This window comes from Bombina bombina, chromosome 1 (genome assembly GCF_027579735.1).
Source record: "Bombina bombina isolate aBomBom1 chromosome 1, aBomBom1.pri, whole genome shotgun sequence".
NCBI classification, from domain to species: domain Eukaryota; kingdom Metazoa; phylum Chordata; class Amphibia; order Anura; family Bombinatoridae; genus Bombina; species Bombina bombina.
In genome coordinates, this window is record NC_069499.1 from 240,415,355 (window position 1) to 240,559,533 (window position 144,179).

Consider the following 144,179-nt stretch of genomic DNA (forward strand, 5'->3'; position numbering starts at 1 on the left):
TTACAGGCAAAAGATCTGATTACTTTGGGGCATGCCCCGCAAAAAGCCCTTTTAAGGGCTGGTAATAGAGCTGTTAACTTTTTTTAATTTAGATTAGGGTAGGGAATTTTTTTTATTTTGGGGGGCTTTGTTATTTTATTAGGGGGCTTAGAGTAGGTGTAATGAGCTTAAAATTTTTGTAATACTTTTTATTTTTTGTAATTTAGTGTTTGTTTTTTTTGTAATTTAGTTTAGTTTATTTAATTGTAGGTAATTGTAGGTAATTTATTTAATTCATTTATTGCTAGTGTAGTGTTAGGTTTAATTGTAACTTAGGTTAGGATTTATTTTACAGGCAGTTTTGTAATTATTTTAACTAGGTAGCTATTAAATAGTTAATAACTATTTAATAGCTATTGTACCTAGTTAAAATAAATACAAAGTTGCCTGTAAAATAAATATAAATCCTAAAATAGCTACAATATAATTATTCGTTATATTGTAGCTACATTAGGGTTTATTTTACAGGTAGGTATTTAGTTTTAAATAGGAATACTTTAGTTAATAATATTTAATTTATTTTGTTAGATTAAAATTATATTTAATTTAGGGGGTTGTTAGGGTTAGGGTTAGATTTAGCTTTAGGGGTTACTAAATTTATTAGAGTAGCGGCGAGGTCCGGTCGGCAGATTAGGGGTTAATAAGTGTAGGTAAGGTAGCGGCGACATTGGGGGGGCAGATTAGGGGTTAATAAATATAATATAGGTGTCGGCGATGTTAGGGGCAGCAGATTAGGGGTTCATAGGGATAATGTAGGTTGCGGCGGTGTCCGGAGCGGAAGATTAGGGGTTAATTGTGTAATGCATGCATCAGCGATAGCGGGGGTGGCAGATTAGGGGTTAATAAGTGTAAGGTTAGGGGTGTTTAGACTCGGGGTACATGTTAGGGTGCTAGGTGCAGACTTAGAGAGTGTTTCCCCATAGGAAACAATGGGGCTGCGTTAGGAGCTGAACGCTGCTTTTTTGCAGGTGTTAGGTTTTTTTCAGCCCAAACTGCCCCATTGTCTCCTATGGGGGAATCGTGCACTAGCACGTTTTTCCAGATAGCCGCTACCGTAAGCAACGCTGGTATTGAGAGTTGAAGTGGCGGAAAATATGCCTTTACGCTCCCTTTTTGGAGCCTAACACCGCCCTTCAGAGAACTCTAAATACCAGCGTTGTTTAGAAGCAGCGCTAGAAAAAAAAGACGCGTAGCTAACGCACCCCTTTGGCCGCAAAACTCTAAATCTAGGCAATTATTATTTTGGCTTAGTATTTGGTTAAATTAAAACGTTAATACAATGTTGACCAACAAGAATTTTTTTTTTTTAAATATTAATATTAATTTTTAAATAATAATATATATATATTTTTTAATAATCTCTATTTACTAGAAATATATTATATCAATGTGATAAAGATAATAATATCTACTGCAGTGCCTCCAGATAATATGTTAGTATATACCAGGGTTATAAATATAATTTATTTATATTATTCTTTAAAATAACCTCCAATCAAAATGTATATTACAAAACAATTGAAATTAATATTTAATCCAAAATTCTTGAGATTAGTTAAATTTATAAACACATTGAAATATATTAAGGAGAGACTACATTATAAATCAATTACACACGTTTATTCCGTTATAATATTCTATACCACAGATCATAAAAATATATCTCTAAAATGAAACTTACTTACAATAAACACCACGCATGAGAATCCCAGCACAGTCTATAATTATCCAGTTTAGTTCACTCCAAATATCAGAATATGGACTATTAGCTTAACAATGCTTAGTTAAACAATATATAGTAAAATACTTTAACAGCCAATTGATATGCCAATTTATCTGAGCTGAAATAACTTCTTATTTAGCCACCACAAAACAAGTTTTAAAATATATCACAATAGCTACAAATAACTTAATACACCAGAGAAATTTAACTTCAATAATAAGCCTGACTTAAAGATATAAAATACAAAAGACCTTTATCTAGCAAGTAAAATTATTTAGCATTAATGTGACTAGTTACAACTACACAGGACTATGGATATAAATTTTAAATACCAATTGTGCTCTTTAAATTACCAGCTGCAATCTAACTGTAGCAACAAAATACCTTTGATTTAAATATAAAAGTATGAAAAAAACCTTTTATACATTAGAAGTTAAACCAAATTGAAGTTTCAGCTTTTTCAGATAAGTCCAGTTCACCTCATAAATTAAGAGAGGTATTTTGAAATATGGATAAGGAAGTTAGCCCAATTTTTGCTTATAGAGACTGTGTTTACAACAGGCCTGCAAGGTTATCAGTCAAAATTTTAGCAAGCAAAGACTACTTCTATCCCCTTGCATGTGGTTATATAACGTGATACACCTCACCCATTTTTATTCTAATTATTGGTGAAGTTTTTGATACGCACTTATTGAAGCTTGTCTGATAGCCCCTTCGGAGCTGAACATCTCTTGGTTATTTGGGAGACACCTCCCTGAGCAGCCATTTACCTTTTGGTTGCAATAACATCTTTGAACTATAGGTGGAAGCAGACAACTAGAAATGCAGTCTTATTATCAATACTGCTACAGTTTAATATTGATTCTTAAGTATTTTTAAAATGTATATTTAGTATATTCACTATTTCTTGCCTCAACAAACAATTATGTCCAATTTGTATAGGATCACTTAATACTATTTAATCTGGGCATTTTAATACTAAACATGATACACTTCCCACAATATTTTAGAAGATGCCTTCAAATCTACACTTGATCATTATCCCATATTAATACAAATACAGAATATGGAACATACATATCTCTTGCTGAGTGCACAAAACATATGACACAATTTATGGGACAACCACACATGCACTTGTCAGATGCCTGAAAAATAAAAAGAATAGGTTATTAATTTTGAAATAAATTGGACATTTTACATTTACTGTATAGCTACTTATTAAATTCAGCAAATATTTATCTAACATGCCACTGCTAGGCATTTTCGTTCAGATCCACAAATATAAGTTTATACGATTTATTTGGACAGTCTGAGGCATTTATGTAATGTTTTAAAACTATATATATATAATTTGTCCAAACTTCAAATCCTTAAGACTTCTATGTTTTCAAAAATACATTAGTTAAGACATGTTAAAATCTTCACACTCAGGCTTTCAACTTCCCATATTAATATAAATATTGTACATCTGTGTATCTCTTGCTGAGTGTACCACTATACTCCTGGAAAAATCAAGAATATGTTATTTGTTTCATACATCTTTAAAATAAGGTTATACAATTGTTTATTTAATTTATTACAAACCTGAAATGCATTTCTCAGATCCATGGATATATATATATATATATATATATATATATATATATATATATATATATATATATATATATATATATATATATATATATAATTTATACAGTCTAATTATCAATTAAATCTTTGAGAATTATACAGTTCATATAGATGAATTTCTAACTTCTCTTTTCAAAACCAAGATTTAAATTCTTATATGCTTTCAGCAAAATATGTCTCTCTGTTTTCTCCTGCTATTATCCATTGAGATGTACGTCTGAGCTTTGTGTATTTGAAACTCAGTATGGGACACTTAACACTTAGCTGATAAGGGCTATCTCCTTTGAGTATGTTTGTATATTCCATTATCAGTTCAAACTGAGTGACTGTTCCTTCAGATTGGAAAACTCTTTGTACAGTCCTCCTTTGAAGTGGATAATAGGGACATACTGACTTGTAATGTGTATCTAGTTACAGCAGGAGGGGGGGGGGGGTTGTGTTACCCAGCCCAGACCATCTGACAGAGAGAACTGCAATTTATAGTAATAAAACTGATGCAAACAGTTTCATATATAATGAACTCTTTGGTCTTATCATGTATAAATAATATATATTTATACATATTATTTAATAACACTAACAGATATCCGGACAATATGTTATCGCAGTTTAGTTGTATTATTTAAAATTGTTTGTTTTGCATTAGAGTTGGGCTGGCCACTTTCTCCCCACTGCCACTAAGAGCTCCCCCCCATGAGACCCACTCCAGTGTCCCACTTAGGTGGATTACTTCCACTGCCTTGCCACAGGCATTCTTTTTCATACTCTCTCTTCTTCTTTCTAACTTCTTCCCCTTTTGTTCTCCCCCCCCCTCTTTATACCCCTTGGTTGTCTTTTGCAATGACCCTCGCTCCTGCGATAATACATGAGCAACACAGCCACTATTAAACTATTGACACATAACATCAAAGGCTTTAACTCCCCAAGTAAACTAAGCCTACTCCTGAGGTCACTCTCATTTCACAGCCCCTACGTGGTGTTCCTCCAGGAAAACCACTGGAAAATAGATGAACCATATAGACTATACACAAAAAATTACCCAGTGGTTAAATGTGCCCCGTTCTCAAAAAAAAGCCAGAGATGCACTAATCCACAAATGACTGACTTATGACTTGCTACACATAGACAGGGACCCACAAGCTAGATATGTACTTCTAATATTCAAAACTGAACCACGTCCTATACACATTGGTCTCAGTGTACCACCCCAACATACACCAACCAAAATGCCTAAATAAAATACTTCATACAATAGACAGACTCAAACAGGGAAAGGTCCTCCTGGCTGGTGATTTTAACATGATCTGGGACTGTGACCTAGACCGCAAATTCACAGGGGCCCCAAAGAAAAATGCCCACTCTACACATTTAGCCTCTTAATTTTTAAGCTATAATGTCACACTTTGGATACTATGACATCTGGAGATCCTTCCCCACTACAACTAGAGACTACACTTATTATTCACATCCGCATAAATTGTACTCGAGACTTGATTACGTGTTCACTCAAGCCCCTACCTTGGACAAAGTAAAGGCTGTGAATATCTCCTTTAGACTTGTGCAGCGTCGAAAAATTTGGTTCAGTTCGGATCGATTCGGACCGATTCGAATTTGGAAGAAATCGAATGAATTTGTTTCGGATTAATTCGGATTCTTTCGGATTCGTGGAAAATTCGGTTCGAATCGATTCGGAATTTCGGAATTTCGGTCAGTGTTAAGTGGGATGTGCTGTGTATTACACTAGTACACTGTACAATACTAGTGTAATACATGGCCATCGAATCCATCCGAATTTACCAAATAAATTCGAATCGATTCAGATTTATTTGGTAGATTCGGCACTACCGCAATTCGGAAATTCGAATCAATCCGAATCTCCGAATTTGGCAAATTCGTCCAAATTTTGATTCGGACCGAATCGAATTGCACATGTCTAATCTCCTTATGTCCCTTATCGCATCACAACCAAGTCACTGTTACCCTACCCTCCCCTGATACCTATGAATCTAAATTTAGCTGGAAATTACCCGCTTCCGACAACTGGGCCTCCCATTGTTGTAAGCCCATTGCAAACTTAGAAAGCTTTAGAATCTAAATAGAGCTTCACCATCCCCACAGATGGCTACCCAAATTCAAGAGATTAAAAAGCATATTTGCAGTATCGAATGGCATATAACCCAAAGCCAGTTACTAAAACTCAGACAGTAATTTTACTATAAGGGTAACAAAGCTGACAAACTGTTAGCTAATAAACTGTGATTCCACAAGGCAGCCACACAAATTCATCACCTCACGAATGCAGGACAAACACTATGGCATCCCTCACAGATAGGTGAATGAGTATTATGCTTCCCTATACAATATTAAGCAATCTAAAACAACCCATCCAGCTCCCCAGCATCATATCCACTCTTATCAACCTCCCATCACACACACAAAATAGCACTGTTTTTGAATTACATCACTATCTTTTCTCCCACACCGGCGAGAACAATCCCAAGACTCTTAGATAACTTTGGAGACCTGTCATATTATAAATTAAATCTTAATTAGACTGAAATTTATACATGTGGCTTCCAACAGGAACACATCCAAAATCTCAAATTTCAGTATCGGTTTACTTGGTCAGATAAGTCAGTAAAACACTTAGGAGTTATCCTCTCAAACGATTTCTCACAAATAATTAAAGACAACTACCTGTCCCTGTTAAATCAGTTGCGGAACCTAAAACACAAATGTAATGTCCAATCCATCTCATGGTTAGGTTGTATTGCAGCCTTAAAGATTAGTTTCCTCCCTAAGATTACATACCTATTCCAGTGCTTACCCATTAGAATTCCTAGGTTCCTCATCCTCCATTTTCAGAGCGAATTTACCAAATTTATTTGGCAGGGCAAAACCCCCTGAGTCTCTCATAGGATACTACAATACCCTAGACATTATGATGGCCTCATCTCTCCTTCTATAATCCAATACCACGACGCAGCCATGTTAATACATATCACACAAAGGAGCTCCAAACAAAAAACAAGCAGATGGAGGGTAATCAAACAAGCCTCTCTTGCCTTCCACTTACAGCTACACGATTTAATTTGGAGCCCTCCACATTGCCGTAGGACACTTAACATCTCGAATCTTATTATACGTGAATGCCTCAATGCCTGGAATAAACTCAGACACAACCATCTAGTAGCCCCCCACCCATCCCCAGTCCACTCCATACTGGACCTTCTCACAGGCCTCCCAGAATCCCACCCAAATATGTCCTGGAGACAAACCCTACCTCCAAACCGGTCATCTGTTACAGACACTATGGCCTATATTCACTCCAAGGAGAAAAATATATTTTCTGTTTTAAACCAATTCGACTTATTTGAAATGATTTGGGCTGATTGGGTCTTCCAATTCAACCCTAACTGGTCTCCAACAGGTTACACAATAGGACAAAAAAAAAACCGAAAGACAATTCGAGACCCCTCACACAACCATCCTTGCTTGAAAAAAAATACACCCCAACCACAACCCCCCCCCTTCCTCCTCCTATTCCTCTTTTCTCTCTTCTTTACTTCACTCTGACCTATCCCTATATATATATATATATATATATATATATATATATATATATATATATATATATAATGACTTGGAGGAAGGATTAAATAACATGCAGATGATACAAAGTTGTTTAAGGTGATTAGATCAGAGCAGTATGTCATTGCTCTTCAGGGGGATTTACAAAAATTGGAGGAATGAGCTGGTAAATGGCAAATGCTATTTAATACTATTAAAATGTAAGGTTCTGCATTTTGGAAGCAATATTTGCAGGCTACCTATTATTTAAAAGGGACTAAACTTAGCAAAATAGGAGGAAAAGGATTTAGGGGCACTTATGGATATCAAGCTAAAAATGAGTGCAAAGTAAGGCAGAAGCTTCTAAGGCTAATAAGATACTAACATGTATGCTACTGTGTCATTTCTATAGACAGCAGAAATAGACATTCTTTTTTTTTTTTTTTTTAAACGTTTCTGAAAATAGTGGAACTAGAAAATAGATCCCTACAGAAGACATACTAGTCTAATGTCACACTTTTGTGCATTGATATTGATGTAGAAAATAACTGCCCCTTTAAACTCATATGTATTAGCATATTTTTTTGGTAGACACATTCGTTAAAATATTGCAACTCAAAACTAAATAATGATGAAAGTCTTTGGGAGTAATTATTAAAGGAAGATAAAAGGGCATAATGACATTTAAACATATCTAACAACACTTAAAGTATAATTATTTAATAATGTATCTCAAATGCATTAAAAGCCATCAAAATATATTTACACAAAATAATAAAGCTTTTTTTTTCTTTTTACTTATTATTCTGTTTACTCTAAATGCATGAAACATTCATTTTTCAAAACATGGTAAAGCAGTAACTATTGAGTTATTTACATAGGTTAATCATTGGCGCACACATATTCTCCCTGGGATTTTCAATCACATAGATACAAGTATAACCTAATGCATATCCATACCCAGAAATGCACTAGCACAAAATCAGTATTTGCATACACACATATATAAACATATATATCTATGCACTCTCACTCACTATTCAAATGTACGTAGAATATATACGTAATGAGTGTTTACGTTTTATAGCAATATCTAGCAAATGAGGATGCCTGATATCATCATAAAAAAACAAGATAATTGGACTCAGTTGAAATCTATGGGGAGAAGTTTATATGGCCACTATATATCCGAAGTCCCATTGGGTTTTGCTTGCACGCAAACAATTTACTTTCAACTGGTAATATTCAGTGTTAAACATTTGTTTTGATTGGTGTTTGCAAGTGAGAAGGGGAAAAATGGAATGCACCACTTGTAATTTGGCCCATGATTGTGAACTTTTCAGTAGGTTTTGTTGCATCTAGGTGGTAGTTTCTAAGTAACAGTTGGCCAATGTTATAAAAACCCTTGTTGCAAATGCAGACTTCACCTGTGATCTATAGTATTGACCTAAGTATTTATTTTACACTTATTACATATTAGTATTACACACATATAGGTGCACCACACACACTCCTCTTCCCTTTTTATATTTAAGAACAAATATGTTGTTTTTGTTAGGATTAATGTTTACTTAGTTTAGAGTTAAGGGACATTAAACACTAAATATATGCTAGGTAGATTGATGCATTCAAAGAAAAGATTAGTCTGAGAATAACATGTGGATGTATTTTTTATAGTTTTATTAGCTGTTTAAATATTGACAAAATAAGTGTAAAGTTTTAGTGTCTATAAAACAATGGGAGCTGCCATGTTGTAACTTAGGTTACCTTATCTGCTATGGCCAATTAGAGACAGAGTGCAGCAAGTGGCTGTGTGGAATATAACAGTGTTCTGCACTTTGATTTGTAGCAGGGACTGAAAAGCTACAGGAAAAGGGGACAAAACAAATAATGAAAGTATAGTGCAGAGTTTTTTTCAAATATATGATTTATCATTTATATTACCATCTCAAAGTGTTTAATGTCCCTTAAAAGATGTGTAACAGTTTAGCGATAAAGACTAGACAGCTATAGGGGTACCACTTAGGGGTAAATTTACCATCCCTGCAGGTGGACAGGTTCCAAAGTAGAAAACCTGTCCATCTGCAATTGCCACTTGTGATGTTTCATCGCAGGGTGAAATTTATGATTGCACAAGATAATTCTTGTGAAATGCCACCCATTGCTCCAGTTAAACCAATTGTGCTAGAGCAGGGAATGTCAATCACAAAGAACGAGCGAGTATCGGGCTCATTGATCTCGCTGCCTCTGAGGTGGTGGAGAGGAAAAAGAAGCAGATTTTGTTTCTTAAAGGGACTTTAAACTGTGGGCACAACTAACATTAGAATGGTTACACTGTGTAATTGCATTTCATCCTGTTCCTGCAGCTCATTTAAAAGTAGGTCTCCTGTTTTAACAGATTAAAGGTGCCAGATACTGAAGCTCCGCCTCTTTGTACTTAGGGCTCCCGTCTTAGAGCTCAGGTATTCTCACAACTTGTGACAGAGGCTGTGCACACTCACAGATCAATAATATCGCCTATTTTTTTTACAGCTGTATAACGTGCTTCAGATTAGGATGAATGATGCAAAGCAGGAGTTGTACATTTTTTGCAGTGGCTGCATTGCTCTATAAAAATGCTGAGTGTTTTTTTTAAATATATCTTGTGCAACTGTAAAACTGTGTAAAAAATGCATAAATGTAAAGCTCACATGATGTATCATGCATACTAACCTGAAGCCTTGTATAGAGCTGTAAAAAAATAGGCAATATTACTTATCTGTGAGTGTGAGGATTTAGAAATCCTGATGGTACTACTGTGATATTAGTACTTGGGATACTGCCACTTTAAATTTTTATTGAGCTTTAATTGATTATTTATTATGGCTTATAGGGGCTATTATCTTAAACCAGTAATTTCTGATTCAGTCAAATAGACTGAAAAAAAGGATACTGTTTAAGCACTCAATCCCAAAATTGTGTTGTGCGTGGATGTACTGTGTTAAAAACAATACTTTATTGTGCAATGATTAAAAAGTTGGTATAGTTAAAAACTTTCATGTGTCTAATAATATAACATATGATTAATTTGTGTATTCAATAATTCTTCCTATTTATTGATGTTGGGATACTGAACACAATAACCTCGATCCGATATACAGCGTCACCCGCAGAAGCCGGCGACGCCAACATTTGCACGGGTTTAGTATCCTATATATGGCGTAACCTAGAAGTTACACTCGTATATTTCTGCCTTCGCCCATAGTTTTTTGGGCCATAGGCAGGTATACCAAACCCGAGCAGTTTGGTATCCAATATACAGCGTAAGGACTTACGTGGCGAAAATGGAGAAATCTTACTCCATTTTCAACTCGCCACAAAATGCAGCCATAGTAAGCCTTACGCTGTCTATTGGAGCCCCGTAACTCCCTAAACTACCTACCAAATAAAACCTAACACCTAACGCATGCATAATGTCTATCTACCTGTCAACCGCGATCCCCCGCCGCAATCCCTAATAAAGTATTTAACCCCTAAACCGCCGCTCCCGGACCCCACCGCTACCTACATTAAAAGTATAACCCCCTAATGTGATCCCCCTACACCGTCGCCAGCTACATTACATACCCCCTAATGTGAGCTCCTACCCCGCCGCCAGCTACATTAAACTACCCCCTAATGTGAGCCCCTTACACCGCCGCCAGCTACATTAAACTACCCCCTAATGTGAGCCGCTTACACCGCCGCCAGCTACATTAAACTACCCCCTAATGTGAGCTCCTACCCCGCCGCCAGCTATATTAAATGTATTAACCCCTAATCGAATCCCCCTACACCGCCGCCAGCTATATTAAATTAATTAACCCCTAATCGAATCCCCCTACACCGCCGCCAGCTATATTAAATTAATTAACCCCTAATCTAATCCCCCTACACCGCCACCAGCTATATTAAATACATTAACCCCTAATCTAATCCCCCTAAAGTAATCACCTCTATTACCAGCCCTTAAAAGGGCCTTTTGCGTGACATTGCCCCAAAGTAACAGCTCTATTGCCAGTCCTTAAAAGGGCTTTTTGCGGGGCATTGTCACAAAGTAATCAGCTCTTTTGCATCTAATCTAAATCCCCCTACACCGCCGCACCTATAATAAATGTATTACCCCCTAATCTAATCCCCCTACACCGCCGCCACCTATATTAAATAGATTAACCCCTAATCGAATCCCCCTACACCGCCGCCAGCTATATTAACTATATTAACCCTAATTATATTAGGGTTAATATAGTTAATATAGTTATTATATTATATATATTAACTATATTAACCCTAATTATATTAGGGTTAATATAGTTAATATCGTTATTCTATAATAACCCTATCTAACTCTAACATCCCTAACTAAATTCTTATTAAAATAAATCTAATTAATATTAATATTATTAATTAAAATATTCCTATTTAAATCTAAATACTTACCTATAAAATAAACCCTAAGATAGCTACAATGTAATTAATAATTACATTGTAGCAATTTTAGGGTTTATATTTATTTTACAGGTAACTTGGTATTTATTTTAACTAGGTACAATAGCTATTAAATAGTTAATAACTATTTAATAGCTACCTAGTTAAAATAATTACCAATTTACCTGTAAAATAAATCCTAACCTAAGTTACAGATACACCTACACTATCAATAAATTAAATAAACTACAAATATCTAAACTAAACTACAATTAAATACACTAAACTAAATTACAAAAAATAAAAAAAGATTACAAGAATTTTAAGATGATTACACCTATTCTAAGCCCCCTAATAAAATAACAAAGCCCCCCAAAATAAAAAAAATTCCCTACCCTAATCTAAATTACAAAAGTTAACAGCTCTATTACCAGCCCTTAAAAGGGCCTTTTGTGGGGCATGCCCCAAAGAAATCAGCTCTTTTGCCTGTAAAAAAAACAACCCCCCCCCCATTATAACCCACCACCCACATACCCCTATTCTAAAACACCCAATCCCCCATACACTGAATAGGAATTCAAGGTACGCGATTAAAAATGGCGTCCCTTGAATTCCTATTGGCTGATTTGAGCCTTCAAATTCAAATCAGCCAATCGGATGCAAGCTACTTTAATTCTATTAGCTGATTTGAATAGCCAATAGAATAAAAACTACTGTAATTATTATTAATTATTAATTACATTGTAGCTATCTTAGGGTTTATTTTATAGGTAAGTATTTAGATTTAAATAGGAATATTTTAATTAATAATATTAATATTAATTAGATTTATTTTAATAAGAATTTAGTTAGGGATGTTAGAGTTAGATAGGGTTATTATACTAAATATATATATATAATAAAATAACTATATTAACTATATTAACCCTAATATAATTAGGGATAATATAGTTAATATAGCTGGCGGCGGTGTAGGGGGATTAGATTAGGGGTTAATCTATTTAATATAGGTGGTGGCGGTGTAGGGGGATTAGATTAGGGGTTAATCTATTTAATATAGGTGGCGGCGGTGTAGGGGGATTAGATTAGGGGGTAATACATTTATTATAGGTGGCGGCGGTGTAGGGAGATTTAGATTAGATGCAAAAGAGCTGATTACTTTGTGACAATGCCCCGCAAAAAGCCCTTTTAAGGGCTGGTAAAAGAGCTGATTTCTTTGGGGCATGCCCCGCAAAAAGCCCTTTTAAGGGCTGGCAATAGAGCTGTTACTTTGGGGCAATGTCACGCAAAAGGCCCTTTTAAGGGCTGGTAATAGAGGTGATTACTTTAGGGGGATTAGATTAGGGGTTAATGTATTTAATATAGCTGGCGGCGGTGTAGGGGGATTAAATTAGGGGTTAATAATTTTAATATAGCTGGCGGCGGGGTAGGAGCTCACATTAGGAGGTAGGTAATATAGATGGCGGCGGTGTAAGGGGCTCACATTAGGGGGTAGGTAATATAGATGGCGGCGGTGTAGGAGCTCACATTAGGAGGTAATATAGATAAAATAGGTAGCGGCGGTGTAGGAGCTCACATTAGGGGGTAATATAGATAAAATAGGTAGCGGCAGTGTAGGGGGCTAACATTAGGGGGTAATATAGATAATGTAGGTGGCGGCAGGGTTCGGGAGCGGCAGTTTAGGGGTTAATAACTTTATTAGGTGCGGCGGGGTCCTGGAGCGGCGGTTTAGGGGTTAATACATTTATTATTATTAGGAGAGTGAGGGGGATAACGGATAGAGGGTTAGATGTGTCGGGCTATGTTTAGGAGGCGTGTTAGACAGTACGGGTGATTTAATAACTTAGTCAGGTTTTTTATGCGGCGGCAGTTTCTAAAGTGCCGTAAGTCACTGGCAACTCCAGAAATTTGTACTTACGCAGATTTCTGGACATCGCTGGTTTGTGAGACTTACGGCACTTTAGCCTCTGAGGGCGCCATATATGGGATAGGTCGAGTTGCGAGCTGAAACTACGGGCGACGCAGGTTTCCACGCTTGCGCCGAAACCTGCGCCATATATCGGATCGCGCCCAATTTCTTTTCTTTTAGGATTCAGATAGATGCAATTTTAAGCAACTTTCTAATTTACTCCTATTATCAATTTTTCTTTGTTCTCTTGGTATTTTTTATCTGTAAAAGCAGGAATGTAAGGTTAGGAGCAGGCCCATTTTTGGTTCAGCACCCTGGGTAGTGCTTGCTGATTGGTGGCTACAAGCGAACAAAATAAAAAATTGATAATAGGAGTAAATTGGGTTCAGTACCCCCCCCCCTTTAATTTATAGGCTTGCCGTTTAAATGTTATTATACCAAGTTAATGTGGATGGTATATCTGAGTTAATATATTGATATATTTTACCGGATATATCATCAACCTTATATATTTTTCCTTAAATAGTGAGGATAGTAACTTACATATTCTGTAGATCCTATCTACTTATAAGTTGGCATATGTACATACACTGATACTGTTTCTTTAAATATGTAGTACATCTGGATTTTTATTTTTATTTTCTGCCAGTTATAATATCAATCTTATGTATTTATCCTATCTTATCATATTTAGGGTAGTAACTCATATATTCAGTTGAGTTTATCTACTTATCTATTGTCCTATGTATATACTAGTACTTTTCCTTTAAATATATCCCACAGCCTTTCTATTACTTTGAGCGAGTACTGGGATTTTGTATATATTCATTCACTATAGTATATTGAGCAATACTAATGTAAATATATAGGTAAAATGTTTTTTCCTTCATATGTTTTATGTTACTTAATAGGGTTGTTATCTTCAAAGAATATATTAATAAAAATGATGCAAAATTCTACTTTAATTTGATACTTGGTGCTGTGCCCAGAAGCAAATTTTGCTTTTGTTACCATATATAATTGCTTGTCGCTTGCTATGCAGAGTGGTACAGTTTTATTATTGCTGTGATCGTTTACAGGAATATTCATTTTAATTTGTATTACGAATATATTCTCTGAATATGCAGAAAAAAACCTCCTGCTTTATTTAAGCAACTGTTATTTTTGTTTATATTTGTCCCTTCTTTTAAGTCTTATATTACTCAAATGTTCTGTCATTCAAACTCTAACGGCTAGATTACGAGTTTTGCGTTAAGCTGAAAAAGCAGCGTTAACAGGTCCTAACACTGCTTTTTCACTACCGCTGTTATTACGAGTCTTGCAGGTTTAGGGGCACCGCACACTTTTTTAGCCTTACCGCAAACCGACTTATGTAAACTTCGTAAAGCCATTTTTCTATGGGCCTTCCATAGCGCCGGTATTACGAGTCTGTCCTGGGAGGCCAAAAAGTGAGCGGTACACCCTCTACCTCCAAGATCCCTAAAACATTCTTAAGTCAGTAGTTAGGAGTTTTACATTACAATGCTGTAGCATAAAACTCATAACTAAAGTGCTAAAAAGTACACTAACACCCATAAACTACTTATTAACCCCTAAACTGAGGCCGAATGAAGGTTCCTTTAAATGACGTCATCCAAGAAGGCGTCCCTCGAATTCCGATTGGCTGATAGGATTCTATCAGCAAATCAGAATTAAGGTAGGAAAAATCTGATTGGCTAATTGAATCAGCCAATCAGATTCAAGTTCAATCGGATTGGCTGATCCAATCTGCCAATCAGATTGAGCTTGCATTCTATTGGCTGATTGGAACATCCTATTAGCCAATCCTATCAGCCAATCGGAATTCGAGGGACGCCATCTTGGATGACGTCATTTAAAGGAACCTTCATTCGGCGAGTAGGCGTCGGGGAAGAAGGATGGATCCGCGTCAGCTGGAAGAAGATGGCTCCGCTCCGCTCCGGATGGATGAAGATAGAAGATGCCGCTTGGATGAAGATGTCTGCCGGTCCGGATGTCCTCTTCTGCCCGGATAGGATGAAGACTTCTGCCGCTCCGGATGTCCTCTTTTGGTCCATCGGTGCCCCGCTGGGTGAACACGACTCAAGGTAGGGAGATCTTCAGGGGGGTAGTGTTAGGTTTATTTAAGGGGGGTTTGGGTTAGAGTAGGGGTATGTGGGTGGTGGGTTTTAATGTTGGGGGTGGTATTGTGTTTTATTTTACAGGCAAAAGAGCTGATTACTTTGGGGCATGCCCCGCAAAAAGCCCTTTTAAGGGCTGGTAATAGAGCTGTTAACTTTTGTAATTTAGATTAGGGTAGGGAATTTTTTTTATTTTGGGGGGCTTTGTTATTTTATTAGGGGACTTAGAGTAGGTGTAATTATCCTAATATTCTTGTAATCTTTTTTTATTTTTTGTAATTTAGTGGGGGTTTTTTTGTAATTTAGTTTAGTTTATTTAATTGTAGGTACTTGTAGTTAATTTATTTAATTTATTTATTGATAGTGTAGTGTTAGGTTTAATTGTAACTTAGGTTAGGATTTATTTTACAGGTAATTTTGTAATTATTTTAACTAGGTAGCTATTAAATAGTAAATAACTATTTAATAGCTATTGTACCTAGTTAAAATATAAACAAAGTTGCCTGTAAAATAAATATAAATCCTTAAATAGCTACAATATAATTATTCATTATATTGTAGCTATAATAGGGTTTATTTTACAGGTAAGTATTTATTTTTAAATAGGAATACTTTAGTTAATAATATTTAATTTATTTACCTTAGGGGGGTGTTAGGGTTAGGGGTAGACTTAGCTTTAGGGGTTAATATATTTATTATAGTAGCGGCGAGGTCTGGTCGGCAGATTAGGGGTTAATAAGTGTAGGTAAGGTAGCTGCGACGTTGAGGGGGGCAGATTAGGGGTTAATAAATATAATATAGGGGTCGGCGGTGTTAGGGGCAGCAGATTAGGGGTACATAGGTATAATGTAGGTTGCTGCGGTGTACGGAGCGGCAGATTAGGGGTTAATAATATAATGCAGGTGTCAGCGATAGCGGGGGTGGCAGATTAGGGATTAATAAGTGTAAGGTTAGGGGTGTTTAGACTCGGGGTTCATCTTACGGTGTTAGGTGCAGACTTAGAAACTGTTTCCTCATAGGAAACAATGGGGCTGCGTTAGGAGCTGAACGCTGCTTTTTTTGCAGATGTTAGGTTTTTTCCAGCCCAAACTGCCCCATTGTTTCCTATGGGGGAATCGTGCACGAGCACGTTTTTCCAGCTAGCCGCTACCGTAAGCAACGCTGGTATTGAGGGTTGAAGTGGCGGTAAATTCGGCTCAACGCTCCCTTTTTGGAGCCTAACACAGCCCTTCAGAGAACTCTCAATACCAGCGTTGTTTAGAAGCAGCACTAGAAAAAAAAGACGCGTAGCTAACGCACCCCTTTGGCCGCAAAACTCTAAATCTAGGTGTAAGCTAGCTACAATATAACTAATAGTTACATTGTAGCTATCTTAGGTTTTATTTTTATTTTACAGGCAAGTTTGTATTTTAACTAGGTAGAATAGTTACTAAATAGTTATTAACTATTTAATAACTACCTAGCTAAAATAAATACAAATTGACCTGTAAAATAAAACCTAACCTAAGTTACAATAACACCTAACACTACACTACAATTAAATAAATTAACTAAATTAAATACAATTAAATAAATTAAATTAGCTAAATCACAACCCCCCCACTAAATTACAGAAAATAAAAAACAAATTACAGATCTTTAAACTAATTACACCTAATCTAATAGCCCTAGCAAAATAAAAAAAAGCCCCCCCCCCCAAAATAAAAAAAACCTAGCCTAAACTAAACTATCAATAGCCCTTAAAAGGGCCTTTTGCGGGGCATTGCCCCAAAGTAATCAGCTCTTTTACCTGTAAAAAAAATACAAACAAGCCCCCCCAACAGTAAAACCCACTACCCACACAACCAACCCCCCAAATAAAATACTAACTAAAAAAACCTAAGCTCCCCATTGCCCTGAAAAGGGGATTTGGATGGGCATTGCCCTTAAAAGGGCATTTAGCTCTTTTGCAGGCCCAAAGTCCTAACTTAAAAAATAAACCCACCCAATACACCCTTAAAAAAATCCTAACACTAAACCCTGAAGATTCACTTACCGGGAGTAGTCTTCATCCAAGCGGCAAGATGTCCTCAACGAAGCAGGCAGAAGTGGTCCTCCAGGCGGGCAAAAGGGGTCCTCCAGATGGGCAGAAGTCTTCATCCAGACGGCATCTTCTATCTTCATCCTTCCGGCGCGGAGCGGGTCCATCTTCAAGACATCCGACACGGAGCATCCTCTTCAAACGACGGCTTCTTCGTAATAAATATCTCTTTAAGTGATGTCATCCAAGATGGCGTACCTTCAATTCCGATTGGCTGATAGAATTCTATCAGCCAATCGGAATTAAGGTAGAAAAAATCCTATTGGCTGATTGGATCAGACAAGAGGATTGAGCTTGCATTCTATTGGCTGATTGGAACAGCCAATAGAATGCCAGCTCAATCCTATTGGCTGATTGCATCAGCCTATAGGATTTTTTCTACCTTAATTCCGATTGGCTGATAGAATTCTATCAGCCAATCGGAATCTAAGGGACGCCATCTTGGATGATGTCACTTAAAGAGATATTCATTACAAAGAAGCCGTCGTTTGAAGAGGATGCTCTGCATCGGATGTCTTGAAGATGGACCCGCTCCGCGCCGGAAGGATGAAGATAGAAGATGCCGTCTGGATGAATACTTCTGCCCGTCTGGAGGACCACTTCTTCCCATCTGGAGGGCCACTTCTGCTAGCTTTGTTGAGGACATCTTGCCTCTTGGATGACGACTTCTCCCTGTAAGTGAATCTTCGGGGGTTAGTGTTAGGATTTTTTTAAGGGTGTATTGGGTGGGTTTATTTGTTAGGTTAGGGCTTTGGGCCTGCAAAATAGCTAAATGCCATTTTAAGGGCAATGGGGAGCATAGGTTTTTTTAGTTAGTATTTTATTTGGGGGTTGGTTGTGTAGGTGGTGGGTTTTACTGTTGGGGGGGTTGTTTGTATTTTTTTTTACAGGTAAAAGAGCTGATTTTTTGGGGGGCAATGCCCCGCAAAAGGCCCTTTTAAGGGCTATTGTTAGTTTAGTTTAGTTTTTTTTATTTTGGGGGGGCTTTTTTTATTTTGATAGGGCTATTAGATTAGGTTAATTAGTTTAAAGATCTGTAATTTGTTTTTTATTTTCTGTAATTTAGTGGGGGGTTTTGTGATTTAGCTAATTTAATTTATTTAATTGTATTTAACCCCTTAACGACTGAGGACGTGCAGGGTACGTCCTCAGAAAAAAGGCAGTTAATGCCTGAGAACGTACCCTGCACGTCCTCAGTGTGGAAAGCAGCTGGAAGCGATCCTGCTCGCTTCCAGCTGCTTTCCGGTTATTGCAGTGATGCCTCGATATGGAGGCATCCTGCAATAACGTTTGTAAGCCATCCGGTGCAGAGAGAGCCACTCTGTGGCCCTCTCTGCACCGGAGATCGGTGGCTACCGGCGTTGGTGGGTGGGAGCCGGACCGGGAGGCGGGTGGCGGCCATCGATGGCCATGTGGATCTGAAGGGGGGCGGGATCGTGGGCGGGGGTGGCTGGGGGCGCGCACGGGCGCGCGCGCGTGCACGGGAGGGTGGGGGCGGGCGCGTGCACGGGGAGGGAGCGGGTGGGAACCGCTACACTGCAGAAAATGGGGAAATAAAAAATATAATAAAAATAAAATCTAAACAATCAGCAAGGTGGTGGGGGTTTGTTTGTGGGGGGTGGGGGGTTGGGGGAAGCTACACTACAGAAAAAAACAAAAAAACCCCAAAAAAAGCACTTTTTATTGTAAACTGGGTACTGGCAGACAGCTGCCAGTACCCAAGATGGCCCCCAATAAGGCAGAGGGGAGGGTTAGAGAGCGGTTTTGGGGGGGATCAGGGAGGTTGGGGGCTAAGGGGGGGATCCTACACAGTAGCATATGTAAATATGCTAAAAAAAAATTTCATTTTTTTTAAAAACCCTTTTATTTTAGTACTGGCAGACTTTCTGCCAGTACTTAAGATGGCGGGGACAATTGTGGGGTGGGGGAGGGAAGGGAGCTGTTTGGGAGGGATCAGGGGGTGGGATGTGTCAGATGGGAGGCTGATCTCTACACTAAAGCTAAAATTAACCCTGCAAGCTCACTACAAACTCCCTAATTAACCCTTTCACTGCTAGCCATAATACACGTGTGAGGCGCAACAGGATTTAGTGGCCTTCTAATTACCAGAAAGCAACGCCAAAGTCATATATGTCTGCTATTTCTGAACATGAAATGTCCATTGCCGCTACCATTAGTCCAATTACCTCCATACACTGAGCCACTGTCGGCCGAGGAATGGAATGAAGTACTCAGCAATTGGTTAAGATTTTTTATTTTCTGACCTCCGTCAGAAAAATCTTCATGTCTACCCAGTCTATCAGAGTTCCTAGGAATGGAACTCTTGTTAGAGGAACAAGTGAACTCTTTTTTATGTTCACCTTCCACCCGTGATAGGTGCCAACATGATGTCCATGTGAGATTTGGCTAAATGGTAAGTTGACGCCTGAATCAAGATGTCGTCCAGATAGGGCGCCACTGCTATGCCCCGCGGCCTTAGCACCGCCAGAAGGGACACTAGCACCTTTGTGAAAATTCTGGGAGCTGTGGCCAACCCGAAAGGAAGGGCCTCAAACTGGTAATGTTTGTCCAGGAAGGCGAACCAGAGGAACTGGTGATGATCTTTGTGGATAGGAATGTGAAGATACGCATCCTTCAAATCCACGGTGGTCATATATTGGCCCTCCTGGATCACTGGTAAAATTATTCGAATAGTATCCATTTTGAAGGATGGGACGCTGAAAAATTTGTTTAGAATCTTGAGATCTAAAATCGGTCTGAAAGTTCCCTCTTTTTTGGGAACCACAAACAGATTTGAGTAAAACCCCTGCCCCTGTTCTATTTTTGGAACTGGGCAGATTACTCCCATGGTATATAGGTCTTCTACACAGCATAAGAACGCCTCTCTTTTTGTCTGGTTTACAGAAAAACATGAAAGATGAAATCTCCCTCTTGGGAGAGAATTTTTGAATTCTAGCCGATACCCCTGGGTCACGATTTCTAATGCAAAGGAACCCTGAACATCTCTTGCCCAAGCCTGAGCTAAGAGAGAAAGTCTGCCCCCTACTAGATCCGGTCCCGGATCGGGGACTGCCCCTTCATGCTGTCTTGGTAGCAGCAGCGGGCTTCTTGGCCTTTTTACCTTTATTCCAGGTCTGGTTAGGTCTCCAGACTGACTTGGATTGAGCAAAATTCCCCTCTTGCTTTGTGGCAGGGGAGGAAGAGGGTCCACCTTTAAAGTTTTGAAAGGCACGAAAATTATTTTGTTTGGCCCTCATTTTAATCGTCTTGTCCTGAGGAAGGGCATGGCCTTTACCTCTAGTAATGTCGGAAATTATCTCCTTCAGTTCAGGCCCGAATAGGGTCTTACCTTTGAAAGGAATAGCTAACAGCTTAGATTTTGATGACACATCAGCAGACCAGGACTTAAGCCATAATGCTCTACGCGCTAAAATGGCAAAGACTGCATTTTTTGCCGCTAATTTAGCCATTTGAAAAGTGGCATCTGTAATAAATGAATTAGCTAGCTTGAGAGCCTTAATTCTATCCAAAATATCATCTAATGGGGTCTCAACCTTAAGAGACTCCTCTAGAGCCTCAAACCAAAAAGCGGCTGCAGTAGTTACAGGAACAATGAACGCTAGAGGTTGTAGAAGAAAACCCTCATGAATAAACAATTTCTTTAGAAGACCCTCTAATTTTTTATCCATAGGATCTTTGAAAGCACAACTGTCCTCAATAGGTATAGTTGTACGCTTAGCCAGGGTAGAAATAGCTCCCTCCACCTTAGGGACCGTCTGCCACGAATCCCGAATGGTGTCAGATATAGGGAACATTTTCTGAAAAGTAGGAGGAGGAGAGAACAGAATGCCTGGTCTATCCCATTCCTTAGTAACAATGTCCGAAATTCTTCTAGGGACTGGAAAAACATTAGTTTAAGTAGGGACCTCTAGGTATTTATCCATTTTACACAATTTCTCTGGTGGGATGGCCATAGGGTCACAATCATCCAGAGTCGCTAAAACCTCCCTGAGTAACAAGCGGAGGTGTTCAAGCTTAAACTTAAAGGCTGTCACATCTGAGTCTGTTAGAGGGAACATCTTTCCTGAATCAGAAAGCTCTCCCTCAGACAGCAATTCCCTCACCCCCAAATCAGAACACTGTGAGGGTACATCGGAGATGGCCAATAAAGCACCGGACCTACTGCGCTTACCCTGCAAACCAGGCAGTTTAGACAATACCTCTGTGAGGGTAGTAGACATAACTGCGGCCATATCTTGCAGGGTGAAAGAATTAGACTCATTAGAAGTACTTGGCGTCGCTTGGGCGGGCGTTAAAGGTTGTGACACTTGGGGAGAATGAGATGGCATAACCTGATTCTCGTCTGACTGAGAATCATCCTGAGACATACTTTTATCAGCTAAAATATGTTCTTTGCAATGTAAAGCCCTTTCGGTACATGAGGGACACATTTTAAGTGGGGGTCCCACAATGGCTTCTAAACACATGGAACATTGACTTTCCTCAATGTCAGACATGTTAAAAACAGGCTAGTAATGACCACAAACAGATTTGAAACACTTTATTTTATGAAAAAAATAACAATCTGAAAAAACGGTACTGCGCCTTTAAGAGGAAAAAAAGCATACAATTTTTCCAAAACTGATTAAAAACGATAAAATTATCCCAATTTTATGAGAAATGCATCCCAACTTGTCAGCTAAGTTTGCCCCACAAGGAAAGGAATACTTAACCCTTACCAAAAAAAGTTATGCTATAAAACGTTAACTTCAATCAAAAACGACCCCTTCACCTCGCCACAGCCCTGCTGTGGTTCCTACCTGCCCTCAGGGGTCTGTAAAATTGGATTAAACCTTCAATTAGGCCCAAACTGTCTCTGAAGGCCCACCGGAGTTGGAGCTTGCTGCTTGTCTGGGAAAAACAACTGCGCAACTGAGGCGCGAAAATAGGCCCCTCCCATCTCACTTGATGTCTCACAGCCTAAAATGACCGCACCAGAGCGGTCTAAAACCTAGCCATGTGGGTTCTTATACCCATAAAGTGAAGCCATGTGTACCCTCTATACTTCAATAAAGTAAAAAACGTCTGCCATAAAAACGTTATCTGAAACTCCCAATCATGAAAACGTTTGCCCACAAACATCATAACATCAGTGTCAACCATTTTTTTATAGCCCAATATGCAGGTCCAGTAATACCCCTCTCTATACATTAGGATTACTGCTTACCCTTTCCCTCAAGGGGATACTGTCAGCCAATTCTGAAATAACACAGTCTATCCAGAAAAAATGACTGAACATACCTTAATGCTTATAGCATGAAAACGTTCCTCACACTGAAGTTTCTTAAGTACTCCTCAGCCATTCTGTGGGAACTACTCTGGATCCTAGTAACAACTGCTAAGATCATCAGTCTCCAGGCAGAAGTATTCATCCATCTGCTGCCTGGGAGAAAATAGTACACATCCGTACCATTTAAAATAAAAAACTCTTGCTTGAAGAAAATAAAAAGTAACATTTTATCACCTCTTTCACTTTACCCTTCCTATTACTTAGAGTAGGCAAAGAGAATGACTGGGGGGTGGAGTCAAGGGAGGAGCTATATAGACAGCTCTGCTGTGGTGCTCTTTGCCACTTCCTGTTAGCAGGAGGATAATATCCCACAAGTAAAGGATGAATCTGTGGACTCGTCGTATCTTATAGAAGAAATCATATTAACAGAAATGTTGAAATATCCACAGCGTGGCAACTTGCCTAGAAGATATATTCAAACATTGGAGAAGTAATTTATGCTTTAGGCAAATAAAGAAATTCCTGGTCATGAAGCTTGGTTCCTGTGACTGAAGAGTTAAACCTAATTTTCTATATGGAATATGGGGTTCTCATAGATATTAGTTGGTGACATATAGATATAATATGGTGAAGTAAAAAGTGGGTGAGTTATAGACTTGCAGTTTGCAGAGTGAGCAATATTGAAATACAAAAAAGGATGGTTAAACTCTGTGAGCAACAAGCTAGAAAAATTGTTTATATGACCATTCTCAGCAAGAGAAAAGTGAGAAGTATTAAAATAACCTGTGTACCTATGGAGGCGTGTGGGTGTAAGTCATTAATACTTCTTAGCTGGAATAATCAGTGGACAAGAGACACTCTGAGTTGAAGGAGGGGGGGGAGAGGGGGGGAGCTTTTTAGCGTAAGGAAAAATTGTGGTGAGAGGGAGGTTGACCAGTAGATTGTGATATGTTTCAGGGTAAGTAACCACAGACTTTCAAGTGGGGTTAATCATATGTGAGGTCTAAATTAGATACAGATAAAGTTTGCTAGGTCTCATAATATAGAAATATAAACACAATGAAAACATATTCATACAATGACAACAAACCATGTAATGATAAGGTAGGTATAACTGAGAGCTTTTTATGTTTATAAGAACCCCCTATAATATTGATGGTTGACTCAGGTCTATATGTAATAACTAACAACAATGGAGATAGACTAGAATGATATATAGCTTTTTGGGCATGGCACAGCGTCATAAGGTATAATTGTACTCTGTAGCATTGTATATTAGAATTCAAATATTTGTTGAGGCCAGTTAACAGTTCTAAGGCTTTAACAGGAGTGTATCTAGCTTATAAATTACACTTATAAATATATACATATCAGAGAGATCTGGCCAGAGCAGTGAAAGGTTAGTGGTTGGGGGTTACCAGTGATCACAGGAAGGCTCATAACAGTCCCCATCTATTATGGAAGGTGGACCGTGCTGAACATGAGATGACCCATAAAGTACTGAATAGCAAGGTGCCACTAGTAACAGAATAGTGAATTTTCAAATGTGTTATATAAATAGTGAAATTGTCTACTAATACAACAATACATAACCATTAATGGTGTAGATCTTGGTATTCTTTAAGGTATATATACACAAGCAAGTGACGAGAGAGGTTAGTGTTAAGGCTGAGCTGACTGAAAACCACATGCATTAGGTATTTCCACCTGTTAATTCTCATATACCTATGTGCCCCACGAAGAGAAACAAAAATATTATTAGAAGTGCAATAGTAACCCAAGTCTAAAAACAATAACTTGACAAAGAAAAGTGGTCAAAAGTAATCAGCGTGTCTATGATATCAATAGCATGTCAAGAACTCTGATCATAGAAACATATTGTATTACTATGCAATAACGGAAATAGAAAATTAACAAAAATCATCAGAGCTCCACTCTGATAGCATTAGATACAAATTAATAGCTACATTGTTAGATATAGTTAAGCCAATAAGGCTAATGTGAGGTAGATGGCTCAGTATGAAATATCTAGGGCAAGGGAATCCGAGAATATGTTATAACAAATCTTGAGGAGTCAGGAGCTATTCATGACACAAGCCAATACATCGTTGCCCATTTATAATAAGTTGTTACCTAATTTTAAAATATCTAGATAGCCGAATCATCACTCAGAATACACATTTGATAGTGGCAGCCAATTACGCTTTATAAAAACGAGTGTAAAAGGTCAGATAATAGATTACACTATTGGTATAGAGCCAAATCCTGTCATCTGTCATAATCCCGTTACACCCAACCTCTGGTCTAGCACTTCTAAGAAGAGGTTTTATCAATATTTACTGTTTAGCACATCAATACTAATAAATATACAAAAATAGAGGTTCTATCAATATCCACTGTTTATCACACTAATAATATGAAAAGTAAACAGTGAGGGAGGTAGTCCATACACAAATACATCCCAGGGATTTTATATGCACGTAAGATTGAAGACAGTAAGGATCTTTATATAAGAAAAAGGAAACATATATCTACTGTTTACGCACATCCCCGATATTACTGAATAGCAACTATTAAATAGTTCTTTGAGGAGGTAAATTCAGTCTCTACACACCTCCAAAATTAGCCAATGACAGTAGAATACAATACGCTGGAAGCACCAATGGGAGTAGCCTAAAGACACCCCCCCCCCCAAAATTAGCCAATGACAACGCAATACGATACGCTGTAAATACTAATAGAAATAATTACAACAACAAAGAATATACAATCGTTCTTTGTACAAAAGTACACGAAATCCCCCCTCAAAACTTGAATACAAAAACAAAAACCACGTAAGAAGCGCCAGGTCTGAATAGGAAGTTAATTCTGAATGATCGGTCACAAAAGTGGGAAAAGTATATAAATGTTGTCAATAGGATATATTTTTAGGTTGTCTGACGTTAAAGTATATATAACACAATAAGGATTTCACATTGAAACTACAATAACTTAAAGGGACACTGAACCCAAATTTTTTCTTTCGTGATTCAAATAGAGCATGTAATTTTAAGTAACTTTCTAATTTACTCCTATTATCAATTTTTCTTCGTTTTCTTGCTATCTTTATTTGAAAAAGAAGGAATCTAAGCTTTTTTGGGATTCAGAACTCTGGACAGCACTTTTTTATTGGTGGATGAATTTATCCACCAATCAGCAAGGACTACCCAGGTTGTTCACTAAAAATGGGCCGGCATCTAAACTTAAATTCTTGCATTTAAAATAAAGATACCAAGAGAATAAAGAAAATTTGATAATAGGAGTAAATTAGAAAGTTGCTTAAAATTTCATGCTCTATCTGAATCATGAAAGAAAAAATTTGTGTACAGTGTCCCTTTAATAATATACAACATAAAACAAATAAAATACTTAATGAGAAACCGGAAGCAATGTGTCAAACACATCCGGTTCACAGATTACACAGACCGGCAAACGATCCGGGGCGCGATCCGATATGCAGCGTAGTTTGAGGCGCAAGCGAGGGAACCCCCGCCGCACGCAGTTTCAGCTCGCAACTCGAGCTATCCTATATACGGCGCCGTCAGATGCTAAAGTGCCGTAAGTCGGATAAACCAGCGATGTCCAGAAATCCACGTAAGTACAAATTTCTGGAGTCGCCAGTGACTTACGGCACTTTAGAAACTGCCGGCGCCTACAAAACCTGACTAAGTTATAAAATCACCCGCACTGTCTAACACGCCTCCCAAACATAGCCCGACACGTCTAACCCTCTATCCGCTATCCCCCCTCACTATCCTAATAATAAAAAATGTATTAACCCCTAAACCGCCGCTCCCGGACCCCGCCGCCACCTAATAAAGTTATTAACCCCTAAACCGCCGCTCCCGGACCCCGCTGCCAGCTATATTAAATCTCTAACCCCCTAATGTGAGCCCCTACCCTGCCGCCATCTACCTTACCTACCCCCTAAAGTGAGCCCCTACCCCGCCGCCATCTATTTTAAAATTATTAACCCCTAATTTAATCCCCCTACCTCGCCGCCACCTATATTAAATTATTTAACCCCTAATCTAATCCCCCTACCCCGTCGCCACCTATATTAAATTATTTAACCCCTAATCTAATCCCCTTACCCCGCCCCCAACTATATTAAATTAATTAACCCCTAATCTAATCCCCCTACCCCGCCGCCAGCTATATTAAATTATTTAACCCCTAAAATACTAAACTATGCCTACCACTAAACCTAAGTCTAACCCTACAAATAGCCCTGAAAAGGGCTTTTTGCGTGGCATTACCCGAAAGTAAACTGCTCTATTGCCAGCCCTTAAAAGGGCTTTTTGCGGGGCATGCCCCAAAGAATTCAGCTCTTTTACCAGCCCTTAAAAGGGCTTTTGGCAGGGCTTTGTCACAAAGTAAACAGCTCTTTTGCATCTAATCTAAATCCCGCTACACCGCCGCCACCTATAATAAATGTATTAACCCCTAATCTAATCCCCCTACACCGCTGCCACCTATATTAAACACATTAATCCCTAATCTAATCCCCCTACACCGCCGCCAGCTATATTATTATTATATATATATTAAGTATAATAACCCTATCTAACTCTAACATCCCTAACTAAACTCTTATTAAAATAAATCTAATATTAATATTATTAATTAAAATATTCCTATTTAAATCTAAATACTTACCTATAAAATAAACCCTAAGATAGCTACAATATAATTAATAATTACATTGTAGCTATTTTAGGGTTTATATTTATTTTACAGGTAACTTGGTATTTATTTTAACTAGGTACAATAGCTATTAAATAGTTAATAACTATTTAATAGCTACCTAGTTAAAATAATTACCAATTTACCTGTAAAATGAATCCTAACCTAAGTTACAAATACACCTACACTATCAATAAATTAAATAAACTACAAATATCTAACTAAAATACAATTAAATAAACTAAACTCTTCTTCCATCCGGTGATGTCTTCAAGCAAAGCGGCATCTTCAATCTTCTTTTTTCGCTCCTCCGCCGTGGAGCATCCATCGGGCACGACGACTTCCCGACGAATGAGGTTCCTTTAAATGACGTTATCCAAGATGGCGTCTGTCGAATTCTGATTGGCTGATAGGATTCTATCAGCCAATCGGAATTAAGGTAGAAAAATCTGATTGGTTGATTGAATCAGCCAATCAGATTCAAGTTCAATCCGATTGGCTTGAAGATTGAAGATGCCGCTTTGCTTGAAGACATCACCGGATGGAAGAAGACTCTCTGCCGCTTGCTTGAAGACATCGCCGGATGGAAGAAGACTTCACTGCAGCTTGCTTGAAGACATCGCCCAGATCGGATGAAGAGTTCTGCCCGGCGGGGTGAATACAAGGTAGGGAGATCTTCAGGGGGTAGTGTTAGGTTTATTTAAGGGGGGTTTGGGTTAGATTAGGGGTATGTGGGTGGTGGGTTGTAATGTTGGGGGTAGTATTGTGGGGGTGGGTTTCAGGCAAAAGAGCAGTTTTCTTTGGGGCATGCCCCGCAAAAGGCCCTTTTAAGGGCTGGTAAGGTAAAAGAGCTAACATTTTTAATTTAGAATAGGGCAGGGAATTTTTTTTATTTTGGGGGGCTTTATTATTTTATTGGGGGCTTAGAATAGGTGTAATTAGCTTAAAAATATTGTAATCTTTTTTTTTATTTTTTGTAATTTAGTGTTTGTTTTTTTGTGTAATTTAATTTAGTTTATTTAATTGTATTTTAGTTACATATTTGTAGTTTATTTAATTTATTGATAGTGTAGGTGTATTTGTAACTTAGGTTAGGATTTATTTTACAGGTAAATTGGTAATTATTTTAACTAGGTAGCTATTAAATAGTTATTAACTATTTAATAGCTATTGCACCTAGTTAAAAGAAATACCAAGTTACCTGTAAAATAAATATAAACCCTAAAATAGCTACTATGTAATTATTAATTATATTGTAACTATCTTAGGGTTTATTTTATAGGTAAGTATTTAGATTTAAATAGGAATATTTTAATTAATAATATTAATATTAGATTTATTTTAATAAGAGTTTAGTTAGGGATGTTAGAGTTAGATAGGGTTATTATACTTAATATATATATATATAATATAATAACTATATTAACCCTAATATAATTAGGGTTAATATATATAATATAATAACTATATTAACTATATTAACCCTAATATAATTAGGGTTAATATAGTTAATATAGCTGGCGGCGGTGTAGGGGGATTAGATTAGGGGTTAATACATTTATTATAGGTGGCGGCGGTGTAGGGGGATTTAGATTAGATGCAAAAGAGCAGTTTACTTTGTGACAAAGCCCCACCAAAAGCCCTTTTAAGGGCTGGTAAAAGAGCTGAATTCTTTGGGGCATGCCCCGCAAAAAGCCCTTTTAAGGGCTGGCAATAGAGCAGTTTACTTTGGGGTAATGTCACGCAAAAAGCCCTTTTCAGGGCTATTTGTAGGGTTAGGCTTAGGTTTAGTAGTAGGGATAGTTTAGTAATTTAGGGGTTAAATAATTTAATATAGGTGGCGGCGGGGTAGGGGGATTATATTACGGGTTAATTAATTTAATATAGCTGGCGGCGGTGTAGGGGGATTAAATTAGGGGTTAATTAATTTAATATAGCTGGCGGCGGTGTAGGGGGATTAAATTAGGGGTTAATCATTTTAAAATAGATGGCGGCGGTGTAGGGGGCTCACTTTAGGGGGTAGTTTAATGTAGTTGGCGGCGGGGTAGGAGCTCACATTAGGGAGTTATACTTTTATTGTAGGTGGCGGCAGGGTCCAGGAGCGGCGGTTTAGGGGTTAATAACTTTATTAGGGATTGCATCGCGGTTGACAGGTAGATAGACATTGCACATGCGTTAGGTGTTAGGTTTTATTTAGCAGATCGTGGGTGACAGCTAGATAGACATTGCGCATGCGTTAGGTGTTAGGTTTATTTTGTAGCTAGTTTAGGGAGTTACGGGGCTCCAATAGACAGTGTAAGGCTTACTACGGCTGCTTTTTGTGGCGAGGTGAAAATGGAGTAAGATTTCTCCATTTTCGCCACGTAAGTCCTTACGCTGTATATTGGATACCAAACTGCGCTGGTTTGGTATACCTGCCTATGGCACAAAAAACTACGGGCGACGGCAGAAATATACGGGCGTAACTTCTAGGTTACGTCGTATATAGGATACCAAACCAGCGCAAAATTCAGCGTCGCTGGCATTTGCGGGCGACGCTGCATATCGGATCGGGCCCCCGGTATAAAAGACACTCTTGATAACCAGTCTTGATAAAGGTCTTGGACAAGACTGAAACGCGTTGGCTGGTGAGTACTATTCCTACTATTACTAAGGGAACAAAACACTCTGCACTATTGTGTATTTTTGCTTTTACCATAGGGACTTTGATTTGGGGACGATCGTCTAGCAAGAAAGCCCACAACACTATCGCTATTTAAGAAGAGGCACCCAGATTATCTAGAACACGTATTCTTTCACATTCACAGGCAGTCTGAAAACCTCAAAGGATATTGCACTTAAATTAATGGAACTCTTTTTATTCACATTTTTATTCACATTTTTTACTTTTTAATACTGCATTTGATTATCTTTGATTGGGTCATCACCGTTCTTTCACTTATTCACACGGATATAACGACTTTCTGCTTTTTTAAAACTCAACATACACAACTAAGACTTTTTTTTTGGTTCGTCCATTTTTTGGATATTCTGCTACCCTGGGAGGAATTTTTTTACGCATCTTTTGAATTTAGGTTTTCTTTTTTTAATATATTCAGATATTTATTTCCTCGTTCTTATGATCACGTGATATACATTGATAATTATTTGCAATCATTCTACACGCTATTCACATACTCGTGCGGTATTTTAATTTTTAGGATTTTCATTACTTACTTGCTGAAAGTTTGTGTTAAACACATAGTTAGTGCATCTCTCTTTAATTGGCATCACCGTGCCTTATTGTATTACGTAGTAGGATACTACTGTTTATTTGTTCAAATCTGTGCCAAACACACAGTGCATTTAGATCTTCTTCTATTGGCATCACTGTGCCTCCTTCTATCACTTAGTAGGATATTAGTATATATCCAACCATTCATAGAGTACCTTACAAACACAGACAGTTAACTGGATCTAATCTACATATCATGTTACATTAATTCATCTAGTAGGGAATTAACACTTGCAACACTCTTACCAGAGAACAGATGTTGGCTTAATACATATATAGAAGGAATCCAACGCCTAGATTTAGAGTTTGGCGGTAGCCATCAAAACCAGTGTTAGAGGCTCCTAACGCTGGTTTTTACCGCCCGCTGGTATTTAGAGTCATGTAGGTAAGGGTCTAACGCTCACTTTGCAGCCGCAACTTTTCCATAGCGCAGATCCCCTTACGTCATTTGCGTATCCTATCTTTTCAATGGGATCTTTCTAATGCCGGTATTTAGAGTCGTGGCTGAAGTGAGCGTTAGAAATCTAACGACAAAACTCCAGCTGCAGAAAAAAGTCAGGAGTTAAGAGCTTTCTGGGCTAACGCCGGTTCATAAAGCTCTTAACTACTGTGCTCTAAAGTACACTAACACCCATAAACTACCTATGTACCCCTAAACCGAGGCCCCCCACATCGCCGCCACTCTATTAAATCTTTTTAACCCCTAATCTGCCGACCGCACACCGCCGCCACCTACGTTATCCCTATGTATCTAATCTGCTGCCCCTAATACCGCCGACACCTATATTATATTTATTAACCCCTAATCTGCTGCCCCCAACGTCGCCTCCACCTGCCTACACTTATTAACCCCTAATCTGCCGACCGGACCTCAAGGCTACTATAATAAATGTATTAACCCCTAATCCGCCTCACTCCCGCCTCAATAACCCTATAATAAATAGTATTAACCCCTAATCTTCCCTCCCTAACATCGCCGACACCTAACTTCAAGCATTAACCCCTAATCTGCCGACCGGACCTCACCGCTACTATAATAAATGTATTAACCCCTAAAGCTAACTCTAACCCGAACCCTAACACCCCCCCTAAGTTAAATATAATTTAAATCTAACGAAATAAATTAACTCTTATTAAATAAATTATTCCTATTTAAAGCTAAATACTTACCTGTAAAATAAACCCTAAGATAGCTACAATATAAATTATAATTATATTGTAGCTATTTTAGGATTAATATTTATTTTACAGGCAACTTTGTAATTATTTTAACCAGGTACAATAGCTATTAAAGAATTCATGCCCCAAAGAATTCAGCTCTTTTGCCTGTAAAAAAAAAACATACAATACCCCCCCCAACATTACAACCCACCACCCACATACCCCTAATCTAACCGGCAAACATCTTCATCCAAGGGCTGGTAAGGTAAAAGAGCTTTTCTATTTTAATTTTAGAATAGGATAGGGCATTTTTAATTTTGGGGGTCTTTGTTATTATATTAGGGCGCTTAGAGTAGGTGTAATTAGTTTAAAATTGTTGTAATATTTTTCTAATGTTTGTAAATCTTTTTTATTTTTTGTAACTTAGTTCTTTTTTATTTTTTGTACTTTAGTTAGTTTATTTAATTGTATTTATTTGTAGGTATTGTATTTAATTAATTTATTGATAGTGTAGTGTTAGGTTTAATTGTAGATAATTGTAGGTATTTTATTTAATTTATTTATTGATAGTGTAGTGTTAGGTTTAATTGTAACTTAGGTTAGGATTTATTTTACAGGTAATTTTGTAATTATTTTAACTAGGTAACTATTAAATAGTTCTTAACTATTTAATAGCTATTGTACCTGGTTAAAATAAATACAAAGTTACCTGTAAAATAAATATTAATCCTAAAATAGCTACAATATAATTATTCGTTATATTGTAGCTATATTAGGGTTTATTTTACAGGTAAGTATTTAGCTTTAAATAGGATTAATTTATTTAATAAGAGTTAATTTATTTCGTTAGATTTAAATTATATTTAATTTAGGGGGTGTTAGGGTTCGGGTTAGAGTTAGCTTTAGGGGTTAATACATTTATTATAGTAGCGGTGAGGTCCGGTCGGCAGATTAGGGGTTAATTATTGTAGGTAGGTGGAGGCGATGTTAGGGGTGGCATATTAGGGGTTAATAAATATATTATAGGGGTCGGCGGTGTTAGGGGCAGCAGATTAGGGGTACATATGTATAATGTAGGTTGCGGCGGTGTACGGAGTGGCAGATTAGGGGTTAAAAAAATATGCAGGTGTCAGCGATAGCGGGGGCGGCAGATTAGGGGTTAATAAGTGTAAGGTTAGGGGTGTTTAGACTCGGGGTACATGTTAGGGTGTTAGGTGCAGACTTAGGAAGTGTTTCCCCAATAGGAAACAATGGGGCTGCGTTAGGAGCTGAACACTGCTTTTTTGCAGGTGTTTGTTTTTTTTTCAGCTCAAACTGCCCCATTGTTTCCTATGGGGGAATCGTGCACGAGCATGTTTTTGAAGCTGGCCGTGTCCGTAAGCACCGCGGTATTTAAAAGGTGCGGGGAAAAAAAAAGCATGCGTTAGCTACGCGGGTCGTTACCGACAAAACTCTAAATCTAGCCGCAAGGTTTTTATTATTTGAACAAGTTTATACTCATGTTATAAGAGATTAACGGCTAGATTTAGAGTTCTGCGGGTGCGTTAGCTACGCATGCTTTTTTTTGGCCGCACCTTTTAAATACTGCTGGTATTTAGAGTTCACAGAATGGCTGCGTTTTCAGTGCGTTAGGCTCCAAAAAAGGAGTGTAGAGCATAATTTACCACCACTGCAACTCTTGATACCAGCGGTGCTTACGGACGCGGCCAGCTTCAAAAACATGATCGTGCATGATTCCCCCATAGGAAACAATGGGGCTGTTTGAGCTGAAAAAAAAACTTAACACCTGCAAAAAAGCAGCGTTAAGCTCCTAACGCAGCCCCATTGTTTCCTATGGGGAAACACTTCCTAAGTCTGCACCTAACACCCTAACATGTACCCCGAGTCTAAACACCCCTAACCTTACACTTATTAACCCCTAATCTGCCGCCCCGGCTATCGCTGACACCTGCATATTTTTTTTTAACCCTTAATCTGCCGCTCTGTACACCGCCGCAACCTACATTATACCTATGTACCCCTAATCCGCTGCCCCTAACACCGCCGACCCCTATATTATATTTATTAACCCCTAATCTGTCGCCTCCACCTACCTACAATTATTAACCCCTAATCTGCCGACCGGACCTCACCGCTACTATAATAAATGTATTAACCCCTAAAGCTAAGTCTAACCCTTACACTAACAGCCCCCTAACTTAAATATAATTTAAATCTAACTAAATAAATTAACTCTTATTAAATAAATTATTCCTATTTAAAGCTAAATACTTACCTGTAAAATAAACCCTAATATAGCTACAATATAAATTATAATTATATTGTAGCTATTTTAGGATTAATATATATTTTACAGGCAACTTTGTAATTATTTTAACCAGGTACAATAGCTATTAAATAGTTAATAACTATTTAATAGCTACCTAGTTAAAATAATTACGAAATTACCTGTAAAATAAATCCTAACCTAAATTACAATTAAACCTATCAAGCGGCATCTTCAATCTTCTTTCTTCCGGATCCATGGTCATCCCGCCGACGCGGAACATCCATCTTCACCGACGACTTCCCGACGAATGACGGTTCCTTTAAGGGACGTCATCCAAGATGGCGTCCCTCTAATTCCGATTGGCTGATAGGACTCTATCAGCCAATCAGAATTAAGGTTGGAAAATTCTGATTGGCTGATGGAATCAGCCAATCAGATTCAAGTTCAATCCGATTGGCTGTTCCGATCAGCCAATAGAATGCGAGCTCAATCTGATTGGCTGATCGGATCAGCCAATCGGTTTGAACTTGATTCTGATTGGCTGATTCCATCAGCCAATCAGAATTTTCCTACCTTAATTCCGTTTGGCTGATAGAATCCTATCAGCCAATCGGAATTCGAGGGACGCCATCTTGGATGACGTCCCTTAAAGGAACCGTCATTCGTCGGAAGTCATCGGTGAAGATGGATGTTCCGCGTCGGCGGGATGACCATGGATCCGGAAGAAAGAAGATTGAAGATGCCGCTTGATAGTAGACTTCAGCCCGATCATGGACCTCTTCAGCTCCCGCTTGGATGAAGACTTCAGCCCGATCATGGACCTCTTCAGCTCCCGCTTGGATGAAGACTTCAGTCGGATCATGGACATCTTCAGCCCCCCGCTTGGGCTTGGATCAAGACATCGGAGGCTCTTCTGGATCGATCGGTGAACCCAGCGTGGTGAAGAAAAGGTAGGGAGATCTTCAGGGGCTTAGTGTTAGGTTTATTTAAGGGGGGTTTGGGTTAGATTAGGGGTATGTGGGTGGTGGGTTGTAATGTGGGGGGGGTATTGTATGTTTTTTTTTTACAGGCAAAAGAGCTGAATTCTTTGGGGCATGCCCCGCAAAAGGCCCTTTTCAGGGCTGGTAAGGTAAAAGAGCTTTTCTATTTTAATTTTAGAATAGGGTAGGGCATCTTTGTTATTTTATTAGGGGGCTTAGAGTAGGTGTAATTAGTTTAAAATTGTTGTAATATTTTTCTAATGTTTGTAAATATTTTTTTATTTTTTTTAACTTAGTTCTTTTTTATATTTTGTACTTTAGTTAGTTTATTTCATTGTATTTATTTGTAGGTATTGTATTTAATTAATTTATTGATAGTGTAGTGTTAGGTTTAATTGTAGATAATTGTAGGTATTTTATTTAATTTATTTATTGATAGTGTAGTGTTAGGTTTAATTGTAACTTAGGTTAGGATTTATTTTACAGGTAATTTTGTAATTATTTTAACTAGGTAGCTATTAAATAGTTATTAACTATTTAATAGCTATTGTACCTGGTTAAAATAAATACAAAGTTGCCTGTAAAATAAATATTAATCCTAAAATAGCTACAATATAATTATAATTTATTTAGTAGATATATTAGGGTTTATTTTACAGGTAAGTATTTAGCTTTAAATTTATTTCGTTAGATTTAAATTATATTTAACTTAGGGGGGTGTTAGTGTTAAGGTTAGAAATGGATATATAAGAGACTGCACCTGGAATCTGATCATAAAGCTCCTTCACAGGTAATCTTCCCTATAATTACAGTATACAATTACAAAGTGACAGAACAATATGGAGTAAAGGAGCGCTGTGAGCTAAATAAGATAGTCTGGAGACCTCTATACAATTTTAACAAAAGTACATTTATTTAAAATATGAATAAAAATATATAATGCATTGGTATATGTTAGGGACGTCTCCCTGGATTTAAAATAAACAATGTTGTGTTATATAAAAACAATACAATATTAAGCGTTTTGGGTGATCTTTCTAAATAATTCAACCTTTCTAATTTTATTAACCGATTCCACCTTAGTAATATGGTGCCGTAGTTGTAGTGGCTTTTTTTTCTCAGTATTGCTGTTTTCAGTCAAAAAGTAACAATGTCTCTCTTCATAATTCTATAAATTGTAATTATGTAATTCACTTGTCTTTACACTGTCTTTTGATGTTTTCTATAACTTGTAGACTTGGCTGTAATATAGATAGTTCTATTTATGTATAAGGATGGGCTTACCGGGTCTTCTGACACATCTGTGTCCGATGGAATTGAGATGTTTCTTACCGGTGTATGTTTTCTGCCTTTCCTCTTTGTATAAAGCAAGTTTCTTTGGAATCAAAACCTGGACCACGCTCTTTGGTATCGAAACCTGGACAACGCTCCTGCGTGTATGGGTTTCTTTTATGCTGCCGGCTTGAAGCAACTTTTTTTTTTTTTTTTTTTAATAACTTTATTTATTAATAGTGAGGACAAAATGATTCACCATATACATAACAAGTTGAACATTAAGAGATGCTAAAGCACTTGTAAGATTTGCCAAGTCCATCATAGTTACTGATGATATAAAGGAAGATTTCCTCCTGCAGAGGCAGGGAATCAAACCGTCCACACAATTTTCATTTTTTCCAAGTGAACAACCAAAAATAAAACAAAAACAAAAACAAAGAAAAGAGACAAAAACAGAAATATGAACAGACAATTCGCAAAGAATAACATTAGCACTTACCCGGACCCTCCGACTCGCCCCCCACAGACCAAGCAGCAAGATCCAGTAATTGTACAAATGTCAAGACCTCAAGTATTCACAGATAAGCGAGACAAGTCAGTCAGTTTGTAAGCACCATTTACCTCGGAGGTTCTCATTCAAAATGAAAAGGCTATTTCTAAATGGGTATATAACACTGTCTCTTACTCTAGGTGAAAGAAATAGAAGGTAAGCCTCCCACTTGTGGATAAATTTCCTGACTCTTTTTTCCGGATCCCCCTTTGTATCCGCCTGCTCAGTCAACATTTGGTTGTGTACTCTGCCAAGCAGCTGCCCGAGTGGGGGTGCTCTATTGCTAGCCCACCCCTTCAGGATAACCATCCTAGCCAGCATCAAGACAGTCGTGAGAAAAATGTCAAACTTATAAATTCTGTCTTTGGGTATCAGAAATATAACATGTTGTGCTGTAAGGGTCACCTGTTGATTTGTTACTTTTGTCAACCAATAAGAAACTCTAAACCAAAATCCTCTCAGCTTGGGGCAATCCCACAATAAGTGAATCCAATCTGGGGATGGGTACCTACACCTATTGCAGATATTCTCCGCCCCCGAGACCCATCTAGCTCGAATGCCAGGTGTGATGTAGGACTGGTGGATAAATTTCATATGTGTCTCCCTTAGATTGGCTGAGATTGTACTAGCATGTACCTTCCCGAGGCTCCCTGTAATGAGGTCAGAGTCCACCGTCAGTTCTCTACTGTTTGCCCATTTCGTTACAAGTCCCTGTCTAGTAAGCCCTTCACAGTGTTTAAGCAATAGGTCATAAGTGTGCGATATCTTATAAGAGCCCTGCTTAGCTAGAGCACACAATTTATCAATGTTGGAAGGCTCGGTAGTCAACAGCTTGTCCGAGATGAGTTTATACAGATAATGCCTGCATTGAAAATACGCAAACCTATGTGTCCCTGGGAGATCGTGCGAGCTTTGCAATTCAGAAAAGGGTATGATGTCTAAAGTGAGTGGGTTAAAAAGTTGGTGAAGTCTTGTAAGATGTCGGTGGTGCCATGTAGCAAACACTTCAGTCGTGTAACCAGGGATGAACTGTAGATTGCCCTGAATCGGCAAATATTTAGTCACTAGATGTTGTGTCCCCCATAGCTTACAAATCCCGGACCACGCCCTCAAAGGATCTTTGAATAATATATGAGATTGTATGGATAAAGGAAGCGATTTGAGAGGTGAGTGGGGCAGGAAAGCAAGATGTAAAGGCCTAATAAGACCACCCTCTAACTCAGGGACGGTGAAATATGTATTCCCTACCATCCAGTCCAAGACAATCTTAGACAATGTGGACCAGTTGTACCAGATAATGTTTGGAAGGCGGAGCCCACCCTCACTCGAGGACATAAATAGATACTTTTTACCTATCCTATGCTTTTTCCCTTGCCAGATAAAGCGACCCAATGAGGTCTGGAGAGAGGCAGCATCTTTATGTGTCAATAGAAGAGGCAGCATCTGTAGCGGATAGAGGAGCTTAGGAAGGGCGATCATCTTAAAAAGCTGAACCCTCCCCGAAAGGGACAAGGGGAGCCTTGTCCAACCTGACAATAATTGTTTGATGTTTGCAATGACTCCTGTGAGGTTGAGGTGGTATAGTTTCGTGGGATCAATGTGTAAAAGGATCCCAAGATATTTGAAGGATCCCTCTGTGACCCTGAGGCCACTGCCCGACAGTGTGGTGTCACCGAGGTTCTGCAACCAGGTTACCTCCGATTTATCAACATTGATTTTATACCCCGAAAAGGACCCGAATATCTTGATGGTATCCAGGAGGGGCTGGAGGTTGTTACTGGGGTCACCCACAAACAGGAGTAGGTCATCTGCGTATAATGAGAGATGATATTTATGTCCAAGCACATCAAGTCCTGCACAATGTTGTCTAATGTATGAGGCCAGGGGCTCTATGGCCTGATCAAACAACAGGGGGGAAAGGGGGCAGCCCTGTCTAGTTCCCCTTTGAAGTGTAAAAGAGGGGGAAAGCTCTCCATTGACTATAAGGGATGCCATAGGGACCTGATACAGTGTACGGAGGAAGTCAGCAAAGCAACCCGAAATTCCGAATTGTTCTAGGGAGGTGTGCAAATGATCCCACTCAATCCGATCAAATGCCTTTTCCGCGTCAAGTGCCAAAAGGCACGCATCTGGCAATTTGGATGGGGTTTGAGATGTTGCATTATACCAATAATGTGAAGAGATGGCTAGGACTTTCCGGATATTAAGTACCGAGGACCTCCCTTTTACAAAGCCTGTCTGGTCCATGTGTACGACAGACGGCAAGACCGTCGCTAGACGGTCAGCCAGGATCTTTGTAAGAAGTTTGTAATCCCCATTAAGAAGGGAGATTGGGCGGTATGATGAGGTCTGGGTATGGTCCCTGTCAGGTTTAGGAATCAAGCAAATGTTCGCTTCTGAGAAACGCTTATCTAATCGTGATGCCCCTTCCAGATATGCTGAGAACAGAGAGGCTAAAGTGGGAGCCATTTCCTCACTCAAAAGCTTGAAATATTCAGATGGCAGCCCATCTGGGCCTGGGGCCTTCCCTAATTTGCTATGTCGTATGGCTTTGAGAATCTCTTGTACATGGATCGGGGCATTAAGGGCCGATTTTTGCTCCTCAGAAATAGTGGGTAACTGCACCGAGCCCCAGAATCTCAACTTTGCCTCATGGTCTATTGTCTGGCTAGTGTATAGTTCCTTGTAATACTTAACAAATTCCGACATAATGTCTTTATTGTCTGAAGTCAGTTTGGACTGGGAGTTTATAGCCGCTATATAGGATTTGGGGCGGTAAGAATGAACCAGTTTGGCCAAGAGCTTACCAGATTTATTACCCTGGCGAAAGTATCTACCCTGCCTATGTATGTCAAATTTGAGATGTTGTTGAGTTAAAAACGTGTCCCTGGCCTGCTTAAGCTCGTAGTACTTTTTTTGAGATGCGAGGGAGGGGTCAGAAAGGTAGTCATTGTACGCCGCGGTTAACTGCGCCAGAAAGTCACCATCAATTCGTCTGTTGTTTTTGTTGTATTGGGCCATAAAGGCCGTGATACAGCCCCTCATTACCGCCTTAGAGGCATGCCAGAATAGGTCGGGGGTATCTTTATGTGTATTATTGTCTGATGTATAGTGTACCCATGAGGACTTTAGGTGATTGCGAAAATTTATGTTGTTATAGAGATACGTGGGGAATCTCCAAGATTTCTTAGGGGGGGTCCTTGGTGTAGGTTGCAATAGTAGTATGATAGGGGCATGGTCCGAGATTGTAATCTGTGCTATGGTACTAGTGTGAACTTGAGGTGTTAATGTTGAAGAGGTAAGGAAATAGTCTATCCTTGACATTGTGTGGTGTGTCTTAGATAGGCAAGTAAAGTCTCTTTCCTCTGGATTTTTTGTTCTCCAGACATCTACCAAGTCTAGTGTCTCTTTAAAAGAGCTAATTAGAGTTACCTCTCTACTATGTGGGGCACGTTGTGTCATGTGACCTAGCACTGATGGATCTTTAAATCTATCTAGAGGAACAGCCTGGGCCAGGTTAAAATCCCCTCCCATAATCATCGGGGCATTGTAGGTTAATAATTTTGCCAGTAAAGTTGACCAGAAATTAGGGTTAACCTCGTTCGGGCCATAAATATTACAAATGGTGTAGGTAAATTGATGAATTTGCAACAGAGCTATAATATACCTGCCTTTCTGATCAATGTCAACCTGCGAGAAAGAAATTGGGAGACCCTTCCTAACCAAAATAGCTACCCCTCTCTTTCTGCCCTCTGTTGGAGAGTATAGTGCCTGACCCACCCAACGCCTCTTTAGCTTATCTTGTTCGTCTGCCGTCAATCTAGTCTCCTGAAGCAAAGCTATGTCAGCCTGTAGTGAATTTAAATGTTGCAAGATAGTACCTCTCTTTGCAGGTGATGTAATGCCTCCCACATTCCAAGAAACTATTCTAACAGGTACTGCCATAGAAATAGTGTAAGAATGCTAATATTAGGCAAAGAGTTACCTTATGGTCGTGTGTTAGACTGTAAAGAGAGTGTGCTCTATTGTCGTCTTGAGTGGGGAAGGCAGCGTGTAGTGCGTTCCTGCAAAGAAGAAGGAATAGCAGCCCCCAAGCACCATATTGTACCCAAGGTGACTCACTGTGATAAGCCGTTAGTTGTAAGAGTATGTCAGAAGTCCTGATGAAGTGGTCTGCGGAGGGCAAGCCCAGAGGGGCCCGGGACTCCCCATGATAGAAGCTGGAAGGGAGACAAAAAAAAAGCACATGTAAGCAGTACAGTGACATTTCTGGCATAAACATTTTAGTATGAAACAGTAACCATATCGCATGAAGAACATGACAACCAAGATAAAAAGACATTAGCAGGGTATGCCCTAAGTAGGGTATGGGGCATTTAGGATGCTGAGCCAAAGGGTGGCAGTGGCTCCAATGAACTATAACATGGGATAGTAATTCTAAATGAGCAATAAAAAGGAACTGGGGTATGTTAACCAGCATGCCTACCAGGCAGAGAGGAGAAGCCCTGTTCAGGCAACACAGAACTATTAGGTGCCCAAAGCTAGAGGGGGGGACCAAAGGGGAATTAGCGTGCAGAAAAGGGCACCCCGGGTATTCTCCAGAAAATGGGTTCAGCCAAGGTAGATAGGAGAGTTCAGGCTGGCAACTTTGGGCTGAGAAACCTAAGCCAAAATGTGGTATTAGAGCATGGATTTGATCTCCCTTGTCTATAATAACAAGGGGAAAAAGAAAAAGCAATACCTGAAAAAGAAAAGTACACATCATGTAAAGACACACGAATTATGTTTCACAGATACAAAATACAAACTATCATTAGAGAATATTTCAGCCATTGTCCTGTCTTCGTTCAGATGATAAGTAGGCCTGTACCGCTGCAGGGGAATGGAAAATCTTAGGCCCAGAAGACGTCTGCAACCTAAGCTTAGCTGGGTACAGGAGAGCAAACCGACGACCCTTTTCATGAAGGAGAGAGCAGAGTGGTGCAAAGTCTTTGCGTCTTCTAGTGACTTCCACAGAGAAGTCTTGAAAAAGTAAGAGACGGTGATCCTCATATTTGACTTCTTTTGTACCTCTATAAGCGCGTAGTATCGTGATCTTGTCTTGGTAGTTTAAACACTTGAAAATCACCTGACGCGGCCTTTCTTTAGAATTCTCCAGATGTCTGTCAGGACCAATGCGGTGGGCTTTCTCTATGTCAAGGGGCAGGCAATCTTGAGGCATGCCAAGAAGTGCGGGGAGGGTGGAGGCAGTAAAATCCAGCAGGTCTTTATCTTTAATCGTTTCTGGTACCCCTACTATGCGCAGATTATTTCGCCTGCTGCGATTCTCTAAGTCCTCGACCTTGTCTTGTAAGTATTGGTTTTGCTTCAGAAGATTCTTCAGAGATACTTCGGATTCCTGTTGCCTGTCCTCCACCTCAGAAATTCTTTGCTCCGCATTATTCAAGCGAGTAGAAAAGGCACGCACTTCAGTAGTAAGCGTGTCTACCCCTGCCTGTAGGTTGTCCATTTTAGGTAAGAAAAAAGCCTTCAACTCTTGCAATAAGGCAGCATGGTCACTTGATGAGCTCCCCTCACCCTCCTGTTGGGAGTTATGAATGATGGTTTCAGCAACCTGTTTCAGCCGCTTTTCTTGTGTTTTTGACCTGCAACTCATATTGTCTGTCCCAGAATGGGGAATTCTGTGGAAATAGTCGTCAACTTTCATAGAATAGAGCGCTGGCAAGCTGTGTGTGCAACAGGAGGTCTCAATGAGCCCAATTTAGGAAGGGCGAGGTATAGGGCCCACACAGAGTGAGATTCGATTAAGGTCTAAGTCCTTGTGTCTAAAACAATGATGTTTAGTAAGATTGTAGTATTTGTCCACTGTTGTAGGTAGAGGATGTGAGGTTAAGCCACTAGATGGTGTCTGATGCTTGCATAAATGAGTTGTTATAATAAATTTAAAACAGCCATGTGCGCCAGCAAGTGGTAAACGGACAAATGCAAACTTCGTTATCTCTCCAAATTCCTCTGTCTCACTCCCTCCCTTTAAGTTAGCAAGGAAAAGGACAAAAGGGGGAAGAGGCATACAGTGCTACTAAGTCGCACCCAACACAGTGGTATATATATGAGGCAAGTCTCTAGGCAGGTGATGTGTGCATTTAACTCCAATGATGCAAAGAAGGAAAAACAAACAAGCTGTTGGCAGGGTTATTAGAGTGGTCAAAATTAGCAGATCAGTCCCATCTCCTTAGCTCCTGAGTGTTTACCTATCTTCAGTAGTTTGTGTTTGAGACAAGGTAGCCTGCAGTGTATTATGTGCGTACTCACAATTATCCTCTGGCTCCGAGGCCCACAAAACTTGGGAGCAAAGTTCTGAGCCCTAGGGCCATTCACCTCCGCCTGCGGTGCCTGTCTGTATTCAATTCTAGAAGGATTGATGTTGCCCAGGGGAGAGGAGCTCTCTGCTGCACTGCCAAAGGCCGAGGTGTCAAGATAGTTGAGCAGGGATCAGGAACCAGACAGCTCTGTGACCCCCGCAGTGATGGCGTCTGTTCGCGCCCTTTTCTTTTTTCTTTAAATTTGCCCCCGGGGACCAGGACCGGATGACAAGTCCTGCGTGTGGGAGATCAGCCAAGGCACTAATAGACAGCCCGGCAAGAAAAGAAGTCACGGGGAGTGGAATATCAGCAGCGGAGACACTTATTAGAGCTGTGTGTATACGGAGCTCTTTACCGCTGCTGCTACTCGATCGTCCCGCCCACCGGAAGTCCGCTTGAAGCAACTTTTACCCCTGCAGTTTGGGTTCTGTGTTTCCCGGGCAGCCTCCTGAAACAGGTATTCGCGATGCACGCCTCCAGCGCGTGTATGGGAACTCGGACTTGAATTCACAAACGGCCGTTTGTTTTAAACTTTCTTTCCCTTTGCTTCTTTCAAAGTGGGGTGAGTTTAATGGGTGTCCAGTTCTTTGTGGTGTAGAGAACGTCTTTCGCCAATAGGCTTTATCAAGACGGATGAAGTTGGTTGTTACACCGGCATTTTAACCTCTTAAGGACCAGCAACGTACCCTGTATGTCGCTGGCCTTTTTTTGGGACTTGATTGCTTTATAGCGCGGTCACCAGCGTTGAGACTGCTCTATTCCACAAAGCCTGCTGGAGAGAGGGCATTAATAGCGTGTTCTTGCTAGATTTGTGCTATTATGTCCTGAAAAACCCCTTAACGACCAGTGACATACAGGGTACATTGTGGTCATTAAGGGGTTAAAAAGCCCTCCTTTCATTTTTATTGGTTGATAGGTATTCTGTTCTGATAGGTGTCTTTAAAAAGGTGGATTTCTCTGATTTCTTTAAGGTGGAATCTTTTTGCTTCTTTCTTTGTTACTTTATAAGAGCTTTAGATATCTCATATTTGCGACTTTGTATAAGGTGGAATATTTTTACTTTTTTCTTTGTTAATCTATATAAACTTTCTGTATTTGATATATTTGACTTTTTCAACAATATCTAAAATCTGGAATTATTATCTTATGGTGGAATTATCAACCTTCTATTTTATATCATGATTATAAATACCTATATTCGTTTCTTATTGTACTAAACTTTTTGTATATACAGGGAGTGCAGAATTATTAGGCAAGTTGTATTTTTGAGGATTAATTTTATTATTGAACAACAACCATGTTCTCAATGAACCCAAAAAACTCATTAATATCAAAGCTGAATAGTTTTGGAAGTAGTTTTTAGTTTGTTTTTAGTTATAGCTATTTTAGGGGGATATCTGTGTGTGCAGGTGACTATTACTGTGCAGAATTATTAGGCAACTTTAAAAAAAACAAATATATACCCATTTCAATTATTTATTTTTACCAGTGAAACCAATATAACATCTCAACATTCACAAATATACATTTCTGACATTCAAAAATAAAACAAAAACAAATCAGTGACCAATATAGCCACCTTTCTTTGCAAGGACACTCAAAAGCCTGCCATCCATGGATTCTGTCAGTGTTTTGATCTGTTCACCATCAACATTGCGTGCAGCAGCAACCACAGCCTCCCAGACACTGTTCAGAGAGGTGTACTGTTTTCCCTCCTTGTAAATATCACATTTGATGATGGACCACAGGTTCTCAATGGGGTTCAGATCAGGTGAACAAGGAGGCCATGTGATTAGATTTTCTTCTTTTATACCCTTTCTTGCCAGCCACGCTGTTGAGTACTTGGACGCGTGTGATGGAGCATTGTCCTGCATGAAAATCATGTTTTTCTTGAGGGATGCAGACTTCTTCCTGTACCACTGCTTGAAGAAGGAGTCTTCGATAAACTGGCAGTAGGACTGGGAGTTGAGCTTGACTCCATCCTCAACCTGAAAAGGCCCCACAAGCTCATCTTTGATGATACCAGCCCAAACCAGTACTCCACCTCCACCTTGCTGGCGTCTGAGTTGGACTGGAGCTCTCTGCCCTTTACCAATCCAGCCACGGGCCCATCCATCTGGCCCATCAAGACTCACTCTCATTTCATCAGTCCATAAAACCTTAGAAAAATCAGTCTTGAGATATTTCTTGGCCCAGTCTTGACGTTTCAGCTTGTGTGTCTTGTTCAGTGGTGGTCATCTTTCAGCCTTTCTTACCTTGGCCATGTCTCTAAGTATTGCACACCTTGTGCTTTTGGGCACTCCAGTGATGTTGCAGCTCTGAAATATGGCCAAACTTGTGGCAAGTGGCATCTTGGCAGCTGCACGCTTGACTTTTCTCAGTTCATGGACAGTTATTTTGCGCCTTGGTTTTTCCACACGCTTCTTGCGACCCTGTTGACTATTTTGAATGAAACGCTTGATTGTTCGATGATCACGCTTCAGAAGCTTTGCAATTTTAAGAGTGCTGCATCCCTCTGCAAGATATCTCACTATTTTTTTACTTTTCTGAGCCTGTCAAGTCCTTCTTTTGACCCATTTTGCCAAAGGAAAGGAAGTTGCCTAATAATTATGCACACCTCATATAGGGTGTTGATGTCATTAGACCACACCCCTTCTCATTACAGAGATGCACATCACCTAATATGCTTAATTGGTAGTAGGCTTTCGAGTCTATACAGCTTGGAGTAAGACAACATGCATAAAGAGGATGATGTGGTCAAAATACTAATTTGCCTAATAATTCTGCACTCCCTGTATGTAGAAGAATTAACGATCTGTTTTAAACGAATATTTCACTTCTAATTTATTATTCTTTGTATGAATTTCAACATATATGAGTTTTTAAACAGAGTTCTTTTGTTCTTTTGTTTTATTATTGACCTGTGTAGCATATTATTTTTTATTATTGCATATATGTTTATATAGAGGTATATTATTTTCTATATTTCTCCACTTTTTCATAATATGTTTTTATTTCCTTATCAGTTTGTTTAACTCTTAATAGATGACTTCTCATTCATAAAGTTTAGAATATTTCAGAGACATGGAGACTTTTTTATTAAAAAAGTTTAATCTATAATGTACTGCATTTTCATGTATTCTACTAATGAATTTTTGTTTATGACAAAAGAAACGGGGATAAATCTAATTCTGAGTTTAATCCCGCAGGGTAGAGGGTTTGCATGTTGTAAATTAGCTCTGCTTCTGTTCTTAGCAATTTTTCTTCAAAATTACCCCCTCTCCATTCGGGTTTGAGCTTTTTTATGCCCCAAAACGTGAAATTTTTTAGATTATTATTGTGTATTTCCCTAAAGTGGGTGTATAGGTGTGTTTCTAGGTTTCCTCTGTCTATGCATGATAAATGTTCGCGTATGCGTTCCTTTAGGGTCCTGGTGGTCTCCCCTATATATTGTAAATTACATGTGCATTGTATAATGTAGATGACACCCTTATCCTGACATCTTATGGTTTCTTTTATGTGATGTATTAAACCATTTTTATTGGATTTAATATTCTTACGCTTGCTACTGAATTTGCAAGACCTACAGCCAAAACAGGGGTAGAAGCCGGCTAGTTTATTGCCTAGTAAATCTTTTTCTACTATGGAATTCGTTTTAATCTGTCTGAACTCACTGGGAGCTAGTATTTGTTTGAAATTTTTTGCTTTTTTGAAAATTATTTTTGGATTATCTGTCATTTTTTCGCCTATGAGGGGATCTGTTTGGACTAGATGCCAGTGTTTTTTCAATATTTTTTGTAAAGTGTAGTGATCACAATTGTAATCAGTTATTAGTGCAATATTGAATTTATTCTCCTTCTCTTCTTTATTGTCCATTCTATCAGAGTTTGTATTTTTATATGTAAGTAGACTTTTTCTCTCTTTTTGATCTACTTGTTCCTTTGCCTTTCTTATTGTCTCTATATTATATCCTCTGTCAGTGAATTTTTTCTCAAGTATCTCAATTTGTTCTAGATAATCTGACGTATATCCTAGATCTGGATATTGAAATTATAGAAAAAGAAATAATCACTAAAACACACTTCAAAAAAGTAGATGCAAACAACCTAATACATTTCAATAGCTGCCATTTAAATAAATGGAAGGAAAATATCCCCAAAGGTCAGTACCTCAGGATAAAGCGCCGAGCTATGCAAATTTAGTCTTGGGAAAATGGGAAGAAGAATTTATATCCCAACATGAGCTCGGCGCAAATCTCGTGCTCTATAAGAGGTACATTGATGACATCATCTTTGTATGGAAGGGGACATCTATAGAGTTAAACAAATTCATTTTAGACATGAACAATAATGATATAGGAATTAATTTCACACATATCACCAGTATGGAAAAAATAACATTCCTAGATCTGGATATTGAAATTATAGAAAAAGAAATAATCACTAAAACACACTTCAAAAAAGTAGACGCAAACAACCTAAATACATTTCAATAGCTGCCATTTAAATAAATGGAAGGAAAATATCCCCAAAGGTCAGTACCTCAGGATAAAGCGTAATTGCACAAAAACGTCAGATTATCTAGAACAAATTGAGATACTTGAGAAAAAATTCACTGACAGAGGATATAATATAGAGACAATAAGAAAGGCAAAGGAACAAGTAGATCAAAAAGAGAGAAAAAGTCTACTTACATATAAAAATACAAACTTTGATAGAATGGACAATAAAGAAGAGAAGGAGAATAAATTCAATATTGCACTAATAACTGATTACAATTGTGATCACTACACTTTACAAAAAATATTGAAAAAACACTGGCATCTAGTCCAAACAGATCCCCTCATAGGCGAAAAAATGACAGATAATCCAAAAATAATTTTCAAAAAAGCAAAAAATTTCAAACAAATACTAGCTCCCAGTGAGTTCAGACAGATTAAAACGAATTCCATAGTAGAAAAAGATTTACTAGGCAATAAACTAGCCGGCTTCTACCCCTGTTTTGGCTGTAGGCCTTGCAAATTCAGTAGCAAGCATAAGAATATTAAATCCAATAAAAATGGTTTAATACATCACATAAAAGAAACCATAAGATGTCAGGATAAGGGTGTCATCTACATTATACAATGCACATGTAATTTACAATATATAGGGGAGACCACCAGGACCCTAAGGGAACGCATACGCGAACATTTATCATGCATAGACAGAGGAAACCTAGAATAGAAAATAATATACCTCTATATAAACATATATGCAATAATAAAAAATAATATGCTACACAGGTCAATAATAAAACAAAAGAGCAAAATAACTCTGTTTAAAAACTCATATATGTTGAAATTCATACAAAGAATAATAAATTAGAAGTGAAATATTCGTTTAAAACAGATCGTTAATTCTTCTACATATATACAAAAAGTTTAGTACAATAAGAAACGAATATAGGTATTTATAATCATGATATAAAATAGAAAGTTGATAATTCCACCATAAGATAAGAATTCCAGATTTTAGATATTGTTGAAAAAGTCAAATATATCAAATACAGAAAGTTTATATAGATTAACAAAGAAAAAAGTAAAAATATTCCACCTTATACAAAGTCGCAAATATGAGATATCTAAAGCTCTTATAAAGTAACAAAGGAAGAAGCAAAAAGATTCTACCTTAAAGAAATCAGAGAAATCCACCTTTTTAAAGACACCTATCAGAACAGAATACCTATCAACCAATAAAAATGAAAGGAGGGCTTTTTAAAATGCCGGTGTAACAACCAACTTCATCCGTCTTGATAAAGCCTATTGGCAAAACGCGTAGACGTTCTCTACACCACAAAGAACTGGACACCCATTAAACTCACCCCACTTTGAAAGAAGCAGAGGGAAAGAAAGTTTAAAACAAACGGCCGTTTGTGAATTCAAGTCCGAGTTCCCATACACGCGCTGGAGTCGTGCATCGCGAATACCTGTTTTAGGAGGCTGCCCGGGAAACACAGAACCCAAACTGCAGGGGTAAAAGTTGCTTCAATCCGGCAGCATAAAAGAAACCCATACACGCAGGAGCGTGGTCCAGGTTTCGATACCAAAGAGCGTGGTCCAGGTTTTGATACCAAAGAAACTTGCTTTATACAAAGAGGAAAGGCAGAAAACATACACCGGTAAGAAACATCTCAATTCCATCGGACACAGATGTGTCAGAAGACCCGGTAAGCCCATCCTTATACATAAATAGAACTATCTATATTACAGCCAAGTCTACAAGTTATAGAAAGCATCAAAAGACAGTGTAAAGACAATTACATAATTACAATTTATAGAATTATGAAGAGAGACATTGTTACTTTTTGATTGGAAACAGCAATACTGAGAAAAAAAGCCACTACAACTACGGCACCATATTACTAAGGTGGAATAGGTTAATAAAATTAAAAAGGTGGAATTATTTAGAAAGATCACCCAAAACGCTTAATATTGTATTGTTTTTATATAACACAACATTGTTTATTTTAAATCCAGGGAGACGTCCATAACATATACCAATGCATTATATATTTTTATTCATATTTTAAATAAATGTACTTTTGTTAAAATTGTATAGAGGTCTCCAGACTATCTTATTTAGCTCACAGCGCTCCTTTACTCCATATTGTTCTGTCAGTGTTAAGGTTAGACTTAGCTTTAGGGGTTAAAAAATTTATTAGAGTAGCGGTGAGGTCCGGTCGGCAGATTAGGGGTTAATGCTTGAAGTTAGGTGGCGGCGATGTTAGGGAGGGCGGATTAGGGGTTAATACATTTATTATAGTGGCGGTGAGGTCCGGTCGGCAAATTAGGGGTTAATAATTGTAGGTAGGTGGAGGCGACGTTGGGGGCGGCAGATTAGGGGTTAATAAATATAACATAGGGGTCAGTGGTGTTAGGGGCAGCAGATTAGGGGTACATAGGGATAACGTAGGTTGCGGTGGTGTGCGGTCGGCAGATTAGGGGTTAAAAAATTTTAATAGAGTGGCGGTGATGTGTGGGGACCTCGGTTTAGGGGTACATAGGTAGTTTATGGGTGTTAGTGTACTTTAGAGCACAGTAGTTAAGAGCTTTATGAACCGGCGTTAGCCCAGAAAGCTCTTAACTCCTGACTTTTTTCTGCGGCTGGAGTTTTGTCATTAGATTTCTAACGCTCACTTCAGCCACGACTCTAAATACCGGCATTAGAAAGATCCCATTGAAAAGATAGGATACACAATTGACGTAAGGGGATCTGCGGTATGGAAAAGTCGCGGCTGGAAAGTGAGCGTTAGACCCTTTCCTGACTGACTCTAAATACCAGCGGGCGGTAAAAACCAGCGTTAGGAGCCTCTAACGCTGGTTTTGACGGCTACCGCAGAACTCTAAATCTAGGCGTAAGTGTTCCCACTCACAGTTATTCCAGCAGGAATAAATTTGCTCAATCGACTGTTTTATCATTTGTTCTGTATTTTTAATTGATGTATTTTTAATTGATGTATTGTTATTGGATATTTTTGTTTTAAAATATTGTACATGGATCCATGCTGTTTGTTATATGTATGTAAATAAACACTACATATTAATTTTTAATAATTGTTTATTATATATTTAACGACAAGATCAGTCAGACCTGGCCTACTAGTGGCGCTTTGGTTATTCACACATTTGGGATCGCATGTAATTACAAGCATGCATGTAGATACTGCGCGGGCGCTCACCCAGGAGTAGATTGTAGAAGGGGTAATGCTGGTGCCAGCAATAAATTCCTTTCGAGGGCACAGGATATCTACCGAGAGAGGAAAGAAATTTATTAACAAAGGGTTTGCGCGAAGGTTTTATTGTTCCAGTTAAAACAGAGGTTAAAGGGGCAATGCAGGCTAGAAACCTGAAATCTGCAGCAGAATCTCCCGAGGTGTTAGCAGAGAAGTTGGAGAAGGAGGTTAAACTGGGTAGAATGGCAGGGCCATTTAAGGAGAGGCCTTGTGTGGATTTGATTGTGTCTCCCCTAGGGGTAGTACCTAAAAAAGAGAAAGGAAAATACAGGATGATACAGCACCTGTCCTACCCCAGGGGAAATTCAGTCAATGATAATTGATAAATTGGATTCTTCAGTGTAATATCAATCCTTTGATAGTGCAGTGAATATAGTGAAACGGCTAGGAAAGAGAGCATTGATGGCAAAGATTGATGTGGAGTCTGCTTTTAGGTTGTTACCTTTGAATCCGGGTAGTTTTAATTTGATGGGTTGTAAGTTTGATGGTTGTTACTATATAGATAAGTGTTTGCCCATGGGGTGTTAGGTTTCTTGTTCAATTTTTGAAAAGTTTAGTTCATTTTTACATTGGTTGTTTACGGAAAAGACGGGATGTGAAAGTATGGTTCACTACTTAGATGATTTTCTGGTTGTGGGCAGGAAGGAAGCAGATGAATGTAGAATCTGCAAACAGGAGCTGGAAGTCATTTTTAAATAATTGGGGGTGCCAGTAGCAGCAGAAAAGTCAGAAGGGCCAGGTACAAGGCTTGTTTTTCTGGGAATCATGATAGAATCGGCGAGAGGCCAGTGCGAGCTTCCTGCGGATAAGATTGATAAGGCGAAACAGATGATCAAAATAATGTTGAAAAGAAATAAAGTGACACTCAGGGAGATGCAGAGACTGCTGGGGGTCTTAAATTTTGTGTGCAGAGTGATACCAGTAGGTAGGTTATTTAAAAGAAGGTTGGAAATGGGAACAAGAGGGGCCAAGTTGCCCGAGCATATGGTTCGCGTGAATAGGGAAATGAAAGAGGACCTCAGAGTGTGGGATTCATTTTTAGATAAATTTAATGGAGTCAGAATATGGGAGGAGGTGAAGTCAGTGGAGGAATTGGAGTTGTTTACGGATGCAGCAGGTGGTGCGGGTTTTGGGGCATACTTTCAGGGTAGATGGAGCGCAGGCGAATGGCCTACTGATTGGAAGGATAAAGGATGGGTAAGGAACATGACTCTGCTATAATTATTTCCCATTATAGTGGCAACAGAGCTATGTGGCCACATATTGGAGAACAAAAGAATAATATGCTGGTCTGATAATAAATCGGTAGTTGACGTAATAAATAATTTGTCATCATCATCTGGCCCGGTAATTAAATATTTGAGGTATTTTGTCTTGAAGTGCCTTAAGCATAATATTTGTTTCAATGCTCAGCATATACCAGGCAATAGAAATGTTGTGGCGGATGCACTGTCACGTTTAAATGGGAAATATTTAGGAAAGTCGCTCCTGGAGCAAGAAAGAAAGGTGATTACTGCCCTGTTTTTCTTTGGCAGATTGGCAGCGAATAGATGGAATCAGGGAAATGGTTGAGAAGTCTGTGGCGACAAAAACGTGGGCAGTATACAAGAAATATTGGGAACGTGGTGCGAATTTAATAGGACTGTAGGTCAGAAGGAAGAAACCAGTTTTCTAGAATGGCTATGGGTAATAAAACAGGGAGGTATGAAGAAAGGGCAGTTAGGCACAGTAATGGCAGGAGTGTGGTATTTTGTGCAGCTGCACGAAAAGAAATATGTAACAAAGAGATTTGTGGTGAAGAAGGTATTAAGGGGATGGGGCGCAGGAGAAAGGAAGCAAAAAGATAGAAGGGAACCGATAACAGAGGATAGACTTGCGGAAATTATAGCGGTACTTAAAGAAGCTTTTTTTTTTTTTTTTGATAAGGACGAGGCACTGGTATTCAGGGTGGCGTTTTCACTGGCTTTTCACGGAGCATTGAGAATAGGGGAGTTGTTGGCTAGGAATAAAAAAGACTCAGACAGTGGTCTCCAGCAAGTGGACTTGAGATGGGGCACGAGGGCAGTACTAGTTTTGATCAGGAAATAAAAGACGGATATGGCTGCTAAAGGGGTATGGGTGTCAATGGGAACAGCAGGAGGTGCGTCCTGCCCAGTAGCAGAAGTAAAGGAGTATATGTTTTGTTAGACATAAGGACGGGACTAGCGTCACAGTTTTTCAATTTCAGAAGGTGCTAGAACGGGTGGTAAGGAAACTAGGTTGGACAAAACGCATACTATGCCCCACATTCATTTAGAATAGGGGCAGCAACTAGCGTGGCGAGCAGCGGGTGCTCGGCCAAGCAGATTAAAAAGATGGGGAGGTGGAAATCAGCGGCATACAAGTCCTACATCAGGCCGAATGGGGGCTATAATTGCATTTAGAGGAACAAATTTATCTTGTAATAATGAACCAACCTGAACGAAAATGTTTTTTTTCTCTCCATCTTTTTGCAGGAGGAGCTTTGAGGATATGGGTGGTGGGACACTTATACGTATACTAGGCACACGTTAGGGATGCATCATTTTCAAAAGGGGTGCACTTAGGTTTTAAACACACTGAGGCCAGTGTTAGATGGATAGGTAAGCGGGGAATGAAGTGGGAAGAGTTAGTAGGCACCAAAAGCAGCGAAAAGGGAGGAGATATTAAGGCAAGATGGAGTTCACCTAAACGAGGCGGGTAATGACCAGTTCCTGGAAGACATCAGGAGGATGCTGGAGGATATGATAAAGGTAAGGAAAGGTCACGGGAATGGCTAAGTGGTGATTGGCGGAAAGAGAATTCTTTTTTTTGGCGGTGAAATTCGGTTCTGGCACGTAGGCGGGGCATGCGAGGGGTGGAGGGGATCCTGTAGCATACCCAGCCTAAGTCGTGATTCGGTGGTCTAGCTAATGGCTGGTATATGCTGCAGGTTCTCTTTTGGTTGTTGAGTTTGATTTAGGGTATGCTATTACCCAATAAGAAATTTAATTAAATTATTAAACGTGACCTTTCCATATTTAGCCAAACTCTGGTGTCAGTGTGACTATTTCAGGTGTCACCATAAGGGCGAGGTTGGGGCAAATGGTGGGTCAATAAAAGAGAGAAGCGCTCAACCTGGGAACGAACAATAGCATAATAGCTTGTTCTATGGCTAGTTACCACAATAGAAGCAGCCTCTTTTTGCTCAATATGTGCCTTTCACAGAGAAGAACTTTCCTGTAGCATATCAGTCTGATCCTGACTTAACAGTGCAGTCCAGCCCCGAAATACCAGGCAATCCCTCTCTGAACGAGAGAAACAGCAAAACCCCAGACGTATGTTTCGTAATTCTTTCATTAGAAAAATAATCATATATGCATATATACAAAATAAAATCATAATAACAAATACAAACAAAACATCTCTTGTTACAAAACTGAAATATTGACCCAAATTTTTGTCATCAGAAAAAAATCAAAATGCAAACATTAAACTTAAATAATCACACAAAATAAAATTAAACATATTTCAAATACAGACAAAAACAAACTGGAGAAAAAAACAAAACAACTAAATAATCCAATCCTTCCACTTCTTTGTCTTCCAGATGCCTTCAGAATCTAATTCCCCATATCACCTCCTATCAAAAGAAAAATACAAAAACAACTTCCCACGGATTATACCCACACAATTACCTACAGTAACTACCTCTTTCTTAAAAATCTAAATATTACGCACATCCCACAACACCTCCTTCACACAACATGCCAACAACCATATCAATCTTGCTTTCTCCTTTTCCACACCACTTCCACACAAACCATACATCATCATATTAAAAGTAAAAAACTGCACTCCAGTCAAACCCTTAATCATCCTATTCAAACTTCTCCAAACATCCCTAGCATACTCACAATTCCAAAACAAATGAATAACACTCTCGCTTTGACAACAACCATCTCTAGGACACACTTCTGAAGCCACTAAATGACGCATTCTCTGAAAATCCCTTGTTGGTAAACACTTATGCACACTCATCCAACTAATATCTTTCTGCCTATTCATCAAATACTTATTAAACACATTTTCCATACCAACACACATTCATTTTCATTCAACCCCCAATCAACTCAAGACCTTCCTTCTTCTCCAACATTTTCAACACCATTCTGTTTGCACACCACATCTCCCTACTAACATTCTCCAAACCATATTTTTTAATCCAACATTCCACCCTTACATAAAACCAGGGAACAGCAAAACATACCGGTTTCTTTCTATCAATCTCAAATAAACCATATCGTCTTAAAACATTTCCACAAGCATACTTTACAATACAACCAGCCATGCTATCCTTACCACTCAGAACCACACACCTACTAACATATTTCACAGCCAAAAATCTCTCCACATTTGGAAAACCCTTACCACCAACATTCTTACTCTTAACAACAACATCTCTTTTCAAACGCTCCATACCAGAACTCCAGAAAAAAGAAAACAACACTCAAAATTCTCCGAAAAATCCTCTCAGGTGGCGGAAACGCCAAATATAACATAATAGGGATCAAAACCGATTTAATAACTAACATTTTTCCTTCCAAAGATAAAGTCCTTAAAGACCAAAACTGAAGTTTTCTACTCACTTTATCAAAAACATTCTCCCAACTTTCCAATCCTTTCAAATCCACATCAAATTTCACACCCAACACCTCAATTGCACCTTCAGTCACAGGCCATCCACAGGAATCAATCTCCCTATCATTACCAAAAACTTTAACTTTACACTTATTCCAATTAACTCTGAAACCACTTGCCATACAAAAACATTCAACTAAAGTTTTCACCCTCCTCAAACCAGCCTGAGTCTCACATACCACACTCACATCATCCATATACCCAATCACTTTTAAACACATTCCATTACTACCAGGAACACTCACACCTCTAACTAATTTATCCTTCCTCAAACTAGTTAATAATGGCTCAATGACACATACAAATAACACAGGAGACAAAGGACATCCTTGACGCACTCCAGATTTAACACAAAATTCCTCAATCAAAAAACCATTAACCTGGACTTGACTCACAATATCACTATGCAAACATTTAAACCATCCAATAATCTTACCAGAAAAACCTAAACATTCTAAAACATGAAACATAAAATCATGCACTACCCTATCATACGCTTTTTCAAAATCCACAATAGCAACAGCAACAGACTTCATCCTCTCCCTCACATACCACAGTACATCGCGTAGTAAAAACAAACTTTCAGAAATCTGACGCCCAGGAATAGCACACACTTGCTCTTCACCCACAACCTTACCAATCACTCCACGCATTCTATTTGCTAACACCTTTGCAATAACCTTATAGTCAACATTCAACTACGTAATCGGCCTCCAATTCCTCAAATCTCTCTAATCACCCTTTTTAAATAACAAAACAATCAAACCTTTCCTCATTGAAACAGGCAAAACATTAATTCTAAAAACAAACTTACAAACATCCAACATATCCACCCTAATCAAATTCCAAAAACAAGTATAAAATTCAACAGGCAAACCATCACAACCAGGTACCTTCCCATTCTTAAAACTCCTAACAACCTCTGCAATCTCATCCAAACTTAGATCCCTTGCTAACAAATCATTATCATATTTTTCCAACTTAACCTCAATGTCTTCCAACAACTCATTTTCCAATAAAACATCTCTTGTTTTTTCTTTATACAGCTCACTGTAAAACTCATGAACTTCACGCAAAACACCATCCGTACCATTAACTTCACACTCAACCTTATCAAAAACACTAACAAAACCAGTCTTTCCTTCAAAAGCTTTCTTAAAAAAATATTTACTACAAGACTCATCCTTTTCCATTTTCTCCAATCTTGCCATAAAAACAATTTTCTTTCCTTTTTTTATGCATACACTTTTTAATTATCTTTCTTGCTTCAGCAATTTCCTCATGCACATCAATACCACAATTTCTCAATTCATACAAATACAACAACCTCAGATACCATTTATCATACAACTCCCTTTCCATTCTAGCTTTCTCACAGCCTTTCTTAATAAAAACCTCTTTATTTCCACCTTCAACCGTTTACACCACATAAGCACATTACTAAAATCACATTTTCTTTCACGCCACCTTTCATACATCCAAACAAACTGACGCTTGAACTTCTCATCTTCTAACAAATCCACATTCAGTTTCCAAACACCCTTACCATACTTGATCTTCAAAACACAATTCACCTTACACATCAAAAGGGCATGTTCCGTAAAGGGCATCCGCTTTAAAGAAAAATCATCAACACATAAAAATTTAGATAAAAAACAAAAATCAATTCGAGATTTTATTCCACCACTATCACTAAACAGACAGACCCGAAGGCATCCTTCAAACCAAAAGATTTAAGCAAATCCAGTAAAAACTTCCCTGAGCTATCCACCCTACAATCACTCCCATCCTCTCTGTCCCCATTCTTAATAATACAATTAAAATCCCCAACCAAAAAAGTTGGCTCTCGACCTGGCAGAAAAAACTTTAAAGTTTCAAAATTAAGCAAACGTTCTACCCTATTTGGAGAAGCATATACATTAAACAAACGAAAAACAGTCCCACAAAAACTAAAACTAACCAAAAGTACCCGACCTGGGACAATATGAACTATGTTAAGGATAGAAAAACTAAACCCCTTAAACAAAACTCCCACCCCCCCATTCCTATCAGAAGAACAAGACCATACTTTAGGACCATATTCCCAGTCAGCGCATTTAGGATGTTCAGAGAGACCACATTCCTGCAAACAAAAAATATTAGCAGAACATACAGATAATAATTTAAAAATTGCAGCTCTCCTTGCTATAGTTTTCATACACCTGACATTAAGGGAAGAAATGGTCAGAAACATGACAAAAATAAATTAAAGAAAAACAAAAAAAGAAATAACATCAGGACTTCTTCTTTCCTTTCTTTTCCTTAGGACTCAAAGGAAATCCTTTAAATCTGCCTCTGTGATGTTCCGACCTCCTAGGCTCCCCCTTGCCAGCCTCATAACCAGTAACTTCAGCAAGTTGGTTCACATCTCTTTTATCTAGATAGCCATCAGAAGAGGCATCAGAAAAGTCACCTATACACTGGCTTGAGTCAGAAGGAACGTCTTTAGTAGAGACAGAAGTTAACTCTGAAATTAAAGAGTCAGCATCACTTGTAGTATCTGGATCTGCACCCTTAACTACTGGAAGATCCAAATCAGGACTCTCCCATCCATCAGAATCCGCACCTTTTTTTCGCTTGGAGGCAGATTTTTTCCCTTCAGTGTCCATATCCTCCTCAGAACTAGAGGACACAACAGCAGACCAATCAATGTTCTCCCCTTCACCAAGAACAGCATCAGGAGCAGAATCACAAGATGACTCAGTGAAGGAAAAATTATCTGTCCCAGGAACAGCAACAGTATCATCCACAGAATTGGGCAACAGGGCTTCAAGAACATCTGAAGCAGCTATCACATTAGATGTAGCAAGTTCCACCTCCTGAAGATGAGATTGGGCTTCCTCCACCTTCTCAGCCACAGGAACCACCACAGGAGCATCAGACACCTCTCCGACAGGGACCCCAACTTCAGATGTCTTACACAAAAGAGGTAATATAGAGTTCAATGCCTCATCAAAGACCACCTTTTTTTTGCAACATCAGCATAGGAAGGCTTCACTCTATCAAGCCCCTGCAACATCATAAAAGGACACATCCTGCACAGATGACTTGAAGAACCACACAGGTCACAGATCCGGCGTTTACTACAGTGGGCAACAAGATGATCCTCCTCACCGCAATTTCGACATCTGGCACCTGGGCAATTTTCAGCAATGTGACCAAACAGGTTGCAACTACGGCAAAAAAGAGGCATGTCATCATAGTATAGGAAACCTCTATTTCCACCAATGGCGAAAGTCTGTGGAGGGTGTTTCTTTCCACCAATACCTAATTCATCTGGCACAAACCGCACCCAGAACCTGCGCTTTCCATTGAAAGTCCCAAACTGATTCTTCAGCTTGTTACCTCCTTGAACATCATCAAAGTAGCGACAAAGAAACAGACGAATTTCCACATCAGTGACCCAAGGATTGTACATATGTATTGTCACTGGGATTCTTCTCTCCCTCTGCACACAGGCAACAAATTTCATGCCAACCAACTCTGGAGCAGCAGCCATATCAATAGTCTGTTGATAGCAGGTCTGTAAATAATGCTCATCGGTGAAAGCCACATCAAAAATCCCTCTTGAAGGGAATGACTGAACACAATGCAAACTTGCTTTTGGCATCTTCAAAACACCCTCCAAAACCCCCTGCTGGACATGAGCCAAACCAATCTTCTCTCAAAAGTCCTCAGAAATCAACACCCGAAGTGTATGGGGAACATTTGGCACATTGGTAGCCATATTTGCCCTATTGCCTCTTTAGGCTGGATTTCAGAGCGCCCCCCCCCCCCCAAAAGCAGCATGTGGCTGAAGTCCAGGGACGATGCCACAAGGCCAAGGGGACAGCCCTACTACCCAGTGCTCTACGCCTAAGGAGTAGCCACCCCCCCAATAGCAGCAGGAGCCCAAACCCCAAAGGGAAAGGACCCCAGGCCGAAGGAGCAGGTCTCCAGGCAGCAAATCTTTCAACCAAGAACAAGCACAGAAAACTGCACTTGATCCAAGCCAAAGGCCTGAGAAGCAACCTCAGCTGATCATTTCGGCCTATTGTGGGCCTCGTCAGTGAGGTGCAGCCATATCCCTCTAGGCACACTGAGCAATGGGTCCACGTCTGGATACCCGCATCACACTTAGGGAGACTTCCCTAAGTGTCATAATTTGCATAAATAAAAGAGAGAAGCGCTCAACCTGGGAACGAACAATAGCATAATAGCTTGTTCTATGGCTAGTTACCACCCTAGAAGCAGCCTCTTTTTGCTCAATATGTGCCTTTCACAGAGAAGAACTTTCCTGTAGCATATCAGTCTGATCCTGACTTAACAGTGCAGTCCAGCCCTGAAATACCAGGCAATCCCTCTCTGAACAAGAGAAACAGCAAAACCCCAGACTTACGTTTCGGCCTATTGTGGGCCTCGTCAGTGAGGTTCAGCCATATACCTCTAGGCACACTGAGCAACGGGTCCACGTCTGGATTCCCGCATCACACTTAGGGAGACTTCCCTAAGTGTCATAATTTGCATAAATAAATGAGAGAAGCGCTCAACCTGGGAACGAACAATAGCATAATAGCTTGTTCTATGGCTAATTACCACCCTAGAAGCAGCCTCTTTTTGCTCAATATGTGCCTTTCACAGAGAAAAACTTTCCTGTAGCATATCAGTCTAATCCTGACTTAACAGTGCAGTCCAGCCCCAAAATACCAGGTAATCCCTCTCTGAACGAGAGAAACAGCAAAACCCCAGACTTACGTTTCGGCCTATTGTGGGCCTCATCAGTGAGGTGCAGCCATATCCCTCTAGGCACACTGAGCAACAGGTCCACGTCTGGATTCCCGCATCACACTTATGGAGACTTCCCTAAGTGTCATAATTTGCATAAATAAAAGAGAGAAGCGCTCAACCTTGGTAACGAACAATAGCATAATAGCTTGTTCTATGGCTAGTTACCACCCTAGAGGCAGTCTCTTTTTGCTCAATATGTGCCTTTCACAGAGAAGAACTTTCCTGTAGCATATCAGTCTGATCCTGACTTAACAGTGCAGTCCAGCCCCGAAATACCAGGCAATCCCTCTCTGAACGAGAGAGACAGCAAAACCCCAGACGTACGTTTTGGCCTATTGTGGGCCTTGTCAGTGAGGTTCAGCCATATCCCTCTAGGCACACTAAGCAACGGGTCCACGTCTGGATTCCCGCATCACACTTAGGGAGACTTCACTAAGTGTCATAATTTGCATAAATAAATGAGAGAAGCGCTCAACCTGGGAACGAACAATAGCATAATAGCTTGTTCTATGGCTAATTACCACCCTAGAAGCAGCCTCTTTTTGCTCAATATGTGCCTTTCACAGAGAAAAAACTTTCCTGTAGCATATCAGTCTGATCCTGACAACAGTGCAGTCCAGCCCTGAAATACCAGGCAATCCCTCTCTGAACAAGAGAAACAGCAAAACCCCAGACTTACGTTTCGGCCTATTGTGGGCCTCGTCAGTGAGGTTCAGCCATATCCCTCTAGGCACACTGAGCAACGGGTCCACGTCTGGATTCCCGCATCACACTTAGGGAGACTTCCCTAAGTGTCATAATTTGCATAAATAAATGAGAGAAGCGCTCAACCTGGGAATGAACAATAGCATAATAGCTTGTTCTATGGCTAATTACCACCCTAGAAGCAGCCTCTTTTTGCTCAATATGTGCCTTTCACAGAGAAAAAGTTTCCTGTAGCATATCAGTCTAATCCTGACTTAACAGTGCAGTCCAGCCCCAAAATACCAGGTAATCCCTCTCTGAACGAGAGAAACAGCAAAACCCCAGACTTACGTTTCGGCCTATTGTGGGCCTCATCAGTGAGGTGCAGCCATATCCCTCTAGGCACACTGAGCAACAGGTCCACGTCTGGATTCCCGCATCACACTTATGGAGACTTCCCTAAGTGTCATAATTTGCATAAATAAAAGAGAGAAGCGCTCAACCTTGGTAACGAACAATAGCATAATAGCTTGTTCTATGGCTAGTTACCACCCTAGAAGCAGCCTCTTTTTGCTCAATATGTGCCTTTCACAGAGAAGAACTTTCCTGTAGCATATCAGTCTGATCCTGACTTAACAGTGCAGTCCAGCCCCGAAATACCAGGCAATCCCTCTCTGAACGAGAGAAACAGCAAAACCCCAGACGTACGTTTTGGCCTATTGTGGGCCTTGTCAGTGAGGTTCAGCCATATCCCTCTAGGCACACTGAGCAATGGGTCCACGTCTGGATTCCGGCATCACACTTAGGGAGACTTAATTTGCATAATTTTGCATAAATAAATGAGAGAAGCGCTCAACCTGGCAACGAACAATAGCATAATAGCTTGTTCTATGGCTAGTTACCACCCTAGAAGCAGCCTATTTTTGCTCAATATGTGCCTTTCACAAATGGTGGGTCGTCAAGGGGTAGGCTGAAGGTTTAATGGTATATGAAATGAATGGAGCCTCTAAGACCTTAAATAAGCAGAAGGAATGGCTTTGACAGGAGTGGCATAAGGGATAGCTGTTTTGCTGCCCAAACCCTAATCTAAAAATAAAACAGCCAATAGGATTTTAGCAGCTCTCATTCTCTTGGCTGATTCAAATTTTCAGCCAATAGGAATGCAAGGGACACCATCTTGAATCGCGTACCTTGCATTGAAGATTCAGTGTACGGCGGCGACTATGAAGAGGATGCTCTGCGTCGGATGTCTTCAGGATGGACCCACTCCGCGTCACCAGGATCAAGATAGAAGATGCCGCCTGGATGAAGATTGAAGAGGCCTCCTGGATGAGCCTTCTCCACCAGGATGAAGATGGTTCAAGCGGGACTTCAAAAACTGTAAGTGGATCGTCAGGGGTAAGTGTTAGATTTTTTTAAGGGTTTTTTGGGTGGGTTTTATTTTTAGATTTGGGTTTGGGCAGCAAAAGAGCTTTGGGGTTTTTTGTAATATTAGTGGGTATTTGTATATGTTTTCTTTCAGAAAAAGAGCTGATATCTTTAGGGCAATGCCCTACAAAAGGCCCTTTTAAAGGCCATTGGTAGTTTATTCTAGATTAGGTTTTTTATTTTGGGGTGTTTTTTTTAATGGGTATTATAATGGCAATAATTTTATTATTTTTGATAATTTGTTTGTTATTTTGTGTAATGTATTTTTTAGGGGGTGTTTTTTTGTAGCAAAAGAGCTGTTTAACTTAGGGCAATGCCATACAAAAGACCCTTTAAGGGCCCCCCAAAAGGGCCTTTAAAAGGGTCCTTGGTAGTTTGGGGGGTGGGGGTTTGTATACTGTTAGGGGGTGTTTGTTTTTTTGTAGTAAAAGAGCTGTTTAACTTAGGGCAATGCCCTACAAAAGGCCCTTTTAAGGGCCCCCATAAGGCTCTTTTTAGGGCCCTTGGTAGTTTATTCTAGATTAGGCTTTTTATTTTGGGGTGTTTTTTTTTTTTTAAAGGGTATTAGAATAGGAATAATCTTAATTTTTTTGGATATATATTTTTTTTTGTAATGGTAGTTTTTTTATTTTTTGTAATTTTAGGTTTTAGTGTAAGGTAGCTTAGGTTTTATTTCACAGGCAATTTAGTATTTATTTTAACTAGGTAGTTAGTAAATAGTTAATAACAATTTACTAACTAGTCTACCTAGTTAAAATAAATTCAAACTTACCTGTGAAATAAAAATAAAACCTAAGCTAGCTACAATATAACTATTAGTTATATTGTAGCTAGCTTAGGTTTTATTTTACAGGTAAGTATGTATTTAGTTTTAAATAGGTATTATTTAGTTAATAATTGTAAATTTAGATCTATTTTAATTATGTTAAAGTAAGGGGGTGTTAGGGTTAGGGCTTGGTTTAGGGGTAGGGTTAGATTTAGGGGTAGGTGTAGGGGTTAATAGTTTAATTTAGGTTGTTGCAATGTGGGGGGCTGGCGGTTTAGGGGTTAATAGGTTTATTTAGTGGTAGTGATGTGGGAGGCCAGAGGTTTAGGGGTTAATAACTTTATTTAGTTAACTTTATTTAGTTGTGGCGATGTTGGGGAGTGGCGGAATAGGGATTAATAACTTTAATATAGTCGCGGCGATGTTGGGGTGGAGCGGAATAGGGGTTAATAACTTTAGTATAGTATATCTGGAGCGGCAGATTAGGGGTTAATACCTTTATTTAGGTGGCAGAGATATCGGGAGTAGCAGATTAGGGGTTAATAACTGTAGGCAGGTGTCGGCGATGTCGGGGGCAGCAGATTAGGGGTGTTTAGACGTGGGGTTTATGTTAGGGTGTTAGGTTTAAACATTAGCTTCTTTTTCCCCATAGACATCAATGGGGCTGCGTTACAGAGATTTTCTTTCCGTGATCGCAGGCGTTTTCTGACCCGCTCTCCCTATTGATGTCTATGGGGAAAGCGTGCACGAGCACGTCAAAACAGTGCTTGTTTTTGGTGCGGTATGGAGCTTAAAAGCACCATATCGCCTGCACAAGGCAGGTTTTTTAAAACTTGTAATGGCAGCGCTATAGGGGATTAAATAACGCCACTTTTGTTGCATTCGTTAATTTCCCTATATCGCTCAAAACTCGTAATCTAGGCAATAGTGAGTTGTTACTATTATTTTGTTGTTGCACACAACAGTTTAATGTCCCTTTAAATATGTGACAGCAGGCTTGCTTATGCACACCTGCTCCACATAGCCAGAAAGAGCTTGATAAATGTACCCTTTAATGTAGGTAACACAGTTAGGATCTTAGGGTAGAATTGTTTTTTTTTTTTCCTTTGTTGTGATTTAACAGCCAAAATTATCTAGAATCAGTGGACCTCTTTTAAATATGTTTGTTTAATTTCTAGCAGCACATGTTTGGTAGTTTTGCTTTAGAGTTAAAAATTCCTGGAAAGAGGGCTGAATATAGTGTATAATGTTTCATTGAAGATGTAAATTGTGTCATACAAGCCACTACTGACTCTCTGAGAAGGCGCAATGTTTGAATACTGCTGCAAAGGCCCTCACAGAATATGTGCGTATGACAGAAAAAAACAGTAATAACTATTACTAGAAGCATTTTTGTGCAGTATATTGCAAACATGCTTTGATTTCACATTGAAATGCAAATATGCACATTTAAAAAATATATATATATATTTTTGTTTTCTTTTTGTTTTTTTAGTGAACCCTAACAAATCAGCTTGTCTTCACAGCCCTTAAGGAAGTTAAAAGAGCCTCTTAGAAATCTTATTTGATCATTTGGAGAGTAGCATTCTACTAAATTCTTTAATTTTAACCACTTCAGAGTAGGGTTTACAACTTTAATATTCAATATATTTGGCCAAAATTTTGAAGGGCAATATTCTGAGGAAATTGTGTAAAAATATGTATTTCTGTTCCCGCTAAGGGTAAGGATTTTTAAAGATTTTGTCCATGTTATTAATTTAGTTGAGTCTTCAGTAGACTGATCTAATTGAAGTGGTTTTAAAGATTAATTTTCACAAAGTCAGAAGGCATAGGTTCAGAATTAAAGTCTATGGGGTCAATTTATCAAGCTCCGTACCGAGCTTGATGCCCTGTGTTTCCGGCGAGAAGTTAAGAAGACCGCTGATCCATAACCTGTCTGCCTGCTCTGAGGCGGTGGAAAGAAAATAACCTGACCAAATACGATCGGGTTGATTGACACCCCCTGCTGAGGCGGCAGACATGATACCCTACATTGTATCATGTCCGTCTGCACTTTAATAAATTTACCCCTTTAATGCGTTTTTTTTTTTTTTTTAATTCATCAGATATGAAAAAATACCAGACATATCTGTGGGTTTCAAATATGGTGGATGTTCTGGTACCTGAACAGTGCAGAGGAGAAACAACTTTAGCAATTCATTAAAATTATACAAATCTTATTTTGATAAAGGATGCTCAAGATGTTTTCTTTTTTAAGTGGTATTTTTAGGGATAGAAGATTAAGGGCCAAATTACAAGTGGAGCGCTAAATATCGCTTGCATCCAATTTTAACACTCCATTTTAATACCAGCACATAATAATGTGCGCTGGTATTACAAGTTAATTGCAATGTGAACATATTTCTAGGAAGCATTGTGCTAACAAGAGCGTGCTTCAATAGGCTCCTTTGGGAGCCTCGTTCTGATGCCTTCACAGACGGCATCAGAACATCGTGCAGCAAAGGGGGAAAGCAGCGCAGCGATAGGCAGCATTTTTAAATGTATATGAATATATACATATAAATGTATGTGTTAATATTTGTATATATTCCCATATTAACACATAAATATATATGTATATAATCATATACATATATATTTACACTGCGTTCTAAGGGAACACACAGTTGCCATAGACTGCAATGTAAAGCAGTTTTCAGTGCCGTTTTTTTCTAACACCCCACTCCAACCAACTTTAAATCCCCTAACTGCCTAGTGCAGTTTTTTTTTTTTATTTAGAAAAAAAAAGTTAAAAAAAATGTAAAATAAAAAACTACAATGCCCTCTATTTTAAGGGTATTTGGGGCACTTTTAGAAAATTATTTTTCGGAGTTTTAATTGCTAACGTGAGCCTGCAGTAGCAATAACCAGGCACTTGCAAGGGCTGGTTAATTATTGCAATTGCGCAAACGAGTAAATTTGCCCATTCGCGCGCGCACAATAATTTAGCACTCCATTTGTAATCTAGCCCTAAGCGTCTATTGTGTTTTTTATGACAAAAAAAAATCAATTTGCTTAATAATTTGTGTCATTCAATGTACCATTACATTTTGAATCAAGTTGAACAGATTTCTCAGAAAGAGGTGGAGAACTTTCTGTGACATCTTTTCCGAGAGCCCTGGTTGGTCTCAGTCCATCCCTGATTGCTACAATACACCAATGTAGGTTCTGCCTAGCCCAGACATGGACAAGCATAATTTAAACAGCGCGCCACTTGTAACTTGTAATATGGGTTTAAGCGTACAGGACACTGCAATCTCATGAACGCATTTACTCTCCTAGCGCTAACGTTAGTGCTCCACACGTATTCTGGCCCTTAGACTTTTAATAAAGAAAAAAACTTAAAAATGTTAAATGTTCATATGAAATCTTTCAAAAAACAAATTTGTGTGGCTAAATATAAAGACTGCAAAACAGAATTCAATAGTAATAAAGCAGATGAGGCCACTGGAGTATGAGCTAAGTATGCTGTGTAATTAATCTGCAGATGATAAATTCTTAGGGGCCGATTTATGAAAGTGCAGACGGACATGATACGATGTAGCGTATCATGTCCGCCGCACATCGATAAATGCCGACAGCATATGCTGTCTGCATTTATCATTGCACAAGCAGTTCTGGTGAACTGCTCGTACAATGCCGCCCCCGGCAGATTGGCCGCTAGCTGGGGGTGACAATCAGCCCGATCGTATAGGATCGGGTGGATTGATGTCTGCAACATCAGAGCAGGCGGACAAGTTATGGAACAGCGGTATAACTGCTGTTTCCGGCGAGCCTGAAGGCTCATGCAGAAACAGGGGCATCAGGCTCAATTCGAAACTTGATAATTGGGCCCCTTGAAGTCTTTTCTTTTACTTTCTTTTATTTAAAAATGAATCACAAAACTTCTGGCTTCATCTAATATTTTGTAAGAAATACCATTGTTAATACACAGTTAAGAGAATGCCTGATGAGATAAGTATATCTGTGCAGGCACGCCTTGCAGTGAAAGATCAACAATATGATGGCAGGTTAAGGGAAAAGAGGATCATTAAACGATGGAAATAAAACATCTGCCATTTCCTCGTGCTGCTAACTGCTCATTTTAGGACTATTTATATTTTGAATCCCCAGAATTCTGTATTGCAACAGACTGCCAGCTCAGTAGGGGATTCCATTGAAGGTCTGTATTGTAATCGATAAGTCTCATAGTAACAAAAGCCTTGTAGTTATCTGTGCTATATGTGCACAATGAGCAGCTACCTTAAAGGGACACTCAAGTCAAAATAAACTTTTATGATTCACAAAGAGCATGCAGTTTCTAAGACACTTTCCAATTTACTTCCATTATCAAATTTTGCAAGTGTTTTTCTATATACACACTTTCAGGGGAACAAGATCCTATTGAGCATGTGCACAACCTCACAGGATATATGTATACTAGTCAGTGGCGGCTGGTGAATTTTTAAGATGGTGGTGCACAAGACCCCGCCCCTTTGACAAACGCCCCACCCCTCAAATGGCCCCACCCATTTGAACCAAAACCTAAACTCTTGAATCTGATTATATATATGTACTGGTCTGATAAACACTATTTATACATATCTTACTTACATTACATATATAATATCTTTAAAACAGCAGCATGCTCTTACCTTACACCTCTTCTATTCTATTTCAATATTGCAAGTATGCGCCGAAAGAAGAGCAGTATGAGAGCGTGCTGCTGTAAAAAAAATGTGTCTGTGTATGTGTCTGTGTGTAGTAGTAGTAGTGTTTATGTGTGTGTGTATATGTGTCTGTGTGTAGTAGTAGTAGTGTTTATATGTGTGTGTATGTGTCTGTGTGTAATAGTAGTAGTGTTTGTGTCTGTGTGTAATAGAAGTAGTGTTTGTGTGTGTGTGTGTGTGTGTGTATGTGTCTGTGTGTAGTAGCAGTAGTGTTTATATGTGTGGGTATCTTTTTTAGCCATAATATTTTTTTGTCAGGGTATAACACACATACACACACACTTTCATTATTTATTTTGTCCCCTTTTCCTGCATTGTGAAATTTCCAATTTTCCTGAGTTTATATGAAGTAATGGGTACTGCCATGTTAAAAAGTAGTTATCCTTTGTCTAGTCTCTTCTACTGAGGACAATTGAAGACAAAAAGTGTGCAAATGAAAACTTAAAATATAGCAATGCTAAAAAAGTGTTTTAAAATGATAAAATTACTTTAACATTTGTATATTCCACAAACCATTGTTTGCACAGTTGCACACTCTATGTCCCTAATTGCCCTCAGCAGAAAAGATTAGATAAGAGAAACCTAGGTTTTAACATGGCAGCAGTGCCTAATTCTTTAAAGAAGCTAACATTGTATATATAGTTCTTAAAATTGAAACTGGTATTTTAAAGATACATCTACATATTCCTGAGGTAACCTTTGCTTTCATTATATCATTACCAGCATGTATTTGTGGTTTTATTCCTTATTCCCTATTAAAAGCTGAAGTCTTCAGTAAAATAAATGTTAGAAAAAAAATAAGAAAAATAAAATGTAAAATAAAAAATAAAATATTTGGGTGTATCCACAAAGCTTTTAGCTAATTTTTGTATATATAGATGACAACCTTTGACTTTAATTGTTAACATTTCCCAAGACACACAAATGTATGTACATATGCAGACAGTCACACAAAAACGCATATACATACTAACACATACTAAGTTTGATGAACATTTGTCTTTACACTTTCAATCAACAATCTGAGCTAAGCAATTAATTTTGAAGCAGCCCTCATGTAATATACTTGTAATGGAGATAACATTTCCCACCATGCATGCATAGATTCTATTCTTAGTAAGCTAAGATGGTTAATGAGTAATTTGCTTCCTTTAACACAAAACTGACCCTCAGAAAACAAAAACCATTTCTTGTTTAAGCTCTTGACAGCTCTGAAAATAACTGTAGGCAGCTGCCATATACATATTTTATCCCCATGATTATTTGCAGTTCTGAGAACATTCATACTGAATAAAGTTATTTACAAGTGCCCTTTGCCTGTGCTTTTCATGCGTTGCATGTGTGAGAAGAAAGGTTAGGTTGAGGACAAGCCAAGGTAGGAAATTATGGCGCCATATCTATATCGATAGAGACACATTAAAACAGTTTTTATTCTAAAGCCAATGCCATAGTACCTGCTCTGTATGAACGAAGATCCTCTCCTGACAGCCTCCTCTTCCGCCCACACAAGTAAGGCCCACCCAAGTCCGCCTAGCTCAGACGCTGCAAAAGTAGTTGTGTATTTTACGGCGTAACTGTTACGCCCCTGCCTCCTCTCCTCCCACACTGACACACATAGTCAGCTCAGCTCTTAGTGTGCGAGTGTCACGTGACAGCTGGCTCCCGCACACTAAGAGCTGTGCGAACAGGAAGGCTATGGGCTGGCCTGTAGGTGGCGCTGCAGTCAATGCAGTTTTAAAGTGGAAAGTGCTTTTGCCTATACTTCTATGTATCGCACTGCACAGCATGTGCGATACATAGAAGTATATAGGCAAAAGCACTTTCCACTTTCAGGTTTCAGCACCTAATATGCATGAATGATGATAGTACACTGCACAGTCTCACAGTCACAGACACAGGCAGCATACATTTATTAATAAATATAATATAAAATAATATAAATAAAAAATAAAAATAAAATTTTCCATAATTTTTTTTTTCTCATTTTTTTTTTCTTCTGGTCATTTTTTTCCCCCTCCTCTGCCCCCTGTGGGTTCACGTGCGACAGTGCACATATGGAGGAGCCTCCACTGATACTAGTCTGTGATTGGCTGATGTTTGTCACTTAAATTAATTTGTCATAAAAAAATCTACTGCTTATTTGAAATTCAGAGTAGGGGGTCTATTTATGAAGCAGCGGATGCTGCTTCCAACCCTCTCTGCTTCAGTTCCAACTGAAGTGGAAGTTAAAGGGACACTGAACCCAAAGTTTTCTTTTGTGATTCAGATAGAGCATGCAATTTTAAGCAACTTTCTAATTTACTCCTATTATCAATTTTTCTTAGTTCTCTTGCTATCTTTATTTGAAAAAGAAGGCATCTAAGCTTTTTTCTTGGTTCAGACCTCTGGACAGCATATTTTTATTGGTGGATGAATTTATCCACCAATCAGCAAGGAAAACCCAGGTTGTTCACCAAAAATGGGCCGGCATTTAAATTAACATTCTTGCATTTCAAAAAAAGTTACAAGAGAGAATATAAGAGAATAAAAAACATTTGATAATAGGAGTAAATTAGAAAGTTGCTTAAAATGTCATGCTCTATCTGAGTCACGAAAGAAAAAATTTGGGTTCAGTGTCCCTCTAAGAATCAGCAGTCCTAAGACCGCTGCTCCTTAACTCGTCCGCCACCTCTGAGGTGGCAGACAGCAATCAGCCCGATCGAATACGTTCAGGTTGATTGACACCCCCTGCTAGTGGCCGATTGGCCATGAATCTGTAGGGGGCAGTATTGCACCAGCAGTTCACCAAAACTGCTGGTGCAATGATAAATGCCTACGCTATAGCGGGTCATGTCTGTCCGCACCTACATAAATAGAACCCTAGGAGTTAAATCATTGTCTTTTTATTATTGTTAATTATGCAATTCTACTGCATTGAGTGGTCCTTTGACAGATTTTGGACATTAAACAAACTAAAACCCAGAACATGCCCTTATAGGATTATTATCTTTTATATATATATATATATATATATATATATATATACACACTACTAAATGGCAAACCTCCTTTTTTTTGTTTAACTTTATATGTGTTGCGCTTTTATTTTACCAGTGATTCTTCTCCCCACATTTCAAATATAAGTAGTGTTCATTTCTGTGCAAATGACAGCGTTATTATTTTGTGCTTACACTGAAAAAAAATGAAAGGGACATAATACCGAAATGATGACGCACTTGAACGTGATGCAGCAAAGCTGTAAAAAAGCTAACAAGAAAAAATCCCCTAAATATTTCTTTGTAAAAAAGGAAGGTGTTTTACCTTAAAATTTCCTAATTAGGAACATCCCATTGTAAAAGAACTTTAAGCAGCCAATCAGGATGCTAGTCCAAGGAACTGCAAGGGAGCATACATCTGGTGTGTGCAGGCACAGTCATGCTATTTCCTTCCTCGGTTTATGGAAGTTTACTATGAAATCTCACAATATTTCAGTGAAATCTCATAAGATCACAGTAAAGCAAAGAATGACAGCATTGATGAAGCATTGGTTTTTGCTTTTTAAACATGTAGCTAGCTGTAGCTACAGCATAAATATTCACAAAGCAATTATTATTGTGTTCTGAGGAAATGTTAAGGTAAAATATCTTAATGGTTTTATATAGAGATGTTCAAGTGATATTTTCTTGGCGGCTTTTTTCAGTTACACTGCATCACTTTCAAGTGATTTAGCATTGAGTATTATGTCCCTTTAATATAAAGTCTTATGTGTGCAAGCGCACTAACCACATTGATTTTGTTCTATTTTAAACTCACACAAGCATGCACAGACTCACATATAAGAACTGTGTGAACAAAGCTGGTGAACATCTATGAGTAAGGGCCATGTATGTACATGAAACGCTTAAAGGGACACTGAACCCACATTTTTTCTTTCGTGAATTAAATAAAGAGCATGTAATTTTAAGCAACTTTCTAATTTACTCCAATTATCAATTTTTCTTCATTCTCTTGCTATCTTTATTTGAAAAAGAAAGTCCAGAACCTTGGACAGCACTTGTTTATTGGTGGATGAATTTATCCACCAATCAGCAAGAACAACCCAGGTTGTTCACCAAAATGGGCCGGCATCTAAACTTACATTCTTGCTTTTCAAATAAAGCTAGTGCACGGTGCTAGAAGAATTTTTGATAATGTATGTATATTACAAACATGCTTCTGTTCAATACCGAAATGCTAATAGGAGTAATATAGAAAGTTGCTTAAAATTGCATGCTCTATCTGAATCACAAAAGAAAAAATTTGGGTTCAGTGTTCCTTTAAGATATGGTTATTCCTTCATTTCATTTTAATTGATTTATGCAATAAAGCTTTTCTTGGAATTTGCACAAGAGTGCAACAACACCTTTTTTCCTTTTGTGCTGATATACGGCCTTGTTTCAGCTGTCTTATTTATGTTTGACATGTGACCCAGGACTCATTCACCTTTGGGAGTTGAGCCATTGGGATCTGCAGCAGTGTTTTTGATGGACTGCAAAGTTAGAGAACAACCTAAATTTCAATATGAGGGTGGTTCATAGATGATGGTTAAAAGGTAAATAAATAATAACTGACATGTACTTAATATAGGGCTAGATTAGAAGTGAAGCGATATTTAACGCTCCTGCTCAAGAGTTAAAGGGACAATCCAGCCAAAACTGGAATCCACATGGATGCATTTCAGTTTTGAATAGAAGCATTGTTGTAATATAAATGTATAAGCAAAAATGCTTATGATAAAAAGCTATAGGTGTTTCAAAAGTGTATTTAAGTATGCATCGTGCACCAGCATTTTAAACACAGCACTTGTTGAGTGAGCCTAAAGTGCTTGTATCATCTCGCAATGACTCAATTTGTTAACATAATACAAGCCCCGCTTGTGCTCTGAGCAACTGCAGTATTTAAAATGTACGTGCAGATAAAAATGTTAACACTAAAACAGTGATAACTTTTACTAGGAGCATTTTTACCAATACTTGTGTATTTCAATGTGTTTCTATTCATAGATGTAATTTATTATTATTATTATTATTATTATTATTATTATTATCTGTTATTTATAGAGCGCCAACAGATTCCGAGGCGCTATAAACAAATGTGGAAGTACAACAAAACAATAATAGAGATCAAATGGGTAGAGGGCCCTGCCAAGAGTTGCACTGTTGTAGTCAGCTCTTAAGAAGGTGATCTACAAACAGCTGGACTCTTAGGCTTACATGCTATTGGGGTTCAGGGGATAGCAATGGAGAAGAGGAACTGGTATAAAGTAAGGTTAGCGTAGGTTGTATGCATCCCTGAACAGTAGAGTTTTTAGGGAGCACTTGAAGCTTTCAAAACTAGGGGAGAGTCTTGTGGAGCGAGGCAGAGAGTTCCACAAGATGGGAGCCAGTCTGGAGAAGTCCTGTAAACGGGAGTGTGATGAGGTGACAAGAGAAGAGGAGAGTAGGAGGTCATGAGTAGTGATGTCCCGAACTCTTCGCCCGCGAACGGTTCACAGCGAACATAGCTTGTTCGCGTTTGTGGGTGAACACATGGCGATGTTCGATCCGCCCCTATGTGTCATCATTGAGGAAACTTTGACCCTTTATGTCACAGCCGTTTGACACATTAGAGCCAATCAACATCAGACACTCCCTCACAGACCCTCCCAGCTACTCGGAATCCGCCATTTTAGACTCATAACGACCTTGCTTTCTTAATGAAAGGACGTGTTGTGTTTTTGCTCCTGACATTAATAGGAAGAACATAGCTAGGCTAGTGTATTTAGTGTCCACTACAGTCCAGAAGGACTCCACTCATCTCTGCTGCAAGCACAGCACCTCAAAAAGCCCTTTTTAGGGCTATATTTCGTGCCGTTTTTTTTTTTCCGTTTTTTTTTTTATTAGCATTTGCCTGGCTTTCAGGCTGTGTGTTTAAGGCTCACAGCATATGCTGTGATTACTGCCACCACTGATATCTCCCTAACAACATTAGTTTAAATTTAACTAACCAAAAAATTTAATTATTTTGCTAGTGTCATTTTTTTTCATTTTCTATCAGGTCAGTGTCACACAGCATATACTCTGGTTCATTGCTCTGTGCCAGCCACCAGTGTTAATATCCGTTTATAACATTATTTTAAATTTAAAAAAAAATAAAATATTTTGCTAGTGTAATCTAATTACATTTACTATCAGGCCTGTGTCTGTCAGGCTCACTCAGCATTAATATACCTCATTTTTTTTCAGTCTTTTGGTTAATTGGTCTGTGCCAGGTAGCCACCCAGCACTCATATCTTCTTCACCTTAATTTAAACAGGCCTGTGTGTTTTGCTGACATACAGAGCCTACTGTGTTTACTTGCTGCCCTCCCTAGTCTATGAGCCATGACTCATATGTGTTTAACCTTTTTTTAATTCCCCCCCCCCCAAAAAAAAATAATTTAAATCATTTTTCTAGTGTAATCTAATAGTATTTTCTATCAGGCGTGTGTGTATCTGACTTACAGAGCCTACTGTTGTTAATAGCTGCCCTTCCAAGGCTATCAGCCACGACTCATATGTATGTGCTTAACCTTTTTCTTCAAATTCCCAAAAAAAAGTCTTCAAATCATTATGCTAGTGTAATCTAATTTTATTTTCTATCAGGCCTGTGTCTAACTGTCTATCTGACTTACACAGCATACTGTTGTTAATTGAAAATGAGAAAATGAGGGTGTAATACACACCAGTGTGTATTACTACCCTTAGGGGGCGCCTCCTAAGGCGTATAAACTAAACAAATGCTAAAGCAATAACAAACACCTAAATTGTTACTTGTAGAATATACAAATATGCTTATACATATATATGAAGATGTACCAACATAAAGTCCAAATGAGTTATAGTGATACAGTCCCAATCAGAAAATGGATCCAAAACACGGTAGCCAGCTCTCAGTCTTAGGATGGTCTTCCTGATAGAAGGGTAACTGAAAAAAGATAAAACACAGAGGCGCCAAACATGGCCTAGTATAGCCAAAAAACAGATGATAAAATCCACAAGGTAGCGATTAGATACTCACAATGGAGGCGCACCCATTGGTGCTTATGAAGCAGTCTGGAGCCTCTCAGTGGTCCAGCTCACTGGTATACTTCATGGGTCAAATAGTGGTCCTTGGTCGTGGTGATTAGCAGGTTCCTGAGTGAACACAAAATATGCAAACCATAGCCCAGTAACGTTTAGACAAGTGAGTGGTAAACTGAGCATTCTTACTTACAAGATCCAAAGCACCAGCAGGTGCATATACTGCAAACTGGAACCAAACAGTCGCCCAGTAGACTAATCCCTCCAGGTGATAACAGGATAACTCTCAGGTGCCAGAGAGTTAGCAGCATACAAATGATATAAAAGGTGTCCAAAAAGCAAGTGTATTTCTGTAAAAATCTTTATTACAAAGCGACGCGTTTCTCAGCTAAAACAAGCTGTTTCCTCAGGCTAAAACATTATAAAAACACATTCAGATTACACTTGCTTTATACAAAACTATACTAATTGATTAACCAATCAGATTGTTCAAACCTTAATGGTCATTAAGTGTTAGCACCTGTCTGCTGAAGGGTTGGTATGGCAACCTAGAGCCCTAACATAATTCAGTGTGAATACCAAAGCTTCAGCAGACCAAACTAATAACATAAATCATCATCTGTGTACATATAATTATGATAAAATCATCATTGGTGATGATAAACATAAACATAACACTGTTAAAAACAGGGCTCCTATTTCCTATAGAATTATATATTTTTAGAAAAAAATGCTTGTTTGAACCAACTGATAATATAATGATATGTTTCCCATACATATTCAGTCTGCATTCATCGTACTCTATACATTTGTATACAGCCTACAATGTCAGCCTTACCATATTCTGATACAATGTAAAAACCATGAGCAACTTAGTCATAAAATCAGGGCAGGAAAAAACAAAGCTGTCAAACTGGATATCAAACTATTAATACAGACCCAAACCTTCATTAATTAGGTGTCTGCTTCCTGATGTCAAATTGCACAATAGCTAAGTTTGTTTGCTGAGACCTTAGTAGCGGGTGTATATATTGCCCCCACTAAGTGTAAGGCTATTCTGTGTGTGATCCTCATAGATCAGTCTGTTTTGTCACTGATTTAGTGAGTGTTCGTTATTTGTCCAGGTTTAACTGCTGTGAACACTGATTCAGTGAGTATTCGTTATTTGTCCGGGTTTAACTGCTGTGAACAGTATTGACTCGACATATGGGTGTCAACTAATTGTATGGCGTGGAATCTAGCACCAATGACAACATTGGTATGTGTAGATGGGTGTGGACTATTCCCGGAACATGAGAACTTGAACCAATGGTTGTGAAGGTGTTTGTGGATGGGGTGGGCTAACCTAACAGCGTCAGCACAACATGTGCTGTACGCACAACCTCAGTCTTGCATATGAAGAGGTCAGCCCACGCTCACACCGTGACTGTCAGCTCTGATGATCTTAGGAGATCCTATCTCCTTTGCAGGGGTCACTGTATCCAATGTGCGCCTGGGGTGCCTGCACTCGCGAACATAGCGCTGAGCTGCAGCTATAAGCACAGACTAAACAACTGTGATTAGTCTCTTCTAGGTTCTCGATTCATATCATAATATAAAGTGTAATTGTGTAAAAATGTTAATACTGTGGCGATCTACCAACGTAGTGGTAGAGGGTGAAATATGTGGTGTAAATATGTGCTTAACTAAATAAGATGTGAGGTTAAACCTGATGCATATTATAAATAAATGTGTTAGTGGTGGCATGTGATCTGCTGTGAGTGGTGTGTGAATGGTAGTGATTACTACTTAGGGAGAATGTTATGTGCTGTGCTCAAGTGTAAGTAGATGACCCAAGTGATAATCTCTATGTGGTGTGCAATTGACCTAATATATATGGTATAGGAGATATCATAGACAATGATAAAACTCTCTCTAACCATAAAATAAAAATATAAATAAAAATAGGACTCTCTCAAACCAGAGCAGGGCCCTGGCTATAGGGCTAGGACTGTGGGATTCAGGTACAGAGATTGTAATACCTATACCATGGCCTTATTGGTCCAAATGTATATTCATACAATATTTGTGATAACAGACGGTGTTATTTATGATAACTAGTGATAGATTGAAACACTAATCATCTCACTAGTGTGAGGATACAGTCTTCTAGTTGCGGGAGATTGGCACAGTAAGTCTGCTTTCCCAATCCGTGCATCAGCACAGTCTTAAAGGTTAAATGTAAGGAATTACACAGCCCGAAAGAATAGTGCCTGGACTAACTGACCATTATTTGAGCATATATGATATGGGACCCTATATGGTACATAGTAGTGACATATCACCCTAAAGAAAAAGCTGGAATTAATAAAAATGGAAGGAATAAAAAAGAATAAAAAGGAGGGACTCTTCCTGTACCAATTGAGGTTAGGCAGAGGCAAATATGTTCCCTAGTAGTAAAACGGGAACAGGAGTGATCCCCAATCATTCTCAGTCACCTAATCTTATTAGTTGTGCTCTAAAAGTGAATATACTGGCAGTGGGTCAAATCAAAAAGAAGCCATGTCTAAATTTTCGTTCAAGCCATAAGGCTGTAATGTGACTAATTTTTTGATCTAAAAGGATTCTCTTCTCCTAAGGGTTATTAAGGCATCCTTATTAGATCTAGATATCATCTCTATGGGTGTGATCCTCATAGGGTCTTTGTATGTCTTGTGGAGATTCAGACAGTGTCTTGAGACACTGTGAGATTTAGATAATTTTTTTATATTGTAGGAGTGTTCACCCCATCTTTTTTTGACCCTGCGGCAAGTGCGACCTACGTATTGTACCCCACATTTGCAGCTAAGCAAATATATTACAAAAGATGTTTCACATGTCATACGATTCTGGATCACAAATGATTCTCCTGTGACAAAAGATGTGAACGATGATACTCTGTGTGATATGAAAGAGCACATACCACAACGTTTTCTAAAACATTTGGAGACCATAGGCTTCTGTTTATTAGTGTCCCATGGAATACCTGGGGATAAATTATTGTTGGTGGATTTGTCCCTGACAATTTTACTCGGGGCTAAGGCTGTTTTTAAAGTCAGAGCCCTCCTATAAACTACCTTGGGTTTATCACCCAAAAGTTGCTTGAGGGTAGGATCATTGGTAAGGATAGACCAGTGTTTCTTGAGTATTTTGTTTACTTCAAGATGGTGAGAATTATATCTGGTAATGAAGAGAGGGGGGTTAGTATCCTTAAAGACAGTTTGGTTTTTAGCTTTATTGATGAAATAACTCGACCTATCTTCTTTCCTAACCCTATCCATCTCCCTGGATATCAGGTCTGGAGGATAGCCTTTTTCAAGAAATCTCTCGCCAATAATTCTGGCTTGTGTATCATAATCATCAATAGATGAACAATTCCTCCTGATACGTCTAAATTGCCCGTAAGGGACATTCATTTTCCAGTGTTTATAATGGTTGCTCTCAAAGTGGAGAAAACTGTTACAGTCCACTTTCTTGAAAAAGGTTTTTGATGATACTTGTCCATTTGGAGATCTGCCAAGTACTAAATCAAGAAATTCAATTTGTTCCTTTTGGATATTGTATGTAAAAGAGATCCCAAAGTTGTTATTGTTCAGATGTGTGACAAAGTTATGGATATTATCCTCAGTGCCTTTAAAAATGAACAGGACATCATCAATATATCGGCCATAGAACACCAGGTTCGCTCCAAACTGTGAGTTGTAGATATACAGATGTTCAAAGCTACCCATGAAAAGGTTAGCAAAACTTGGAGCGAACTGGGTGCCCATGGCCGTCCCCTTCACTTGAAGGTAATATTTGCTCTGATAAAGGAAATAATTATGTTTCAATATGAAACTAATCAGTGTGATCAGAAAATCTACTTGTTCACCAGGCATATATTGATCCTCTTCCAGATAGGATCGCACAGCTCTAATACCTAATTCATGTTGGATGTTGGAGTATAAGGCTCCAACGTCACATGTGATCCACCAGCATTGATCATCAAAAGTATAGTTTTTTAACTTCAACAGTAAGTCAGACGAGTCCCTAATATGGGAGGGTAAGGTTACAACAAATTTCTGTAAAAACTGGTCAATGTATGCTGATAGGGAATCTGTTAGGCTTCCTATCCCAGCAATAATAGGTCTCCCTTGTGGTTTCAGGGGGTCCTTATGGACCTTGGGCAGATGGTAATAAAAGGCTGTGCACGGGTATTTGGGGAGACAGAAGTCTCTTTCCAGTTTGGTAATGATACCCATGTCCAAGCCTTTTTGTAAGATAGACAGGCGGACAAGGGCGGGGCGATAGTCCTGCAGGATATGCAGGACTACCTGACTGAAGCTGACCGTATCCTTAATGACAAGGAGTATTATGAGGTGTTATGTGGGGATCCGACATCCAAGTATTATGACCTACTTCAGGGAATCTTACAAAAAGGCTTGGACATGGGTATCATTACCAAACTGGAAAGAGACTTCTGTCTCCCCAAATACCCATGCACAGCCTTTTATTACCATCTGCCCAAGGTCCATAAGGACCCCCTGAAACCACAAGGGAGACCTATTATTGCTGGGATAGGAAGCCTAACAGATTCCCTATCAGCATACATTGACCAGTTTTTACAGAAATTTGTTGTAACCTTACCCTCCCATATTAGGGACTCGTCTGACTTACTGTTGAAGTTAAAAAACTATACTTTTGATGATCAATGCTGGTGGATCACATGTGACGTTGGAGCCTTATACTCCAACATCCAACATGAATTAGGTATTAGAGCTGTGCGATCCTATCTGGAAGAGGATCAATATATGCCTGGTGAACAAGTAGATTTTCTGATCACACTGATTAGTTTCATATTGAAACATAATTATTTCCTTTATCAGAGCAAATATTACCTTCAAGTGAAGGGGACGGCCATGGGCACCCGGTTCGCTCCAAGTTTTGCTAACCTTTTCATGGGTAGCTTTGAACATCTGTATATCTACAACTCACAGTTTGGAGCGAACCTGGTGTTCTATGGCCGATATATTGATGATGTCCTGTTCATTTTTAAAGGCACTGAGGATAATATCCATAACTTTGTCACACATCTGAACAATAACAACTTTGGGATCTCTTTTACATACAATATCCAAAAGGAACAAATTGAATTTCTTGATTTAGTACTTGGCAGATCTCCAAATGGACAAGTATCATCAAAAACCTTTTTCAAGAAAGTGGACTGTAACAGTTTTCTCCACTTTGAGAGCAACCATTATAAACACTGGAAAATGAATGTCCCTTACGGGCAATTTAGACGTATCAGGAGGAATTGTTCATCTATTGATGATTATGATACACAAGCCAGAATTATTGGCGAGAGATTTCTTGAAAAAGGCTATCCTCCAGACCTGATATCCAGGGAGATGGATAGGGTTAGGAAAGAAGATAGGTCGAGTTATTTCATCAATAAAGCTAAAAACCAAACTGTCTTTAAGGATACTAACCCCCCTCTCTTCATTACCAGATATAATTCTCACCATCTTGAAGTAAACAAAATACTCAAGAAACACTGGTCTATCCTTACCAATGATCCTACCCTCAAGCAACTTTTGGGTGATAAACCCAAGGTAGTTTATAGGAGGGCTCTGACTTTAAAAACAGCCTTAGCCCCGAGTAAAATTGTCAGGGACAAATCCACCAACAATAATTTATCCCCAGGTATTCCATGGGACACTAATAAACAGAAGCCTATGGTCTCCAAATGTTTTAGAAAACGTTGTGGTATGTGCTCTTTCATATCACACAGAGTATCATCGTTCACATCTTTTGTCACAGGAGAATCATTTGTGATCCAGAATCGTATGACATGTGAAACATCTTTTGTAATATATTTGCTTAGCTGCAAATGTGGGGTACAATACGTAGGTCGCACTTGCCGCAGGGTCAAAAAAAGATGGGGTGAACACTCCTACAATATAAAAAAATTATCTAAATCTCACAGTGTCTCAAGACACTGTCTGAATCTCCACAAGACATACAAAGACCCTATGAGGATCACACCCATAGAGATGATATCTAGATCTAATAAGGATGCCTTAATAACCCTTAGGAGAAGAGAATCCTTTTGGATCAAAAAATTAGTCACATTACAGCCTTATGGCTTGAACGAAAATTTAGACATGGCTTCTTTTTGATTTGACCCACTGCCAGTATATTCACTTTTAGAGCACAACTAATAAGATTAGGTGACTGAGAATGATTGGGGATCACTCCTGTTCCCGTTTTACTACTAGGGAACATATTTGCCTCTGCCTAACCTCAATTGGTACAGGAAGAGTCCCTCCTTTTTATTCTTTTTTATTCCTTCCATTTTTATTCCTTCCAGCTTTTTCTTTAGGGTGATATGTCACTACTATGTACCATATAGGGTCCCATATCATATATGCTCAAATAATGGTCAGTTAGTCCAGGCACTATTCTTTCGGGCTGTGTAATTCCTTACATTTAACCTTTAAGACTGTGCTGATGCACGGATTGGGAAAGCAGACTTACTGTGCCAATCTCCCGCAACTAGAAGACTGTATCCTCACACTAGTGAGATGATTAGTGTTTCAATCTATCACTAGTTATCATAAATAACACCGTCTGTTATCACAAATATTGTATGAATATACATTTGGACCAATAAGGCCATGGTATAGGTATTACAATCTCTGTACCTGAATCCCACAGTCCTAGCCCTATAGCCAGGGCCCTGCTCTGGTTTGAGAGAGTCCTATTTTTATTTATATTTTTATTTTATGGTTAGAGAGAGTTTTATCATTGTCTATGATATCTCCTATACCATATATATTAGGTCAATTGCACACCACATAGAGATTATCACTTGGGTCATCTACTTACACTTGAGCACAGCACATAACATTCTCCCTAAGTAGTAATCACTACCATTCACACACCACTCACAGCAGATCACATGCCACCACTAACACATTTATTTATAATATGCATCAGGTTTAACCTCACATCTTATTTAGTTAAGCACATATTTACACCACATATTTCACCCTCTACCACTACGTTGGTAGATCGCCACAGCATAATTGCACACCACTTTTACTTACATTATTATACCATCGCACTTTATTTCACATTTATTTTCTTTAATTCTTATTGCATCATGGCTCACACAATATGATATTTAATCACTAATATATGATCACCAAGTATTAAAATTTTTACACAATTACACTTTATATTATGATATGAATCGAGCACCTAGAAGAGACTAATCACAGTTGTTTAGTCTGTGCTTATAGCTGCAGCTCAGCGCTATGTTCGCGAGTGCAGGCACCCCAGGTGCACATTGGATACAGTGGCCCCTGCAAAGGAGATAGGATCTCCTAAGATCATCAGAGCTGACAGTCACGGTGTGAGCGTGGGCTGACCTCTTCATATGCAAGACTGAGGTTGTGCGTACAGCACATGTTGTGCTGACGCTGTTAGGTTAGCCCACCCCATCCACAAACACCTTCACAACCATTGGTTCAAGTTCTCATGTTCCGGGAATAGTCCACACCCATCTACACATACCAATGTTGTCATTGGTGCTAGATTCCACGCCATACAATTAGTTGACACCCATATGTCGAGTCAATACTGTTCACAGCAGTTAAACCCGGACAAATAACGAATACTCACTGAATCAGTGTTCACAGCAGTTAAACCTGGACAAATAACGAACACTCACTAAATCAGTGACAAAACAGACTGATCTATGAGGATCACACACAGAATAGCCTTACACTTAGTGGGGGCAATATATACACCCGCTACTAAGGTCTCAGCAAACAAACTTAGCTATTGTGCAATTTGACATCAGGAAGCAGACACCTAATTAATGAAGGTTTGGGTCTGTATTAATAGTTTGATATCCAGTTTGACAGCTTTGTTTTTTCCTGCCCTGATTTTATGACTAAGTTGCTCATGGTTTTTACATTGTATCAGAATATGGTAAGGCTGACATTGTAGGCTGTATACAAATGTATAGAGTACGATGAATGCAGACTGAATATGTATGGGAAACATATCATTATATTATCAGTTGGTTCAAACAAGCATTTTTTTCTAAAAATATATAATTCTATAGGAAATAGGAGCCCTGTTTTTAACAGTGTTATGTTTATGTTTATCATCACCAATGATGATTTTATCATAATTATATGTACACAGATGATGATTTATGTTATTAGTTTGGTCTGCTGAAGCTTTGGTATTCACACTGAATTATGTTAGGGCTCTAGGTTGCCATACCAACCCTTCAGCAGACAGGTGCTAACACTTAATGACCATTAAGGTTTGAACAATCTGATTGGTTAATCAATTAGTATAGTTTTGTATAAAGCAAGTGTAATCTGAATGTGTTTTTATAATGTTTTAGCCTGAGGAAACAGCTTGTTTTAGCTGAGAAACGCGTCGCTTTGTAATAAAGATTTTTACAGAAATACACTTGCTTTTTGGACACCTTTTATATCATTTGTATGCTGCTAACTCTCTGGCACCTGAGAGTTATCCTGTTATCACCTGGAGGGATCAGTCTACTGGGCGACTGTTTGGTTCCAGTTTGCAGTATATGCACCTGCTGGTGCTTTGGATCTTGTAAGTAAGATTGCTCAGTTTACCACTCACTTGTCTAAACGTTACTGGGCTATGGTTTGCATATTTTGTGTTCACTCAGGAACCTGCTAATCACCACGACCAAGGACCACTATTTGACCCATGAAGTATACCAGTGAGCTGGACCACTGAGAGGCTCCAGACTGCTTCATAAGCACCAATGGGTGCGCCTCCATTGTGAGTATCTAATCGCTACCTTGTGGATTTTATCATCTGTTTTTTGGCTATACTAGGCCATGTTTGGCGCCTCTGTGTTTTATCTTTTTTCAGTTACTGTTGTTAATTGCTGCCCTACGTAGCAGCCAGCCAGTGCGACCACTCATATGTGCATTGCACTTCTTAACATAATTTTAATATTAAAATCTAAAATTTTAAAATATTTTGCTAGTGTAATCTAACTTAATTTTCTATCAGGCCTGTGTTTTTGTCACTTACACAGCATACTGTGTTAAATTGCTGCCCTACCTACGATCCACGACTCATATCTGCCAGCCTGTGTGCCAGGCCCAACTAGCCAATTAGTGGCACCAATCATAATTCTTGTAACAGTATATAAAAAAATAAAAATCATAATTTTTTGGACTGCAAATATTCAGTCTCCTAGTGCCATTGAATTGCATTTACCTCCTGCCAGGCCGTCTAGCCAACTATTTACACCAATCATAATTGTTGTCACAGACAGTATAGTTACTAATTAAAATTAAAAAAATTTTGATTGTTGATCTTAATCCTCAGTTTGCTCGTGCCCTAGAATTGCACTTTTCTACTGCCTTCCAAGCCTGTGTGCCAGGCCTACTTGAAAAATATTTACACCAATCATATTTGTTGTCACAGTATTCTTAATAATTAAAAATTTAAATTTTTGGTAATAGTTGTTGTGAATCCTCAGTTTGCTGGTGCCATTGAATTGCACTTTCCTCCTGCCTTGCAGCCTGCTGTGTGCCAGGCCCACCTAGCTAATTATTGCCAGCAATCATATTTCTTTTAACAGTATTGCAACAATTTTCAATCATCACTGTTTTGACTGTCAGTAATCAGTCTCCTGCTGTCCTTGAATTGCATCTACCTCCTGCCTGCCAGCCTTTTGTGCCAGGCCGTCTTGCCAACTATTTACACCAATCATAATTGTTGTCACAGTATAGTTACTAATTAAAATTAAAAAATTCTTGATTGTTGATCTTAATCCTCAGTTTGCTCGTGCCCTAGAATTGCACTTTTCTACTGCCTTCCAAGCATGTGTGCCAGGCCTACTTGAAAAATATTTACACCAATCATATTTGTTGTCACAGTATTCTTAATAATTAAAAATTAACATTTTTGGTAATAGTTGTTGTGAATCCTCAGTTTGCTGGTGCCATTGAATTGCACTTTGCTCCTGCCTTGCAGCCTGCTGTGTGCTAGGCCCACCTAGCCAATTATTGCCAGCAATCATATTTATTTTAACAGTATTGCAAAAATTGTCAATCATCACTGTTTTGACTGTTAGTAATCAGTCTCCTAGTGTCCTTGAATGTCATCTACCTCCTGCCTGTTTCGGTTGAGGCTCCGGGACCCTCTTATTAAAAAGGCCTAAGGATAAATAAGTGTACTGGGTGTCTAATCAATGTTTTTTATCTATACCCTGGTTGCAACGAATGATCTCTGGGTTTTTAAAATCAATGCCTTTCCTGTAATCTATTATTCAAAAGGATGCGATATGTCCTCTTTCATGATGTTTTTTCTGTTGAGGCTCCGGGAGCCTCTTATAAAAAGGCCTAAGGATAAAGAAGTGTACTGGGTGTCCAATCAATGTTTTTTTCTATTTCTCGGGTCATATAAATGATCTCTGGGATTCTAAATAAATGCCTTTCCTGTAATCTATTATTCAAAAAGGATGACATATATCCTCTTTCATGCTGTTGTTTCGGTTGAGGCTCCGGGACCCTCTTATTAAAAAGGCCTAAGGATAAATAAGTGTACTGGGTGTCTAATCAATGTTTTTTTCTATTTCCCGGTTGCAACTAATGATCTCTGGGTTTCTAAAATCAATGCCTTTCCTGTAATCTATTATTCAAAAGGATGACATATGTTCTCTTTCATGCTGTTGTTTCGGTTTAGGCTCCGGGACCCTCTTATTAAAAAGGCCTAAGGATAAATAAGTGTACTGGGTGTCTAATCAATGTTTTTTTTCTATTTCCCGGTTGCAACTAATGATGTCTGGGTTTCTAAAATCAATGCCTTTCCTGTAATCTATTATTCAAAAGGATGCCATATGTTCTCTTTCATGATGTTTTTTCTGTTGAGGCTCCGGGAGCCTCTTATTAAAAAGGCCTAAGGATAAATAAGTGTACTGGGTGTCTAATAAATGTTTTTTTCTATTTCCCGGTTGCAACTAATGATCTCTGGGTTTCTAAAATCAATGCCTTTCCTGTAATCTATTATTAAAAAGGATGACATATGTCCTCTTTCATGCTGTTGTTTCGGTTGAGGCTCCGGGACCCTCTTATTAAAAAGGCCTAAGGATAAATAAGTGTACTGGGTGTCTAATCAATGTTTTTTTCTATTTCCCGGTTGCAACTAATGATCTCTGGGTTTCTAAAATCAATACCTTTCCTGTAATCTATTATTCAAAAGGATGCCATATGTCTTCTTTCATAATGTTTTTTCTGTTGAGGCTCCGGGACCCTCTTATAAAAAGGCCTAAGGATAAAGAAGTGTATTGGGTGTCCAATCAATGTTTTTTTCTATTTCTCGGGTCATATAAATGATCTCTGGGATTCTAAAATCAATGCCTTAACTTTAATCAATTGTTCACAAGGATGCCATATGTCCTCTTTCATGCTGTTGTTTCTGTTGAGGCTCTGGGAGCCTCTTATAAGAAGGCCTAAGGATAAAGAAGTGTGCTGGGTGTCCAATCAATGTTTTTTTTATTTCACAGTTGCAAAAAAAATATATGTGGTGTTTCATTCTGTTGTTTTTGTTGAGGGTCGTGGCCGTGGGACAGCGTATAAAACGGCTGAAGGAGAACAACCTGTGCAGCCTTGCTCCTCTTTTTAGGCAGGCCAGCTCTTTGCATACATGCCCACAGACTCTGTAACGCATGCCTCTTTTAGGGAGAGGTGCAGCCATAATGCAGGGTCAGAACCTCTGCCTGCAACTGTTATACTCGATTTTGCAAAAGGAAGTAACCTTACCATGGTTCCCTGCACGCACGTATTGTTGTTATATTTTGGTGAGGGTAATCATGATGGCCATGTAGACCACCACTGAGACTCCTGGAAGTAACAGGGATGAGATGAAAGTGCTAAGAATAGTACAACTTGAAACAACAGAGTTAGCCATGGGTGTTAGTGCAAGACCGCTTGGCTTTTTTTTTGGCTTTGGGTGCGGCTAATCATGCAGGCCATATAGAGCTGCCACCATTCGGTGTTGTATCAGGTATTAAACTAATAAGAACAGTACTACCAAAATGCAGCCAATGAAGGGCCTTATGAAGACTGAGCCAAGGTTGAATTGTAGTATTTGGTTAGGCTAATCATGATGGACATGTAGACCACCACCGAGAGTCCTGGAAGTAACAGGGATGAGATGAAAGTGCAAAGAATAGTACTACTTGAAACAACAGAGTTAGCCATGGGTGTTAATCCAAGACCGCTTGGCTTTATTTTTGTTTTGGGTGCGGCTAATCATGCAGGCCATATAGAGCTGCCACCATTCGGTGTTGTATCAGCTATTTAACTAATAAGAACAGAACTACAAAAATACAACCAATGAAGGGCCTTATGAAGACTGAGCCAAGGTTGGATTGTAGTATTTGGTTAGGCTAATCATGATGGCCATGTAGACCACCACCGAGAGTCCTGGAAGTAACAGGGATGATGAGATGAAAGTGCTAAGAATAGTACTACTTGAAACAACAGAGTTAGCCATGGGTGTTAATCCAAGACCGCTTGGATTTATTTTTGTTTTGGGTGCGGCTAATCATGCAGGCCATATAGAGCTGCCACCATTCGGTGTTGTATCAGCTATAAAAATAATAAGAACTGTACTATCAAAATGCAGCCAATGAAGGGCCTATGAAGACTGAGCAAAGGTTGAATTGTAGTATTTTGTTCGGCTAATCATGATGGCCATGTAGACCACCCGTAACAGGGATGAAAGTGCTAAGAATAGTACTAATTGAAACAACCGAGTTAGCCATGGGTGTTAGTCTAAGACCACTCGGCTTTTTTTTGGGTTTGGGTGCAGCTAATCATGAAGGCCAGATAGACCTGCCACCATTTGGTGTTGTAACAGGTATTAAACTGCAAAGAACAGTACTACTTAACACAACCTACTTACCATGGGTCCCAGAGCATATGTTTGGTTATTATATTTTGTAAGGGTAATCATGCAGGCCATATAGACCTCCACCGATAGGGTGAGTATGAGTAACAGCTATTAAAATGCTAAGGACATTACTAATTAACACAACATAGTTACCATGGGTCGCAGACCAAGAGCAGATGTCTTATTATTATATTTTGTATGGGTATTCATCCAGGCCGTATAGACCTCACCAAATAGGGGGAGTTACAGAGATTAAAGTGCTAAGAATGGTAGTACTTAAAACACAACCTAGTTAAAATGGGTACCAGACCGCATGTCTTATTATTATATTTTTTCAGGGTAATCAGGCAGGCCATATAGACCACCCCCGATAGGGGGGGGTAACAGGGATTAAAGTGCTAAGAAAAGTAATAATTAACACAAGCTAGTTATCATGGGTCCAACACCGTGTGTCTTGATGTTATACTTTGTCAGGGTAATTATGCAGGCCATATAGACGTCCCTTGATAGGGGGAGTAACAGGGATTACAGTTATAAGAATAGTACTACTTAAACACAACCTAATTACCATGGGTCCAAGACCAGATGTTTTATTATTATACTTTGTCTGGCTAATCATGCAGGCCATATAGAGCTCCAAGAAAAGGGGGGGGTAAGAGGGATTCAAGTGATAAGAAAAGTTTTACTTAACACAACAAAATTACCATGGGTCCCAGACTGCGTGTCTTGTTGTTATACTTTGTCAGGGTAATCATAACCGCTATATAGACCTCCACCAATAGGAAGAGTTACAGGGCTGAAAGTTCGAAGAATAGTACTACTTAACATAACCTAGTTGGGTCCAAGAACGCATGTTTAATTATTAGACTTTATCAGGGTAATTATATATCTAACAAATCTATCTATTTCTCTTCTATCGATTCTATCTAACTATCAATCTATGTATATCTATCTATCCTATCTATCAATCTATCTTCTGTCCGGGATGTTTTGAGACAGCCACTTGTGTTTCTGACAAATTTGAAGTAGGAGGACAGAACAATCATCTTCTTCCATCTCCCGGTTCCACAAATGAAGGCCATATAGACCTCATCTGATAGGGGGAGTAACAGGTTGTAGTAAAATGTTAAGAATATTACTACTTAACACACCACGGGTCACAGACCACATGTCTTATTGTTATACTCTGTCAGGGAAATTATATATATTTCAAATCCATTTATTTATATATCAAATCAATCGAACTATCAAACGTATCGATCAAATGTAGATTGCATCTATTGATCGATGTAATTTGTATCTATAAAATGTATATTACATATTTTGGTTGATGTCATTCGTATCTATAAAACGTATATTGCATCTTTGATTCGATAACATTCGTATCTATCAAATGTATATTGCATCTATTGATCAATGTATTTCGTATCGATCGAATGTATATTGCTTCTATTGAGCTATGTACAGGGTATCGATCATATGTATATTGTAAATATGTTCTATTTATTCATATATATATATATATATATATATATATATATATATATATATATATATATATATATATACACAGTATATATATATATATATATATATATATATATACAGGGAGTGCAGAATTATTAGGCAAATGAGTATTTTGACCACATCATCCTCTTTATGCATGTTGTCTTACTCCAAGCTGTATAGGCTCGAAAGCCTACTACCAATTAAGCATATTAGGTGATGTGCATCTCTGTAATGAGAAGGGGTGTGGTCTAATGACATCAACACCCTATATCAGGTGTGCATAATTATTAGGCAACTTCCTTTCCTTTGGCAAAGGACAGTCTCAGAAAAGTCAAAAATAGTGAGATATCTTGCAGAGGGATGCAGCACTCTTAAAATTGCAAAGCTTCTGAAGCGTGATCATCGAACAATCAAGCGTTTAATTCAAAATAGTCAACAGGGTCACAAGAAGCGTGTGGAAAAACCAAGGCGCAAAATAACTGCCCATGAACTGAGAAAAGTCAAGTGTGCAGCTGCCAAGATGCCACATGCCACCAGTTTGGCCATATTTCAGAGCTGCAACATCACTGGAGTGCCCAAAAGCACAAGGTGTGCAATACTCAGAGACATGGTGAAAAAGGGTGTGTGTACAAGCGCTAAGGTAATCCCCAAGCTGTATCCAAACAGAGATCCTAACCAACCTCCAAAAAATATGCACAAGTAGTAAGAAGTGAATACATCGCCAACAAGAGGCCAAGGGATAAATATACTCACAGAGAGATAAAAGAAGATTATTTAATGAACCATGTTAAAAAGCATCAGTAATAAAAGACTATATATAAAAAATGTAAAAAGCACATATAAATAAAATTACAAATACAGGAATATCTTACAGAAGCGGCTCAAAGGGCCAAAGCTGATAATTACACTAAAAACAGAGGTAATAACAGGTGATCAGTGTGAGTGGTACACCAGAATAAGAGTGTATACTGATAAAACAGAATTAGCCTAAGTACAACTGTAGCAAGTGCATCAAGCAAAAAACTAATAAACAATAATACAAACAATAGTGTTCAAAATTAGTGTTACAAAAATAGTGTTCCAAAAAATAGAAAAATGCACTGCAGTGCAAAAAAAGGGGGGTAGCAAAATAATTGTATAGATACAATCAAATAGTGAGTGAGTGCAAATGGATATAAAAATGCTAGCTACTTAATGAGGTTAAGATATAATTAAATAAAATACACAATATGCAATAACATAAAAAATAAAATACACAATATGCAATAACATAAAAAATAAAAAATAAAATATAAAATATAATCCAAAAAAGTGTTCAAAAAGTTGATCAACAAATGTTAGTGAAGAACAAAAATAAGTCAATCAAAACTAAAAAATGGAAAAAATGGGTGATGAAAAGCAAGGTGAAAGTGAGGAAATTGATTCCTTCCAATGTTAGTTACTTTAACAGATCCAAACTCCTGAGTGTGGTTGCTGAAGTAGCTGATTGGATCCTAGCACCTGTCAGCTGCTCCTATGGTATCCTAAAAAATGTCCCTGTAAAAAAAAGAAATTCACAACATAGTGTATCCAATATGAGAATGAAGTAAAGATTAAAGTAATGCTTACCAATATGTCAACGCGTTTCTGCCCTCAAAAAAGGAGCAGCTGACAGGTGCTATGATCCAATCAGCTACTTCAGCAACCACACTCAGGAATTTGGATCTGTTAAAGTAACTAACATTGGAAGGAATCAATTTCCTCACTTTCACCTTGCTTTTCATCACCCATTTTTTTCCATTTTTTAATTTTGATTGACTTATTTTTGTTCTTCACTAACATTTGTTGATCAACTTTTTGAACACTTTTTTGGATTATATTTTATATTTTATTTTTTATTTTTTATATTATTGCATATTGTGTATTTTATTTTTTATGTTATTGCATATTGTGTATTTTATTTAATTATATCTTAACCTCACTGGATTAAGTAGCTAGCATTTTTATATCCATTTGCACTCACTCACTATTTGATTGTATCTATACAATTATTTTGCTACCCCCCTTTTTTTGCACTGCAGTGCATTTTTCTATTTTTTGGAACACTATTTTTGTAACACTAATTTTGAACACTATTGTTTGTATTATTGTTTATTAGTTTTTTGCTTGATGCACTTGCTACAGTTGTACTTGGGCTAATATTGTTTTATCAGTATACACTCTTATTCTGGTGTACCACTCACACTGATCACCTGTTATTACCTCTGTTTTTATTGTAATTATCAGCTTTGGCCCTTTGAGCCGCTTCTGTAAGATATTCCTGTATTTGTAATTTTATTTATATGTGCTTTTTACATTTTTTATATATAGTCTTTTATTACTGATGCTTTTTAACATGGTTCATTAAATAATCTTCTTTTATCTCTCTGTGAGTATATTTATCCCTTGGCCTCTTGTTGGCGCTGTATTCACTTCTTACTACTAATACTCAGAGACATGGCCAAGGTAAGAAAAGCTGAAAGACGACCACCACTGAACAAGACACACAAGCTTAAATGTCAAGACTGGGCCAAGAAATATCTCAAGATTGATTTTTCTAAGGTTTTATGGACTGATGAAATGAGAGTGAGTCTTGATGGGCCAGATGGATGGGCCCGTGGCTGGATTGGTAAAGGGCAGAGAGCTCCAGTCCGACTCAGACGCCAGCAAGGTGGAGGTGGAGTACTGGTTTGGGCTGGTATCATCAAAGATGAGCTTGTGGGGCCTTTTCGGGTTGAGGATGGAGTCAAGCTCAACTCCCAGTCCTACTGCCAGTTTCTGGAAGACAACTTCTTCAAGCAGTGGTACAGGAAGAAGTCTGCATCCTTCAAGAAAAACATGATTTTCATGCAGGACAATGCTCGATCACACGCGTCCAAGTACTCCACAGCGTGGCTGGCAAGAAAGAGTATAAAAGAAGAAAATCTAATGACATGGCCTCCTTGTTCACCTGATCTGAACCCCATTGAGAACCTGTGGTCCATCATCAAATGTGAGATTTACAAGGAGGGAAAACAGTACACCTCTCTGAACAGTGTCTGGGAGGCTGTGGTTGCTGCTGCACGCAATGTTGATGGTGAACAGATCAAAACACTGACAGAATCCATGGATGGCAGGCTTTTGAGTGTCCTTGCAAAGAAAGGTGGCTATATTGGTCACTGATTTGTTTTTGTTTTGTTTTTGAATGTCAGAAATGTATATTTGTGAATGTTGAGATGTTATATTGGTTTCACTGGTAAAAATAAATAATTGAAATGGGTATATATTTGTTTTTTGTTAAGTTGCCTAATAATTATGCACAGTAATAGTCACCTGCACACACAGATATCCCCTAAAATAGCTATAACTAAAAACAAACTAAAAACTACTTCCAAAACTATTCAGCTTTGATATTAATGAGTTTTTTGGGTTCATTGAGAACATGGTTGTTGTTCAATAATAAAATGAATCCTCAAAAATACAACTTGCCTAATAATTCTGCACTCCCTGTATATATATATATATATATATATATATATATATATATTTTTTTTTTTTTCCAAAGTAGACAATGGCAACAGCACTTTTCTTTAAAACACTTCTTCTTTATTAAAGTAACATTTTAGAATAAAATACAACGACGTTTCAAGCCTCTTGGGCCCTTCCTCATGCTATAGATTAAGAACAAACATCTCCCTTATGTACACCTGTGTATAGGGTGTGGCTTAGTTAATTACAGAATTTTACCTGCACTTAGCTCATGTTGGTATCCCCAACTGGTAAGGTTCTGACTGAACTTTTCAACTTTGTTATTCAACTTTGTTATTTTTTAATAAACATTTATTTCTCAACACTTAAATGTATGCTTATGTGGTATGTCATATATGTTTCTTTATAATATATTACAAATAGACACATATCCACACTTTTTATGCACAGGAATTTAAAAACAATTATAAAAACAAATGTAGATCATAATCCTTGTTTAATCCATTTGGATATAGTGTTTTCAGATTTTTTTATCCACCATACTTCTTTCTTTTTAAGTAGCAACTCTCTATTGCCTCCTCTCCTTGGTTTAGGAATATGGTCTATGACCTGAAACCTTAACTGACTAACAGTGTGCCCTGCTGTTATAAAATGTGATGAGACAGGTAATGTCATATCCTTGCATCTTATAGAGGACTTGTGTGCACTTATTCTGTCCCTGATGGGGTTAATTGTCTCCCCTACATAGCCCTGTCCACATGGGCATTTCAAGATATATACAACATAATTAGTATCACAGGTGAAGAGGCTATTGATTTCTCTCTTTTTAGTGTCATTAATTTGTGCAACATTTTTACCCTTTATCATTGAGTTACATTGAGCACAATGTAGACAGGGGTATGATCCCTTATTTGCAGTTGTCAGATAGTTAACTGGATCTTTTTTATTACTGCCAATATCTGCTTTCACTACAAAATCTCTTATATTTTTAACCCTTTTATATGAACTGATGGGGGGTTGTTGAAATTCCCTAATGGTAGGGTTAGTCCTCTCCAATAGATACCAATGCTTTCTTATTATCTTAGAGATATCTTCATTGTACTGATTATATTCTGAAGTGAAAATCAGCTGATTGTTTATTTTATCTTTTTTAGTCCCTGTTCTCTCTTCTTTAACTGTCTGTTCACATTTCTCAATGATAGATATAGGATAGCCTCTATTGCAAAATTTCTTGGCCATTTGTTTCATTCTTTTTTCCTGCAATCTTGGCTCTTTTACATTTCTAGCTGTCCTTAAAAACTGGCTTTTGGGAATTGATTTAAACACTCGCTCAGGATGAAAACTTTCATAATGTAATATTGTGTTACGATCTGTTGATTTACAATAAAGATCAGTGACCAAATTACCAGATTGTTTGTATACCCATGTATCCAGATAACTCACTCTATTTCTAGAATAATTAAGGGTAAATTTAAGGCAGCCTGTGCAGTGATTGAGTTCTTCAACAAATGACTCTAGGGACTCCTCTGTGCCCCTCCATACGCCAAAAATATCATCTATGAAACGTAGCCATACTTTACAGTTTGTTAAATAACTGTTATTGATATACACAAATTTCTTTTCATATTGGCTAACAAAAATATTGGCGTATGAAGGGGCCACATTGGAGCCCATAGCAGTTCCCTTCTTTTGTATATAGTATGTATCTTGAATTAAAAAATAATTTAGGTTTAGAATGATGTTAAGCATTTCTTCTATGAAAGAACATTGTAAATTTGTATATATTTCAGAGGTTTTTAATGCTTCAAGTACTGCCTGCACCCCTGCCTCATGGGGGATAGCTGTATATAAGTTGACAATATCTAGGGAAAATAAGATATCAGTGTCTTCTATTTTGATCTCTTTAATTTTTCCCAAAAAATCCCCTGTGTCTTTAAGAAAAGACTGTTGGATCTTAGCAATAGGATTCAAAATCTTATCAAGAAAGATAGCAACATTTGAAAATACAGATTCTGTACTTGCCACAATAGGCCTCCCAGGAGGCTCTTTTAAATTTTTATGAATTTTAGGTGTTGTGTAAAACACCGGTGTAATTGGATCTTTTTTTATTAAAAAAGCTCGAAACGTCGCTGTATTTTATCCTAAAATGTTACTTTAATAAAGAAGAAGTGTTTCAAAGAAAAGTGCTGTTGCCATTGTCTACTTTGGAAATTGTATATGGGAGCATGGCAGGCCTCCAAGGCAAACGTGCACTGCAAAGGTAAACCTACTAGAAGCTATACCCAGTTAAGGGGTACCCAAGAAAGTGCTGGACTTACCACTATATTTGGTTATATATATATATATATATATATATATATATATAGATAGATAGATAGATAGATAGATAGATATAAACAGATATATATAGGTAGGAATATCTATTTATAAATACATAGAACATATTCTGCTATGTGCAGAACATTGGAACGTGAAATATTTACAGTAAATACAAACTATAACACTATATTAAATGTGAATTTTGCTTAAATATGATTTTCATGTTTTATGCTACTTAACTGCAAAGGGCTCAAATGCACATATATATGTCTATATATGTTTTCATATGTATTTATGTGTTTATATATGGCTGTAAATACATATATACACATATAAAAACATAAATATTTATGTACACACACACATATACATATATAGATATATATATATATATAGATAGATAGATAGATAGATAGATAGATAGATAGATAGATACAGTGTGTATATATATATATATATATATATATATATATATACAGTATATATATATACTATATATATATATATATATACATACATACATACATAAATATCCATCTTTATACATGTATATGTATGTATCTCAATGTTATATACCTATTTTTTCTAAAACTTGAAACCTCATATCTTTGAGCTATATAATTTTTTGTGCAATTTTTTTACAATAATTTTTGTTAGATAATTAATTTTTTATGTTTTTTGTCAAACAATTTGTTTTGCGAAACAGTTAACCAGAGCTCACGCTAAACCAAACTCGCGTTAACTTCAATTGTGCTCAAACTATTGCGTTAACTTTCAACTTGTGATACAAGTGGAAAACCTGAAGTGTGCAAACAGCTGCAATAAACCCCTTATCACTCACGCGTAACAGATAACGTGCCACTCGTAATCTGGCCCATAATGTTCTATATTGCATAATATACTTCATTTACATTCCCTTGTATTGTTTAAATATTATATGAAAAAGACTTTATAGAGGTTTTATATTTATACATAGAGGTTACATTCAGTAAATTAGGCAATAAATGCTCAGTGTCCTTGGAGACTTACGGCTAGATTACGAGTCTTGCGTTATGAGTAAAAAAGCAGCGTTAATACTCATAACGCTGCTTTTTTACTACCGCTGGTATTACGGGTCTTGCAGATTTAAGGGCACCGCACACTTTTTTGGCCTTACCTCAAATCAACTTATGCAAATTGCGTATAGTCTTTTTTCTATGGGACTTCCATAGCACCGGTATTACGAGCTTGTCCTGGGAGGCCAAAAAGTGAGCTGTACACCCTATCCCGTCAAGATTCGTACCGCATTTTAAAGTCAGTAGTTATGATTTTTACACTACAAAGCTGTAGCATAAAACTCATAACTAAAGTGCTAAAAAGTACACTAACACCCATAAACTACCTATTAACCCCTAAACCTACATTTATTAACCCCTAGTCTGCCGCCCCCAATGTCGCCGCCACTATATTAAATGTATTAATCCCTAAATCTAAGTCTAACCCTAACCCTAACACCCCCTAACTTAAATATAATTAAAATAAATCTAAATAAAACTTATAGATTTATTTATTTGCAGTAATGTGGGAGGCCAGAGGTTTAGGGGTTAATAACTTTATTTAGTGGCGTCGTTGTCGGGGAGCAGCAGAATAGGGGTTAATAGCTTTATTATAGTGTCTGCGATGTTGGGGTGTGGGGGAATAGGGGTTAATAACTTTATTATAGTGGCGGCGATGTCAGGGAGCAGTGGAATAGGGGTTAATAACTTTTATCGGGAACCGCAGATTAATGGTTTATAACTTTATTTAGGGGTCAGTGATGTTGGGGGCTACAGATTAGGGTTATTTAGACTTGGAGTTTGTTAGGGTGTTAGGTTTAAATGTAACTTTTGTTCCTCCATAGACATCAATGGGGTTGTGTTACGGCGATCGCCAGTCAGCTCTTCAGGTGTTAGGTTTTTTTCTAACAGCTTCTCCCCATTGATGTCTATGGGGAAAGCATGCACGAGCACATCAAAGCAGCCCTTGGATTTTGTGAGGTATGGAGCTCATCGCAATCATATCACATGGTGGCTTTTTAGAAACTTGTAATGGCAGCACTATGGCGGGTGAAATAATGTAACTTTTGTTGTGTTCGTTTCGCACCCTCTATAGCGCAAAACTTGTAATCTAGGTGTAACTCTGTAGGCTCCATTTAAGAAGCTGCATCTTAACCCACTATGTCACCTGTAAAGTGGCGTTTCTCAATCCCACTGGACTTCTCTGACCGTGATGATTGATGTTAAGACTTGGCTGATATGTTATAATATATCAACAAAACAGAAATATGTTGTAATTACAAGATATTCACTGTCCCTTTAATGGAATTTTCATTGACTAGGGATTTAGCATTCTGATTGTTCAATTTACAAGATAGATTTTTTATAATACATATTTTATACACTCACTGACCACTTTATTAGGTGTACCTTGCTAGTACCGGTTTGGACCCCCTTTTGCCTTCAGAACTGCCTTAATTATTCATGGCATAGATTCAAAAAAGTGTTGAAAACATTCCTCAGAGATTTTGGTCCATATTGACATGATAGCATCACGCCGTGGCTGCAGATTTGTTGGCTACACATCCATGATGCAAATCTCCCATTCCACCACATCCCAAAGGTGCTCTATTGCATTGAGATCTGGTGACTGTGGAGGCCATTGGAGTACAGTGAACTCATTGTCATGTTCAAGAAACCAGTTTGAGATTATTTGAGCTTTGTGAGATGGTGCATTATCCTGCTGGAAGTAGCCATCAGAAGATGAGTACACTGTAGTCATAAAGGTATGGACATGGTCAGCAACAATATTTAGGTAGGCCATGGCATTTAAATGATGCCCAATTGGTACTAAGGGGCCAAACGTGTGCCACAAAAATATCCCCCACACCATTACACCACCACCACCAGCCTGAATCGTTGCTACAAGGCAGGATGGATCCATGCTTTCATATTGTTTATGCCAAATTCTGACCCTACCATCTGAATGTCGCAGATGAAATCGAGACTGATCAGACCAGGCAACTTTTTTCCAATATTCTATTGTCCAAGTTTGGTTAGCCTGTGTGAATTGTAGCCTCTTTTCCTGTTTTTAGCTGACAGGAATGGCACCCGGTTTGGTCTTCTGCTGCTGTAGCCCATCTGCTTCAAGGTTGATGTGTTGTGCATTCAGAGATTGCATTCTGCATACCTTGGTTGTAACAAGTGGTTATTTCAGTTACTGTTGCTTTTCTTTCATCTCAAACAAGTCTGCCCATTCTCCTCTGACCTCTGACATTAACAAGGCATTTTCGTCCACACAACTGCCACTCACTGGATATTTTCTCTTTTTTCTGACAATTCTCTGTAAACCCTAGAGATGGTTGTGCATTAAAATCCCAGTAGATCAGCAGTTTTTTAAATACTCAGACCCGCCTGTCTGATATCAACAACCATGCCATGTTCAAAGTCACTTGAATCCCCTTTCTTCCCCATTCAACTGCTTGGTTTGGACATCAGCAAGTCATCTTCACCACGTCTAGATGCTTAAATGCATTGAGTTGCTGCCATGTGATTGGATGATTAGCAATTTGTGTTACCAAACAATTGAACAGGTGTACCCAATTAAGTGCCCTGTGAGTGTAGATTTATATAATAATATAATAATAATAATATAATAACCCGGTTTATGTACAGATATTGAATATATAGGGCCAGATTACAAGTGCAGTGCTATTATATACACTCACCGGCCACTTTATTAGGTGCGCCTGTCTTGTACCGGGTTGGGCCCCCTTTTGCCTTCAGAACTGCCTTAATTCTTCATGGCATAGATTCTACAAGGTGTTGGAAACATTCCTCAGAGATTTTGGTCCATATTGACATGATAGCATCACGCAGAGGCTGCAGATTTGTCGGCTGCACATCCGTGATGCAAATCTCCCGCTCCACCACATGCCAAAGGTGCTCTATTTGATTGAGATATGGTGAGTGTGGAGGCCATTGGAGTACAGTGAACTCCTTGTCATGTTAAAGAAACCAGTTTGAGATGATTTAAGCTTTGTGACATGGTGCATTATCCTGCTGGAAGTAGCCATCAGAAGATGGGTACACCGTAGTCATAAAGGTATGGACATGGTCAGCAACAATATTCAGGTAGGCTGTGGCATTTAAACAATGCTCAATTGGTACTAAGGGGCCAAAAGTGTGCCAAGAAAATATCCCCACAACATTACACCACCACCACCAGCCTGAACTGTTGATATAAGGCAGGATAGATCCATGCTTTCATGCTGTTTATGCCAAATTCTGACCCTACCATCTGAATCTCGCAGATGAAATTAAGACTCATCGGACCAAGCAACTTTTTTCCAATATTTTATTGTCCAATTTTGGTGAGCCTGTGTTAATTGTAGCCTCAGTTTCCTGTTTTTAGCTGACAGGAGTGACACCCAGTGTTGTCTTCTGCTGCTGTAGCCCATCTGCTTCAAGGTTTGACTTGATGTGCATTCAGAGATGGCATTCTGCATACCTTGGTTGTAAAAAGGGGTTATTTGAGTTAATGTTGTCTTTCTTTCATCTCAAACCAGTCTGCTCATTCTTCTCTGACCTCTGAAATCAACAAGACATTTTTGTCCACACAAATGTCACTCACTGGATATTTTCTCTTTTTTGGACCATTATCTGTAAACCCTAGAGATGGTTGTGCATTAAAATCCCAGTAGATCAGCAGTTTTTGAAATACTCAGACCAGCCCGTCCGGTATCAACAACCATGCCACGTTCAAAGTCACTTAAATCTCCTTTCTTCCCCATTCTGATGCTCGGTTTGAACTTCAGCAAGCCGTCTTCACCACATCTAGATGCTTAAATGCATTGAGTTGCTGCCATGTGATGCCATGAGCCATGTGGCTGATTAGCAATTTGTGTTACCAAGCAATTGGCCAGGTGTACTTAATAAAGTGTCCGGTGAGTGTAGATTTATATAATAATACAATAATAATATAATAACCCGGGTTGATTACAAGAGGAGCGCTATCATTAGCGCTAGGAGCGTAAACGTGATTGTGTTCGTTAAGCTCAAGTACATATTATCAGTTGCACACTGTTAAAATTATTGCAAATTAATGTGCGTGAACTCGCAGTTGTGAGCGGTAATATGCGTTCATATTACAAGTTGAAAGTAAATGCGATCGCTCAAATGCAATCGCATTTACCGCTCAAACTTTTTATGCAATCTGAAAGATTGCGTAAAGAGTTTGTCCGGAAGAAACAGTTGTACTAAATTTTACTAAGAACCCCTAAACCACCACCACCCACCCTAAATTAAGCTTCTACACTATTAATCGCTACACTACCCTAATAACCCCTAAACCACTAGCTTCCAACGCAGAGTAACCAACTAACATCTAAACCCCCTAACCTAACAAACCCCTAAATTACCCAAAATAGACTAAACCTACCTTTACAAAAAACTAAACCTAACTACCTTTCAAAAGATTAAAACACCTAAAAAAAAAAAAATCTAACCATACCTTTAAACACAAACAAACACTAACATTATAATTAAAAACAAAACACTAACATTAAAAATAATTTAAAATAAAATACCCCAATATTACAATTTTTTTTTAAAAAAAACTAACATTACAGAAAAAAAACCTACCATTACAAAAAATAACAAACACTAACCTTAAAAAAAATAACACAAACAAATTAACGAAAATAAAAAAAGATTTCTTCCTATTCTAATACCCCAAAATAAAAAACACACCCAAAATAAAAAACTATTCTAAAACTAAACTACAATAGCCCTAATAGCTCTTTTGTTGAAATAAAATAAACACCTTCTATCATTAAGCCCCCCCCGTAGAAAAAGCTTTTATTCTATTGGCTGATTTCAATTTGAAATTTAAAATCAGCGAATAGGAATGCAAGGGTACCCCAATATAAAAGGGGTACCTCACTGTAATACCACTGGAGATATTAGTATTAGGAATTAGGTTCAAGTTCCACTCAGTCTCACAAAATAGCGGAATTAATCAAATAATACCTGTTCTGCTCATAGACTGAGGGCCCAAATAACAGGTATGAGTTTGCAGCAAATGCAAAGAGTCACTTTAGAATTGAAGCAGAAGGCAAAGTCTCTCCAAACAATTAAAGTAACATATAACAATCTCTCCCAGTGTAGCAAGATTACCAACATACATTTCTTGTTATTAAATCACTCCCAGTGTAGCGACTTAACCATCATACAGTTCTTGTAAATAGGATGACGCAACCAAAGACAGAATAAATGGTAAAGTCAGATACAGCAAAATACAAGACAGTGCAGTGGAACAACTTGTAAGTATAGGCCATATTAGAAATACGTTATCCAAGAAGTCATATGCAGGATTTTATAAAGTAGTATAACGTAATTTTATTACCATGAGTAGCGGTCGGTTTTGCAGCTACAGCGTGCTGTTGAGAGAGGAGAGCTGGAGGATCCGTGCTGGCCAGAAGGCAAGCTTGCACACAGACACCAGAAGTGCTGGGGGCCAGAGGAGCTGACAGTACGGCAAGCAAGAGTTGTGATTCCAGCCGGGTAACCACAGAGGTGCCTGTGTGGAAGAAGATAAGCGTACCTTAGGAGCAGTTCTTAATCCTGCTTGAAGGGTCAGAGACAGCTTGAAACTGCAGCGGTTTGTTGTTCCAGGTAACAGTTGGTAAAGGGAGAACGTAGCTAATGTGGAGGCTTAGATGAGCTACTTAGGCAGTACTCAATGCGGTCCAAATATTAGGAACAATACTAAGCAAAGAGAGGTTGAGGGCGGAGACTTTTATAGGGGCAAAAACAGGATTTAAAGGAACATACATGACAGAACCCCCCCTCCAAGGAGCCACTCTGGGGCTCAGGGTCTAGGACGATCTGGATTCCTGCGGTGGAACAAGGAAACAAGCTGGGGAGCAGAGAGGTTAGAAGATGGCTCCCAAGAATCCTCCTCATGAGAAAAACCCTTCCAATGAATAAGATACTGCAGGGTATTGCGATGGAATCTGGAATCCAGGATGGAGTGGATCTCATACTCAGGGTCAATGGTATAAGTAGGTGTTAAATCCGAGCTAGTAGCAGGAGGCTTGTCAGAAGTATAAGGTTTGAGGAGGGATACATGGAATAAAGGATGTATTGGTAGAGTTTTGGGTAAATCCAGAGTTACAGCATTTGGATTAATAATTCTAGTAATGGCGAAAGGGCCAATAAAGAGAGCTCAGAGTTTTATTGATGGATACTTATGTTTCAAATGTTTGGTGGAGAGCCAGACGTAATCACCCACCCGATAGGATGGAGAATTACGTCTCCGTAAACCATAGTAAGCCTTTTGGTGGGCTTGAGCGTTTTTTAGATTATCTTGAATTACTGTAAAATGTTGGGCTAGTTCATTCAACATGTCGTTCACCAATGGAGAAGTAGTCTCTTCTCTGGGATATAAATGGAATCAGGGATGAAATCCATAATTTGCATAAAATGGAGACATCTTAGTTGATGAGTTTAACGAATTATTAAAGGCGAACTCTGCAGTGGGTAAAATGGAAAACCAATTATCTTGAAGTTGGGTGCAATAGCACCTTAAATACTGCTCTAGAGTCTGATTTGTTCTCTCGGTCTGGCCGTTTGTTTGGGGGTGATATGAAGTACTAAGCCGAGGTTGGATCTTTAGAGTGTGGCAAAGCTGGGTCCAGAACTTGGAAGTAAATTGCGAACCCCTATCTGAAGTGATGGTATCCGGGAGACCATGTTATCTGACTACTTGTGTGAGAAAAGGTTGAGCAGTTTCCTAAGCAGTGGGTAATGAATGGCATGGGAGGAAATGTGCCATCTTTGTAAACAAGTCTACTACAACCATTATGCAACTATGGTTGTTTGACGGAGGTAAATCCACAATGAAATCCATTGCAATCTCCTTCCATGGTTTGTTTGGTATGGGTAAAGGCATCAGGAAACCATAAGGATGAGCTCTGTCATTCTTGACTTTTGCACAGACCTCACAAGACTTAATGAAGTTAACAACATCAGAATTCATAGAGGGTCACCAGAAATCACGTCTAAGTAATTCAATCGTTTTATGAATACCAGGGTGTCCAGATATGATTGAATTATGTGTTGAATTAAGTATTTTGGTACGAAGTTGTAATGGTACATATACCTTTCCATCATGATAATGTAGGCCATGTTTCCCTTTCTTGAGAATATCCATAGGTAGATTATGTTCTTGTTGTTGAGCGAGTCTTAGCTGAGTTGCGGAGTCAAGGCTTAAATCGATAAACCTCTCTTGAGGTATTACAGTGGACTCAGGAAAAGAAAAAGTAGGTCTAGGATCTTTCCTAGATAGAGAATCAGCCTTTCCGTTTTTACTTCCAGGACTAAAAGTGATGTTATAATCAAACCTGGAGAAAAACAAGTTACATCTGATCTGGCGGGCAGACAAAGTCTTATTGGTTTTTAAATACTCTAGGTTTTTGTGGTCTCCAGAATTCAAGTGAGTTCTTGATTGCTCTTTCTCACCAATCGATAGTTGACTTCTGAACTGGACATAATACTTGAAAACAAACCGACTGGGTAAAGAGGTGCTTTAGGGGACTTGCGTTGAGACAAAATAGCTCCCAAAGCATAGTCTGAAGCGTCCACTTCCAGAACGTATTGGAGTTGAGGATCAGGAAATTTAAGAATGGGTGCTGTAGTGAAAGCTTTCTTTAGTTTACAAAATGCTATATTGGCCTGTGATGTCCATACAAATGGAGTATGAGTTCCTGTGAGAGTACTTGAAAAAAAAAAAGTATTTCCCTTGAGCTCTTTAAAGTAGACACAGGAGCTGTGATGCATATAGTAAAAATAAAAATCGTTATTCTTTATCCATAAAACGAAACAAGTGCTCCTATTTGTTAAAATATGGTGAAAAAAGTTTGACCGGTTTTGGTCTCTGGGACCGTAGTCTTAAACTTAAAATCTACCTGCTGTGCAAGACCTTTAAATGAAATGGTATCCTCCTATTGGAGAATCCAAATACTCCCATAATTTAACTCTTCATTCAATGGCTCAAATTTAATGACACATGTGTAAAGCAGATTTGTCATGGATTTAGCACAAGGCAACAGTTACAGTTAACCTAATACTAACAATCTAAAATATGGTGGACTAATTTTAAGGAGGAAAAAGCATTAATGTAGTTATATAATAACATAGATAGGTATTGTAAAATATAGCCAAACTATATATATATTAAATCCAAGCTTAGTTAGATTAAGCTATAGCTAATACTGATATAACCCTCTATATCAATTAACTCAACATTACTGTAGAAAATCCCTAATCCCTTAATCTATAAATACTACCTATTGGAAAGTTGTGCATGACACAATCAATGTTTAGATATATACCCACAATTTGACAACACACCAAAAGCAATGGCCCCATATGTTAAGCTCATATATGACCCTAGTCTACAACTATCCTGTGTGCTACAGGTACCATTCTGTTATTTTTTTTATTATTATTATTTTTTTTTTTTTTTTAATTAAACCGATTTTATTATCAAAGAAAAAAAAGTTTCTTACAGAGTGGAAGTCGCAGCTTCCTAATAAGGTTATCGGCAATATTTTACATACATTTTGATAGGTAATAAACAAGCATACATCTTTTAATCGTTGTATGTTGTAATAAAATCACAAATGAGTAGAGAGTATACTTGGGGAAAGGAAAAGAAATGGGAAGATAGAGATAGGGGCAGGGGGAAAAAGATTAATGAGAGAGGGAAAGAAAGAGAAAAAAGGATAGGTAGATGCTGCATTTTTAACCTTTAAGTTAGAACTTTGTGTATCTGTTGGTTGATATTCCTAAGTATTTACCTCGCCTATGTGTTCTTTTTCTATTCTGTTCTGATATGTATAGGTGGTCTGACTGTTTTTTTTTGTTTGTTTGTTTTTGTTCCGTAACACCTCCACTGTTTATGTCCTAAAAATCTCAATCCTTTATGTATTGTTCCCATAAATTAATCACCTCCGCAAATATATCCATCTTGGCATTTTTGAGGTAGTAATATTCTTCTATATTTAATAGTTCCGTTACTTTTTGTTGCCACATGAGAAGAGTGGGAACTTCCTTGGATCTCCAATTTCTAGCTATGAGTTATCTAATGCTATTAGTCATTATGAAAAATAATTTTCTGTGGTGTTTTAATTTAATTTTGGGGGGTCGATTCAAAATCCAAATTGTTGGGTCTAGTGGTAGTTGCATATTCAGTATGGTCTCTATTTCCCCTATGATATTTCTCCAGAGGTTCTGGATTGCATTACACCACCACCACATATGGGCTAAATTACTGTATCCATGTCCGCATCTCCAGCAATGTCTAGATCTGTTACTGTATAGGCGGTTCAGCTTAACTGGGGAGAGATGCCATCTGTGAAGAAGTTTTATGTTAATTTCTTGCATTGAAAGAGATATCGATGATTTGGAAATATTCTGAAAAATATTGGAGCTTGTTTGTGGTAATATTATTATGCCTAATTCATCTTCCCATTTTTCAATGAATGTGGGGGTGAAACCTGGGAGATTTTGCGTTAGGAGTTTATATATTGTTGAAAGGGTGTGGGTTATTGGGGGGATCTAATGCATAGGGATTCAAATTTAGTCAAAGGCCTTACCATATTCATGAACTGCTTGTGTTGCATTATAAAGTAGTGTACCCTGGTGTATAAAAACCAGTTGCGAAATAAATTGAAACCTTTGTCTATCAGTTCGGTTTGTGATAAGAGATTTTCATTTGAAGAAATGAAATGTATCGGAATATCTCTTTGAAAAGCTTCTGGGCTTTCTTTTTGATTGTAAGTCCCTAGTGTGAATTGCCCGTTGTCTATTATCGATGTTAAGGGAGAGGGTCTCGACGATATATATGGGTGAGTTACCAGTGTGGTGTCCCAAACTTTGTATGTTTCGGCTATCAATTGGGAACCAGAGCCCGCCTTCTGTGCTGCAGACTCCGGATTCCAACACAGCCTTCCCAGGTGCGGTGAACTCGACATACTGTGTTCCAGCTGGACCCATCTTTTATGTTCAAAGTGTATGCACCAATCTACAACACTCTGTAAGAAAATGGCTTGGCGATATTTTTCTATATTGGGTATTCCCAGTCCACCTTCTGATTTTGGGGTTTGCATGATTTTACGGTTTATTCTTGGGGGACGTCTGCGCCACACATAATCGCTAAAAGCTTTCTGCGTGGCTAAGATGTAGTTTTTGGGGATTGGGATCGGGAGTGCTTGCATAATGTATAAGAGCCTTGGGAAAATGTTCATTTTTAAAACATTTATCCTCCCCATCCAGGATATTTTTTTTGAAAGCCATGAGGATAGGTCTCTTATTATGGTCTTTTGAATAGGGACATAGTTGAGTTTGAATGTGTTCTCTATTGATGTAGATAAATCTATTCCTAAGTAATGAAGGGTATGAGGGCACCAGGTGAAAGGCATGATTGCTTTTGTTTTAGCTACGGTCTGTTTGTCTAAGTTGATGTTTAAAACTTCAGTTTTAGAGGTGTTGATCAGGAAATTTGATATTAAATTGAATTTGTAGAATTCTCGCAGTAAGGGGGGTATAGAGTTTTCTGGGTTTGTTATAGTGAATAAGATATCATCGGCAAATAATGAGATTGTGTACGTTTGTGTGTCTACTTGGATACCTTGGACCGATGGATTTTGTCTAATTTTTGTAGCTAGTGTTTCTATAAAGCAAGCAAAGAGGAGTGGGGACAGGGGGCAACCTTTTTTTTTTTTTTCAAATAATTTTTTTCTTTTTATTTAATTCCAGAAAAATATAACAAAAACCAAATCAACAGATGAAAACAAAAACATAAATTAAGACTTTCTCATATTATCTTTTGCACCACGCAGGGTCAAAACACATTTTTCTTTTGTTTTTGAGTCATACAATATTATATTAACAAAAAATGACAAAATTCCAGACTAAATAATTTCCTCAAAAATCAATTTCGAAGCTGGATTTTAGATTCTTCCTTCCCCCAGAAAGGGGAAGACGACACAGGTACAAAAGAATAAAGAAACAAGTACCACAGTAAGAGCAAGAGAAAAAAAGAAAAGAAAAGTAGAGAAAGAAAAGGAGAGAGGGAAAAAAAAAAGAAAAAAAAAGGGAAACCCCGACCCCCCCATCCCCACCCCCCGATACCCAACCAGCACACTTTTCTCAAAGATCCTCAATCAAATTCAGCAAAACTAATTGACTGCAAGTAAGGATAAAGAATCCGCTTTTGGAGTGGTCTTGAATAAGTCAAAATAACTGGGGCCCATTTCCATAAGAAATTCTTAATCCTAATTTCTGACGCGTTCTTAAGATGATATGATTCATAAACTATTTGTTCCTGAATAGCTTTAAATATCACAGTTAGCCCTGGTATATAATTAGCCTTCCAATTTTTAAGCAGGCAACCTCTAACCAGGAGTGTAATAGTGTTAAGACTATTTCTAGAACTATTGCTAAGAGCATCTTGTGAGGAGACTAAGAGCAGGATCTCCTCTAGGGAAAGTCCTATCGATACTTTATATAGTTTATTAAACCAAAAAATTATCTTTAGCCAGAGCTGTCTCACTCTAGGACAGCTCCAGAACATGTGAGCTATATCCGCTGAATTAAAATAACAGCGTGGACATCTACTAGTCCTTATTATATAAAACTTGGATAACCTAAGTGGAGATAGATAGAAATTATTAATCAGCTTCATGTGGGATTCCTTTATAGCCATTGATACTTTACACTTATGGAGAGAATCAAAACTCTGTTTTATTTTTTTGTGATCCAATGTAGGCATTAATGAGGACCAGACATTACAGATATTATCCAGATATAGCAAGCTTTGTTTATTCAACATAATGTCGTATAGCAGTGAGATCGATGAATCCCCTGCCAACGATTTTTTAATGGAGAGTCTGATATCTGACCATGCAGTTGATAGGGGAAACAGCCAATTTTGTGAGAAAACAAAATGGCGTAATTGAAAATATGCAAACAGGTTCGTCTTGGGCAGCTCATATTTATTAAACAATAATCGATACGTATGTATTAGCCCGTTTCCGTCTAATAATTGATTCACGAAAATTAGCCCTTTTTGAGCCCATTCTCTAAATACTTCCTGATACATCCCTGGTAAAAAATTAGGATTCCCAATAATCGGTAAAAATTCAGAGATTGTATAATCTATATCCAGGGATTTGCAGAACTTTTGCCAGGCGATAATTATATTTTTAACAGTAGAAAGTACACAGATGTTCTGAGGTAACTTGCGTACCGGAAGATGCAAAATAGCCTTTAAAGAAAATGGCGTAATTAAAAAAGTTTCCAAATCTCCTGAAGAGATAATATCAGTTCCTGCAAGCCAATCTACTGCTGTTTTAACCATAGCCACTATATTATATAGTTTGAAGTTAGGGAGGGCCAGACCAGCAGATTCAACTTTTTTCATTAATCTATAGAGTGAAATACGGGGTTTTTTATTATTCCAGATAAATCTTGAAAACTGTGTATAGATCTTCTTTAGGTCTTTATTAAGGATAAATAACGGAAGATTCTGAAGAGGATAAAGAAGACGAGGAAATATGATAGATTTTATTAAGTTAATCTTAGCTGTAATTGAGAGTGGAAATACCGCCCATATCTGAAGATCTCTTTCAATTTTTTGGAATAAGATTTCGAAATTAGCTTTATACCACTGAGTCGGATTTTTGTGTAAAACTAAACCCAGGTACTTAATAGTATCGACCACTTTAAATGGTATACTGGATATAGGAGGAACATTACCTACGCACATTATCTCGCTTTTTTCTAAGTTGATCTTATACCCTGAAAAGGAACTAAAGTCATTGAGAGCTTGTAAAAGGGCCGGTATGGATTGCTGGTAATCGGCTAAGAAAATCAGCACGTCATCGGCATAAAGTAACGTTTTGAGTTTCTTGCGGGCCCATCTGGACTCCAGTCAAGATATCCCTACAGAGAATTGCCAGGGGCTCAAGCGCAATATTAAATAATAATGGCGATAGAGGACAGCCCTGTCTGGTACCTCTCTGCAGAACAATCCCAGGAGACAAATGACCATTAATAAGAAGAAAAGATATTGGTTTTGAATAAAGTTTAGATATAAATTGTACAAAGTTACCTTTAAATCTGAAATTATCTAATGCCCTGAATAGGTACTGCCATACAATTGAGTCAAATGCTTTGACTGCGTCCAAAGATAGAATAGCAACATCTCGAAACAGGGGTTTCTTCCTGTTTTGATCTATATTCCAAGCATAATCTAGGAAATTTATAAGCTTGCAAATATTTTTGTGGAATTTCTAGCTGCCATAAACCCTGTCTGATCAGGATGAATAATTTTATGAAGATTCTTTGAGAGTCTAGCAGAGATAATAGTCATCAAAATCTTGTAATCTGAATTGAGCACAGAGATTGGCCTGTACGATGCTGGGTCTTCCGCATTCTTGCCTTTCTTTAATATCAAAGAAATATTAGCTGCAGAAAAAAGACTTGAAATAGTGCCCTTAGCCGAGAAATATTGATTAAACAACTTTTCCAAGAGTAGCAGGAGGTCTTCACCAAGACATTTATAGAACTCTGCTGGGAGCCCATCTGGCCCTGCCGCTTTATTTGATTTAAGATTATTTATAGCATCTCTTATTTCCTCTATAGAAATGGGAGCATTAATTGACGTTAGATCATCAATATGCATTTGGGGCATCTTAATCTTAATCCAGAATACTTCCTGATTCAACTCATTTGATTCTATTCTGGAATATAGTTGTTGATAGTAGGAGAAAAAAACCTCAGAGATTTCTCTAGATTCAATAAAGCGATCATTAACTGTCTGAATAGCAAGAATCAAATTTTTTTTCTTTCTGGTTTTAGTTAACCTTGCAAGATGTTTAGCTGAACAGCCATGGAAGCCTGTAAATTGTAAGCTAATTTTAGCTTCCTCCTCTAGTGTTCTTTTCTTTAAAAATAAGTCTCTTTCCTTCCTATTATCTAAATACTTCTTCCAATTAAGTTCTGTACAATCTGAACAATATTTTCTAAAAGAATTCCTCACTTTATTGGTGATCTGCACTTCCCATGCTCTATTTTTTCTCTTAACCAGACTCATATAAACCTGTATCTCTCCTCTAATCACCGTTTTAAACGCTTCCAAAAATATTTCAGGTTTTCCAAAATAATTCATATTATGTGAACAATATTCCTGCCAGACAGACTTCAATTTATTGATGAATCTGAGATTATCGCAAAGGTACCTTGGAAAAAAGAATCCGGGTATACGAGCCCTACTTTCAGCTATTGGAAGAGAGAGTGCGATAATCGCATGGTCAGATATTATAATTTCTCCAATCTCCACCTCTAATTTATGTACTGCTAGAATTTCAGATATTAAAAAAAAATCTATTCGGGAAAATGTTCTGTGAACTTTTGACTCACATGAAAAAGCCTGTATATCTGGGTTCCCGATCCTCCAAATATCTACCAATTTTAACATTTGACAGAATTGTTTCAAGCATTTTGCATTTCTATTATATTGTGATCTATTTTTCTTAGTTAACCTATCAAGTATCGGACATAATGTTGCATTAAAGTCCCCTCCTAAAATAATAGCTTCTGATATAAAAGGAGTTAGCCGTGCTCCTAGCTCCTCCCAAATCACTCTAGAAAAGACGTTAGGTGCATAAATATTACATAGGATGAAATTAAGACTCTTTTTATTTGAATTTGCATCAAAATAAACCTAGCTGTTGGATCTATTTCTACATTAAGAACCTTATATTCTAAATCTCTATGTAGAAGAATCACTACCCCACACTTTCTAGTACTCCCGGTTGTAGAGATAACTTCCCCCACCCATTTAATTCTCAATTTAGCCGCTTCTTGTTCATTAATATGTGTCTCCTGAAGAAACACAATATCGGGTTTATTCCTGGCTAATGTTTTGATAATCAATTTACGCTTGCTAGGAGAGGAGATACCCCCTACATTCCATGACAAAAATCTAATACTTTCAATCATTAGGCGTCTTTACAGAAAAAACTGTAGCAAATATTATAGATACAATTGTGTACTGGTACGTGCGCTGGGGGGGGGGGGGGGGCGAGGGGAAAAAGAAAGAGAAGAGAGGGGAAAAAAAAAAAAAAAAAGGGGGGGGGGGGAACATAGCAAATTCAACTTAACACCGGCATCCATGTAAAGGATGCTATTCTTTATATAGATTAGATATAGCTTCACTAGCAGTTATTATCAGTAGTTATTCAATACCAAGGTACTTCTTAATTTCAGTAACTTCATTAAACATTAATTTGGTATCCCCTTCCTCGACTAATATACGCGCCGGGTATAAGAGATGGGCTTTGATACCTTTTTTAATTAATTGTGTACAGTATGGCGCCATTAATCTCCTTTTAGAGGACGTCTCAGATGAGGAATCTTGAAATAATAAAATTTTGCTATTTCCAAGAACCGGGGGATCACTTTTTTTATAAAATTTTAGCAATTCTATTTTGTCTTGGAATTTTAAAAATTTGACTATACACAATCTATTTTTTATAGTGCCATCTGGGCCTGGTCTCTTAGGGCCGAGCCTATGTGCTCTCTCAATTATAAGCGGTAGCATATGAGAGGGCATCCCTAGTGTTTGAGGTAGTGTGTAAGAAAATAATTTTATTAAATCCTCATATTCAGCATTTTCAGGGAGACCTACTAACCTAACATTATTACGCCTGGAGCGGTCTTCAAGATCCTCCAGGCGCAACTGCATATTTAAATTTTTGAATCTTGTTTATGTATTATAGATTCTTGTACATTCATTTGATCCTCTAAGTCAGAGATTCTGGTTTCAGCCTCATGCAACCTAGTTGCAAACTGTCTGACTTCAGTGGATATTGTAGTTATTTCCATTGATATAGTACCTAGCTCCTTTTTAATGGATTCAAATTGTGGCGAGAATAAGTCAGTTAACTTAGAGAGCAACACTTGATGATCCATTGAGACCCCAGTGGAGTCATTTAGACTATCAGTACTGGAATCAGTTATTCTATTTTTTTTTATCTTTAGCTTTCACTGGCATTTTAGGCGATTTACTTTTCGCCTGAGTGCAACATTTTTCCATTAACAAAAGCAAGAGAAAAGAGTGATACATGAAAAAAGAAAACAACAAAAAAAGAAAAAAGAAAACATAGGACAAATAGGAGACACAGTTGTGAATAGTGTAAGAAAATAATTTACATATATTCTAACATAGGGAAGCTTGGACTGCTTCAATGTTACTCAAGGAACCTCAGTTTATGCCCATCCAGGGCGTGAATGTGTTTTTTTGTTTTGTTTTGTTTTTAAAGTGTGGTGAACAAAACAAAAGGAAGAGCCAGTGATCTCTAAATAAATAAATCTGACCAGTTAATTAATATGATACTACAGTATACTGAAATACATTCCTCTCTAGGCAAAATACCACAAATTCAATTAAGCTATAGGTAGAATCATAATCTATGGGTCAATAGAAAATTCCTATATATATATTATACAATTTAAATGTGTGGTTAGCATATAAGGATCTAGCAGAATAATTTTCAGGATTGGTACAACCTTAAGTATACCAACACGGTTTTCACCAATTTATGAGCCAGAGATAAGAAACGAGAAAAAAAAAAAAAAAAGGCTAAAACATATCCAGCAATATTTTCCTCTTTAAGCAGCCTAGAGAATACACCCTTCTAAGACAAAAAAAATAAAGCAAGATTAAACAAAATAACTTAACAGGGCCTATAAATGTCCCATTGACGCTTTAACAGGGGAAACAGCATAAAGGGATAATTTGCATGATGAGACAATGTCTACATTCCCTTCTTTCCCTTTTGCAAATTAATAAGTCTCAATGTTGACACACAAATTATATGTAGCAAACAACTGTGAAAAAAGTTTCACACTGAGCAGCTGGGAGAAACAACAGCTACCATTTTTAAATGCTTCTTCAAACTTGGAGCAGAATACAGTTATACCCTAGGGGGCATTATTATCCCACAGCTGCTGGAAGAAACAACAGCTACCCTTCTTAAATGATTCTTCAAACTTGGAGCAGAATACAGTTATACCCTAGGGGGCATTATTACCCCACAATGGGCATTGTGAAGAGCCCTGTGTTACTCAGGGAATAAAAGGTACCTCACCGACGGACATCAGTCTCAGCCGCAGTACTACACCTGCTCCGCACTTCTCTTTCTGGTCAGCTCTCCACGCTGTAAAGTGTTGTAGCGGCCGGTGATTCAAACAGGCAAGGCGCTCTTTCTGTTCTGGCGGAATGCCATTTATTCGTTCCTGACCACAGGATTTTTAAGCAGATCTTACTTTCGATACGGCACCGTAGCCCTTCAGCTTTAACAGATACGGCGGATTACAGCTACCAACACGGCACTGCTCCCAGCACGGCACTCACATATCTCCACTCTAGAGAACAGCCTCAGTATGTTGCACTCTCCCGACTGCTGCTGGAAGGTATCCCAGCCGGGGCAATATCTTGAGACGCTAATTTAACAGCTTTAGTAGGTTGCGGCTCTGGCGAACAAGCCGAGAATTCAGCCTCTGTAGACTTCCACCTGCGCAGGCGATAGATTTAGCCCAGCTCCCTAGGGTGCAACGGCACCAACAGCGGTAGCGACGGCAGGGGGTTTGGTGAGGAAACAGGTTGCTGCTACTCCATCAAGCACGCCGTTCTCAGCGTGCTCTGGTCTCCACAGCTCCTCCCATCCGGAAGTCTCGATCCTCTAATGTTTTTCAGTTCATCAGGGGGCAACCTTGACGTGTTCTGTTTTTTATTTCGAAAGGGCTAGACAACGTGCCGTTGATCATTAATTTAGCTGTGGGGCTCGTATATAGGGCAAACATTCTATTAAGAATCTTAGGTCCCAATCCCATAGTGTGTAATGTGGCCTTCAGGAAGTCCCAGCCAACACGGTCAAAGGCCTTCTCTGCGTCTATAGACAATAATATGCCTGGTATGTCTTTATCTTTCATATATTGGATTAGATTAAGGGCCCTGACCGTGTTGTCTTTTGCCTCCCTCTTAGGGACAAAACCCACCTGGTCCTGATGTATTAAATCTGGGAGCACGCCATTCAGTCTATTAGCAAGGACCTTCGCAAATATTTTCACATCTGAATTTATTAGGGAGATGGGTCTATAATGAGATGGGTCATCCAAGGCTTTATTGGGTTTGGGGAGTAGGATAATGTGGGTTTCCAGTGAGCTGGGAGAGAACTTTTGTATTTCGTCGATATGATTAAAATAGGAAGTAATGTGGGGGAGTAGTTCCTCTTGGAATAACTTATAATATTGATTACTGAATCCATCTGGACCAGGTGCCTAAGTCTCAGTCTCTAGTGTTGATTAGATTTTAGTCCGGTCAGTGACCACAGGGTTTAACTTATGCATCATCTTTGTTTAAGCTAAATGCAAAACCTGTTCTCAATGTTTAATTGCTAGCTTATTGTTAAACATTTTTAATATGACCTGTGATAGTCCTGTGTGTGGGCCCAGGAGCTGTAAGACCTCCTTTTCAGAAGGAAAATGTTCATTTTGGTGTGTCATCTTTTGCACGATTTCTGGATACCCTGGTCCATGGCGATCTTTGGGGTTTAGGTGGTTGATCTTTCGAGTTCCCAGGGTTAAGATTATCCTGGATTGAAGGAGAGTCGAAAGTGATATTAAGGCCTTTGGCTAAAGCGTCTAAGTCCTCCAGGTCCTTATAAATGAGGGTCTTGCAGTCTTTATGTACCAAGAGGCTAAATGGGAAACCCCATCTGTATTTTATATTGTGTGCCTGCAGGGTTGATGTTATAAAACGTAATGATCTTCTTCGTTCAATGGTTGCAGGGCATAAGTCCTGGTAAATTTGGAGGTTATGTCCCTGGTGTGATATTTCTCTGTGGCTCCTGGCTTGTTTCCATATGGCTTCTTTATGATGGAAGCTAGTAAACTTCATAATTACATCCCTTGGAGGGTTCGGTGGATTTGATTTAGGCCTGAGGGCACGATGGGCTCGTTCTATGGATGCTTCATGGAGATCTAGAGAAGGTTCCAGATGTTTGAAGAGTAGTAAGAGGTATTCGGTAAGAATTTCTTGTGAGACCGATTCGGGTATGCCTCTTATCCTTAAGTTGCTGCATCGTCCACGATTATCTAAATCTTCGACTTTTAGCTGTAGTGATTGGACGATAGAGTGCTGGCAATTCAAGTGTTGCGTGTTTTCGCTGACTAGTGTCTCCAGCTGTTCTTGTCCTTCTTCAATGTATTCAATTTTTGAATTAAGGTCATTCATATCTTTTCTTAAGGAAGATATTTCGTTTTTGATGAATGTCTTTAAATCAGCAATGTCACTTTTAGACGGAAGAGATGCTATGGTCTGCTGAATCTGTGACAGCTGATCTTGAGGTAGTGTTTGAATATCTTCATTTGTGTTAGGATCCATTATTGGATTTTGTGTAGGTAAACTTGTTTTGCAGATATGCTCTTTACCTTTGGGTTTAAAAAAGGAGCTGACAGGTGCTATGGAGGTGTTCCTAGGAGTTTTACCGGATCTAGAAGATTTCCTTGTTGCCATGTGATTCTTGAATCTGTTTTGTAAGAGATCTGTATTATGGGATAGTATAAACTAATATAAGTGAGAGAATGTTATGCTTTGTTTAATTTTATGAAGAAGTTATATTAATAGTTCCATCCAAGCCTGTGCATTTTATTTTATCTTGTAGGCCATAGATGCGACATTAAATCCTCCACGTGGCTATTTTCACTGCTTGCTTTTGCTTTGTGAGCAATTAAACTGCTGCCTTTAATTGTACTGTGCTCATCATTCGTTTAATGTCCCAAAGAACTATTTCAAGACTGGGCTCCTGTTAGCATTGTTTCTTGTGTCTAGGGAGTCGTTAGGCCCAAGTTTAAAAATAGTGATTAGGAAGGAGCGCTCTATGAATTGGAGCGTAGTCGCGATTGTTATGTCTTATAACATGTGGTGTAGATCACTTGCCTCTCACCTTGCCTTCTTAACAATGCGATCGGTCGCTGTCTGTGTCCCGCAGTAAGCTGTGATTACCCATTTCTCTCATGTATCCTCCGCCTTGCGAGTCATGGATCTTGTTAGTGGTAATTCTTAACGGGCAAGATGGAGCTTGAGACTTTATCGTTGTGCTGCGGCTCGAGTAAATAACTTTGTCTCGATGTCCCGACTTTACTCTTTCTGTGCAATTCTTTGTTGTAGGAGTTACGGTATCCTCATTTAGTGTTTCTTTGCCTTTATTTAGTTAATTTTGAGTATAAATGAGGCCACTGAGCAGGGAAAGGCTACGGAGCAAATTCACAGTGCAACCATGAGCCTGCACGGTTACGCCCCGCCTCGGTACCATTCTGTTATTTATGTCAGTTGTTTTAATGGTTATGTATATGTGAATTTACAGTCTATATTTCATGACCATATCTAAACCGTCATAACCTGAAGACATAATAATAATGACTCATGGATACAGGAGTGTCATAATTGACAAGCTTAAAACATGTTACTTATTAGACATGTGCGATTCGTTTCGGTTCAATTCGGAAATTCGGAAAATTCGGCAAATTCGGCGATTCGGATCGAACCGAATTTCCGAATTGAAATTCTGCTGAATTTTCCGAATCGAACCGAATCGAATCAATTCGTAAATTTGGATGACCATTGGGATTACACTAGTATTGTACAGTATGTTAGATTAACACCTAATATACAGTATAATACTAGTCTAATCCCACCTAACACTTACCGAAATGCCGAATTTACGAACCGAATCGAACCGAATCGAACCGAATCCAGCCGAATTTCTTCAAATCCGAATTAATCCGAAACGAATCCGAAACGAATCGATTCAGAATTTTCCGAATTCTAATCGATCCAAACCGAACTTCGAAAAATTCTGAATCGATCCGAACCGAATTTTGTTGCCATGCACATGTCTATTACTTATCCATTCTATGGGGGGTAGTTATCAACGTGTCAACTTTCCTGCCTTAGCCGGCCCAATACGCCTGCCTAAGCTCGCCTCACATCGCCGCCGCGGACCTGAAAAATTTCGCCTAAGTTATCAAATAAAGCTGTCAAAAAGCCACGGGGCGATGAGCAGCGGACTGTGAGAGTTATCACTCATCCGATCTCACTGCTCTTCGGCTTTTTCCCAGCTTTATTGCTAGCCTGTCACTAAGCACTCACACTAAACTGCACTGTTCTACCCCCTATACCGGCGCCCCCGGAGCCCTCCGCAACTAAATAAAGTTAGTAACCCCTAAACCGCTGCTCCTAGACCCTGCTGCAACTCTGCTAAATGTATTAACCCCTAAACCGCCGCTCCCGGAGCCCACCGCCCCCTACATTATACCTAGTAACCTCTATCCTGCCCCCCCTATACCGTCGCCCTCTATAATAAAGTTATTAACCCCTATCCTGCTTATCCTGCACCTCGCCACAACTAAATAAATAGTTTAACCCCTAAACCGCCGCTCCCAGACCCTGCCGCAACCTATATTAAATTTATTAACCCCTAATCTGCCCCCCACTACACCATCGCCACCTATAATAAATTTATTAACCCCTATCCTGCCCCCCACTACACCGCCGCCACTGTAATAAAATTATTAACCCCTAAACCTAAGTCTAACACTAACCCTAACACCCCCTAACTTAAATATTAATTAAATAAATCTAAATAATATTTCTATTATGAACTAAATTAATCCTATTTAAAACTAAATGCTACCTTTAAAATAAACCCTAATATAGCTACAATATAAATAATAATTATATTGTAGCTATCTTAGGATTTATTTTTATTTTACAGGTAACTTTCAATTTATTTTAACTAGGTACAATAGCTATTAAATAGTTATTAACTATTTCATAGCTTACCTAGCTAAAATAAAGAGAAATTTACCTGTAAAATAAAAACTAACCTAAGTTACAATTACACCTAACACTACACTATACTTAAATAAATTATTCCTATTTAAAACTAAATACTTACCTGTAAAATAAACCCTAAGATAGCTACAATGTAATTAATAATGTAATAATAATTACATTGTAGCTATCTTAGGATTTATATTTATTTTACAGGTAACTTTGTATTTATTTTAGCTAGTTAGAATAGTTATTAAATAGTTATTAACTATTTAATAACTACCTAGCTAAAAGAAATACAAAATGACCTGTAAAATAATTCCTAACCTAAGTTACAGTTAAACCTAACACTACACTATCTTTAAATGAATTAAATAAATTAAATACAAATAACTACAATTAAATACAATTACATAAACTAACTAAAGTACAAAAAAAAAAGCTGTTACAAAAAATAAAAAATAAAATTTTAAGATACTTACACCTAATCTAAGCCCCCTAATAAAATAACAAAGCCGCCCAAAATAAAAAAAATGCCCTACCCTATTCTAAATTAAAAAAGTTCAAAGCTCTTTTACCTTACCAGCCCTTAAAAGGGCCTTTTGTGGGGGCATGCCCCAAAGAATTCAGCTCTTTTGCCTGTAAAAGAAAAATACAACCCCCCCAACATTAAAACCCACCACCCACAGCGGAAGAAGTTATCCTCCAAGCGGCGCTGAAGAAATCTTCGATCCGGGCGATGTCATCTTCCAAGAGGCGCTGAAGAAGTCTTCTATCCGGGCGATGTCATCTTCCAAGCCGGGTCTTCAATCTTCATCACTAATCCCCTGAAGATCATCCTACCTTTAGTCGTCTTCACTCAGCCGAGCAGCGATGGAACTGAAGAGGAGACCCGGAGCGGAAGAAGTTATCCTCCAAGCGGCGCTGAAGAAATCTTCGATCCGGGCGATGTCATCTTCCAAGAGGCGCTGAAGAAGTCTTCTATCCGGGCGATGTCATCTTCCAAGCCGGGTCTTCAATCTTCATCCCGCCGACGCGGAACATCCTTCTTTCCCGACGGACTACCGACGAATGAAGGCTCCTTTAAGGGATGTCATCCAAGATGGCGTCCCTTCAATTCCGATTGGCTGATTGGATTCTATCAGCCAATCGGAATTAAGGTAGGAAAAATCTGATTGGCTGATTGAATCAGCCAATCAGATTCAAGTTCAATCCGATTGGCTGATCCAATCAGCCAATCAGATTGAGCTCGCATTCTATTGGCTGTTCCGATCAGCCAATAGAATGCAAGCTCAATCTGATTGGCTGATTGGATCAGCCAATCGGATTGAACTTGAATCTGATTGGCTGATTCAATCAGCCAATCAGATTTTTCCTACCTTAATTCCGATTGGCTGATAGAATCCTATCAGCCAATCGGAATTGAAGGAACGCCATCTTGGATGACGTCCCTTAAAGGAGCCTTCATTCGTCGGTAGTCCGTCGGGAAAGAAGGATGTTCCGCGTCGGCGGGATGAAGATTGAAGACCCGGCTTGGAAGATGACATCGCCTGGATAGAAGACTTCTTCAGAGCCTCTTGGAAGATGACATCGCCCGGATCGAAGATTTCTTCAGCGCCGCTTGGAGGATAACTTCTTCCGCTCCGGATGTCCACTTCGGTTCCATCGCTGCTCGGCTGAGTGAAGACGACTAAAGGTAGGATGATCTTCAGGGGATTAGTGTTAGGTTATTTTAAGGGGGGTTTGGGTTAAATTAGGGGTATGTGGGTGGTGGGTTTTAATGTTGGGGGGGTTGTATTTTTCTTTTACAGGCAAAAGAGCTGAATTCTTTGGGGCATGCCCCACAAATGGCCCTTTTAAGGGCTGGTAAGGTAAAAGAGCTTTGAACTTTTTTAATTTAGAATAGGGTATGGCATTTTTTTATTTTGGGGGGGTTTGTTATTTTATTAGGGGGGTTATATTAGGTGTAAGTAGCTTAAAATTGTTGTAATATTTTTAAAATGTTTGTAACCTATTTTTTTATTTTTTGTAACTTAGCTTTTTTTTGTTCTTTAGTTAGTTTATGTAATTGTATTTAATTGTAGTTATTTGTAGTTAATGTATTTAATTTATTTAATGATAGTGTAGTGTTAGGTTTAATTGTAACTTAGGTTAGGATTTATTTTACAGGTAATTTTGTATTTCTTTTAGCTAGGTAGTTATTAAATAGTTAATAACTATTTAATAACTATTCTAACTAGCTAAAATAAATACAAAGTTACCTGTAAAATAAATATAAATCCTAAGGTAGCTACAATGTAATTATTAATTATATTGTAGCTATCTTAGGGTTTATTTTACAGGTAAGTATTTAGTTTTAAATAGGAATAATGTATTAAAGTATAGTGTAGTGTTAGGTGTAATTGTAACTTAGGTTAGTTTTTAGTTTACAGGTACATTTCTCTTTATTTTAGCTAGGTAAGATATTAAATAGTTAATAACTATTTAATAGCTATTGTACCTAGTTAAAATAAATTGAAAGTTACCTATAAATTAAAAATAAATCCTAAGATAGCTACAATATAATTATTATTTATATTGTAGCTATATTAGGGTTTATTTTACAGGTAAGTATTTAGTTTTAAATATGATTAACTTAGTTAATAAGAGAAATATTATTTAGATTTATTTAATTAATATTTAAGTTAGGGGGGTGTTAGGGTTAGTGTTAGACTTAGGTTTAGGGGTTAATAATTTTATTACAGTGGCGGCGGTGCAGTGGGGGGCAGGATAGGGGTTAATACATTTATTATAGGTGGCAACGGTGTAGGGGGGGCAGGATAGGGGTTAATAAATTTATTATAGGTGGCGACGGTGTAGGGAGGGCAGGATAGGGGTTAATAAATTTAATATAGGTTGTGGCGGGTTCAGGGAGCGGCGGTTTAGGGGTTAAACTATTTATTTATTTGCTGCGAGGTGCGGGATCAGCAGGATAGGGGTTAATAACTTTATTATAGAGGGCGACGGTATGGGGGGGCAGGATAGGGGTTACTAGGTATAATGTAGGTGGCGGTGGGCTCCGGGAGCGGCGGTTTAGGGGTTAAGACATTTATTATAGTTGCAGTGGGCTCCGGGAGCGGCGGTTTAGGGGGTAATAACTTTATTTAGTTGCAGCGGTGTAGGGGGGACAGATTAGTGGTGTTTAGACTCGGGGTACATGTTAGGGTGTTAGGTGTAGACAGCTTCCATAGGAATCAATGGGATGTCTGGCAGCAGCGAACTTGTACTTTCACTATGGTCAGAATCCCATTGATTCCTATGGGATCCGCCGCCTCCAGGGTGGTGGATTGAAAACCAGGTACACAAAAGTGCCGAGCGTACCTGCTAGTTTTTTGCTAACTAGCAAAAGTAGTCAGATTGTGCCGCACTTGTGTGCGGAACATCTGTAGTGACGTAAGAATCGATCTGTGTCGGACTGAGTCCGGCGGATCAAAGTTTACGTCACAAAATTCTACTTTTGCCGGTCTCTAGCCTTTGATAACTAAGGCGAATCAGCCTCGCCACAAATACGCTGCGGAATTCCAGCATATTTGAGGTTGATGGCTTGATAACTACCCCCCTATGGGTGGGTATATCAGAAAAAACTGACATAAGTTACTTAATACCCTCTCTCAGAAAGTTTAAGTAAAAATTAATGTTTACAAACCCACTTGTCACAATATTGACTAAGTGTGAATAGATTAAAGAATATAAGGTAAATATTACATGAAAGCCACCACTTCACCTATTCCAATAATTGATAATATCAAACTCAGAGTTGAATCCGACAGGTAGCAGGCTACCCAGTTTATGTATCCAGTATATTTCCTGTCGTGAAAGTATCTGGAACTTATCACCCCCCACTAGGGGGTTTCTAGATCTGTTCAATAGCCTGCCACCTGAAGGAACCAACATCTCCGTGGTGAACCTCCAAAAAATGTCTTGACAGGGCTGAGACTGCTCTCCTTAACTCTTGTTCCCACCTCTCTGGTCGTTCTGCCAACATATCTGCCAACATATTGTCTAGTCCAAGAAACTCATTCGACTAAGTAAACTACATATTTACTTTTACACTTGACACAGCCCCTCGTCTCAAATATTTCTCCAGTGGTTGCAGAGACAAAACTGTTAGAGACATGGATATACTCACAGGATCTACAGGTACGTTTACCGCACCTGTAAGTACCTTTAAAATGTAACCATGAGCTCTCAGTCTTCTTACTCCTTAACAGACTTGGGGAAAGAATATTACCCAACATCATGTTACGTTTGTAGACAAATTGGCACCCCTCACTTATAAAGGTCCTTAATTGTCTATCCCCCCTTAGAATGGGCAGGTTCTTACGAATGGTATTACAGACCTGATAGTACTGGTTAGAGTACACCATCACAAACAGAGAATTCTGTTTACTTTGGCCTTCCCTTTTTTCGGGGAGTAAGCAGGTGATTCCTGTCCATCACTTGCAATTCCCTAAAAGCTCTATCAACAACTTGCTTGGGGTAGTCTCTGGACCTTAGTCTATTCCTGAGTTTCTCACTCTCTCTCCTGAAATCTTCATCTCGGGTACAGTTGCGTTTAACACGCAAAAACTGCCCTTTCGCAATCCCTTTAAAAACATGCCCTGGGTGATTACTATGGGCATGTAGGATGGAATTTCCAGATATTGGTTTCCAGAAGAGAGAGGAGACCACACTTTTACTCAGATAGTCTGAAGTCAATGTGACATCCAAATAGTTGATACTGGTCCGGTGCCATTCGTATGTGAATTTATGATGAACAGAGTTGGAATTCAAATATTCCACAAACTCTTTTGCCATTAGTGGGCCTCCGGACCAGATGATCAGGATGTCATATATGAATCTCATGTACTTGATGACATATAAGGAGTAGATGTTCCCATCCCCAAAGACGTGGAACCGCTCCCACCACCCCATGAAAATGTTGGCGTAGGATGAGGCAAATTTCGCCCCTATAGTGGTTCCACGCCTCTGGAGATAGAAATCATCAACAAACCTGAAAAAATTGTGCTTCAAAAGGAACTCAATGACCCTGAGTATGTACTCCTGATGTTCATCTGAAAGACCAGTATATCTCCTTAGGTGGAATTCAACAGCCTCAAGCCCAAATTCATGGGGTATTCAGGAATACAGGGAGACTACATCTATAGTCATCCAATTGTATTCCTCCTCCCACACAACTTCCTCTAATTTAGATAGAGTGTGTGTGGTATCCCTCAAGTAACTTGGTAGTCTTTGTACTAGAGGCTGCAAAAATTGATCAACCCACCTGGATAGTGGTTCCATCAAGGAGCCGATACTCACCACTATCGGGCGACCCCTAACATCTGTGGGACTCTTATGGACCTTCGGGAGATGGTGGAAGATGGGCATTACAGGATTTTCAACCATGAGACAATCATATGTTTTTCTGTCAAAAATGCCCATCTCCAAACCATCATCCAGAAGGTCCCTGAGTAGTTTGGTATTGCAAAGTTGGATCTCTACTGAGGGGTGTGTAAGCATCTGGATCTCTGAGTTGCCTCTGGGCCTCGCCCATATACATACTCCTATCCATCACCACCACACTACCCCCCTTATCAGACTGTCTTATGACTATACTCTCATTGTTTTGGAGTGTAGTCATAGCTTCTCGTTCTCTCCTAGTCAGGTTAGAGGGACCCCTATGTTCTTGCTTAGACAATGCAGTCAAATCTTCTACCACCCTTTTGTGAAAATCTTCTAAGCTCTTCCCTCTAACCTGAATAGGGTAGACATTAGATCTTGATTTCATCTTCACCATATCAATCTCGTAGTTACTGACAGCCTCATTGTTATAGGAGAGATCCTCCAAATCAGTCAAAGCACAAATGTCTTGAAACGTCATGCTGTGATGGTTCGTCAAAATTCCCTGCTGTTGTAATTCTGTCCCTCTTATGTCAGTGTTTGGAAAAATTTTCCTGAGAGTAAGATCCCTCACGAGTCTGTTCATGTCTAAGATGGTCTGGAATAAATCAAAGTCCCGTGAGGGAACAAAACCGAGGCCATAATTCAACACTTTATTCTCCACCGGTGTTAGTGTATATGAGGATAGATTAATTACAGAGATCTCCCTTACTGGTACTTCTGCTTCAGAGTACTCCTGTTGCCTCTCACTGGGTAACGATGATTGCTCTGCTCTGATGGTGGTAGGTCTGTAGTCCCCCTCCCCCCCCCCCTTGTGGTTGTCTGGGGGCCCAGTGAAAAACCTGAGTTTCAGGAGTACTTATGTTCTGCTCCTGCTGGTTGCTCCTAGTGTCCACGTGATAGTGGGATCTACCTCGTCCCCTACGACCACCCCTTTTGGGTACTGCCCCCTTACTTTGGTGATCTTTCAGGATACCCTTTATTGGTTGTACCCCAATGGCTCCCTCCTCATATCTTGGTTGGTATTGATGTAAACTGTTATCCTCAGGTTCAGAGCTTGAATAACCATCTGCCTCAAAGCTTGAGGCAAATCTTTCCTCGTCTGTTAAATCAGGCTCTGAATCTGAAAATACCACTTTTTTAGGGGGCTCTCCTACTCGTGATCTTTGTCTCCAGTTTCCCTGTTTCTTATTTTTTCCTTTATTACTAGAATTCTGATCATTCTGGCTCACACTCTGTTGGTTAGACCAGGCTCTACCCCTTTCTTGTTTTCGCCAAATATAGACTACCCCTTTATTGTAGTCCTTCTGGTCTCTTATAAACTTAGAGTGTTTTGTCTGAATAATCAGCTTTCTAGACTCAGTCATGGTTTCCTTCAATATATCATCATACTGGGGATAGATTTCATGCTGTTTATACTTATTCATTTCAACCTGTAACTCTATAATCTTATTCTTTACTTCTTTACTACCGCTTGTCTGCAAGTAAGAGGAAACTGCTTTGAGTGTGGGGGCCCGAGAGGAGGAGCCGCGAACGGCAGTACAAACACCAGACTGTAAGGAAAGGATATCATTCTGCGTGTGGGGAACCCAGGAGGAGGAATCGCGAACGGTGGTACAAACACAGAGAAGCAGACGATTTGGATCGGTAGCTGCTGGATCCTCATGGTAAAGAGCATCAATGTTTATTTAACAAGTAGCAGTTTAGCTTGTGACAGTTTTTGTGTGCACATTGGAACGCTATGTTTGGGCTAGATATAGCCGTTGTGAGCTCATGAATATGTGTGCTTTGGCCTTTCTTAAACGTTGCATATTTATAAATGTTGTCCTAAACTAACAGCTATAAGTGGACATTTTGGAGTTGATTGTATACATCTGATGCTAACTACTTTACTGCAGCATTAACAGATACAAGTATTATTCACTCTATCACCAGCTGCTCGTTGCATGAGTAACGGCCCAGGTTTTAGCTCCTATTACCCACTGCATTTGTCCAAGAACTTTTGGTCCACAATTACAGTTTCGCCATTTTATATGTGTATTTTTCCTGTGAGAGTAGTTAAGGGTTTAGCTAGAAGGGAAAAGTTTTTTTATGAATTTTCTATAAAAGTTTGAAAATCCAATAAAACACTGAACATCTTTCTTACGGCTAGATTTAAAGTTTTGTCGGTAACGACCCGCGTAGCTAACGCTGGCTTTTTTCTGGCCGCACCTTTTAAATAGCTCTGGTATTGAGAGTTCACAGAAAGGCTGCGTTAGGCTCCAAAAGGGGAGCGTACAGGCATATTTAACGCCACTGTAACTCTCGATACCAGAGTTGCTTACGGACGCGGCCATCTTAAAAAACGTGCTTGTGCACGATTCCCCCATAGAAAACAATGGGGCTGTTTGAGCTGAAAAAAAACCCTAACACCTGCAAAAAAGCCGCGTTCAGCTCCTAACGCAGCCCCATTGTTGTCTATGGGGAAACACTTCCTACGTCTGCACCTAACACTCTAACATGTACCCCGAGTCTAAACACCCCTAACCTTACACTTATTAACCCCTTTTCTGCTGCCCCCGCTATCACTGACACCTGCATATTATTATTAACCCCTAATCTGCCGCTCCGTACACCACCGCCACCTACATTATAGCTATGTACCCCTAATCTGCTGCCCCTAACACCGACGACCCCTATATTATATTTATTAACCCCTAATCTGCCCCGCACAACGTCGCCTCCACCTGCCTACACTTATTAACCCCTAATCTGCCGAGCGGACCGCACTGCTATTATAATAAAGTTATTAACCCCTAATCTGCCTCACTAACCCTATAATAAATAGTATTAACCCCTAATCTGCCCTCCCTAACATCGCCGACACCTAACTTCAAACATTAACCCCTAATCTGCCGACTGGAGCTCACCGCTATTCTAATAAATGTATTAACCCCTAAAGCTAAGTCTAACCCTAACACTAACACCCCCCTAAATTAAATATAATTTAAATCTAACTAAATTAATTAACTCTTATTAAATAAATTATTCCTATTTAAAGCTAAATACTTACCTGTAAAATAAACCCTAATATAGCTACAATATAAATTATAATTATATTATAGCTATTTTAGGATTTATATTTATTTTACAGGTAACTTTGTATTTATTTTAACCAGGTACAATAGCTATTAAATAGTTAAGAACTATTTAATAGCTAAAATAGTTAAAATAATTACAAAATTACCTGTAAAATAAATCCTAACCTAATTTACAATTAAACCTAACACTACACTATCAATAAATAAATTAAATAAAATACCTACAATTACCTCCAATTAAACCTAACACTACACTATCAATAAATAAATTAAATACAATATCTACAAATAAATACAATTAAATAAACTAACTAAAGTACAAAAAATAAAAAAGAACTAAGTTACAAAAAATAAAAAAATATTTACAAACATTTTTAAACTAATTACACCTACTCTAAGCCCCCTAATAAAATAACAAAGCCCCCCAAAATAAAAAAATGCCCTAGCCTATTCTAAATTACAAAATTTCAAAGCTCTTTTACCTTACCAGCCCTGAAGAGGGCCCTTTGCGGGGCATGCCCCAAGAAATTCAGCTCTTTTCCTGTAAAAAAACACATACAATACCCCGCCCCCAACATTACAACCCACCACCCACATACCCCTAATCTAATCCAAACCCCCCTTAAATAAACCTAACACTAAGCCCCTGAAGATCTTCCTACCTTGTCTTCACCTCACCGGGTATCACACCGATCCGTCCTGGCTCCGATATCTTCATCCAACCCAAGCGGGGGCTAGACATCCATCATCCGACGGCTGCAGAAGTCCAGAAGACCTCCAGCGCGGACCCATCTTCTTCCGACGACGTCTAACTGAAGAATGACGGTTCCTTTAAGGGACGTCATCCAAGATGGCGTCCCTCGAATTCCGATTGGCTGATAGGATTCTATCAGCCAATTGGAATTAAGGTAGGAAAATTCTGATTGGCTGATGGAATCAGCCAATCAGAATCAAGTTCAATCCGATTGGCTGATCCGATCAGCCAATCAGATTGAGCTTGCATTCTATTGGCTGATCGGAACAGCCAATAGAATGCAAGCTCAATCTGATTGGCTGATCGGATCAGCCAATCGGATTGAACTTGATTCTGATTGGCTGATTCCATCAGCCAATCAGAATTTTCCTACCTTAATTCCAATTGGCTGATAGAATCCTATCAGCCAATCGGAATTCGAGGGACGCCATCTTGGATGACGTCCCTTAAAGAAACCGTCATTCTTCAGTTGGACGTCGTCGGAAGAAGATGGGTCCGCGCTGGAGGTCTTCACGATGGAGCCGGTCCTCATCGGATGAAGATAGAAGATGCCGCTTGGAAGAAGATGGTTGCCGGTCCGGATCTACTCTTCTTCCCGAATAGGATGAAGACTTTGGACCCTCTTCTGGACTTCTTCAGCCGTCGGATGATGGATGTCTAGCCCCCGCTTGGGTTGGATGAAGATATCGGAGCCGGGACGGATCGGTGTGATACCCGGTGAGGTGAAGACAAGGTAGGAAGATCTTCAGGGACTTAGTGTTAGGTTTATTTAAGGGGGGTTTGGGTTAGATTAGGGGTATGTGGGTGGTGGGTTGTAATGTTGGGGGCGGGGTATTGTATGTGTTTTTTTACAGGCAAAAGAGCTGAATTTCTTGGGGCATGCCCCGCAAAGGGCCCTCTTCAGGACTGGTAAGGTAAAAGAGCTTTGAACTTTTGTAATTTAGAATAGGGTAGGGCATTTTTTTATTTTGGGGGCTTTGTTATTTTATTAGGGGGCTTAGAGTAGGTGTAATTAGTTTAAAATATTTTTCTAATGTTTGTAAATATTTTTTTATTTTTTGTAACGTAGTTCTTTTTTATTTTTTGTACTTTAGTTAGTTTATTTAATTGTATTTATTTGTAGATATTGTATTTAATTCATTTATTGATAGTGTAGTGTTAGGTTTAATTGGAGGTAATTGTAGGTATTTTATTTAATTTATTTATTGATAGTGTAGTGTTAGGTTTAATTGTAACTTAGGTTAGGATTTATTTTACAGGTAAATTTGTAATTATTTTAACTATTTTAGCTATTAAATAGTTCTTAACTATTTAATAGCTATTGTACCTGGTTAAAATAAATACAAAGTTACCTGTAAAATAAATATTAATCCTAAAATAGCTATAATATAATTATAATTTATATTGTAGCTATATTAGGGTTTATTTTACAGGTAAGTATTTAGCTTTAAATAGGAATAATTTATTTAATAAGACTTAATTTATTTCGTTAGATTTAAATTATATTTAACTTAGGGGGTGTTAGGGTTAGACTTAGCTTCAGGGGTTAATCCATTTATTACAGTAGCGGCGAGATTCGGTCGGCAGATTAGGGGTTAATAATTGAAGTTAGGTGTCGGCGATGTTAGGGAGGGCAGATTAGGGGTTAATACTATTTATTATAGGGTTATTGAGGTGGGAGTGAGGCGGATTAGGTGTTAATAACTTTATTATATTAGCGGTGCGGTCTGCTTGGCAGATTAGGGGTTAATAAGTGTAGGCAGGTGGAGGCGACGTTGAGGGGGGGCAGATTAGGGGTTAATAAATATAATATAGGGGTCGGCGGTGTTAGGGGCAGCAGATTAGGGGTACATAAGTATAACGTAGGTGGCGGTCGGCAGATTAGGGGTTAATTATTGTAGGTAGCTGGCGGCGATGTTGTGGGGGGCAGGTTAGGGGTTAATAAATATAATATAGGGGTCGGCGGTGTTAGGGGCAGCAGATTAGGGGTACATAAGTATAACGTAGGTGGCGGTCGGCAGATTAGGGGTTAAAAAAATGTAATCGAGTGGCGGCGATGTGGGGGGACCTCGGTTTAGGGGTACATAGGTAGTTTATGGGTGTTAGTGTACTTTAGAGCACAGTAGTTAAGAGCTTTATGAACCGGCGTTAGCCCAGAAAGCTCTTAACTACTGACTTTTTTCTGCGGCTGGAGTTTTGTCGTTAGATTTCTAACGCTCACTTCAGACATGACTCTAAATACCGGAGTTAGAAAGATCCCATTGAAAAGATAGGATACGCAATTTACGTAAGGGGATCTGCGGTATGGAAAAGTCGCGGCTGAAAAGTGAGCGTTAGACCCTTTCCTGACTGACTCCAAATACCGGCGGTAGCCTAAAACCAGCGTTAGGAGCCTCTAACGCTGGTTTTCACGGCTACCGCCAAACTCTAAATCTAGGCCTTAGTTTTGGGAACGGGCCATGATGCTATAGCCTCTACCTTTTTGTTCTCCATCTGTATGCCCTGAGGGGAGCTATGGTAACCCAAAAATGAGATGGTATCGGTATTAAAAATAAATTTTTCGGGTTTGGCAAACAGTGAGTTTTGTCTCAGTCGGTGTAAAACAGTTCTGACATGTGAAATGTGTTGGTCTAAAGTTTTAGAGTAAATGAGTATGTCATCAAGGTATACAATCATATACACATCCAAAGGGTCTCGGAACAAGTCGTTGATGAAACTCTGAAATGTTGCTGGGGAATTACATAGCCCGAACGGCATGACTGTATACCGTATCTTGTTCTAAACGCAGTCAGCCATTCGTGCCCAGCTTTTACTCTTATTAAATTATATGTCCCTCTTAGGTTAAGCTTTGTAAAAATCGTAGCTGCCTGAAGTTGTTCTATTATTTCGGGTATGAGAGGTAAAGGGTATCTATTTTTCTTGGTACGTTTATTTAGTTCCCTATAGTCGATTATGGGTCTTAGGGTGTTGTCTTTATTACGAACAAAGAACATACCTGCACCCGCAGGTGAGGTGGAAGGCCTAATAAAACCTTTTCTTAAGTTGTCTTCAAGATATTGTTTTAAGTGTACCAACTCTGGTTCAGAGAGTGGATATATATGCCCATAGGGAATATCAGAACCCAGCAAGAGCTCTATGGGGCAGTCGTATGATCTGTGGGGTGGCAATCTCTCTGCTTCTACCTTATCAAAAACATCAGAGTAGTCAGAGTAACAGTCAGGAATAAGGTGTTGTTCTAGAGAGGATTGGAGAACATGTGTGGAAGTAAAACAGATGTTAGTGCAATACTCAGAATTAAAGTGTATCTATGAGGTTTTCCACACAATATGTGTTTGTAACCACTGTAAGCCTAATACAATAGGGAAAAGAGGAGAGGCTATAACATCAAAGGTTATATGTTCCCTATGACCCAAAGTAGTGGTCATTAAGAGAGGTGTAGTATGATGGGTGATTGGCCCAGATGAAATAAAAGAACCATCTATTACACGAATGGCAAGTGAATCACCTCTCTTTATTAATGGTATATTATATAACTCAGTGAAAGACTTATCTATTAAATTACCAAAAGTTCCAGAGTCAATAATTGCTTGGGTCCGTATTCTTTTGGTTTCCCACTGTAGAGTAACAGAAAGGTTACAATGAGTGTTAGAAAATGAGCGATTTGTGCAACTAACAATACTGGAATATTCCTTATCCTTCTGTTTAAGAAGACTAGGGCATTCCTTGACAGAATGTGTTTTCGATGCGCAATATAGACATAGATTGTTGATCCTTCTTCTGTTCTTTTCATCGGCGGAAAGTGATCCTTTAGTAAAGGCCACTTCCATTGGTTCCTCAGAACTGCGTGGAGTGGCAGTTTGGTAGGAGGTTATGGGAACCCTTTTCCAAACATGTTCTGTGGGACCTTTTTCATGTCTGCGCTCTCTTAGTCAATGGTCAATGGAAACCACTTGAGTCATGAGGGCTTCCAAAGTGGATGGCAGTGAACCCCGAGCTAGCTCATCCTTAATTGAATCAGATAAACCTTGACGAAACTGGAAGAACAGAGCGGCCTCGTTCCAGAGGGTATCAGGTGCCCATCTTTTACAATCTGAAATGTAGTCTTCAGCGGGGTGTTTGTTTTGTTTTAGAGCCCTAAGGGCTACCTCAGCAGTGCTCTGTTTGTTCTTGTCTTCATAGAGAAAAGACATTTTGTCAAAAAACAACTGACGTAAATCCAACACTGGATCGTTAGTTTCGAAGAAATTAGTACTCCAAGTTTTAGGTTCCCCCTTAAGATAGGATATCACGGTGAGAACCTTTATACGGTCAGTGGGATAGGTTTTGGGCTTAAGAGAAAAATATATCAAACAGGAGTTTTTCAACTCCCTAAAAGAATTACTATCTCCTGTGAGCCTTTCAGGGGGACAAACCTGAGGTTCAGGCTGACTCTCAGATACTGAAGGTCTGTTGTCAATATGATCTCTAATTACAGTACGTAGATATTGATTTTCAGATTGGATCTCTCTTATCCCCTGTATAAAGAGATCCATATTCTGAGTAAGAGAATTCACTTTGTTAGTAAGATCTGCTATTTCCATAATAATTCCTTTTAGGGCTTAGTATTCTGTAATACCTGGAGATATTAGTAGTATTAGGAATTAGGTTCAAGTTCCACTCAGTCTCACAAAATAGCGGAATTAATAATATAATCCCTGTTCTGCTCATAGACTGAGGGCCCAAAAGGGAATAACAGGTATGAGTTTGCAGCAAATGCAAAGAGTCACTTTATAATTAAAGCAGAAGGCAAAGTCTCTCCAAACAATTAAAGTACCATATAACAATCTCTCCCAGTGTAGCAAGATTACCAACATACAGTTCTTGTTATTAAATCACTCCCAGTGTAGCAACTTAACCATCATACAGTTCTTGTAAATAGGATGACGCAACCAAAGACAGAATAAATTGTAAAGTCAGATACAGCAAAATACAAGACAGTGCAGTGGAACAACTTGTAAGTATAGGCAATATTAGAAATACTTTATCCAAGAAGTCATATGCAGAATTTTATAAAGTAGTATAGCGTCATTTTATTTCCATGAGTAGCGGTCGGTTTTGCAGCTACAGCGTGCTGTTGAGAGAGGAGAGCTGGGGGATCCGTGCTGGCCGGAAGGCAAGCTTGCACACAGACTCCGGAAGTGCTGGGGGCCAGAGGAGCTGACAGTACGGCAAGCAAAAGTTGTGATTGCAGCAGGGTAACCACAGAGGTGCCTGTGTGGAAGAAGATAAGCGTACCTTAGGAGCAGTTCTTAATCCTGTTTGAAGGGTCAGAGACAGCTTGAAACTGCAGCGGTTCGTTGTTCCAGGTAACAGTTTGTAAAGGGAGAACGTAGCTAATGTGGGGGCTTAGATGAGCTACTTAGGCAGTACTTGATGCGGTCCAAATATTAGGAACAATACTAAGCAAAGAGAGGATGAGGGCGGAGACTTTTATAGGGGGCAAAAACAGGATTTAAAGGAACATACATGACACTCACTTTTGAAATTCAGTGTACGGCTGGTGACCGCATTAAAGAGGACCTCTGTGTTGAAGGTCGCAAAATGAGGACCACTGCTGCTGCAGCCGCCATTGGGATGAATATAAGAAGATGAAGCTCTGCCGGTATGAAGATGGAGTGTAGAATAGTGTAGAAGCTTACTTTGTGGTGGGGTGTGGCGGTTTAGGGGTACATAGTGTGGAAGTTTACTTTGCAATGGTGTGTGTGGCGGTTTATGAGTTAATAGGGTAGTGGGTTACTTTGCGGTGGGGGATGTGGCAGTTTAGGGGTTATTAGAGTATGGGTCTTAAGGTGATTCGGGTAAGCGTGCAAGTAGGGTGTTAGTTTTTTTTTTTTAAACTTTTTTGCTCCATTTTAATCAATGGGGCAGTAGGTTATTGTGTGAGCAATATTGTAGCTGCACTAGCAGTAAACCTTTATGCTCGAGTCGGGTTAGTGCTGGAGCGATATTTTTTTACTTACAACTCGTAATGCCAGCACAACCTGACTCGCGCAAAAAGTTGGCAGCTAGTTAGCGCTCCACTTGTAATCTGGCCCATATTGTTTTGTCATTGTTTTCACCTACCCTTTGTATATGTTTTAACCTGTTATGTCAGTCATCGTTGATGTTATGGAAACATTTTGGGCCAGCTTATGACTGGAGCGTTAATAGTTACGTATGAGCGATAAGTGGTTTATTGCGCGCATCAGGTTTTCAACTCTTATTACAAGTTGAAAGTGAACGCGATCGCTTGAGCAGAATTTAAGTTAACACGTATTGGGTTAGCGTGAGCTCAGAGCTCTTGTTAACTGTTTTGCAAAACCAAAAAAGTGTCACAAAACACAAAAAAATACATTACAAAGTACAGTTACACTCATAATAACACTATTTAATAAAAATTATTTTAAAAAAATATTGCACACAAAAAGTAATTAAGGCTCAAAGATATAAGATCTCAGGTGTTAGAAAAAAAGGCAAAGGACTTTAACATTGAGATACAATGTACGCGAGGTCTTCAGTCACGCTAACCGGACACGCATTAAAATATATGTGAGCAAATGAACATGCGTGCAATATTCTTATATTGTTCATGCACAAGCATTAGTGCGCCACTTGCAATCTAGCCCATAATGTGATCACGGCATTATTCATCAGGACATAGAAAGGATCTGTCCCAGAGTGTAATTATGACTGAATATAGCAGTAACTGTCTCTAAACGACGTTTCCAGACAGATTAATCAGTATGTGCATGTAATAAAATATTTGTTTCATTATGTAATACTGTGGTGATTATCTAAATATATTCACAGCAGGATTATAGCATGGAAAGAAAATCATTTATGGACTTGCACAGCATAGACCCACAAATGGATGAATAATATCCTTGCTGAAAGAAACTTGCTATTTGTTCTTTTTGTTAACAGAAGTGAAGCAGCCGCTTTTAACAGTGCAATAGCTATTTGTGCTAAAAATAGGAACACCAACGTAAAGCATTGTAGCTTTGTGCAAAAAAACTAATTATGCTAAATTATGGAAAAGTATAAACTAATGGGAATATTGTAAAAAAATTAAATTGTAGGTTAAAATGTAAATGTCAAAATATATGTACAGATAAAATAATTGTATTACTAATAGTGGTAAATGTTATGCTTCTACACCAGAAGTTACATCAACATATACATACTATATATCTGAATATCAAGTCATTATACTTGTTTTACTGCAAAAGCTTATCACTAAAATGGAGTAACTATATATATAAAAATGATGTCAGAGGGGCGGAGCTTGGCCAGGCAGGCAGGCAGGTGGTCACATAGTCACATCGCTCCTATACAACAGACGGACCCACCACCATTGAAACAGTGTTTGACATCACCTGAATGTCGCATACTGCGACTTAACACCCCAGGAGACAGATGTGAGAGAATCACAATCTGAAACGAGCGGATCTGCTCGCAACCTAATCTATAACGGGTAGACGCATCCCGCCATCTTGGACTCCATGCGTCCACAGACAAACACGCAGTGATATGCGGTCTACTATCGCACAGTGACCCAGGGAGACTTTCAGCAGATACGAAGAACCGTGGCTGCTTCTGATAAGGATGAAGTAATACTCAGATAAAAGTGGCACCAACTCCTCCTTCATTTAAAGTCATAAGCTCCTACTTATATTGCCTCAAATAGGGGGGCAGTGAAATAATTACATCACAAAGCAACACAGTTAATCGAAGATGCACATTAGCAGTCTGTCATTATTGTTCTAGCAGATGAAGAACCCCTAAAAGAAAACAGGCAGCAAGTACACAGGCAAACACACTGTAAAACTTCACACGAAGGACCTAGGCTATCATTAAGCCCGTACAAGAAAACAAGCACAGTAAGCACTTTAATTATTTGGCTATACGCAACAAACATGGCATCTAAAAATAAAAGCAAAGGGGATAAAAACACAAGAAATCAGCCTCACTCTAACTCGCTGGTTAGTGCTTTCTTTCATACCAGAACATCTGATACCCCAGACCTTAACACCTTAGAGCACTCTGCAGCTGCTGACTCTCTGTCATCTCCGGATTATATAATTCAACTTAAACAAGGCATTGCCAAACTCCCATCTAAAGAGGATTTTGAATCCCTCTCATTACTACAGAACTAACTAGCCTGCGAAAAGATATGTCAGAAATGGGAGAAAGAATAGTTGAAATTGAAGAAACACAACACTCAACTACTGAGGCAGTTGGCTCACTATATACCCAATCTAATGTTCATGAAACAAAATTGGATGTTCTACAAGAAAAAATCGAGGACCTGGAGAACAGGAGCAGGAGGAGTAACCTCCGTATTAGAGGAGACCCCGAGTCTGTAAAATATGCTGATCTGATGGGCTATCTACAAGGCCTCTTTCATCATATAAAGGGAGACCACCATGCCCCACGGAGAGAAATAGAAAGGGCACACAGAACCCTAAGACCTCCACCACCTCCATATGCTCCCCCTAGAGACATTATCCTCAATTCATCAGATTTAATGACAGAGAGGCCATCTGGCTGAAAGCTAGATCCTCACACATGATCTCCTACTTGGACCATGATCTACAAATATACCCTGATTTATGCCCTAGCACTATCCAGAAATGGAGAGAAGCTTGCTTCATTACATCTGTGCTCCAGGATAAGAATATCAAGTACCGTTGGGGTTTCCCATTCAGTCTCACTGTATCCCACAATGGAAATACATTCATCTACAAAGGTATTCAAGATCTGGAGAAACTTTCTAAAGGACTGGGAATTCCTTTGAAATCCCCAGGTCCTCTAGCCTGCAGAAAACAACTTGGAACAAGGTCCAATCCCTTAAACAACAAAAAGACAGATTGAATACTTCTCCTTCTACATCTAAAGACTGTCCATGATATGGGGAACTTTACATCACCTACATTCATTCTACTGATTAAAGTCTGTTGCTTATTATTATTGTTAGTCAGAAAACTGCCTACTAATTTGTTAATACTTTACTAGCTATACTCTATAAAAATGAAGTATTAGTTTACTTTGCTGCCTATATCTCAACCCCATAAGGCTTCAATTTGAAATGGGTTTTACACTACTAGATCTCCTTACATCTGCTTACACTTATTATATTACAAAATGTTTGGGTCCCTAAAGTTGTAGGACCTCTGATTGAAATGAAAATAATTTCAATCCACCCTATGGTTTTTTACCAACCCCCATCCCCTGTTATTTATTTTAATGGTTACTATCCTATCACAATGATTTATGTTGATATGCATACACAGAATTCTCTTATTGTTGTTTATCGTATTTGCTCTCATCTCTTGTGCTAACAAAGTCTCAGTCTCACACTACTCTAGACCGGACCTTAAGACAACTACACCACCACATATTGTTCACTATATCCCCCCCCAAAACACTAACCATGCCCACATCCACTAAAAAAAATCTGACCTTCCTGTCAATTAATTCTAAGGGCCTAAATAACCCACATAAATGGAACATTGTTGTACGGGATCTTAAAAACAAAGGGGGCGACCTAATCGTCTTACAAGAATCCCACTTTCTTAAAGGACAGGAGCCCAAAACTTTTCTTTACAAAAGTCATACTACTCCTCAAATAGCACTAAAACTAGAGTTGGTATCCTAATAAAGAAGGGAATACCCTTCCAATTATTTAACTCATACAAAGACGCTGAAGGCAGATATCTAATACTAGTGGGGAGACTGTATAATACTATGACTACACTTATCAAGATAAATTTATATCCTCTCTCTCTGAAAAATCTTAGAAGTCACCAAAGGCATGCTCATAATAGGCGGTGACCTTAATGTTTCACTAGACCCCTATCGAGACAACTCAAATCACACCTCATCTACATCACACAGGACAATATCTCACGCTTTTCCCGAATTGACTACATTTTAGCTGATGTTACCACTCTGTCATTAATTACACAGTCATCCATCATCCCCTCATCTTGGTTAGACCATTCTATGGTCTCATGCTCAATAGCTTGGCCCTCGGCTTCCCCAACCACTTATATTGGAGACTCAACGAAGAAATTCTAAATCTTCCACAATATACTGATAAAATTCAAAAGGCTATAAAAGAATACCTCGATTTAAACATTAATTCTGTCCCCTCATTCCAGAATGTCTGGGAGGCACATAAAGGAACTATACGAGGTGAACTTATGCGTATACAATCCCATTTTAATAAACAACAGAGACAGCTTCTTCATAACTCTTTATATAAAATAAACTAAATAGAAACCCAACTCAACCCCCCCACAGACACACACACAGATAAACAACTAACCGAGGACTTGCAAAATATAAAACAGACCACAACCCACCTTCTGGATAAAGAATGCAAAAAGTTAGCTTTTAAACTCAAACAATCCTATTATGAGGGAGATAACAAATGTAGTAAACTTTTTGCTTGCAAATTAAAACGTAAATCCAATCGTGCTATATTCTCACGATTAAATCCTCAAACAAAACATACAACGATACCACATCCATTGCTGAATCTTTCTGCTCTTATTATGATCAACTATATAACTTAACAACAAATTTCTCACCATTACATTCACACACCCCAGAAGATATCACATCTCATGTTAATCACTTCTTGAAAGACATAGACCTTCCTGAAATCACAAAAGAACAACTATTTTCTCTTAAAAGCCCCCTCCCTCCCTGAGATCCGTAAAACCATTAAAGACCTCCCTATTGATAAAGCACCAGGACCAGATGGGTTCACAACCTATTATTATAAAAAATATATAGACTTACTCTCCCCGCACCTCCTAACTCTTTTTAACTCGATATCTCCTGTTAACCCTTGCTCTACACGGACATTAGAAGGATACATTTCCATTATCCCGAAGCCAGGTAAAAATCCCAATTATGTAGAAAATTATAGACCGATTTCCCTATTAAATACAGACCTAAAAATTTATGCCAAAATACTTGCAGTACGATTAAATGCTATTTTGCCACAGCTGATTAGAAAAGACCAAGTTGGATTCGTCCCCACCAGAGAAGCTAAAGACAACACGATCAGAGTGACTCAGTTGATCGAATATGCTGCACATAAAAACATTCCCTTCTTGGTCCTTTCAACCGACGCAGAGAAAGCGTTCGATCACGTCGGTTGGCAGTTTCTGAAAGCAGTACTCCAAAAAATGGGTATCGGGCAAGAATTTATTGATAGGATATTTGCTATGTATTCCTCTCCAACTGCCTGAGTTCACATTAATGGCTCCCTTTCAGCCCCATTTAATATCACAAGCGGTACTAGACAGGGCTGCCCTCTATCCCCTCTTTTATTTGCCTGTGTAATAGAAGCCCTAGCTCAAAAAATTCCTAATCACCATCATATCTCGGGTCTACATATCCAAAACTCACATCATAAGCTTATATTATATGCTTACGATGTTTTATTTTGTATAACTAACCCTTTGACTACCATTCCCCATATTCTCCATCAGCTAGATGAATTCGGACAAGCATCTAATTTTTTAATAAATAGAAACAAATCCGAAATCATGAACATTAACGTGCCACAAGCAGACATAAATTTAATTAAACAAATATTTTCCGATTTCCCTGGCAACAAAAATCACTTAAATATCTAGGAATCCAATTAACACCAACATCAGAACATCTTTTCACCTACAACTATAAACCCCTTCTTACAGGGATAACCACAGACCTATCCTCTTGGAAAAGAAAACATATCTCCTGGCTGGGGAGAATCAACATTATTAAGATGAATATTCTCCCTAGACTTCTTTATCTCTTTCAAGCCCTACCTATACCTCTTCCATCAACATTTCTGAACACACTACAGTCAAACATTCTAGACTTTATCTGGCATAATTCTAGAGCGAGAATCAGCAAAAAAATAATGCTACTTCCCACTAGTATAGGAGGGTTGGGAGTTCCTGACCTTTTTTTTTTCGTTATAGACAGGCCACTTTTCTGCAGCATATAGTAGACTGGTTTTCAAACCTACACAAAGAAACGTGGGTCCAATTAGAGCATGATATGACCAAAAACCAGCATTTGGGCCAACTATGCTGGTCACCAAAAGATAGAGACATATTTTTAAAATTCTCCACACAAACCATATCAGAAACATTTAAAACTTGGGATAAGATTTTGATAGAATATCCTAACATATCATCCAAATTCTCACCTATGACGCCTCTAACGCATAACAATGAATTCGAACCAGGACTTACGGTCATTCCTAGACTTATAGGCACCCCTCTTAGATCTTTGAAAATTCACCATTTGGTAGTGAACAATACTCCCCAACCATAGACAAGCTAATTTCCACAGGCTTCTTTGTGTTCAAAGAATGGCTTTTCTATAGACAGTGCCATTCTTACATTTCATCACACCCTCAATTTAAAAACATGACCAGATCAATGACACCTTTCGAATCCCTTTGTCATAAAACCACTCCAACTAGACATGCCCTATCCATCACTAACTCAATCTTATCACAACAACCACATGGCTCTCTTCCATATTATATAGATAGATGGAACTACGAACTAGGCATAGACATCACTTATGCAGACGCACTACAATTTTTTTCTAATATCAAAAAAACATCAGTCTCATGTAGGTTTGTAGAACTTAATCTGAAAATCTTACAAAGATGGTATCTAACTCCAGAGAGATGTAAATAAATATATAAACTCAATTCTGCCCAATGCCGGAGATGTGGCTCCACTGAATGCCATATGACTCACATTTGGTGGCAATGTAGAAAAATAATTCCCATTTGGACTGAGATAGCACAAGAAACTGGTAAAATCCTCGAAACATCTATCCCCCTAGATCCTTGCCTAAGGCTTTTTAACAGAGTTCTGAACAAACTCCCAGCCCCCTCAAAAAAAGCGGTTTAATATACTAAGTAATAGCTTTAAAATCATCATTGCAAGGAACTGGACGTTCGATAAGATCCCCTCCCTCACCCAATGGCATTTAGAGTGTAACCGCACAATCTCTCTAGAGGAATATTATTACATGAAAAATAAAAACACTGACCTATATGCTCAAATGTTCTTTATGTGGGAAACTTATATGCAAAAATACACCTCTAACACTCACCAATCATAGCCTAATTTTGTTCAAAATTGGGTATAACCCCATATGCTCTTTGTATATTGATTGAGATTTGTTAGCCTTGAAAGCACGTCAAACAGAATTTTTTAATCTTTATTTTTACTGTAACCATATTCTGAATTCTACCCCAAATTCCTATTTCCCTATTTTATTTTGTTAAAAAGACGGATGTATATCGCTTCAAATGTATAACTTTCTTTTACATATGCTTTCCTATGTGATAATTTGGATTTCAATAAACTTTTGGAAAGAAAAAAAAAAGATGTCAGCAGATTTTTTTTTTTAGCTATCCAGTAACCGTAACTGCAACCTTCTCATCCTAGAATTACCTCTAAACAAAGCTACCCTCCCTGGAAACCCTATCAAACCCCCTACTGGAATGCCTAGCAACAGCAGTGATGGTGAACTTTATTTTACTAGCGGATGTTTTTGATTATTATTATCAATGCCCAAATAGAGTTGGAAAGGAATTTTTAAGATTAGTGTCCTCTGCATAAAGTACAAAATGATGGTCTCGATTACAAGTGGAGTGGTATTTTGCGCTCACGTTTGAGCGTTAAAACTGCTAGAAGTGTTACGAGTTGAAAGTAAAATGTTTGCACTCTCGCGTTTGCAAAGTTGCGGTGACAAATAGACTTTGAAAAGTCCCAAACAGAAAATCGCATTCCTCCATAGACTTCAATGGAGCTGAAAAGGTTGAAAAATAAAACACCAAGAAGTCACACAAACACGATTGCGGTTATTAAAAACGCAAGATAATAAGATAATATAGCATATTTCATAATCCAATGTTCTGCACATAGCAGAATATGTTCTATTTATTCTTAAAGAGATATTTAAATACATATGCAATGGATTTTGTCACAAATATATATATATATATATATATATATATATATATATATATATATGTAATTATATATAGGTATTGATATATACAGATCTATAGAGGAATATCTATTTAAAAATACATAGAACATATTCTGCTATGTGCAGAAAATTGGAATGTGAAATATTTACAGTAAATACACAGTATAACACTTTATTAAATATGAATATTGCATAAATATGCTTTTTCATGTTTTCTACTTGACTCCAATGCACGTATATATATGTGTATTTATGTACAGTATATATATATATATATATATATATATAGTATATATATATATATATATATATATATATATATATATATATATATACAGCCAAAAGAAGAATTGTGCAGACAACGGTCAATATAGATAAAACTTCATCTTTATTGTTGAAAACATAAAAGCACTCCAGGGGTCAACACAAGTACACAACACGAATGTCCGCTAACATGTTTCGCCCCTCAGGCCGTAATCATAGCTAAAGGACTGTGCACCTGGAAACACTTAGGTGGCAGGCTATTGAGAGAGTGTTCTGTCCACCTAGAGGGGGCAACAGAGACAGGCTACTGCAGAAGAGGGAAATGTTCTGGATTTTTAAATTGCAAACACGTGTACCCAAGGGTTTAAATTCGGAATATGACCTGATCAATTTTTGGGAGTAATGCCCCTTCCCTCTTGTGCAGTGGTCTGTTTATGTTTGCCAAATAACACTTTTGTGATTTGGTATAGTCTCTAGGCACACATAGTCTATTGCTATAATTATACACTATTACAAAGTGTCCATGCTTCAGTTTAACTACAGTATCAAAATATATATTCTCTAGGCGCCCCTGGTTCCCTGCACTGCACTATGTAGAGTACACTATAAAGGGTTTATCTCTAATGATGGTCTAATATTTTAATATTTTTCTAATGTCCCTTCCCCTTTTTTGCTGACAATCTAAGTTTTCAGCAATTTGGATTTCACATAGTATGCTCTAGAGAATAAACTCTTTCTTACATTACTGTGTTACATCACGTAGGTACCGTATATGATGATAGTTTAGTTTAGTTTAGTTCACTTTCCTAATATTCTAGGTTCTTAACATTTGACGTTTAAGAAACATACTTTTCGCATTGCTTAAATTGTATACTAGTGAGATTACCTTGTCGATAAATATCGTATGGTATTATAGAATTATGAATTTTATAATGAACTATAATGCATTATTACTTTTAATGTTTAATATTGTTTATTAAGTTCACATTGAATCTCCATTTTGTATAAGCGCAATTAGTAAATTTATGTAATAACGTCGGTTATTAAGTACTAATCTGACTAAGTTCTAAGATGGGCAATGTACACATATATATATGTATGTAAATTATAGTTGGTTCCCATAGGGTTAACCTTTACACAACATGTTCTTTATTTTAAACCAATCAAAGAGATCCTGTTGCTTTTTAAGTAACACAGGTGCACAGTCCTTTAGCTATGATTACGGCCTGAGGGCCGAAACATGTTAGCGGACATTCGTGTTGTGTACTTGTGTTGACCCCTGGAGTGCTTTTATGTTTTCAACAATAAAGATGAAGTTTTATCTATATTGACCGTTGTCTGCACAATTCTTCTTTTGGCTGTGTACTTTTAACTGGGTTGCAGCAACGGTCTAAGGACTCTAAGCTCCAAGGTTCACGGAGGCCTTTTCAAGCATCACAGATCGTTTTTTCAATTAGTCCACGGAAATCACATGATGTCAGAGGATCGGAAGAACACACCCCCTCCCGCATAGTGGGACGCTCTGCCGAAGACGTTACAGCTTTTGGATAAGTCAGCTCTGGAGACTTGATGCCTAAGGGACGCTGAATATACACACCAGACGAGAGGTTAATCGGTGCACCCGTGTGGTGGTGAGTCGAGGCAGTAGTGCCTCCTGGGAACACGGTTTCCCCCTGTTTTTTTACCTAATACCTGTGTGTGGCTTGATACATATAAATCTGCTGTTCTCTAGAGCTGTGAATTACTTGCTGTCGTTTGCTGTTTATCACTAATGTACAGAGCGTGTATAGGGGGAATTTCTACTGGATCAGTACTTTTGCTACCTATTGGTTTATGAACGTTGTATCCTCCGGAGTCAGAACTTTGTTTCAATATTTAAAGGCTTAAATATTCTACTTTGAACATTCTTTGGATGTTGCAGTTATCTTACTTTACTGCTTTTATATATATATATATATATATATA